Genomic DNA, 144179 nt, shown 5'->3' with positions numbered 1-144179 from the left:
GGAATACTTAAGAAAATTCGGTGGGTTTCTGAATAATGTTTCCGATGGAATATTCCATGTGGTACATGACTATTATATAAATTAAAAGTATACTAAAATTCTTGTAAAGCAAAATTTAATAAGACAACAACATAAAAAAAAATTAAATAACCTCCCTCGATTATTTTGAGACAAAATCCCGAAAATAGATATTTGTTTAATTTATATTATTCAGGCAAATCAACACACACACGAGCAACTGACAATGCTTGCCCAGATTTGAACATTAATTTTAATTGTGATCAGCCTAATTACGTTATCGTGATAATAAATACTAGATCCATCGTTGTCAAAAACAATACACAACTAAATACATATACATACATTGATCCAGTAAAAACAGCTTTTGCAATTAATTAAAGTAAAAAATACAAAACCATATACCAAAATGTTGTACGGAGAAATTAGATCTTAAAAATCTATAAAAAACATAAATAATTTAGTTTTTATTTTACAATCTCAAATGACACATTACTTACAAAAATATTGAGTAATTAAAACAATTATTCTACTTAGTAACCTTATCCAGTTAACAGCATAATAAAATAAACTGTATGCTATACGTTTCCTAGATTAGACGATAATTAAAAGACTATTTAGACTTTTTAGGCAGTAGCATATAAAGTATAGCATTGAGTTACTTTTATTCATCATTACAATTATTGTTATATTAATTGCACTTGTAAGATATTCAATTACTCTAAACTAACATCAAACTTATTTTTTCGTTTTGACGGAAGAAGTAAAATAATTTTATCTTTATAATTATGTAACATGCACATAAAATTGTAAGGTTTGTAAGGGTAATTGTATCGGTAGTCTATAAATCTAGACTGTAGCGCTATTCTATAAGAGCAAACCTGAAACTCCGGTGACTTTCGAGAAATCAGTCGTGAAATATCTGAAAGTTGACACTAACATTTCAAAAATATACGCATCAAAATAATATATCAACATGAGTCAGTTATAATATTAAACGGTTGAGTAATGAAGTGAGTTCTTACAGAATAGCAATAAAAATTGTAAACTATGGAAAAAAATAAAAAGGGAGCAATCAATTTACAATAAAACGCATGCAATTTTGATAGTTTAATCTTAGGGTAGGTTAGTACATAATATTAAAAACAATATGCGCCTTTCATAATACTTCGTCAGCTTTCAGTCTAATTAGATTTGTGTTGTTTGATAACAATGAAATGAATGACAGGTTTTTTTCTCTTATAAAATATGTAAAACAGCAGTACTTGGTATTGTTGTGTTTCGCTTTGAAGTTTTGGTGAGCCAATGTAATTACAGGCACAAGGGACATAACATTTTAGTTCCCAAGGTTTGTGGCGCATTTGTGATGTAAGCGATAGCTAACATTTCTTACAATGCCAATGTCTATGGGCGTTATGTGAGATTATGTGAGAAATATAAGTAAGCTATGTTAATTATAAACATTTTATATTGATTGGTGACGCAGTGAATGGCTTCTGTGTAATGCGCATCCTTCTCATTAACTTGAAGCGACAATTATCATCTTGTTTTTTGTTGCAAATACTTGATGCCCTTTGCTTTGATGTCGTACTTAATGATACGTAGGCTGAATAATATTACAGCCGCTAAAGTACATGCTAATACCTAAAGTATTTTCATTCATTATTATTTTTATTTAGTTGTTAGTTCTTTTATAGCATTATTATTAGTCTGATAAACAAGTTGGTTACGATAATATGTTATGTTACGATGTTATGGTAATATGTTACGATTAACGATCGATTTCGATTTTGTAATAAATCGAAACTTAAATTGTGTTTCTATATAATATAATAATAATATCCTGTGACATAATTCACACAAGGCCATCTGGTCCTAAACTAAGCAGAGCTAAAGAACTATGGAAACCAGAAAACTGACAACTTATATAGATAATTACACCCAGGCTCAGGACAAAGAGACATGTTCATGCACACAAATGTCTGTCCTGGGTAGGAATCGAACCCACAACCATCGGCGTAAAAGGAAAGTATCTATCAACCACGCCAACCGGCCTGTCAAGATATTATTTTTTATTTAAAACCTTATTCGTGATCTAAATATTTCGATCGTTAAAACTCCTGGTATAATTATGATGTTCTAATAAATTTTGGTACAGCAGCTATTTTCGATGGAGGTTAGTGCATTCTTTATTATTTTTATCTCATAGGCCTATGGGAGTTTAAGACACGATTCTTTAACTCGTATAGTAAAATTATGATGAGAATTACTACTTAAAGTATTTGTTGGAGAAGGTTAATCACTGGAAACATTTCTATAAGTATGTATACAACAAGAAGCACATTTTTTTAATAATATTAACTATATGCTATTGATCAAAGATGTACCACTTAACAAATATTTATCTTAATATTAGAAATATATAGTATATATCTATTACCAAGGCTTATAGTATAGGTTAGACGACCTTAAGAAGGTGGCGGGCACCAACTGGATGCGGAAGGCGGAGGACAGGGAGCTTTGGCGCACGTTGGGAGAGGCCTATGTTCAGCAGTGGACAACGATTGGCTGTTGATTGATTGATAGTATAGGTACTCAATTATTGAATAGGTAATTAGAAGATTAATTAGATTGTTAAAAGTTTTCATAGTTTTCATTTATACATATTGACGTAAAAAAATGTATAAAACAATATTAGGTCTTTGAAAAAAAGTACTTAGTCAATTATGACAATTAATTACATAAATTCTTACTACTATAATTTACACATGATAATAAAACATTTCCTAAATCTCAAAAACAGCTTTCAAGCATAGAATCACTGTTTGTGTTTTTGCATATGCACATGGGTGCTGTCTAAACGTTACGGGACGGTTCCGCTATAGCTGTTTTATATCTACAGTGCTTAAACATCATTTGCGCTCATCCAGGGGCTATAAAACTATAACTTATAGGCATATGCCTCACTTAAAAAATGTTCTCATTTTTCTTTATATATTTGAAGATAAGATGGCTCGCGCGTTTCCTAGTGGAATCAATATGAAATGAATGTCAATTTTGTCAGACATAATAACAATAAAAACAAATACTCATGGTACAATGCGACATCATGTTGTGAGTTTCTAGAATAACTTCATAGATTTCCAAGATACGATATCGTATCCTGCCACGACGTCGCATCGTGCCGCGATGCGAAGTTGTATCGTGGGCTTGTGTTTTGGCCCTAAGGCGAATAACGCGTGGGAGCCGTAAATAAGACGATACAGGCTATGTACAGTAACTGTACGTAAAAGCAGTGCACAGTATGGCCTTGTCATGTAGAAAGAGTCATAATATACTTATACATTACTAATTAACACACATTTGCTGCAAATGAAAAGATACTTTCGAGTTATTTTTGTATATTAAACAAAATTTAAATTTAGTTAAACATAAATGTACAATGTAAATATTAACATAATATTAATATAATTTTAATTAAACTTATTACTTATGTATAAACTCTCTCATTATTTAATGTATTCAAATAACATCTAGCAATATTTTTATTATTGTCAATATTTTAATATCACAGATCGAAAGCACATTTTGGTTTTTGAATACGCCTTGGCTACAAAAAAAATATTTATGCTATAATAGAAAATCATAGCAAGATTCAAGAATTTACTTAGCATTAATAGTCCATTATAAATGGACAACATATGGACCCAACGCGATGTGTTACACACGTAATTGAAAAGTTTCTTCATCAATTCGCTGTACTTATTGACCACAACTATGTTTTTGTTGGTCTTAATTTTGAGTGACATGTCATTTAAAATACTTCAACGAATCATTTTAACGGCAAGCAAACTTAAATCGATTATAGGCGTTATAAATGGATGTTTTCAAATACTCTAAAAGTAATTACTAATTAAAAGTACTAATAAAGTTAAAATGGTATATAAATAACTAACATGTATGAACATGAAATTTTTAGTTTATTATAATAAAACGCTTACAATTTTTAATGACTGGAATATCTGGTAATGTTGGAAATATATGAAAATAGCATATTTTGTAAAACAATATTTTTTTTTTATAGTTTTTGTTTTAGAATATAAATAGCCATTATTAAAAACCTTACCTTGAAGCGGTGGTAGCTTAATATTTAATTAATGTATCTATCATTACGATTCACAAGTGCATATATACTCGTAAGAGACTATTTAATCTTTATAATAGTAATAATACATGTGGAAATTAAAAATAATATATAAAAATTAGTGTCAACATTTCAAAATTCCTGATTCTATTTGATTTATTTCAATGATATTTTTTTTGTTGATAAGATTTCGTGCAAGCTTGTCTGGGTAGGAACCACCCACTCATTACATATTTTACCGCTAAACAGTAATACTTAGTATTGTTGCGTTTCGGTTTGAAGAGTGAGCGAGCCAGTGTAACTACAGTACAGTACTGTAAGGCTCAAAGGACCTAACATAACCCAAGGTTGTTGGCGCAGTCTCGATGTAAGAAATGGTTAATATTTCTTACATCGCTATTCCATTCAATGTCATAATTGTATAACGTGTAAAAAATGCACGGTGCTATTATTACGTATTATACATCAATACAGTTTTTATTATTTTCGTTTGATTTATGGAATGATAACTCTGATGACAAATGTTATAGCTATAAAAACATCAGAGACAGATTGACTATAATCTCACTACGATTATTCACAACTCGTATCATTTATGATCAAAGTTCGAACATATTTATTTATTTTTCTTTAACAATTTCTTGTGCATATCTGTGACACAGAACCTTTAAAATTCTATAATTATTGCATGTCACTGTAAATTAAATCGAGATGGCATAACAGCTAGATGACGTAAATACATACCAAAGATTGCAGGTTCAAATCCGAGCAAACACTACTGAATTTTTCATGTACATTGCGGTGAAAAAAACATCTTGAGGAATGCGTTAGCTGAAAATGTGTCACATGTATATCCACATTGAAGGGAATTGGTAGAAAATGCTCCAAATCTTCTCCTCAAAAAGAGAGGAGGCCATGGGCAATAATAGGACTACATTCTGTGGTAGGGCTTTGTTCAAACCCATTTGGGTAAGTAGCACCCACTCATCATATACTCTACCGCTCAGCCATAATGCTTAGTTTTGTTGTGTTCCGTACATAATACATTTTTTTATGTTCACAAATATTACATAGATTAAGCTTTAATTATATTTAAGTCAAGTTAGTTTCATGAGACATACAAATGAAGTTATTTATATGTGTACGTGTGAAATAATGACTTAGGTACGGTTCTAATCTCAAAAGTACGAATGAGTTTAGCCTCAGCGGAGGAATTCGCATAAATGTTTAGGACAATTACCTTTGTGCTCGAAAACAATACATTAATAGGCTTATTGTTTGAATTTTGGCCGGGTAAAGTAATCAGATAAAGTCTTAGCACGGATAGTATAAAGACTGAAATATTTCAGGGTTGCTAGATTTTTTGTATTAATTAAGCAATTATTATTTCTTCAATTGGTCCTACGTGCTCAGCGATATCATATTCATTTCATATGTTAGCCGTTTTTAATAATAGAGACATAGAAAACGCTTATTCTAATTGGTTGTTTATTATTCGAAAAGTGCTTAAAGCCTTGAGCAGCTATATCTAGCAGGAACACTGTGTGGCCTTTCTTCTTATAAGGTTCCATGGATCTTGAATGATCATTATCCTAATATAGTTTTATCTTTACAATCAAGTCAATAGTTTGTCTCAGTTTTAGTGAAAAATTACATTTATTTTATCAAATTAATATATCCTGGGTACTTTGGATATCTTAAGTGACATCTATAAGCATACTCAAAATAGGAGTGTGAACCTAAGAAGTTTTATTTTGTTGCAATAATTTTCTATATATTTAATGAGAATATTCTTTAAACATACGTGCTTTTGTCTGTCATTTATCCGTTTATTACTACACATGATACAATGAGCTTGTTTAAAATCACCTCATTAGTAGGTTGATATTTGTCTGTAATTCTATTTGAAACATTTTACTACTAATCTATATAGCTAGTAACTTTATTATACATAAATTACGTTCGTATGACAGGATGAAATCATTTATTTGGTAACATAATAAATACTTCGTAATCATTAAATTGGCGTTCTATGGGGGAGGATTTCGTCCAGCAGTGGACGGCAAAAGGATGAAAAAAAAAATCATTAAATCGATTATTTATTTCTGTTTTTTTTTTACAATGGTTCAAGTCAAAAATGTCAACTTTACTCATACAACTATTTAATTCACATGCACCAATCTATTCACTACAACGTTAACGTAATGCAAGGGATAAAATTTAATAAAACACCCCGTATGACTGTAATTACATTTGCTCACACTAACCTGAATACAGCAACTTAAAGTATTGACGGACCTGCACAAAGCCAGCGAGTAGAAAGTAGCTGTTATCAAATTATACTGCATCTTACTTTTACGCTTGTTTACTTAATCACAATGTATCATCATTAAAGTTCTTAAAAATAATATAACTGTATAGTCTATTAAATCTTATGACCAATTTTGATATTATATTATACATACATAGATACAGCTTAGATATGCAATATTCACTGTATTTTTTTTAAATCGACTAAGAAAGATAAAAAAAAACATATTTTACCGAATGCCAGGCCGATGTTTTTTAGTAGTAATAATATGTGTAATAATATCCATAAAGGACATATTTTAAGTAAATAAAATAAAGAAGACGTTCGATGGAATTAAGTAAATGGACGCTAATAGATTCAGGCATTGAATTATAATAATGTATGTATACAAAACAGATTTGCATAGAGCAATATGGGTTTCGACGACATTAAGGTATCCATGGCCCAGTTGTGTTTTAATATTTTTTTGGTTGTGCAATACTGATTTTTATCAGTCAAAAGATACTCCATACATCCTAATCATAAATACCGCTGCATATTAATATTATAGTAATAGCTTTTGTTCGGCAATTAAAAGCTCATTTAACTTCTGATCAGAAACACAAATATAATTACGATTTATTATCTTTCTATATAAGGTTATAAAAATGTTAATGTTAAATAATAAAATATCAAGTATATAATTGATTTATGTTAAACATTTAAATAGTTTAAATTTAATAATTCTCACATATTTAAACACGACTGTGTATTGATTACTATTGTAAATGTGCATAACGAGTATTATGTTACAAATTTATGTATTAATAAATACAATAAATTTAAACATGATTAGTCAATTTTTCATCTTATAAATTGAGATATATATTTTTTATTTTTTTTTTCCTATTTTTGTAATTTATTTATGTACAGACATTTTTAATTTGTTCTTAAATATAATTATATTTTGTTCCCTTGGAAACGTATTAATTCTATAGTATACCAAAATATTTTACAAGAAAATGTATTTATAAATATAAGCTATCACGTTGTCAACTATTATCAAATTCTATCGAGTAATATCCACGTTTTTATTTTTATTTTAAGAAGGTAGACGAGGAAATCTTTTACTCGATGTTAAGAAGTTACCTTCATCTATCGGCACTGGCATTGTAAGAACAATAAATAACTTCTGACACGATCAATGTGCTGCCAACTGAGATTCCTAATCTCAGATATATCCCTTGTGCTTTTATTTACCCAGTGAACTCACACAAACCCTTCAAACCCAAACATAATAACATCAAATATTAAGTACTGTTAAGAGGTGGAATAGTTTTGCAAATTAATAAATTTAAAGGCAAAGTGCCTTCATGAATAAATGTAACTTAAGTTTCGACGTGAAACGTGATTTATGTATACATCTCTATATATAGTTGCCTAAATGAAGTTCAAGTAAAATTTGTTATTGTTCAATAATATTTAAATTAATAGTAAAATTGAAAAACTATCCGTCGTTTTTTGCAATGGCTTAATTGCGGTCCGTTGTGGGCCTTGCAAAAAGCCCAGTTGGCATAGTTTTACGAGTTTCTTGATAGAACTATTGTATTGTATTGTAACCATGAATGACATTTTATTGGGCTAGAATGAAAATGAAAATTTATTTTTAGCAATTTGTAAAAGATATGTGATATAGACTGGAATTATTAATAGTAATTAATACGTACGCATGTCAGTGTGAGTTATCTAGTTTTTTTTTCTATATAGGTCGAAATATAAATGTAATATTTTTATTTATTTGGTTGATATCATATTCAAAAATTAACAGAATATGTGAATTAATTTCATAAGAATATATTACAGTAATTTCAGTCTGTTGTTTCAGATAATAAGATTTTGAAATTAAAAACAATACATGTTTATATATATATATATATATATATGATGTTTCACGAGCATATATTAGATAATCAATAAAAATATATCGTACTTCTTTTCCGGATGTTTAGACTTCCTGAAAAGAAGTACGTATAGTCACAAAAAATAAAAGTATATGGATTACTTGATCTTTAAATAATATAGAAAATAACTAAGTTTCAAATACGGCCCTGTGTTTTGCAGTCGTTGCAGGCTCCCCCTGCTTGTATGCAATGGCTAGACAAACCTGCGTCTCTATAAAAGGGACAGGTGATTAGAGGCTAAGTACAATCCGGCGCACACGCCGACATCACCGCATAGGATACAATCTTGCGCATCCTTAACATTTTAACTGGAAACATCATACACGATGAAAATGGTAAGTGAATTGAATATTTTTTACATTGCTTAATCGTGAATATATATAAATAGTTTAATATAAAGTTATATCGGGAATTTGGATAGGAACATCTAGAGTCTGCCTAATTCAACATACACTTTTACGTTATATATATATATATATATATATATATATATATATATATATAACTATAAATATAAAATTTTAGTAATAATACAAAAAGGAGGACATAAGTCAACTTATAATCTTTTAATTGTTTGCTCAAAACGGTTAAAAAGTAGTCGTAAAAATGCGTTAATTGAGCTAGGAATATGTTATAACTGTTTGTATTCGCATCTATATGCAAATTTTATAAGGATTTTGAATGAATCAAAGGGTGTTAATTATCATTTATAATTGCTTTTATAGCCATGAAATTCTATTAGCTTAATTAAAAGTCACAGTTAATGTATAAAAATAAATAAAATAACAAAGTTTTTATGGATTTTTTATCATAAATAATTGTTGTAGTTTTATAATTCGTTCAATATAGCGTTATGTTTCATTTTTTCTTTACCTATCTGTAAACATAAATTTACGTGTAATAAAAATAAATAATATTGAATAATTTGAGAAAATATTAATGCAGTTATGAGTAAAAAATATTTTCGTATGACATACATGTGTCATTGCTTAATTCAAATTCAATAACAATAGGATCACTAACACATAAATATAATATTTTTTTAGTATACTGACTTGCTAAGTATTTTAATGTGTTATTTAAATATTTTTCATAAAATTTGCATATTTTTGTCATATGCATATTTCCTTAAGATGAACAGTGCAAGCGGTTTGTCGCGCGGCTTTCGCAATCCCCGCAGCATTTATTGCATCCGACCTTTGCTAATAGCATTGTTTACCTAATTCAACCCAAGTGGTAGGTCCATATTTTAATATAAACATATTATTATCGTATCTACGTAAGATACCAACTCGTAGCTTAATTATTCGAAAGCCTTAAGCTTTAAATAAGTTATTTTTTATTTTAATAAATTTATTAATACGTATTTGTTTTTTTATCATTAAATTAGAATAAATGGAAGTATAATGATACCGTATTACAGACGGACTTGTCGTTTAAAAGCGAGCCTCTTTCAATAATATGGAGTACCTACCTGATTAAGTATATAGAAAATAGATTGTAAAATTATTATTTTTATGTATTAAATATAATGTAAGTACTTCCACTAAGAATATGAATTCGTTCAATATTAAAAAATTAGCTATGTTTTTATTGAAATCTGCTTAAATTCATCTCTGCTTTTCAAGTGGCGTGCGAGCGCTTAATTAGACGCACACCTTTTGTTTTACCACGTAGGACATTGTGTTTTCGAGGTAACACTCAAATTCTGTGTCATGTTCCCACAACTCAATACACTTGCAAAATGTTTGTTATTATGTCGTCGTCTGCATACAGTTTCTGCATACGACTACTCGGAAAACAATTTATAACATTTGTTTACACAAATAATACATAAGTCAAAATAGCTACTAAATGCAGTACATAATACAGTATTGATCGTGTAATACATAATTTTGTCATGTTTTTATAAAATATTTTACAAATTATTTTTACAATTATTATGATTTTTTGTTTAATTTTACTTTGGTTATTGAAGATAAATATTTTTTATATTAAAAAACACATTTTTATTAGCATTCTCGATTTTGGTGAAATCTTATTAAATCAATCCTTAATAATTAATTCTTAAAGTCAATAATTTTAACATACACTAAAAACGAATATTATATTCAGTATTTGAAATAATAGTTATTTCTATTACATCTTCAAAAAAAGAATATAGAAATATAATTAAATTTAACGCATTTCATCTCGGAACATTAAGCTGATAAGGTGTGTGCCGATAAATTTGAAGACTTAAAAAGATTGTAGATAAAAGATTTGTCAGAAATATAAAAAAATGGAATATATATTTTAAAATAAAAAGAGAATATATATTTCTGATAAGTATCGAATTAAAAATTAAGTACGTGCAAGGCTAGAAGTAGTTGAAAGCAAATGTAAATATTTACAAATGTATTGTATATAGCATATGTTAAGTCAAATAATTTTTTTGACATTAGCTTATATTTTTGTAACCAACTCAATTAGATAATTTTGTAACATAAAAATTAATTTTGGTGACATTTTATGAAAAAAAAAAAACATTTCCTTTTAGGTAGTTTAGATAAATATACAACTTTGACATTTAAAAAACAAAATTTTAATATTAAATAAACATATAAATCGATTAATATGTTAACACTATGTCCTAAATCAAAATAAGTTTTTATTTTCGTCTCTTGAAAACCACTTAATGGTATCGTTATAGTTCGAGAAGTAATGGCTCACTTCATTTACAATAAAACAAAACTTTAGTGATAAAAAAAATTAAATGCAAGCATTAAAGGAGATGACCTGCTGGCGAAAAGACGTAAAGATATTAAAAGTTAATAGAAGATTCCGTGTTCAAATTCTTTTTTTTTTTTTAATATAGAAATAATCTCGTTAATTACTGAGAAACGTAAGTGAGTATCTGCTAAGTCGCATTGGACTTATGTGGTGGTTTAAACCACTAAAATATAATAGGAGAAAGATACTAATAGGAGAACAACTAGAACTAGAGCTTAAGCTCTTTATTTATTTATTTATGCCTTAGCTTAGCAGAGATACATTTACAGGCTGTCACTTCACTGATACTTATCAAGTAGTTAATGGTGTTAGCAAACTTATAATAAATAATAATAATAATAATAATAATGTCCTCCAGACCGATTTCGGCCACGGCGGCCAATCTCAAGAGAGATTAGCCAACTACGCAGGAGATATTATAGTGCACAAGTGTGTGCGCAAACACAGGTGCACTCTCTATTCCCTAACTCTCATAATCCGATGGGACGGCAATCCGACACGACCGGAAAGAGTACAGGCGCATGACCAACGGCTTTACGTGCTTTCCGAGGAACGGGAGTGTACACACTTCCAACTTCCAGACTCCGGGCTGCTACTGAGAATTTTTCTGACAAAAAAACCCAATAACTTTTTATTGGCCCGACCTGGGAATTGAACCCCGGACCTAAGGGTCTGCGGCTTTATATCAAGCCACTAGACCAACGAGGCAGTCAGTAGTCAGTAGCGAATATATAGTAATAATAATTTGATTGATGTCAAAAATACTAATCAACATAATACACATTTCGACGGCTCAAATAAGTGACTCTTTCACTTCTTTGATCATTACAAACTTTTCGTAAAAATCTATATCTACTTATATAGTAGTAGACAAAATTATCTAATCCATGCTGCATCCAAGATGCTGTAAAACAAGCATATGATTTCGGTTTAAGCATTTATACAATAATCAATTTTTGTTTCTGTAAAATAAGAAAGCCTTCTTAATAAAATCGTTACGCCTATTCCGAAGTAAATTCAGTTGAATTGTAAAAAAAAAGTTAAGCTCTTATATAAAACATAATATATATAAAGCTGTACAGTCCAAGACACAGCTGAAAAATATCATAATTATTGATATTTCAATTTACGCAAATAGCTCCATCTTTTTATTTATTTTACTGGTGGTAGAGCTTTGTGCAAGCTCGTCTGCGTAGGTACCACCCACTCATCAGATAATCTACCGCAAAACAGCAGTACTTGGTATTGTATTCCGGTTTGAAGGGTGAGTGAGCCAGTGTAATTACAGGCACAAGGGACATAACATCTTAGTTCCCAAGGTTGGTGGCGCATTGGTGATGTAAGCGATGGTTAACATTTCTTACAATGCCAATGTCTAAGAGCGTTTGGTGACCACTTACCATCAGGTGGCCCATATGCTCGTCCGCCTTCCTATTCTATAAAAAAAAAAAAAATCTAACGACAGCATATCGGACTTGTACACATTTCCAAATCTATCAATAACTAGTGGTTTATTATTACTCTAGTGGTTTACTAAAAGTAATCCTTACTAATATTATAAATACGAAAACGTGTTTGTTTATGTTCACGTCTTGACTATTCAACTGACCATCATAGAATTTTGTATACAGGAGTGCAGAACAAGACATAGTGCACATAACAACAACGCCCTCACATTAGTGAATATCGTTTCAGTTTATATTGTAAGAAAAATAATCCTTATAATACCAAATAAAATAAAATATGGAATAAATTATTGCACTAAGATAAAATGCAATTATTTAAATTTATGGATGAGTAATTAAATTCTTTTTCAATAATATGTGGAAATACTAGTAGAATTCCAATATGAATAAAAAAGCAAATATGTCGTTATTGATTTATATCTCAACGTAATAAGTCGAGATGGCCCAGTGGTAAGAACGCGTGAATCTTAACCGATGAACGTGGGTTCAAACCCGGGCAAGCACCTCTGAATTTTCATGTGCTTAATTTCTGTTTATAATTCATCTCGTGCTTTTCGGTGAAGGAAAACATCGTGAGGAAACCTGCATGTGTCTAATTTCATCGAAATTCTGCCACATGTGTATTCCACCAACCCGCATTGGAGCAGCGTGGTGAAATAAGCTCCAAACCTTCTCCTCAAATAGGGAGAGGAGGCCTTAGCCCAGCAGTGGGACATTTACAGGTTGTTACTTTACTTTACTTTTCAACGTAATTAGTGGATTATACTCATAAGTGTATATTTGTTTTTTTCAAATAAATATATGATTTACATTATGTTAATCAAAATATCTTAATCATAACAATATACATAAATATGTTAGAATTACGCATAAAATTGTGATAAGCAATGGGATATAATTAGTGCTGCGTTACAGTGCGCTTATATATTAACTAGAATGTATTATTAATTACTACAAGGATTTCTTTTTATTTAAAAATTTTGTCCAAATTATCATTACCTCAGCAAAAGGTAGAAAATGCTTAATGTCTGAAGATATTCCATGTAAAGAGACTACTATTGTACAATTAATTATGCGGATTTGAAATATTATATGATTTGAAATATTATATTATATAATTTTGTTTTTCCACGCCATTTATCTTTTTTTTCTGTTGCTGAAAGTCAGAGTCTGAGTAGAGACTCAGAGTTATATAATACAATCGGAACGCTGTAGCGAATGATGTTTGTCATCCATCAGGCCTGAATCCTATTGACTTAAGGTGACGATTAGTCTATTAGACATTTTAATAGAGACAGTGCCGTTATCGAAAAAATAATTAAGTAATATGAAAACAATCTATATTTTTAAATAGAAATGGAAAACACTTGTGCTCCCTATAATTGTAAGAAAAACAAAGATCATTTTAACTTAAATTAATTAAAATAAAATAGCTAAATATGAAAAGGGTATTATAGTTTCCAGTTCTATTTCAAACCTTGTTAAAATACAGTCAAAGGAAGTCCCGCAATATGGATACACCATTATATGGTTAAAACCACGCTTGGGCTTAGACTAATTGTTGCTATTATTATTTGTCATGATAGAAGCCAAAGATAAACGTATTCTGTAAAATAATATACCCTGGATGGTTTTTTTATTCTAAATACAGTGCTGTATCATACAGACAAACAGAGAGCGTAGGCTTAGAACTACCCTCTAGGTATTGAACCATAAAAGAATTTCGTTAAACATAAGTGTAATATACCAGCAAGTCTTAAACTTTAAAGTACTAAAAATCATATCCAATTTGCTTTATCCTGTAAACAAATTTTAGCAAACTATTTGATCAATAATATTTGTAGCACAAATAACGCAGGCGTAATTGATAATCTTATTGACACAAAATACATTAAAACTCAAATAAAGGTATATTTAAGCGTACTTAAATTGTATTATATTAATTTGCCTTTTAATTTTAAAGATTACTAAAATTATTTTTAAAAGTTAAAATTATTTTATTGTAATAAATGATTTATGTCTGTGGTACTAAATAATACCTGTTTCCACTATTGCTTTAACTATAAAAATAAATCATTTTTTTGTTTTTTTTTTTCAGAAGATTTTGTTAATTCTTGCCGTCGTAGCCATAGCAGCTTCAGCGCCGCAGAAGCCGGATCAGGTTATTGGCATACTTAAACAAGAATTCGATCAACAGGCAGATGGATCATACGTTTACAGGTACATAATTGTATTATAAGTAATATTATGACTACACCGAACAAATATACAACTCATGTAAGTTTTGATATCTTTACGTAAATTGTCTAACGAAATGTTAAGTTAAATTTTACTGTTTAATTACCATATAATATTTATTTACTCCAAAATATATTTGTCTCGTTAATTTAAATGTATTTGTGGTAAAAAAGTAAGCGCATTTTACTAGTTACCCACTCATCAGATATTCTGCCGCAAAACAGCAGTACTTGGTATTATTGTGTTCCGGTTTGAAGGGTGAGTGAGCCAGTGTAATTATAGGCACAAGGGACATAACATCTTAGTTGCCAAGGTTGGTGGCGCATTAGTGAGTTAAGCAATGGTTAACATTTCTTACAATGCCAATGTCTATGGGCGTTGGTGACCACTTACCATCAGGTGGCCCATATGCTCGTCCGCCTTCCTATTCTATAAAAAAATAATAATAATAAAAGAAAAGTTACTTACAGTATATATAATCGTATAATATGTTTTTAAAACTAACTCATATAGAAGCAAGATAAGAATTTTGTGCTTCAGATTTTACCTTTTGTTCAAACGGAATTTACGAGTACTGTATTGTGTTTTATTAGAAACATTTTTTATTGTATTAAATAAAAAAAGCATTTACCTTTCTTTTTTAGTTACGAGACAGAAAATGGTATTAAAGCGGATGAAACTGGAAACTTGAAGAAGGCAACTGGACCTGACAGCAGTGATGTAATTGTAGCTCAAGGTTCATTCAGTTACACCGCGCCAGATGGCACCGTTATCAATCTCAGCTATGTAGCCGATGATGAGAATGGCTTCAGACCTGAAGTAAGTAAAAAAAATGCATAGTCACGTTATAACCTAAATCATTTGTAATTACTTTTTGTAAAAGTCACAAGTAAGTTTAATTTTCTATTATATTTTCACTTTTAAAATAAGACAATATTAAGCAACATTTATCTGAATTAATAAATTTTAAAACTTTGATAAAGATAAAATATACCTACTAATTAAGGTGAGAAGTATTTCATTATTCAATTTGTATTTGTTTTTTATTGTCTACACATTACGAACGGCAATAAATGGTATAAGTGGTAGATGTTATAGTAGTCAAGTAGATCTAAATGGTAATTAGCGTAATTGATATTTAGTAGTAACGGAGGCTTTCCTATGCGAATTATTGACATTTTGTTAAGTAAATCGTCTCAACCAAATTTAATTGTTGTTCCATTACATTTAATGGATACTAAAATTTTACTACTTTAATATTTCAACAAGATGATTATTTATTAAGATGTTAATACATCTTAAGTCTGTTAAAGCTGGCAAGTTCATTAGAACTTGCCAGCTTAGTCAGAATTTTTAATGGTTATTTTGTACATAGAGCCGCCGACTCATGATTTATTTTTGTTCCAGGGCGCACATTTGCCTACTCCTCCTCCAATACCACCAGCAATTCAGAAAGCTCTGGACTACATTGCATCTCTGCCACCTCCTCCACCCTCCAGAAACTAAGATGCTACTCTTGCGACGACCCTTCGATGACCTCATGCGCTCCATACGATGATCAACGACGACCTACGCTTGTACCAATTTGAAAACACGCTTGTATTTTAGGAATTTATTGTACATAAATCAATGTTTCAAAATAATGTTCATAAAAGCCTGTTTACAGAATGGTACTTGATATTTCTTATACTCAAAGCAATTAAAAACATATAAAAATGAATGCTCAATAATTGAACTGTGATAGTTAAGATTTGCAAGGAAAGATCATATGTACGCTATTTATTTATTAAATAAACGCAAAATCAATGCCAAAGATGCATTGCGGATAAATGTGTTCTGTTTTATCATTATTTAATACGTGGCAGTGAATATATATTATATGGAGAGATGATGTAAACAGTTTAACATTGGTAATGTCAAATTAGGTGTCACCAGTCAAAGGTGCTAATTGTAGAGGTCAATTCCAATAGAGTTTATAGTACAACATAAAAAAACTAAAACTATACAAAAACTATTGATTTTAAAATAAAAATGAATCAATAAAATCTTTCCAGGATTTAACACATACATTATGACGATCGCTTCTTTAGATTGACCTCGACATACTAAATAACATCTTACGCTATGCCTATAAACATGATTAAGAGTTTACAAAACAGATAATGCATATTTATACATTGCTCCATACATAATGGCTGGCCCAACGACATCTGATCCTTCAAACAAGTGTCAGGCTTTAGTTTGTATTCTTTCTTCCCATTGTCCTTCTAATTTCTTTAAAATATTGAATGCTACAAAATTGAAGGCTTTTTAGCGTTCTTACTAACGCAGCAGCTTACTTTGTTTACAGTTACCGTAACAGCCTGTGAATGTCCCACTGCTGGGCTAAAGGCCTCCTCTCCTCTTTTTGAGGAGAAGGTTTAGAGCTTATTCCACCACGCTGCTCCAATGCGGGTTGGTAGAATTCACATGTGGCAGAACTTCAGTGAAATTAGACACATGCAGGTTTCCTCACGATGTTTTCCTTCACCGTAAAGCACGAGATGAATTATAATCACAAATTAAGCACATGAAAATTCAGTGGTGCTTGCCCGGGTTTGAACCCACGATCATCGGTTAAGATTCACGCGTTCTTACCACAGGGCCATCTCGGCTTGTTTACAGTTACACCTCCTTGATATTAATATTCCATGTTCGTTTAGTAAGTTAAGAGCTTAAAATACTGTGAAATGTTTTTGAGTTCTCCCTTTAAAAAAAAAGGGGTAGAGGGAACTCATAAAGATGCTAGCACTTATTTCTAGCTCTACATTGAATATAATCATAATATATATTATTTTGAGGAACAGAAAACACATACAACATATTTACACTATTTGGAGGTTAAATTGAATTTGTCTTATAAACTGTATTAAAACCAATGAGCAAACATATCTCATAATAAATTCTTTGCGATATAAAAATCAGTATTAAATAAAAAGTCACGACAGTTGTTTTTAATGAAATGTAAACGTATATATATTTAGTGATTTTTTTAACCGTGTTATTTGTTTTTGTGTACACAGTGTACCCGAAATACTCGGATGAATTTTATTAAAATACTTATAACCCCGATAAATAAAAACATTTCAATGTAAATATTTAAAACCGTGGTATAAGCCAATTGGTTTTTAATATTTTATTTGTATTTTAAACGAATATTATTTATTTTACTAAAAATGTATGTAGGTCATTGCTTAATGAAATGATGAAAGTGTACATCATTTTCCAAGAACTTAAACGCAAGTGCAAGTGGTGAAAAGCAAAAGCGGCACTGATCATGCAAACTTCGCATTGAACTTCTTTCACATTGTTGTTAAGGTTCGGCGATTTAAATTGCTATAAGTCGCGACTATAGAATATTATATGTAAAATTCTATAATATCTGCACGTAATTCGACGACGACGACGACGACGCGATTCAATCGTACGACTAAGCCTTCAGTGTGTATGCGGTTTATTACTGTAGGCATTCCGTGTATAACCTGTTCGTTAAAGTGAGCGCTGATACAAGGTCACTGATGAGAATGCTAAACGGATATTGACTTAAAGATGAACAAAATATGTTTACGTATTGTATCAATTTATTTGCCTGATTATGATAATACAATATTGATTAATAAGGAGAAAAACAAAGTAAAAATTAGGAGCAAAATGTCCCAGTGTTGGTCAAAGATACAAGATTTATGTTAAGGAAAGGAGGATAACATCAGATATATAGGTACTGCAGAAATATAGTCTGACATTCATGTATTTTTAGATTTCCTTGCGATGTTTTCTTACACTGCGGAACGAATTCTTAACACAAACTTTCTAAGAAAGGATTTCTAAAAACTCACCATTATTCTTTTGTCAAGAAGTAGAACCAACTGCGTTACTCTCGTGACTTACATTGAGTTTGTTTTCATAGATATAACTTCCATATTATACTAACCATGAGAAAAAATACGATTAAATTAAAATAAATATATATTTATATGTATTATATTATTAGGGATTAAGTAATATTAGCAATAAGTTTCTTTTATTTTGTAAGTGACATAATCAAAATTACAATCTTACGACGTATTTCTTCGTGTTTCTGGTGAGTAAAAACTTAACTCTTTGAAATTCAATGATGCGTACCCGGATTTGAACACGACCTTCGATTAAAACTAGACCGTTTCAGTTAAAGATTATTATTTTTAAAAAAGAATTCTAAAACTAAACTAAGCAAACGGAAACCAATAAAACTAGTTACAGAAGAATCAATTCATTAAGTTCTTTAATTTATTATTGATTTCCATGTGGCTTAAAACATTAAGTGCTTGTTAAATAGATGTAAGTAAACAAATTGAGCCAGCAACGACGAACTTTTGACACCTTAACTGTGAAAAAACGCAGTCTTGGTTAAATTTACATTATCATATAGATAAAAGATATTTTTTTGCTTCCAGACAGAGTAAATAACTATCAATTTAAATAATGTTCTTTATTCAATTGAAAGAGTTATATAACTTTATAAATGACTAAGAAAATATTTGTATTTACAATTCTAATAAAAATACGATTAAATTGTTGGCGAGTATGTATAATATAATTTTAGTATAGAAATATACGTAAATGACTGCTACTGCATAGTATCATTAAGATTCATATAACACTCTCCAATTTGTGTCTAATGTTATAAGGAAATATTTTACTATTATAACAGATGTTTTTATTTATTATAAAAAAAATCTTAAAAACGAAAAAAATCATAATAAGTCTTAAGCTATAAGCAAAATATTATCATATAAAATAAGGTAAAACTAGTATCCAAATTAATAATTACGCCTTTACATATGTTTTTAAGGTGATGATTAGTTAAACAGTCTTCTTATTTTGAGTGTCAAATCAATGATAACAGAAAGAGAGAAATCAGTGTTTAACTAAACACCCACTAACTAACGTTTTTAATTGTGGCTGTTAATCCTTTATACTATCCATAAAAGTTAATCTAGTTTTTTAGTTGCTTCAGTAACGGGCTCTGGTGTAGTCTTCGTGGCAAGATACTTGAGAGCTCGAGCAATTGCTGGAGGGATTGGGGGTGGTGTTGGTAGATGATCGCCGTACGGGCGATATCCATTCTCATCCGCTGTGTATGACAAACTGAAGTCATTTCCTTCGTTGTCCTGTAATTTTTTAATGATAAGTATATTTGAAATAAGCTTATACTAAAGCTAAATCTATATTAGGACCGTCGGTGACTTCAACTTTGTGGGAGCACCTCTGACCGTGACCCCTGTATCCCTAAAAACGTGTATCCAAAATTTCATAATGATTTCTTGAGTAGTTAAGATGTGAAAGCGCAACAAAGAAACAAACAATTTTTACTGGTTGTAGGGCTTTGTGCAAGCTCGTCTGGGTAGGTACCACCCACTCATCAGATATTCTACCGCAAAACAGCAGTACTTGGTATTATTGTGTTCCGGTTTGAAGGGTGAGTGAGCAAGTGCAATTCTTGCAATGCCCATGTCTATTGGCGTTGGTGACCACTTACCATCAGTTTACCCATATGATCGTCAGCCTACCAATACTATAAAAAAATAAACAAAAAAACAAACTCACTTCCGCGTTTATTATAAATTATTATTATTAAGGATTATGTAAGAAAGGTAAAATAATATGTATAAACTACTTTTTCATCAGGTTTCAAAGACGAAACAAGGACGAAAAATCGATTTAGTATAGAAGATTTGGTATTTGTTCATGTGACGACTTGAGATGTGTGACCATGCCTGCTTAATGCATAATGAAAAACAACATGAAGATAAAAACAAAAAAATAATATCAGACATGTTTTTCATATACATGCAAATATTATCTTTATTTTAAATTTAATTACAAAACAAAACATGTACTTATCATATTAAGATTCAACTCAAGAAACGCAAAGATTAACTCAATTTAATAGTTCAAGGGCATACGTGACTACTCCTAACCTTTAATTCCGAATATCTTACAGAGATTCCTAGTGTTACGTTTTACAATTATATACTCTTTATAAGTAGATATCTCATCATACTTATACCGATACCAATCATACCAGTTGTTGCCTGGTTTAACTTTAACACTTTAAGTGTTGATAACAACCAGAAATATAGTAATAAAAGCAGTTTTTATTATTATTATTGTTGCTACTCGCGGTTTCCACTGCTTTACTCTCTTTGTCCTATGTTACTGTCTAGACACTGTGGGTCGATGTAATGTTATATAATCTATAAAATATCTCCAAATAAATAGGTCAACTAACTCAAATAGTTTTTTTTTAAATTGGACCCTGAGATTAGCACGTTCAAACAAACAAACTTTTCAGCTTTATATGTTAGTATGGATTTACATCTAGTTAAATGGTTATTGAATTGTTCAATTATAAGCAAATTGTCTTAATTTTATATTTAATGAACATTATCAGCTTACTGTGTAAAAAACGTTTCCTACAACGGATTCGCCAGTTTTGTCATTATCAAAAGATTTCAATTCACCTTCACTCGAAACTCTCGTACCATCAGCGCCTTCAAAACTGCAATGACAAAAGATTGATATTTGTATGCATAGAAACAATAAATTTATAATCGGCCAAACATATTTTAAAGCAGTTTAATAAGATTAACATCATGTTCAACCACAGGTTAGCAAAGGGAGATTGGCCAACTGCGCAGAAAATATTGTGGTGCACAAGCTAATGCGAGTAACTCAACAGCTCGGGATTTTATTAAGCTAGGTATGTCTTAGGGCAGGCCTGTCTACGCTGTACTCGCCTGTTGTACAATCGCCAAGAACAAAGACTTATTATTTATATTATTAAGTTAAATGTCAAAGAATATATAATATGGAAATAGAAACATAATATATTATAGTCTATGTCCTGAATCTATAAACTGTCATAATATAAAAAAAAATTAGCGACGAAAAGTGGACATAAATCAGTTCAAAATTAATAACGTTTTTTTCTGGATTACGTTATAGAGAATCTATAGGTTTACCTAACACTAATAAGGAAATCCAAATAAAAATAAAAATGTTTTCAACTTACCTATAATGAAAGTTACCATTATGTCCATATACATGATTTGACTCTTCCACAATTTTTACCCAAGTTTCCCGTTGTTTAATTTTTTTAGCAACTGGATTATCCTCTGGTGGCCTTTTAGTGAACATTTTTGGTACAACTGTCTTAGGACTAGGAGAAGTAATTAGAACCTTTTCAGTCGAACTTTCTTCATTTTCAACGGTTGTCAAATAGTGGTTTTCTGCAACTTTCACTTCTTCTTTACTTTCTTCATAAATTGGATTAGGTCTTACTTGCTTCCGTCTTTTGATTTTGTTAGGTTCTTGCTTATGATTAGTCTTTAAGGTATCAGTTTCTAGATCGTAAACGACAGTAACAGGTGTTTCGGAATTTTGATTAAAGTTTTTCAAAGCATTGTTATCTTCTTTCTTCTCATATTCAAGTGACTGTACTTGTCGTACTTTTCGGATTTCCGATCCGTCTGTATCCGGTAGAACTTTATACGCTTCAAACAAAGGTGGGTGATTGTAATTGTAACTTTTTATTAAAAGGTGTTGCTGGCTCATGTCATCGTTCATTTCACTGCATGTCACAGAGTATGATAGTACTAAAATAAAAAATGTGTTTGTAATTAGCATATTGAATAATTATTTGTTTATTTATTACACTACAACTTATCAGTAACACGTTTAGAATCGCAATGAAGATGAGTCAGTCTATAATCAAAAATTCTACTCAATAATGTTTTGTATATAGTCATACTACTAGTCAAACAAGAATAAAAACGTTTTACATACGCATTATAAATTTTGATATAACCATGACATCAACTTTAAAATACATTTAAACTGCGGAAATGTTATAAATTGGATATAATGTAATATTATATTGAATAAATTTACTATTTTCTCGATAACTTTATGATTAGGAGTGTCAAATGGTGACCTTTAGAAAAACGTTCATGAAATATATAATTTAAATAAAATGCCATATACTTTTGACTAAAGAATAATCTATTGATTAATGTTTTGTTATATTTTTCTTTGAATCATAAAACTATAGAGTTTATTTATATTTTTATAAGAATAACTTAATGTAACATATTTATAAGTATATCACAACATATATGTATATTTGTAAATTTAACAAAAAAATTAATAATATTTACGAGTAGCTATTAACTTTATTTACTTACCTTACTAAATTTAATTGAATGCAAGTAATTAAGCTAAGTTTTTAATTACGAGTATTCCAACAAATAATTTTGTATATTAAAATATAAACATGTTAAATATATATTAATAGTACAAATATGAATTACATTTTTAAAAGGAGTTTACGCTCAGAGGGGCAATACGTAATACAACAAAATGAATTTCTAGAAAACACCATATAATTCGTAATTACCTACTAAACCTTACTAGTAGTTTAATTTCGTTCGATCGTCACCCTTCATGTCACATTATTGACACCTCGACAATTGTGCAATTTTTCGAAGAACACTTCAGACAACCGCTAAGGTTGAAGTATTTAGCGTACGCTAAGGCTCCACCGGAAAGCGGGGGGAGGATAGTGTAAATAGATGAGTCTTACATATAAGTGGTTATGAAGTCTGGAGTATCATTCATTATTGTTTTTTGAAAGTGATAAGAAATAATCATGTATTCTAAATATATTCTTATTGCAAGCTTTGTTTTCGCTTGCGTATTTGCTAGACCGAGCGATAATCCTGCTGAAAAAGAGCAACCAACGGTGATACCTATAGTCTCACAATCTGACGAATTAGAATCCAATGGAACTTACAAATTCAGGTACTTCTTATTAGCTTTGTTTATTAATTGTGTTTTGCGTTTTTTGGATTTAAGTTTTATTAATTTAACTTTGTCCTCCTTGAATACTTCCCTTCCACACATAAAAACAAACTAAACACTACAAATTATTATTAAGATTTCTTTATGACCGCATTGGAACTATGATACTTGTACTATATATAAATATTATGACGATTAGACATTCGATTTTGAGTAACCTGGTAAAACAGGCAGTAGCACAACAACCGTAGTTATATTTATTTACTTCAGGTGTTTTTTTTAGACAAAGATCTAATAGATGTTTTTAGTTTAAAATTATGTCATTCAAATGTTTATTAGTATATAATTAAAAATAAATAATAGCAAAACAAATCAAAAAAATGTATGGATTAAACATTGAAAACTGCACGACTCAAGAAATCTATATTATAAATTTAAATATTTTATCTATTTAATTAACATTTTTAGTTACGAGACTGGAAATGGCATCAAACGTGAAGAGATCGCTTATGAAAAAGTACTACCTAAAGGTCGAGAAGCCAGCAGTAAGGAAGAAGGTGAAAATGATGACGAAAGTGATGAAATTCATGTACAACAGGGTTCATTTTCGTACACTGCTCCAGATGGAACTGTCATTACCTTAAGGTTAATATAAATAGATATTTTGATGTCTTTGAAAGTTTAATGTCTTTTTTTTATTTTATTTATAATTTTATTTATTTAAAAATATAGTCTTTATTTATTATAAACTTTTTTTTCTATTTATAGGTATATCGCCGATGAAAATGGATTCCAGCCAATAGGCGACCATCTGCCTAGATCACCAATATCAGCACCAGCTTCATCGAATTCAGCTGAAAAAGGCGGCCGTGCCTTAAAAGCTGCAGACAGCGTGGACTCTGCCTCTATGACGGTAGAAGCTAAATCAATAAAAAAACCTACCGAAACAGTCATGGTAGCAGATGAATTAGTTAAGACAGTACCAATCACTAAAGATTCTAAAATGTCTTCAAGTGATGCTGACCCTGAACCAGCTAACATCAATGTGAGTACTGAAGTAGCTTCAACAGCATCTGCTCAATCATCAACTGAAGCTTCTCCCGCTTCAGCAAAACAGACATCTACTTCTGCACCAGAACAATCCGCTGAAGTTATTGAATCATCGTCTTCCACTTCAGCTCCTGAGCAATCAAGTTCAGCTAAAGACATCGGACAATCTTCTACTACAGAGGCTGTTAGTCAATCTGCTGCAAAAGAAGTTCAAAAGCCAACCACAAACGCCACTCAATCTGCTCCGAGTAAAGGATCAAACTCTACAACCGTCTCAGCTTAAACATTCGCTCAAAAAAATGACTATATTGGACAGTTTAATAATCATTTAAATATAATAATAATTAAAACATAAATATGTATGCATTTTTATAGTAAATTTTACGGGTTGATAAAAATAATTAAGTAACTATTGTTAAAAAAATATCATTGAAAATGTGACAAAAGATCGTAATGATTCTCTTATGAAATGCCTAAATCCGAGATAATTTAAAATATAATTATTATTTCATAAAAATAAAATAATAATTTATAGCATCATTTTAATTTAACGAATATTTTTAATAATATAAAAGTAGACAAACGTTTTTTTAACACTGATTGAAAATTTATTAAAAGGGATGGGGAAGGATTTTAGACGAATGACATTTACGATGACAATGTTTAGTGTCACAATACATAAAAATTAAGGTAAAATTAAAACTTGTAAGTGTTATTATTTTATAAATGAATATTGTCTCTATAAACTATAATGAAAACATGTTTCGAATATTATTTAACTCAATTAAATATTATCAGCTGGTTATTACAGTAAAATCACCATACAAAGGATTTTAGCAGCACTTCCTCATTGAATAGCAATGTAGGTTTTCCGAACAAAAGAGAATTGGCCTTCCGTGTCACCCGTGAAAGCAATTGAACGGACTGTAAAAAAAGTCTAGAGTTTTCGAAATATTTTACGATACATACAATTACATGTAATTCTCAAGTACATATAAAATACCGTTGGATTGTCATTAATATTTTATGCAAATATTATAAAAGCAACTGCTTTCATAAACTAAATCGTTATCGTTAAAGTTTCGCAAGGTCAATGTTACTGAAAAAAAACAACACTAATTCCTCTTTTCTTGAGGAGAACGCTTTGAAATTTGACGGGCCGGTTGGCGTGGTTGGTAGATACTTGCCTTTCACGCCGAAGGTTGTGGGTTCGTTTCCCACCCAGGACAAACGTTTGTGTGCATGAACATGTCTCTTTGTCCTGAGTCTGGGTGTAATTATCTATATAAGTATGTATTTACAAAAGAAAAGTAGTATATGTAGTATATCAGTTGTCTGGTATCAATAGTACAGGCTCTGCTTAGTTTGGGATAAGATGGCCGTGGGTGAATAATGTCCCAGGATATTATTATTATTATTATTATTTTGTAACAGCCTGTGAATGTCCCACTGCTGGGCTAAAGGCCTCCTCTCCTCTTTTTTTTTTGAGGAGAAGGTTTGGAGCTTATTCCACCACGCTGCTCCAATGCGGGTTGGTAGAATTCCCATGTGGCAGAATTTTAGTGAAATTAGACACATGCAGGTTTCCTCACGATGTTTTCCTTCACCTTAAAGCACGAGATGAATTATAATCACAAATTAAGCACATGAAAATTCAGTGGTGCTTGCCCGGGTTTGAACCCACGATCATCGGTTAAGATTCACGCGTTCTTACCACAGGGCCATCTCGGCTTACCACAGGGCCATCTCGGCTTATTATTATTATTAAGTTTATTTCAATACGTTTCGGGCTCGTGAAGATGTACACACACAATGCTGAACACGAGATGAGCAATAAAAACGAATTACGAAATCACGAAAATTAGGAATGCATTGCTGATAATTTGATTTGCCTACGTATTTTTTAAGAGCCTGTTTTTGTAGTGCTACCATACTGAAGTAAACAAATCGTTTTGTTTTTGCAACAAAACTGCACAAGTTAGTTTATTGCGTGTAGCCAAACCATTAAATAGCAGAAATGTTATATAAAAACCGTATATGCAATTCAATTATGTTCTCTATTACCGAGCTGCATATCTTTTAACATCGAATGTTAATAACAAATAAGAACTGTTGTAAGTATTTAGCAAACAATTTTATTACTTGTGTTAGAAAATGACATTTCAGTTAAGTAACCGAGATAGGTAATGAACAGAATTTCCTTCTGTTTTTCTTCTGGTTTTATTCAAATATTAGGTTTTATTAATTTGTTTCCATAAAATATTGCTTGCGTTGCTCGACTGCATTTCACCTTTACTGGTGGTAGGGCTTTGTTGACGAGCTTGCTCGTCTGGGTAGGTACCACCCACTCATCAGATATTCTACCGCAAAACAGCAGTACTTGATATTGTTGTGTTCCGGTTTAAAGGGCGAGTGAGCCAGTGTAATAACAGGCACAAGGGGCATAAAATCTTAGTTCCCAAGGTTGGTGGCGCATTGGCTATGTAAGCGATGGTTTTCATTTCTTACAATGCCAATGTCTATGGGCGTTGGTGACCACTTACCTACAGGTGGCCCATATGCTCGTCCGCCTTCCTATTGTATAAAAAAAAACCCAAATAAATATCAAACCGCTTCTTTTGTTTAATTAAAGAAAATATGTTAAATAAAGAAAACAAACGTTGTCACATAATTAGTGAATAGACGATAGCACGCCTTGGAATGCAACGATCGACTCCTGGCTGCTAACTTAACAAAAAAATCCATAAACTTTCTTTTGCTGGGTCTTTTCAGGTCTGGGATCGGTGACAGTTTTACTTTTATTACTATAAAATTAAGTGTAAAATTTATTTAAAAAAAAATTAAATTTGTTAATTATCTATTCAATTGACCTAGATTTTTAAAAGCAGAAGATTGAAATTGGCTGACATCACTAAATGAGTTCATGATTTAAAACATGTTTAAATATTGCGTGTAATGGATTATTGGAAAGGTATTATGTAACTGAGTGTAGTTTGCAAATATTGTATTATATAAATATTTTATAGATTATTTTTATATTATTATTTGAGAATAGCACAAAGTAAGAAAAGTTTTTTAGTTTCGTAGTATGGGCGGTGTTGCTAGCATTGTTGCCTTGAAAGGACCCCACGTACGAGTAAAGCTAAGCTACAATGAACTTTCTAATAAAAGTAATAATAATAAGTTTACTTAAATTTACATTGATGATTACTTTATATGTAACAGTTTGATAAAAAGAAAAAATATTTGTGTTTATAATAGGATCTCTTGTCTATGAATATTGCTTACACAAGTAATGTTTATATATATAATATATAACACTTATTTTATTAAATGACATATACATGAGTGCAGTGGCTTATAATATTAATTAATTGTTAAGTTAAAGCCTAAGATCCTTAAGAATGTTTGTATAGCAGAGAGTAAATTCAACTAATTCTTACCGGCACGTAGTCGAATAAAATGTAGACACTGGTCAAGTCATTTATCTTAGATCAATATCAAAAAGAAAGCAGACAACTATTTCGTGCTACGTATCTTATAATAAAAATATCTAAATCAAATGTCAAGATCAGTTCGCATCTCTAACGCACAGCGATGCGGTGAAATAGCTCTCGTTCCTCCGCTCACTTTATTGTGCAAGCTTTAACGAACGTTAATTAAAAACTCTTAAAATTAAGTTATCTTGAGACGGGATTATATGACATTATACAGAAGGCTAATAAATATGAATTCAAAGTTAGGTTTATTTTTTGTTTAATTTTGCATGAACACAACAAATACCATTCAAAGATAGACTCAGCGTTTTTATTCTGTAAGGACTCACTTTCTATCGTACTTTTCGTGATATACTATATATCTGGAGATGCGAATAAATTTGAAATATTTGAAATATAATTATTATTTTAGTCTCTATAGAATAATTCTGACATTTCACGATAGAGATAGTACGATAAAGAATTTATCTGCAGATACCAAGATGTAATAAGCATTTTTATTTATATAAGTGACCAAAGTAATTTACTCTACTAATTTCTATTTTAGGTGATTTAATAAAAAAATAACATATGTTTTATTATGTACATAGGTCAAACTTAATCGGGTTCCATATTTTATATTAATTATGTAAATAATATATAATTATCATTGCTTACATTACAAGTTCGTTTGCTTAATATAATTTCAAACTACTGTACTTTAGCGTTTAATATCATACATTTTTAAGGCTCGTATTTTGATATTTTTCAAATATTTATTTACATTTAATGTGAAAATTTATAACTAATAGACTCATATTATAACTGTGTGGAGTGACCATATATATGTAATAGTTTTTATATGAATAATGGACAAATGTCAAAGCGCGGTTGATTCGTAATCGTATGACTAAATGACATTCGATGGATGCATTTCAATTCATCTTCTAATGGCATTGTCAAAGGCTAACTTTCACATACCTAATCCTTTTTAGAAACAAGGCCAGAAGCGATTTTGTTTTTAAGCTATTAACATAAAAAAGTGTTCGGGATATATTTTTAATCCTTTACTTTACTTTTATTTCTTAATTATAAAATAAATAACAATATATTTTTTTTTTTTTTAAGATTAAACATTGGCACTAACGTGAGCTAGTACGGTAGTGAGTTTTATGTAAAAGTTAGTATAAAAATGAAATCGGTGACTTATAAGCTAGAATAAATATATTATGATGATAAACGTAATTATGAAGATCTGAAATGAGTTAATGACGAATAAACGTCTCTAGACCATAAAATATATGGATAAACAGTATCAAGGATAATATATACATTCTTAAGGATACAGTAATCAATAATATTCGAGTTTTATTGTTAACGCCATGAGCTCAGGATTTAGTTATTTGAAAAAAATATTTTGCGGTTTTTAGCTCATTTATTAAGAAAAAGCTTTAGACAGTATTAGACTATTGACTATATAATGTAATGGTATAGATTGGATAACATCACAGTAACGTTTAATAAGGGTGAAACCACGCAGAGCATTAGTTAACAATATAATTACATATGCCAAATAAATGGGATAGGGCGTTTGATTATTGACATCTTGTAATGTCACATCACAGTCTTATTTTATATAAAAAAATATCGTGTACGTTTGGTTTACCGTCTCATAAAAGTAGATAATATTTAATAATTAACTAAAAGTGACAACGCCGACAACTCTCATTGCAAATGTTTCAAATCTCATTCCCTTGAAAGAGATTTCATGGAAGACGAACGCAAAAAAAAATGTTTTTGATTCACGGCAGACTGTGGGACTTTAAAAAGATTTAATAAATAATATGACAATAGGAAAGGCAAAACGACAACTTTTGTTCAACCAAATCAAAACGATGAAATTTTAAGCAGTTCTTCGTTTTTTAATTAACAAATATCAATTCATAGAATGAGCTGTGTTTTAAAATAAATTCTAAGAACATCGATACGAAACAAACAGTGTTATTACGTCTTCGTACATTATTCACACGGTACTAGACAAAGACGGTTCTAGAGCCATTTCCTAGGTGCGATTAATGGGGCAAAACAACGTTGTACGCAGGCTATTAGATCGCCACGCGCAATGTCGGTAACCTTATGTTAGGTTATATAACCGGTTCATCTCTTACTACGGTGAACGCACCTATTGAATTATATTCTTACTCTATTGAATATTGATGTGTAAACCGGGTATTTGATTTATCTTTCATGCTATGTGTTCGAACTGTTTTGACGAAATGATTGTTAATAAAATTAATTACAAACCCAAATTATTTTGTACGTACGAAATAATTAATTTTAAAGACAAAATCGAAATAATTAATTTCAACACCGATATAAATAATTGACAATTAAAATTTCCTCTTGTAACTTGACTATTTAAAAGTAATTTTACAAGCGAATTACCATATTGTTTGTAGATATTATTTTAATAAATCTTCATAATTGTTTTCATGCCGAAATCAAACAACGATATCTAGTTTGCAATTTTTGTCTACTCACGGTTTTTATTCGACCACCTTAGATACAATTTTCTATTTGATTTTATGCAAATTTATAGTACTAAAAACTTCATTTGAAAAAATAACCTAACGAGACGTTCGTTTTGATATTACGAGGCAAATGCAATTCTATTGGACTCCATATCATCATTAGCTTTCAGAATTTGGTAGCTTACATGCATACCTTTTATAAAATAAAGGCACACCTTTATATATACATAAGCACATCTATATATTGTTAAACATACACAGGATCGAACTATAGTTCTTATATAAAATTATATGAATTCAGAATATGTAATAATATATACGTAAATATAATAAGAATAAAAGAAAGCTGAATTAAGCTAATAAAGTAGCTGAAGAGCATGAGTTTTATTAGGATTTCTTACGCCTATTACCCACCCGTACGTATAAGGTGATGAAACGATGTCACTGCCATGTGAGTCATCTGTTGGGATGTGTTATGTTTTCATCTCAAACTTTTATTGAAGCTTCAATATATTGTAATTAATTAAATAAAGATTTAGGCTTAAAAATTTACACTTAAAACATTCTTTAAAAACTTTCAAACAACCGTAATTTAATAGATCATTTAATAAGAAAATTATGACAAATTGTTAAAAAACCGGTCAAGCCGTTTTGGGCTAACGTAATGAGTGATCAAAGATATTATGTAATAATCTGCTCCAACTATGATAATATTCTTCAATAAACAAATTCATTAAATTTGTGTAAGGAAATTTTTTTTTTTGGAAAAGTATTTTTCTCGCTATTTACGTAGACAACACAATACTGCTTTTTAAAATTTTTGGAACTAAGGCAAACTACATACCGTTTTACATCTGAATAATTATTATGTTTCTATAACAATATACTCGCAGTGGCTATTTTGACAAAAAAGGTACCGTGCCTTGTTTTATCAATCATAAAGAGACAACCTTTAAAATAGATATGAGACTGACCTTAGATTCGATTTTTAATTCGATATTTATACCAAGTAATAATACATTGATATATAACCAGCTAGATCAAAAACTTGTTTATAAATTAATATTGCTTATACGTATTCATAGATGTATGTATATTCTTAATAATTTTTAAATGTCATGTACCATGCTTTATATTTTAAAGAGCCTAAAAATATCAATATATAAAAAAGTAAGTAACAGCCTGTGAATGTCCCACTGCTGGGCCTCTTCTCCTTTTTGAGGAGAAGGTTTTTAACTTATTCCACGCTGCTCCAATGTGGGTTGGTGGAAGACACATGTAGAAGAATTAGACAAATGCAGGTGTCATCCTCACGATGTTTTCCTTCACCGTCAAGCACGAGATAAATTATAAACACAAATTAAGCACATTAAAAATTCAGTGATGCTTGCTTAGGTTTGTTCCCACGATCATCGTTTCGTTCTAACCACTGGGCCAATATATATACATTCTTAATTAATGAATAATTATAATACTACACACGATTTATGATGGCCGATAATTTTTACTGATTTCAATGTTTCAGGAGATTTCGTGAAGATTTTAACGCCGGCCAATTTAAATTGCGTGAAATGTGTGTTTAGTTTATTTATTAAGAATATTGAAATAAATGTTTGTGAATTAATATATATTGTAATAAAAACCGTCACGGTCATTCTGTGTTTTTGATATATTTTCAGACTTTTTCAAGCATTCTAGTCATATATATAGCCGATAGAACACGTGAATCTTACATGTATGACGCGTGTTCAAATGTGGGCAAGCAATAATGATACATTTATGTTATTTTCTGTCTGCAAATGATCGTGTTTTGTGTTGAGGAAAAATACCCCGGGGCTATTTTGCATATATCATACAATAAATTAAATTTTGTATAATTTAATATGTTTAAACAGTGAGATCTAAATCCAACAGTTTTATAATCTTTAACGGTGCTAAAAGTCACTTCTAGGTAAGCCTTAACCTTTTCACTACAAACTTAGCAGATAAAACCTCAGTTATGCTTGCCTGATGTTGATGTTGCTTTGTGTTTAATGTTCTGGACCATTTCGGCTACAGTTTTGACTAAGATTAAAATCGATACTAATAACTGCAAATACTAGTCATATGCATATCTCACATTTTTGTTTTTTTTTTCTTATATAAAACAATCAGTCCCATATAGCAGACTTTTAAGAGAGTACAGCAATTTTAGTTATTATGAAATATAGCTGAATACGATTATTGTTATCATAATCGTATCGCGTGATTCACTTGACTGTGAAACCGATACAGTTAAAATTAAATAATTGAATTTTGATGCACTACATTAACTAGTTATTTTTTCGAATGACTCGTAATATATAAGAAAGTTTTGGACTCGATTTATGTTTGACATGTATAAAATTTCTTATTTAATGCTGCCTATAGTTAGAAGTAACTTGTATGTGTTACATCGCTGGGTTTCTCTTAAGAAGATTTGGAAGTTTCGTTACTATGCAGCTACAATGAATGTTGGTGGATATTAAGTAGCAGAATTTCATCCGAGACATGCTGGATACCTCATGTGTTTTCTTTTACAGGCGAATACAAGATGAAACATCTTACATAGAAATTATGCACATAAAAACTCACAGGTAATTGCCGGGATTTGAGCTCCAATATTCCATTATAATTCATATGTTACAACTGCTGGGCTGCTGGGCCATCTCAAACAGTTTAATGAAATGTTAAGTATAAAGTTCATTTAACAAAGTAATATGAAGCTTTTGATTTTTATTTGTATTTTCTTCTTTAGAAGTAATTACAGGATTCCCCATGAAAACCCTTTTGAACATGTTGCACAATTTAAGATAAGTGATACTAAGATGTTGCTACACTGACGAACGAAAACAACGCCTTCTTATGTAATGTAAGCTTCTATAACAGCTTGTCCCAATACACGGACATCTTTTATAGCATTGTAAAGCTTTAGAATTATCATTATAATTAGAATTAGCAATAATAAACAATTTAATAAGAAACATAGTCCAATTTTTATTCATATATTCTATAACTAAAACTAAAATAAAAAAAAAATACGCATTACAAATTTATAGAAAAAACACGCTGACTAATATATTTTCCAGTGGCATTGTACCCAACAATTTAATTGTTTTTTTTTTAAATATTATTTATGTATTTTTTATAGCAAATAACATCATTAAAATAAATTTTTGGTGGTAAATTCTTAGTAAATATGTTCGTAATGCTTATGAATTTATTTACTTATTAAATTTAAAAGAAATAAAGCTTCACACGTTCAATACTGAATTTAATAATTATGTGTTTAATAATGGTTTAATACAATTAAAAATTTATCATAATCATCTACAAAATCATTTTCGTAAAAATATTACAACCGTGCAAAAATCAATATAAAAAAATCAACTAGATGTAGCAGATTCAGCAAATTAAAGCGACAAATCAGGTATGAAAGTGTGATGGCTCAGGGCAGAGCGCGAGTCAGTGGCAGGGGTGAAGTATATAAGTAGGCGCACTATTACCACTCTGACATAGTTCAGAGACACCACGTGCCTCGCTGCTACACCAAAAAAACACACAAAAACAACAATGAAAGTACTGGTAAGTTGATAAAGTTCATTAAAATCTTCTCGCGTCGATAAGGTCGAAATGAAGCTCGACGGGTTTTAAGTTTTTGATTTGTGAATAACCTTAATATATGGGTCAGTGTGTGAGTGGATTTTTATTGAAATATCGCTATTTGAGGATTTCCGCAATCGTATGTTGCGAGATGCAGCAACTAATAGGGTCGGTAGACGAGTCGGTTGTTGAACTTTGACATAATGTTGGAATGCCTGCACCTAATTGTGGCATTCGGTCACGACATTTGTTCTCAATTCTCTCTTAAAATTAGTTTCACTTTTGATTAGCTTAGATTATTAATTTTTTGTTTATTTATTTATTTTAAAATATCTGATTGACTTTTAGATTTATTTAGTATTTAAATAATACTTAAATACTAATAAGTACTTGATAGTTATTTTGTACGAAAAAAACTAAGAATCCCTCAATTTTATAATTTTGTAATACTTACTACAACTCTTAAATGTCGAATGTTAAGCAATATTACTCAATATTAAAAAAAAAAAACAAAATCTACTGCTAATTCGTATCGCGTGTATGTCATAAGTATAATCGTAAGCATAATCATTTTCATATAAAGCTTCCGTAATTGAACGCGTTAATTATATTGAATATATCATCATAACGATGCATTACGCATTTAACTTACAAAAAAATAATGAACGGGAAACAAGTCAATGCATTTGTATAAGCGCTTCTAAGCGCTGACATTTCTTTCTCATACCACTGCACATAACCTCGTTTATGAGAATTTCTGTTATACAAACATCTGTAATTGCATAACACTTTCTAGGTCATTATTTGGCTTATGACAAGCGTAAAGTGTGCTTAGTGCTTTATTGATATTTTTCGAACTATTGACTAGTTATTTTTTTAAAACAATATTAAAATTTTTGCCCCATTCAAATTTTAATATTTTTGCGTAACTAGATTTAATTTTTGCTTGTAAACGTGAAGTATAAACATGTGATTCGTTTATAATATTTCACAGTGTGTAGTGAATTGGTTTATTCATTTTATTTATAATAAGACTAAAAAAAATATCTTTCCTACATTAATTTCGTCTCAGTTCACTTTGAATGTATATTAAACTAGAATATTCCGATACTATTTATATACTTAGTTATTAATAAAACCGTATGACCGCAATTACATGTGGTTATTTGATTACCACCATTCAAAGCATGCGGTAATATGCTCTTACCAAATCGATATCACATTATTATTCATAAATGCCTACTCTAATATTTAATATGTAAATTATTTAAATAGGATTCGCGACCTTGACATATTACTCTTCGACCCTTTCTTGGTATTTTAAGCAGTCTATGAATTTTAACGATAACCATTAATTTATTGCTACAGATGATACTCTTATTATTATTTGAATTATTTTTTTTTAATAATTCTTGACTTAATTTGATATTTTTAACGTTTTTTTATACACACATTTTTTTTAATTAAATTTCTGTTTTAGCTAAAATTACTTACTACTATAAATTATAATTTAAATGTCGTATTATACATTTTATGAAATAAAGGTTTTTTTTTATAAATACATAATAGATAGAAGAAATAAATACGCTTAACATAATCGACATAAGTTAGGTCATATTGTTCACGATTTTTCTGCTAAGTTGCGTAAGAACAAGTTGCCGATACGATGTTCAATGTTAAAACGTAACAAGAGCTTAACACATCCGAATGAAAACAATACAACAAGTGTAGATGTGTAGTGTCAATACATGTTTTACCGGGACCTGCTTTCGCCAAAGCAGCGTGGCGAATAAGCCGGTGTCGCAATTCGTTACCTATTGTATCCGCTCACAAGATAAGGTAACTTACGACATCGCGAATATGATTAAGCTCTTCTCGGTCTGACATCATCTTGACTCATTATTACAACAATACAACAATCATTACATCGATTTCACCATTTCTTTATGTAATTATAAGTTTTGTAATCTACAGATTGTGCTGTCTGCTGCGCTAGCGCTTGCCGCTGCTCTTCCTCAGAGAAAATTGTCCCTGAAGCCTGAAGATGACCAAACGACGGCTGAGCAAAATTACAATAACTATCAACCACAGACAGATTACAGACAACCTCCTCAGGACTTAAGGCCTAGAGTACAGATCGACACTACTACCGTCATTCCCATCATCAGCTTTGACAAAGTACAGGGTACCGATGGCAGCTACCAAACTTCGTAAGTATTTTTTATCATATATTAGAAGAGCTCATTGTTTTATATGAAGGAAATATATTTATTTCCATATTTGAAACTTCTAGAGAAAATTATTTTAAAATTTTTATGTGTCAATCATTTTATAGTGAGATCACTATAAAATGATTTCGAGAATAGTCGATTTCGAGATTATGAAGAAATAACGGGCTTCTTGAATAATTATTTGTATTTTCCATTATAATTATTACGCAATTCTGTGTCGGTGTACGATTTTGTCGGAAAATTCTATCGCATAGTATCTTCATTATTTAAATTAAACTAGCCAGAAAATATAATATTATTGATAATATTAATGTAACAGTAACAGCCTGTGAATGTCCCACTGCTGGGCTAAGGCCTCCTATCCTTTTTTTTTGAGGAGAAGGTTTGGAGCTTATTCCACCACGCTGCTCCAATGCGTGTTAGTGGAATACACATGTGCAGTGAAATTTGACACATGCAGGTTTCCTCACGATGTTTTCATTCAACGTTAAGCACGAGATTAATTATAAATACAAATTAAGCACATGAAAATTTAGTGGTGCGTGCCCGGGTTTGAACTCACGATCATCGGTTAAGATTCACGCGGTATAACTGGTCATCTCGGTTTTATGATGATATGATTGATAATCAAACTCCTTTCTGATAAAAAACACTAACTAACAATAAAAAAGGAAAAACTACCGATTAATTTGCTTATATTATAATGTAATTAAAATTATTTATCTTATTTGGGACGGTACGATAAACAAAGGGTGGGACTAAGGACTCATAAAAGGTCTAACAAGGCACAAATAAGATCTATAGGCTAGGAAGAAAATAGTTTGATAGGTAAAGAAATATTTAAAAAAAAGTCCGTAATCCCAGCTTTCCTAAATAATATGAGTGCGTTATATAAATCTAAATACAAAACAAAAAACTTGTTAAAATAAAAATTGTGGTCAAATCTATGTTATTTCGTAATGTATTTTACATTTAAGTTACCTCAGCATAATAATCATTAGAAATATTTAACCTCCTTTAAAAAAGTACAAAATAAAAAAAAAAGTATTCAGAAAACAAAATAAGGCATTACAGTATCATCGTTTGCAAGAATTTAGGCATTTTTATTCTCAATGTATAATAAAACAGATAATATAAATTAATTATTATATATAAAAACGATTTTTTTGCTTTTAATTAAAGTAATTTCTAAATGCTTTATAATAAGCGATATTTATAGAAAACCATTATCCTTTAATGACAATCATCCTTATAATAACAATCATTCTGATCTGATCACCTTTAATGATGCTTCACGCGATCTTTAATTTTATTTTAATTAAAAAATCAATACTATATTATAAACTATCAATCTTTGAATTAAAATATTATAATTAGAACATGCGACATTTAGTAAACAACCAAACATTAAGTTTCTGGTTTTATTATAATGACTAAGATAATAATAAATAATTTTAAATATTTTGTATTTATGGCTTTATTATGTACAACATTTAATCAACTAAAATAACAAAAAAAAAAGAATATAGTGAAGAAGTTAGTTTACTGTTAATAATATTCCTTTCACTTTGAGTCTAATTGAATGTCAATAAACCAGAAATGAATGTGTCTATATTTCCTCACTTAAGTTTTCACAAAACATAACACTTACAGTTATTTTTAATTTAACTACTACTATTTTATTTTCATAATAAGAATCTTTTTTTATTATATAACCTTCGAGAAAAATAAAACTGTAAATAAGAGAAAGCCGTTAATAAATATTCGTAATAATTTGAAAATTTTTCGATTTCTAGGTATGAAACCGGCAATAACATCCATGCTCAAGAAAATGGTTACGTGAGGAATGTGAAAAACAGCGAAAACGAAGATATTCCAACTCTCGTACAAGAAGGCTCCTACAGCTACACTGCCCCCGACGGTCAAGTCATCACCGTCGAATACACCGCTGATGAGTTTGGTTTCAGAGTCAAGGGAGACCATATCCCAACCCCACCTCCCCTATCCCCTGAAATTCAAAAGAGTCTTGACCTCATCTACGCTGGAATCAAGGCTAATGCGGTAATTAAATGAAATACATTAGATTAATATAACACAACGAAAGTTCCACAGAATTTACTGGCGAGGTAACAATCAATTTTACATAGAAAGTATATAAAGGTAATACTTATTTTATTACCTTTATATACTTTCTATTTGGATGAATAAAAATTTCAATATTTCCCGAGATATGATAGTTCGGAAGATTTGGCAAAATAGTAAATATCTATATCAATTTTTTTGGTATATGTATAAAATATTCGCATAAACGTATTTTTAATATATTTTTATAAATTTCAGGAACGTACTGCTCTGGAAGCCAATAACCCTGAGGCAGCTAAACTAAACGAAGCGAGAGCATCTCAGAACTACAAAGGTCAATACTACCAACAGTAAACTTAGCAGTGAAAACTCTCTGTGAATTGAGTGACTATAACCATTCCATAAAGCAGTAATAATAGTGTCACGTTATCAATTGTGATTAGTAATAATGCTCTGTGAGCATGCCGAAAGTCATTCGTTATAGTTAATAAATACGGAACTGAAAAGTGCATATTAAAAAAAAAGGGCCAGAATGCAAAACCTGTGTATAAAGAGTGTAAATTTTACAAAACTAGTTCTAATTTGATATCAAGTAGACTGTCTTTAATAATGCCATTTGACATTTATAATGTTAACTTAATTTTTAGGATTTTAGAATATAGTCTCAAAAATTGTCAATCTGTCTTAATTATACTCGTAAATATAAAGAAAAACATTCAAACAATTCTCGTTTAAGTTAATCTATATTTGGTATAATAATACTGAGCTCATTATATTGAACATTTCATGCTGAATTAATACTCAATTTTATTTTAGACTTATGGACTTGTTTTGTTACACTATGATAACAATGAGCAAAAGTCAATAATTCAATTGTTCCAGTATTCACATTATACTTTTGTACATATCTTTATAGAACTTATCATTAACTTGATATAATAAACTGTTAAAATATTAATACTATTTACTCATTTAGATCACCTATCATTATATATACACTAGCAAATATTTGAGTCACATGACAAATTTGATTTTTTTTATAAATCAAAATTATTCCTAATTATTGTTTAAATCATGAATTTAAATCTGTCGAATTGTGACAAAGATACTAGCAGTATATCCGCGTATATAATATAAAGACAATTAGATTCTCTAAAAGAGCATTATGTCTATATATATTTTTTATATTTTTTAGAGGCAATAATATGAGTATTACTTGTATATTATACCTACTCTGAAGCAGAAGAGCCAGATTCCGTAACCGTAACAGCCTGTGAATATCCCACTGCTGGGCTAAGGCCTCCTCTCCCTTTTAAGAAGAAGGTTTGGTGCTTTTTCCCCCACGCTGTTCCAATGATCATATATATATATATATATATATATATATATATATATATATATATATATATATATATATATATTTAGATATATATATATATAAATATAATCATATATATATATATATATATATATATATATATATATATATATATATATATGATTCGGCGTCTTTTATTGTATATATGTGTATTATCCATCCATCTCCTTAATATAGCCTAATGTTAAATTGATAATAATTTGTCCGTTTGGATATTGTCTTATGTTAACCAATATTTTATGTGATGTAGAAAAGTATTTTTACTCTTCCCACAGTGAAAGGGAACTAATAGATAAGTACTAGACGACTGCATGCTGTACTACCGTCATGTGTAGTACTGTGTCACCTAGATCCGACCTATATATAGCCTATTCCAACCACAAGAGGAATAAACCCAAATAGACAACTTTAATACCGATATCATTGGTCATCGATATCAATTGACGCGATATCATTGGTCGAGATCTGGAGTAATCTATGATATTCACTATGGATTCGCGAAAAAATGGCGTTTTCAATGTCGGCGAAGTTGTAATCGGAACTTCGAAGTTAAGTTAATGTGGTTATAACTAGTTAAGTGAAATATTGTTGTATTATAAATAAAGGTAAATTAATCAAGAACTATTTGTGGTACGTAATACAGCAGAACAATTACAAAATCGCATGAAATTTGTAAATCTACTACTAATACGAATCATAGCCCTTGCGAAGTTGCAATATAACGATAGCTTTAGATTTTCTAAAAATATTTTTAAACAGTTTTAAATCGAAGATGTACAATACAAATTGCCATAAATCCCAAAAGAATAATATTAAAATAATTTTGTACATGAATTTTGAATTTGAATTCAACAAATAACAATTGGCAACTAACCTATGAGCTTACCGACGTTCCGATAGTAGTTTTGTTGCAATAGTAATTACAATCCGTTAGGAAATCTAAAAGCGCCTACTGAATATTCAATTTTATATTCAATCAGTTGCATCAATTTGTTCATGTTAAAATTGGCCGTATTCTACTCACGACTTAACCGAGTCATCAAATTTACTTCAATTCGGTACAAAAAGCTTTACAATGAAATATATGTTATGTGTAATAGTAATTAAGCGGGATAAGTTATTGCATCAATAACATTAAAAAGAAAAGAGAAATCTTTAATATTTATCTTATCTATCTATCTCTCTAGAAAAAAGAAATATTATATGTCATTTCTTCTTTATTTAGCTTATGAATTTAATTTGTAGTAGCAAATCTTCCTAAGTCTACGCTATATAATTTTCTCAATAGAAAGTTGACGTGTGAAAAATCTAAATGCTATTAGATTTTTAAGAAACCCGTCTTGTTAGGTAACCCACATCAACAAATCAATCAATCCTTAATAAAAATCCTTAGTATGTTGTGGGCCGATTTTGAAGAGAGAACCGGCGTAACCACAGGCACAAGAGATATAGTTAGCATCTTAGTACCCAAGATTGTAAAGGATGTATAGATTTCTTACAGTATCTAAATTGTTGTGCGCCTGACAAAAAAGTATTTTTAAGTTTTCAGTTTGCAACAAAATTTTGGCATTGCATTGCAAATGCATTTTTTTTTATTAGGTAATTATATAAATGGACAATCCGATTTTACTGCATTTATTTATTCGGTTGATGTTTATATCTGTCGTTACATTTTTTTCTGTGTCATTGCGCCTTATAGACAAATAGATTAATATTATACTACACTAAAATATTTGGTCATCTGTAAAAAAAAATTAAAATTGACATCATTGTATTATTGTAAACAAATTCGTTGCATAATCGAATATAGAATTCCTATTGACTCTTCTATTTGTAATGCTAATAATATATATAAGTCACAGATAATAAATTTAAGCGGGTATACGACGTCGACGTCGCGAAATATATAATATTAGCATTAGCATTGGAGTGCTATCTTCTTTCAAGTAAAACAAATTCTTCCATTTTTTATTGGTATATAATTCAAAATATGAATACATTTGAAATTGCAGACAAATTACTTTTAGGTATCCACAGTTCAATTCTGAAATTTATTTATAACAACGTAAAATATTTTGTAACAACTTGAAATATTTTTCTTCTTATAACGCAGGATAATATATGGAAGCCTAAGGTCTGATTTGGCTAGGTTTCATAGTTTCTACCAGCAAGCAAAATTTTCGGAAGAATAAAATAAGAACTGACAGCTTTAGAACTTGCGAAGGCTGAGATGAGAACTGAGTTATAGGAAGAAATGATATTTAAGTTGTTATAAGATATTTTATAACAAACCCATTAGATCTCACTTCTTTTGTCGTTGAAGTCAACAACCAAGGTAATTACTATTAATACAATACTGTGTATGTTATTATTATTATGAAATAGTTTTACAGCTTGTAGGTTAGTGTGTAAAGATTTTATTAAATATACATATTTAATGAAATATTAAAACTTATATAAAATAAATTAAAGAAAAATAACTAATTAAAAAAAATACTTATAAATTGTAACTTACTGTCGCTTAGTAAGGTTTTGTGCAAGCCGGTCTGGGTATGTACCACTGAGTTCAGGCGCCAAACCAACGGCTGTATGACCTTTCCGAGGCACGGGAGAGTCCACACTTCCAACTTCCAGACTCCGGGTTGCTATTGAGAATTTTCGACAGAAAAACCCACTAACTTTTTACTGGCCCGACCTGGGATTTGAACTCAGGACCTCCGGGTCTGCGGCCTTTCATCTAGCCACCAACGAGGCAGTCCGATATTCTACCTCTAAATAGCAATAGGTACTTAATATTGTTATGTTCTGATTTTAAATGTGAGTGAACCAGTATAGGCACAAGTAACATAACATTTTCATTCTCAAGGTTGGTGGTGATGTAAGGGATAGTTAATATTCCTTACAACGCCAATGATTGTTGGTGGTGACCACAACATCGGGTATCCCATTTACCCGTTTGCCTACCTATAAGATAGAAAAAAAAACTAACAAACAAAATATAATATTATCATTATAGCAATAAGAAGACGAGATACTATAATTATGATACGTTAAATACTTACGTTAAATAATTTGCTTTTAAAGTCACCATGTTTAGCAGTGCTTTTAGAAGGCTTTTATTTTTAGGAAAATGCTTGGAGCTTGTTCTACCATGCTGCTCCAATGCGGATTGTTGGATCCATGCGTAAAATATCTTTATCAGAAACAGTACAGGTCTTACGTTATTTCCCTTCACCGCTAAGCATGAAATTAATTATAAACACCAATTAAGTATGTGACAATTCAGTGGTGCTTGCCTGGGCTTGAACTCTTATACCGTAACAGCCTGAGAATGTCCCACTGCTGGGCTAAAGGCCTCCTCTCCTCTTTTTGAGGAGAAGGTTTGGAGCTTATTCCACCACGGTGCTCCAATGCGGGTTGGTGGAATACACATGTGGCAGAATTTCAGTGAAATTAGACACATGCAGGTTTCCTCACGATGTTTTCCTTCACCGTAAAGCACGAGATGAATTACAAATTAAGCACATGAAAATTCAGTGGTGCTTGCCCGGGCTTGAACCCACGATCATCGGTTAAGATTGACGCGTTCTTACCACTGGGCCATCTCGGCTCGCTACTGAACTCATATAATAAATAAAAATATCCGCAATCATCATCGGTTAAGATTCACGTCTTCTAGCCGCTGGGTCATCTCGGCTTATAAAATTATTATATTAATTATTCAAGCATATCATTAGTAGGCTGTTATTAGTTATACCAATAAATTGTTGAGAAGGTCAATACTAATATCAATGGTTCTCTATAAAAACGTAAGTAATAGACTAAATAATATTGATAATTGCTAATAATGATTTAAATTGGAAAAACCAATTAATCCAGTCTGTATAGTTGGAAAATATTTAATATAATCTTACCAATATATAGCATAAAACAAATGAAGGAAAATAACGTATATAGTAAGCTTTTAAATACTTTTGTTCATTTGCTGCACAAAAAAATAACAATAGCTTGGGGTAGAATGTCTTGTACAAATAGTGTTACTACCTTATCCTATTACGAAATGATTTGCATTTACTTTCATCGTAACAAACAGTTTGCATAAACGTTATATCATATAAGATTTGTTTGTATCGATATAATTTTGTGATTTTATTTAAGTCAAATTAATAATTAAGGTAAGTATTGAATTTACTGACAACCATTAATATTGTTTTATTTTATATATTAACAGTATAATGCAAAGCTACACTCATAATCATCAGCCCTGTCATAATATATAACTATCTGGATAAAAGCTAAATTGTAAATTATTAAGATTAAATTTTACGGAAGTAGAAGATTAAAATTCCATGCAATGGCGGCCTTATCACTAATATTGATCTTTAACAGGCATCCTCGGGTGTAGTGCGACATGAAATAAGATATTTATCTTTAATTGTAGTGCAAACATATGTATCACTTAATAATAATATTAAATTGCATAATATAAACATAAAAATATCAATAACATTTTTAAAAACGAGCTTTTATATAAATGTATACACAAAATTTTATGTCTATACTGTTGACCGTTGAGCAGTACCTTCGTGCTTACCATAACAATGTGTTGTCATTGAAAACACCAATCAAATCAAATCCGCAGGTTAAGAGGTAAGTGGTTCTAATTCAGCTTCAATGATTTGACCTAAACAAACTGACTGATATAGCAAGATTAATAAAAGCTTGTAAAAATAGCCTTGGCAGTCATGCAACATGCATACTATATATATATTACAACTAACTTTAAACAATAATTGAATATAATAAAATTAAAAGTCGCGTGCTAAGTTAGTACAGTAGTTATACATTATATTAATTTATACGTTATTTAATGCAATAATTCAGATAATGTAAATTTATTCTCGTTACATTGATTGTATGTATTTTATAAGTGTCATCAAATACCACACGCAAAACAGGATTTGCAGATCATTTATGGGCGATTTGTATATGTATTACTAAAGATATACTTGGCCTTTATGGACAAGTCAAGTCTTGCACAATGGTGAAATAAACCATAATGAATGGTTCCTATCTAATAAAACATTTGATTAGATTGCCATTATATGTCAGATTCACTTGTTAACACTATCGCTGCTTTGCAATATTATTTGGCAATCTAATAAGAACGTACAATAATTCTTAGAAAAAGCCGAGATTGTCCAGTAGTTAGAACACATAAATCTTTTAAGATTAGGAATATATGCTTAATTTGTGTTTAAAATTCATCTCATACTCAGCGGTGAAGGAATGCATCTTGAGAAAACCTGCAAATGTCGGATAAAATTATACCAAAATTGTATCCACGAGCGCTGTGGTTGTAAGCTCCAAGCCAGTTACTAAAGAGGAACAGACAGTTTTACTTTTTAAAGACTAAATATTATTTTCGTTAAAAATATTATTATTATTATGGTAACGGCCTGTGAATGTCCTACTGCTGGGCTAAGGCCTTCTCTCCCTTTTTGAGAGGACCTCCTCCTTCTTATTATTATATTTAAAATAAATCGCAGAAATTGGAACGGATTTAAAAAATTTAAAAAGAGTAGCTGAAACTATATAATTATTGCAATGTTTATGGAGAAAGATCTTAACTGTGTATAATATACCCTACATTGTTTATGCTATTTATACTCTGTCTTTGTACATCAATATTTTATTGTTAAGAATTTCACTATACATTTGAATATATTTTTCATAACCTTTATATAATTTATATAAATAAAATATTTTAAAAACAATTAAGAGTCGATTGTCGTATTGACTTACACTTACGCTTATTACTCATCAATTTGTAAAAATAATTCTATAATTGGTAAAATAAGTTGAAATTGTACAATTACTTACAGTACTTGTTTCTATGTACCTTGATAATACAAGTTTTAATTTCTGAGATAAAAATATTTATCTAAGATCCGTACATCGTATAACATCTAAGCCTTGACATTATACAGTATGTTCCCATACTACATTTTCCTATGTTATATTTATTAATTCCTTGAAACAACTTAATGTGTTGAGATGTTAGTAATATCGCAGTTATTATGTTTTTATTTATTTGTTTAATTTGAATTAATTATTTAAAAAATTTAAAAAGTACTAACCTTACTAATAAACGTTATGTAGGCAAATAGTATAGTTACTCATTGATTTCTTTTTTTTGTTAGGAGTAATTCGACATTTGATATACACTAATCCCTATACAGCCACAATTTAGTGTTTTTTAAAATATTATGCTTTGAATAAATAGCTCTTTTGTCAGATATTAAAATCAATTTTTAGTGTAATGTTATTTTGACTATTAAATAAAACATTGATTTATTTAGAAGTGTTTCGTTGCTCTTTCTATAGTAAAAACGACCGTATTTTATTTAGTTAATAAAATAAAATTTATTTTATATTTTACAATAGTCTGAGAATAGTTATAAAGTCATTCCTCATTTAATATTTGCACGTTACACTTTCAAATGATAAAACTTAATATTGCTAGTTATGTATATGTTTGACTAATATTGTTAATGGCAACAATGAATTTATCGAATCAGACCTTAACACTATATTTTTTTTTATATTAAAATAATTAAAAAGTGTTGGCCAGACAATTGTAGTGTACGTGTGTATCAAGTTCAAGATTGTTATACATACTTTATTTCCATTTAATATTTACTATCAATAAACTTTAAGAAATAAACAACCGTCGTCAGCCACTAGTATTATTATGAATTTAATTAATATTAATACTAAGAGTATATAGTTAACTTGCAACATACGATATCGATAATGTAAGATGAACAATTCATAAGAATTAAGCGGAAAGTAGCATTGCTATTTTTTACTATAAAATAAAAATCATGTATAATTGTTACTAGTATAAAGTTCCTTCACATCAAACTAAAAAATAAATAAATGGAAATTGTACAATAAAAATAAATTTGTCTTTATCTAATCAGAATAAATTTAGTTTTAGCGTCAACGCGGCTGCTTTTATCTCCATTTTCAGGACTGATGTTTTAAAAAACTTCATCTGTTACTCTGAGACACAAGATCTGAGAAGTCTGGTCAGGAATAACATTCAGTGAGCTAAGATTATTTATTGTTTCTTTTTTTATCATCTGCGATATTTTGAGCGTAAGAATCTATTTAATTATGCTACAAAAATATTCCATGGCTAATCTTAACTTTGTTCATAATTATAGTAACTTAATTCAACGTAGAGCAGTTCGAATTCTCGACGATCATGCTCTTAACGATTGGCTTGTTCCGTAGAGATGTCGGGTTACTCTGCATCCTCTTTCGTATATATCACCAGAGTGTTAGTGTGTTCTAAGGAATTGTTTGGATTAGTCCGGGCCGCTGAATTTCACCACCGGACATCGGGTCAGAATTCTAAATTCCACCCTCACCACCTCGATATCTGGAAATCCACAACAGCGTGATTTTTAAGGCATTTCCTGCCTCGCACAACTACTCTGTGGAACCTACTTTCGCCGGCGACTTTTCCGAACCGATATGACATACAAACCTTCGAGAAAAGAGCGTACTCATTCCTTAAAGGCCGGCAACGCACATGCAAGCCCTCGGTTGTTGCAGATGTTTATGGGCGGTGGTAGTCCCTTTCCATCAGGTAAGCCTCTGCTCGTTTGCGTCAACATAAAAAAATTGATGTGATAATTATGATGTTGCTTAAGAAATAATCATTTATAAGGAGTTTTTGTATGATTATTGACTATAAGTTGTTTGTGAAATACAGGTCTAATGTTAATATAACTAATAAATAACCTTAGCTCTTCTATTAAATGTCCAGGTGATAATAACGTTAATCTTACCCGAAAACAATACTTTACTGAGGCCCTCCAATTTCCTGCGATTTCAACATTATTATTCTATTTAAAAATGGTAGGCAGACTGGCAAATAGTTCACCTCTTGGTAAGCGGTCAACACCTAGCATATACCCTTGTACCTGTAGGTAAGCAAGCTTACTCACCCTTCAAACTAAAATACAACAATACTAAGTATTGCTATTGGCTGTAGAATATATGATGTTAGTTGGTGATACCAACCCAAAAAGGTTTATTTAGATTCGTTCTTGTTTATTTTATTTTATTCTTGTTTTCTTTTAAAAAGAGGATTTAGAGAGATTTTACTTGGCTTTGTACCTTCCTTAAATAAATCTTCTTATATATTTATCATTTACACCTAACGCTGTTTCTTTTCTCTTATAAAAAATAATCCGCTTTTTTATTACATAGTCATAATAGTACCACCAATAATAATAAGAGTTCAAATTATTGAAGTACCAAGCTAAATTAACGCGAGCTTCCGTATGATAATAATAATTGTATACAGATATTTAAATATCAAAAGTTAATATTCATCAACGAATCGTTGTTTCAATTTCTACAATAACAAAGAACATCCAAAATTGGCGTTGCTAACAATAAATGTAAAATACAATTCCTATCAAGGTTTCAATAAAACTGTAATTACTTATAATGGGTATCCATTAGTAACTTATTGTTTAAAATGCATTTGCTATGTGTGTGTTCAATAAATATATTCATAAGTTAGCTAATGTGCGTTTCGTTAGATGAATCGTCGGGATGCGCTCAGGTCGCACGAAGTTCAGAGGTAAAGAAGCTGGTATATAAACCTAAGGCAGTGTCACTGTTCACATACTTGTGGTGAAGCTTAGAGAATCCAGACCTGATATCATTGTCCAGCCACGAACAACATGGTGAGACTTATTATATTGATTTTAAATATTATCAGTGCGTTAGATTTTATATTATTATTTATAAAAAAAAAAACATATATTTATATGGTAGTAGGACGAGAAAAGAAAATTAGCTACCTATAGCTATTTATTATGATGCCATTTCTGTCCTTATGCAATGCTAATTTCAGAGGCTTTACCCATCCCTTCATTTCATTTCTTCATTTTGCCAAGTATAAATTCTAAGTTCACTAGTTTATCTCCCTTGTTTTTGAAGTTAGACTAATAATAAAAATAGTAATTTATATTATTATTACTTATTCAATACAAGACTTTCGAAAACACTTAAGTGTAATAAACAAATGACTAACAGTTTTAACGAAATTTAAAAAAACCGTTTGGTTCACCAAGACAAAAGCCTTAATTTGTCTAGAAACTTGCAACTTAAAACTTTAGAAAACTTTGAAAATAACCACTCTATAATCATATTTTTTAAATGTAACAATTGATTATTTTAATTTAGGTTTTTTTAAGAGATAATATAATAATATCAACATGTAGCTTATAAAACTAATATTTTAAGCAACTAATTAAATATCAATTAATAAATATTAAAGAATTAATTGCTAAGGTTTGTAATGCATTTTGTTACCGAACGATGCATTAATTTATGCAAGATAAGTTCAAGTCACGAAATCCTTTCTTTCCTCATTCCGGTAATAACATTTGAACTATTCATGTTACGCTTTTGATGAGTTATGCATGACGTATCTCTTATTTCCCTGAAATTCATTTTTTTTAAATGATTGGTTTAATGTAACAAGGGTATAAAAACGTATTCCATAATAAGAACTGTATGAAAACTATTTTTATAATACATTTATAGTAAATTTATTATTAAATATTTATTTTTATAGAATTTGTGAGTAGTATTTAACTATTGATATTAATTATTTAAGAATTAAAAAGCAAACAAAGAAACCGAATTGCATTCTCATAAATAATTGAAGATACATTATTTACAATGAATTGAATGCCTACAATATGATGAATCGCTTAAAAAGCCTATTCATTTTGTAATATAAATTATTTCGAAATAACATTTTGCTTTAAAATAATATTAGGCGTATTATTTATAATTTTATAAAATGTTAATTATCATTTTATAAAATGAAATTAAGAGTATTAATGCCATAATTCATTTTATAGAAAGAAAATAATTTATAATTAGTATCGCTTGGGGTCGGGCTTGGCTATTTACTGTGTGAATTTCAACCAAGGAGGCTTCAATTGAACATAATACATTATAATAAAATGATCCTTCGTTTATATAAAATAGGTATAAAAATATAATTGAATTTCGATATTCCCATAGTAATGTATAGTTGCATAACAAATATTCCTTTTTTTACAGATCTCTTTTATTTTTGTAAGCTTGCTAGTTGCCAGCCTAAATGCGCAACAGCAAAGAGGAAATGATCCTATACCTATACTTCGTTTTGAATCAGACGGTCCAAATGTAGATGGATCTTATAAGTGGGCGTAAGTACTAGTAATCTAAAATTATTTTAGACTGACTTTTATTGATCTAATTCTGCAAGAATTATGATTACATGAATTCCGATTCAAGGCTCAAAACATATTTAAATATTTAAAAAGTTGGCCGTGTTGACCTATTACATGGAAAACACGATTAACAGTTGGTGCTGCACCTGATTGTCTGTCAAGCTAGATTTACATCAAATAGAAATGTGGGTGACGGTATAGAGACTACACTTACGTTTGCGTACATCGGCTAGTCTGAGAATTTCAATTAAAGTGTAAACAAAAAATGCTACCCTTGTAATAATTAACGGCGATCATAAATATAATGATATTCTAAAACATTACAAACAAACGAAATTTGAAAATAAAAGTCATCATAATCAATTTATATTAATAAATTACAATTTAAAATTTCAGCATTATAAGTAAAAATATTTTATAAGATGCGTTTTTACGCACATTGAAAACAATCATATTAATGTCTGATAAATGTTTTAGGATTCACTTGCGTTTCTATATTTCCTAACGCCAAAAGTTACGTTTAGATATCACTAGAAGATAACGCCAACTTGTCGATTCAATAAAATTGTGCAAGCTTCAAACCTATTGGTTTTTATGTACGTAGGCGTCTAAGTTACGTATTAAATTTTTAATAAGCTCTGCTTGTCTTGTCTTTGATCATGTGCTTAAGACTAAAATAAATCAAATTACTTATTAACTACAAACTTCGACACTATAAAATGAAACGATCATAAACATCCAAAGTTACAGATAAGCTTATTTTTGAATTCATTATTTAATGTGAAGTACAAGCACTCATAGTGTGGAACTATTTTTTCTCAAGAAACAATTTTATATGACAGTAGTGTTGTAATATTGAATTTGATATTTTTTTAGATTCGAAACGGGCAACGAAATAGCAGCGCAAGAGAAAGGATATGTTAAAAATTTTGGGCAAGGTGAGGGTAAGGAGATACAAGTCGCAGAGGGTAGTGTCAGCTACAAAGCACCAGATGGGTCGCCCATCGCTCTCACTTACATCGCAGATGAAAATGGTTTCCAGCCACAGGTAAGATAATATATATTGTTTACCTGCTTTGTTGATCTAGTGGATAGCTTATAAGGCTGCGAAACCCGAGGCCTCGGCTCAAGGCCCAGACTGAGCCAGTAATAAGTATTGGGGTTTTTATCTAGTGATTCTCAGTAGCAGCCTGAGTCAGGATATTGAGAATGCCCTAACGTACCTCAGAAAGCTCGTTAGTCCTTTGGCGCTGCGCCTAAGTTCTGCACTATAATAAGTCCTACCGTAGTTAGCTAGTCTCCCTCGCAAATGACCCTGGTTCCAGAAATCGGTCTGAAAGATATCATCATCAATATATATTTTTTTTGCTTTCTTCTGATTATCATTACAAAAGCGCACTGTATAACTTGAAAATCAATAAATTTTATGACATAAAATAATCTTCATGAATATTATGAAATACCCAAAAAAACTTGGAACAGACACAAGTAGTATGTGTGGGAAAAGGTATACTATATAAAGATAGTTTTTGCACAATAATTTGCAAACACGCTCTTAAACAATGCCTTTTAAATAATCTATTTCAAAAATATAGAGAGACGAGTGTGACGAAAGCTGTGAATTGTGTACGTATTGTACCTACATGTTGTATTATCTGCTAAACTGTCATTCGAATCAAGCTAACAATATCGAATTTTATTAGCTGTAACATATATCCAAGTGGTAGTTTTTATTATATTCCAACTTTAAAAAATATTCATTCATTAAGCAAATGAATCATAATTTTATATGTATATTACCTTTTAACCTGATTTACTTCACGTAAATATTTTATATTATTTACTATTAAAATAACCCAGACACATAAACTTGATGATAGTGCGATGATATTTTTAAAAACCCATTTCGTAGTCAGAACGAGTATACTAGATGTTATCTAAAGATGACTGTTGCAGATCTTCAAGAGCTTACCATTTTTGTTTGCGGTTATGTCGCTTCCGTCTGAACATTTTGCAGAATTAATTATAATTATTCATACTTTTTATATATTTGTTTATGGTATAATCCTTAAATGCTTATTGCGTTTTATAAATAGTTCCTTTTTTAAATGCTAAAAGGACTTAATGAAAAGCCATTATGTTCTGGTAAATTCAATTAAAGACAACAAAAAGCTTTATACAGAAAACGAGATAACAATACAAATTGTTGCGTAATGATAAAATATTTCTTTATCGTTTTCTATAATGTTATTCACCTGACCCTATACTGGCAAACGAAGCCTTGACATCTTTCGTTCGGTAATAGGTATGTAACTGACAGATGTGTCGCGGAATCCGGCATAATAAAATAAGTGATGGTAACAGATGATAAATTTCGCTTATTGATAAGAAAAAAAAATTATACATTTACGCTAGTTAGTTTTTCATATTTTTTATTAAACCTGTCGGGTTATGAACTTTCATCTTTGTTTAAAGTATTAATGTCTGCCAATAGCACGTTACTCTAAATTCACAATGTATATGCATGTAATCAGCATTGACCTACTGATAAATAAGAAACTATAGTTTTTATTTATATGACATTTATATTAATATAAGTAAGACCACACAATATTCGTTTGGAAAGGTTCGTCATAATCTGTGTGATCTTAACAAGTACGACTACGAACAATAAACGTATACAATTGACAATAATCAGCATTTGTTTTAAAGGTTTTGATTGATTGTTACTAGTTTTTTATTTAATTAACATATTATATAGCTTGGCTGTATGACTAATATCCTTATTACGAAAATCTTTTGTGTAATATTATTTATCTTTGACCAATTGCGTAATACTTGTGAAAAATGTCTCTAAATCTAACAACGAACATAATGTACGATTGAAATAATAATTAAAAAATAACCTTTTGTTGGGAACTATAAATTCAAACTAAAATACCTAGTTGGGAGTGGTTCTAGCACATAGCACAAATTATGTCTTGAAAGCCTGAATCATCTTTATTACGTAAGGACCTATAGAAGATGTCAGTGCAGAACAGGCGCGGGTGTGAGTTGGCCAATTTATATGTGTAAATGTCGCTTCAAAATATCAAACGTCGACCCGTGACCCGTTCTTGGGAAATGGGAAATGGTCTTAATGTTAATGTGATACTGATATGAATATCTTTAATTCGTCGAAACCAACTAGGCCATTACCGATCAAACTCATTCATAGTTTACAGCGCCTACGCAACTTTATCGGGTAATATAGCAACAGTTACAAAAACTTGAATTCGAACTGATTTAAATATTTAAGTTATAAATCTCATCTGTTACATATTTAAAATGTTATTTTTATTTATTTGATATCATGATTTCAATGCACAATTTTAAACGTTTAAATAATTAACTTCGAATTACTATTCAATCAATAAAACTTTTAAGAACCGAAGACCCTATATTCGTTACATCATAAAGACAAAACCTTTGCTCAGAAAGCTAATTGAGATTCGCCTCACCATTTAACTACGATTTGTTAATTAGTACAATGAATAGAATATATTTATCTTATACAAAGATCGTGAGTTCAAATCTAGGCAAGCGCACTAAGTTTTCATGTGTTTAATTTGTTTTTATAATTCATCTATCATTAATCATTCATATAATCTCGGTGGTCAAAGAAAATGAAATATGCCGAATGAAATTCTAAAATATAGATATCCACCAAACTCAGTGGGGCAGTGTGGTGGAATTAACTATAAGCCAATTTTTGGATTTACCCAACAATGGATTTTTTACGAGTAGTTAGTTAGTTTAGTTAGTAAAGTTTAGTTTTAATTTCAAAAGTAAAATAAATACGTTTGCAAAAAAAACTTAAGACACGCTGATAATTACCTCATAAAGCTCTGGTTGCATCCTTCATCTCACGTACATGTTCCATATGCATATAAAAATGAGGCAGTTATCATGAACTCGATGGACATCTCTATTTATAGTCTTGTAACAAGTTTAGAAGCAAGAACAATTCTTTGCATAATATTACCATATACTTTACCAAAACACATACCTGTTTGTAGGACAGATATTGTCTCTTAACTGCATTATTATCATGTAATGCGTACCACAGATCCACATATGATCTTAATAATTCTGTCACACTCAGTATGTGTACTTAATACTTCAAGAATATAATTTTAAGCTATTTGGTTATGTTAACGTAGTTATATACTGTTCTATTTAAAAATCCTTTTCGAAAATACATTTTTAATTTTTCAGGGTAATCATCTTCCAACTCCACCACCGATTCCACCTGCAATACAAAGAGCTCTGGAATACATTGCAGCCAATCCTCAACAGCCAAGTCAAGGTCAACCTCCAGCATACAAGAATAGAGGAAAACGCTAAGCCTCAGAGAAAAATAATACACAACTCATAACTGCCAATTATTAATACTGTTACTTATTTTTCTATTCGTATTTGATAAATTGAAAAATCTTATGTGTAAAGTCGGGTTATACTTCAAAAATTTTAAAGGTCTTTGCATCCACGAATATTGCTATGATTCACCATTTGCGGTTGCTGCAAGACAACCAGAAAGTTCAAAATATTATTAACACAACAATATAACTACGAATCTTTTGATCTCTGCCCGCCTTTAAACATGAGGTATTTCATATGACCTATAATATATCCTTGATAGAAATCGAGATATTACACCTGCTGAATATGTACGATGAAGTGTCAATCACAACTAAAATGAACGACTTTTTCATATAAATATAGGAATTATATAGATAGAAAACTTACAACTATCCTCACCTATCATATGCATATTCATTTATCATTTTACATTTTCAATGAATTTGAAAAAACATTAATGCACTATCTAGTCTATACAAGACGCATATTATATTGTATGTCGTAATTCCATTAATATCCTACATATAATAAAATATCATTTAACACGCCCATTTACTGTGATCATCAATAACATTACAAAAGCGATTCGCAGAATTACAGTTTCATAGCTATTATTACTTGTATCTTTTAATATTATTTTTTATTAAATAAAAATATAAAATAAACACATTTTATAATAAAATTATCTATCATTTTATATTTATTACTTATGACCGTTCAAGCTTCGTACGGGATTTCATCCCGAGATATTTTTTTAATCAATGAGATATAAACATTCGGCAACCGATCTATCCCGTGCTGTGCTAATGTATCGTACTATACGCTCCGCATATTTTTTCATGCGGTTTATTAAAAAAAGGTTGCATTTTAAGGTTTTAAAAAGAAAGGTAATACGTTTGATGAAATCCCAAAAATGATGATGCCTCGTTCATAAATATTAAAAATATTATATATTTAATAGGAAAAGAATTAAAAACATCAGAATTTGTAATAATTTAAAAATATAATTTTTTACAAAAAAAAAAATTATAGTAATCGCATTGGTAAATGATTTTATGTCATGTAATAAAAAATTTATTGGGCTGTATATATTTTAATTTAAACAAATGTAAAATAACAGTATCCTAAAAGCCTACTAAATTCAAGTTACAATATATTATGTAATCGAAATGTTACTATACTTTATTTATGGTACACCTAGTGCTATCTGACCTTGGATATACTTAAAAAGACATTTGAAAAAATAAAACTGATTCATCCAACAGAATTGAAATGAATTATCAAATAATTTTTATTTGGTTATTATAAATGATTCGTGTCATAAAAAACATTATGAAATATATATCGCACGAGTTGATCGATTTGGATTTATTATGTTGCTTTGTATATAATTGCTTTGTATATATAATATATATATATATATATATATATATTAACTAAGGTAACTTGAAAATGTTTTTATACATTTACTAAATACCAGCATCATAGTCCTTGATTTTTATGCGAATATTTAAATCAGATTTTCAAGATTGCAAATAAAATATAATATACAACTCAGTAGACGTAGACCATTTTACGACAGAAGTGTTTGATTTCGAAACGTTAAATATAAATAAGTTGCGCACAGACTCGGCCATGAAATTTGCCTACCTTAAAATTCAGTTCGCAGTATTAATATAAAATATTATTTTGATTCCATTTAAAAAAGGATCAAATATTATTATTATAGCATCGGATATGATGTCTCGTTGTTTTTTTTTAATCTAATCTTTATTTAAGGAGTCGAGGTCGTCGTGTTTCCGCTTTTTACGAAGACGTCAAGTCTTTGTCCCGTATACCGGTCGGACAACGTTACGCATACGTTGCCCGCCCAATCCATTTAAATCTGGCAGTTCTGTTTTCTTCATATTTCATAATTTTTGTGAGTATCAGCCTGATGTTTCTGAAAACTCCTGTCCTGTTGACATAAAGTGCAGCATTCACTCTGAAAAAAAATGACTAATAATTATGTTTAATTATGAAGTATGTAAATTAATACTCTACAACTAAACATTTATAAGAACAATCTGCGAACTAATGAGATTTCGTGTCGATGACGAATATATCACTAGTTAAGTTGTCAACGAACATTTATATGTTGTGTAATTAATTAAGATTTTTAAAAGATACACACGAATACTGCCATCTATTTTGGCGGTAACACACCGAATTGATCTCCGCAAATTATAAAATGTGTATTGCACGGATCAGTGAATAATGCTTAACCTTTGAAATTCTATAGAAACTATTATTGCCTTGAACCATTATTCAATAAACAATAATATCTTATGATGATGCATTATAAAGCTATGTACATACAAATTTTCGTAACTCTAATGAAAATATTAAGTATATTTTATCACCTTCGTGTGTACTTAACCCAAAAATTCGATCACTGGCGGTAGGGCTTTGTGCAAGCTCGTCTGGGTAGGTAATACCCACTAATCAGATATTCTACCGCAAAACAGCAGTACTTGGTATTGTTGTGTTCTGGTTTGAAGGGTGAGTGAGCCAGTGTAATTACAGGCACATGGGACTTAACATCTTAGTTTTCAATGTTATGTATGTAACATTTCTTACAATGCCAATGCCTATGAGTGTTGGTGAACACTTAGCACCAAGCACATTTGCTCGTCCGCCTATTCTATAAAAAAAGAATTAGAAGTATATATTTTTTTGAAATCTCGGGTAATTTAATGCTATTAAGTTAGTTTAAGTTTAAATCGTGTGAGTACTTCAAAGCCTTAATCTTTTATATAATGTTTATACAAGCAATATTTTATTTCTAGCAAGATATTAAAAAAAAACATAAGAGTAAAATATGCAAAGGTTTTTGCCCGCGGTTTTGCCCGAATTTTATGGTTAGGGTGTTAGATATTAAAAATAAACCTCTGTTTTTCCTTAGGGTTCAAGCTCGATCCATATCAAATTTCATCAAAATTGGTTCAATGGCTTAGCTTAGAGAGAAATACAGACATAGATTCTTTCACATTTAAATATTAGCATAGATAAGTTTCTTTAATAATCAAATACACTAAAATTATAATGATATTTTTCTGCGTACTATAAGAAATAATTTTTTTTGAGTAAAATAAACATTTAAGCATATGTAGTAAGGTAAACACATGTATTTATATCTCTCGTCAATTTTAATAATTAATAATATAAACGAAAATTCAACATTTTCAATTATTTTTGACGACACTATTTAATTGTTACTTTTTTATATTTGTATATGTTTTAATATTTTGTTTCTACCAAGCTATTATACACATAGGTACTTATTGTTACGTTATATTTAAAACTAAATGGCTCTAGTCGGCTGATGCTCTAAGTATTTGACTATAATTAAGACTACCGTAACCGTAACAGCCTGTGAATGTCCCACTGCGGGGCTAAAGGCCTCCTCTCCTCTTTTTGAGGAGAAGGTTTGGAGCTTATTCCACCACGCTGCTCCAATGCGGGTTGGTTAAGACTACACATATTCATTATTTATTGTTATTATGCTAATTACTCTTATAAGTATAGTATGAATAAAATATTTTTATACTTCTCATCGATGTACAACCAACTATCACCAGCTCACTTTATATCACATAATGGGCGGCGCTCGAAGTATGTAACCGTAACAGCCTGTGAATGTCCCACTGCTGGGCTAAAGGCCTCCGCACCTCTTTTTGAGAAGAAGGTTTGGAGCTTATTCCACCACGCTGCTCCAATGCGGGTTGATGGAATACACATGTGACAGAATTTCAGTGAAATTAGACACATGCAGGTTTCCTCACGATGTTTTCCTTCACCGTCAAGCACGAGATGAATTATAATCACAAATTAAGCACATGAAAATTCAGTGTTGCTTGCCCGGGTTTGAACCCACGATCATCGGTTAAGATTCACGCGTTCTTACCACTAGGCCATCTCGGCTTATTCGAAGTATGTAGTAAGATAAAATTAAAAACGTAATTAATAACAGTTTAGCAGTCAACATGACATTGATGACGTATATCGAGAACTGATGGCTGTTGGAGCAAACGGGTCATATGGAGAAGATCACGGATACGATGACATTAAACAAGTTAGCGGAACTTGATTGGATGCGGAAGTACAAATACCAGGAGCTTTAGCGCACCTTGGCAGCGGCTTATGTCCAGCAGTAGACTGTGATGGGCTGAATTATTATAACGATTATGATTCATCATAACCTTCCGTCAAACGCTCTTTCGAAATGTACTTCGCCCTATAAGAATACACGACACAACACGCTTTATATATTTAGCAGCTTTAATTATAGCGCAAAACATTAATATTATAGGCTTTTTTTGTCATGCATTATTAATGTATTATCGTATTATGTACATAATGTTTTCTAATATGAATTTTACAGGTTTCCGTCGGTTTTAAGTTTTTCGGTCATACGTATTATATAATTAAAAATATACTCGTTGACTACTCCTTCGAGAACTTGTTAGACAAACAGGTTAAAAGAATATGTATATACTGAGTGTTATAACAGGACCTAAAGAAACCATATAAGCAAATTTATATCTGAATACCCGTTGGAGACGGGAGTAGGTAATGAGTATTGTAGTAGTACAAGTAACACAAATGTTCTCATTTAAATATGTTTTCTCACTTCCTGTACCTCAACCATTGTGTAAGTAAAGATGTTTTCGTGAGTAGCACTTCAATACTTGATTAACACTCGTGCCTACATCGTAAGCGACCCTTAAGACATAATAATATTTATAACTCTTACCTTCTCATTTTTCGTAATTGGATATATTTTTTATACATCGACACTGGTGATAATATACTCGCTACATTAAATATAAGCGACTTCCGAACTTGTACCGCTTACCGTATACCTAATAATTTTATCGTCTTATTTTATTTTCACGACCTAGTCACAGATTTAAACTTACTTCCATCTAAGTATTTCCTCAGCTCATTTTTTTTAAATATAAACATCGGTCTGTCAAACCAATATTTATATCAGTATTACATTATTCATCCAACTATCTAAGAATCGAATCCATACACCAGAAGAAGATACAAACGAATACGATTTTTATTTCTTTTTCTGCCTTTAATAAATACAAATTGAATTATAACTATTTTTTCTAAGAAATATAATCGGTTCTAAAAACTTTCATAGTCGATGAAATCTCACATTAAAATATAACTTTAAAAATGACAAAATTTAAAACAGCTCCTCGAGTTTTTCACTGAAGATTTTATATGTCATAAAAAACTGTTGGTATTCGGTGCCAAGCATTTGTGGAATTTAAATTTGAAGAGATTTTGCTGTTTAAATACAATAATTGAGCTCAGAGTCTGTCCTTTTCAATTTTCTCACGCATATATGCATTAAAATGTTGTAAGTTAGTTGCAGTCTGGTAATATAGAATGCTCTACTGCGACGTTTAAAAAATTAACTTTACAAAATGGATGATAGTTAAATTATTATTATGATTAAAATTTGTATTCATACAAGTTCTTAATTATCTCTATTGCTTGCAACAGCGAACACTAATGGGGTCAATTATTATTATAAGTCAATTATAGGAAGATGTCGATCGGCCCGCATACATAATATACAGAAACTCATCAATCTTAAACTGATTCTTGCACGCAAATATTTTGACATTCGATATAGCTGGTAAATGTCATATGTGACTACACTTTCGGTGTATAGTTTTGAAAATTTATTGATATATCAGAGGCCGACTATAAAGTATATGTCTTTATTTTACACCTTCGTTCTTTTGTAAATGTAATATCGAATCAGATGTTCATATTTGGTATTATAAAGCTATTTTAGTAAATGGACTTAAAGTTCAACTTTAAATTAAATATTTTGTAAAAATATCTTTCAACGCAAATTACATTATGATTATTCTTTATCCACATAAAGTTACGTTTAGTTACGTCTGATATATCTATATATTTTTTGCAAGCTCTTTACACATTTCTTAAATTAATTTATTGGTGTTCAAATCAAACAAGACAAGATAAAATACAAATATTTTTATGCATTAAGCTTTGTCGTTAAATAAATTAAAATTCTTGTGATTTCAAAAACTATTATTTATTTCTATTCATAGAAATATAACTCTGATAAAATTCTTAATATTATGTTTTAAATTAGGAAAAAATATAACTAAACAATTTTCAAGTAAGGTAGCCATGATGGATTTTTATGTATTTTTATATTAATGTCTTAATGAATATTTAATAAAAATATCAATAATATTGTATATGCCTTTTAAACTTCTTGATAAATAGTTTGTATTGTATATATGTTAATTTTTTTGTAAACTTTTAATTTTTATATCTATGTCCTTATCTAGGTCTTAGGACCTTAATGTCAAATTTCGTTACATCGGTTCGGTGGCTTAGTGATAAGGTAACAAACAGACCAAGTTACTTTCACATTTATATTATTTATTAATTTTTGAAACAAATGGTATTTATTATCATATATAATATGTCTTATATTAATGTAAATTAACCAATAATAGTTTCCGATGTTAAATTAACACTTTATATTAAAGACAAACATTGACTAACAGAAGATGATTGACCAGTGAAATTATAAAACAAACAAACAAATTAAATAAGAAGATAAATTTAAATGTATATAAATACTACTGGGTACTTTCACCATAAATTTAAAATATATAATTTTAAATTTATGGTGAAACTCTAATAAAACTATGAGAATTTGTTTTGAGTAAATATATTTGTAGTGTAAATAGCATTCTTTTGAAATTTATTGAAATTTGAGAGAAGATTCGTTTATATGATTTTTTGTTGCTTTTTCCGCGTTTTTATTATCTCGCTTTGGGTAATGTTTGTGAACATAAAATTTTATATTTTTTTTAATTAACTTCTTACTAAGTTTAAGTTATCAAACTTTTATTTGATCTTCCTCTCCCTTTCTATCCATCAGTACTCATATTCAACACTCTTCCAGTAAAATATTGTTATTCTTCTCATTACATACCTAAATACCAATAGACGAGTTCCTTGGAACTTTTCTATTATTGAGGGAAAGCCACTTTCACACCTCGTCTTATGCACTTATCTTTCGTATTCATTCTTGTCACATGACATTAATATAAAAACATATTTAATGATTTTGATTCGAATGGTTGTCATTTTTGTCATCTTTTGTAGATAGATACAGAAACGCAGCATGCGTAAGGTAAAACGACTAACCGATATTGATTCTGCTCGATTATATTTTGGTTATTTTCAAAGTATACAACCGTGGGATTAATATTTATATATTGAAATATGTATTTCTTTCCGAAACTTTGGATCTAAAGATTTCTCACGGTTTTTTTAACAATGTCTATCAAATATTACATATTTTTTATTTTTTTAAGGACCACTAGTAGCTACTACATGTTTTAATGACAAATGTAAAACAATTTAGTGAAAATAGCTAACATGTGAAGCTTTTTAAAGTAGCCACAATAATTACAATATTTGTTTTAAAAATACATTAACACATAATTATAGCAACATGAGTAGAAAGATTAAAAAAAAAATAAGTAAATAAGTCCAAATTGATACAAATTAAAGATCATAAAAAAATAAACATGCACTTAATAAAATTAAAATTAATAACACAAATAGTTTGAAATTGATATAGGTACAAATTAAAATTAAATAATTCATTAAATTCATGCAAAGTTTACGTTACAAAAAAATTACTAAAAATATACTAATTAATACAAAATAAAATTAAGATAACATTATTTATTATTTATTTATTTATTTATTATTTATTTGCATCTCTCAACAATTCTAGCGCCCGTTTACGATATACATATTTCCACGATTGTTTTATTTGTTTTGATATAAACAGTTTCTGTCAATGTATTGCATAAACTTAAAGATAAACTTAAAACTCCGGCACACTTCGCAAACTCAATACTAAACCTTGCTGAGGCGATGTAATCGAATAAGATCCCATCGTTACATTTACCAATTATGTATTAAAGTTAAAGCTCATGTTATATTATCATCTCATTATTTAGGGTTTATTATTTTAAAAGATATTATACGAGATAAATAACTAAAAAGCGTAGAATTTATGAATCTATGAATATATATAATTTGATTACTGAAAAAGAGTTTATTTTTTTAGTAGTACCGAACCGGTAACAGCTTTACATTTAATTTATCTGAACTAAAATTCATTTTATTATTAGATTTAAAAAAAACTGTGTAATTAATACTATTATAGTGAATCTATGTATTAACGTAGTATGTCTCAAGCATAATTATCATAATTTCTTATTAGTTACATCAGAAATTATTAACGACGAAATCGCGTAAATGTTAATTGAGTACTTACTTACGTACTTTGGTATCATAACTTTACGCTTGTCATATTTTGCGATTCATAAATATTTAATACATCTGTTATTGTAATGTGTACAACATTATATAATACAAATATATATATAACCAATAATACCAACCAAATATATATATATATATATATGTTTAAATAAAAGAAATACTGACCGACTGACATACCAACGCATAGCCCAAACTCAAGTTCCACCACCATGAAAATTTGCATAGGAATTTCATTGACAAAGTAGGTTTGCATTAAGGAAGGATTTTTTTTAATATAATCCCTAAGACATGATAAAGCTTTGTATGAAAATCGTTCATTTTTGAAGCAAGAGCTCTGGAAAAGCGTAAAAGCTTTTATAAACAAAATTTCTTGTCTATACTTTTGACCGCTTATATGAGTCCCTTCATCTGGAGTCAATCATGGGTAAATAATTAGGTCATGCTTACCTATAAAATGCATTGTCAATGGAATTGACCCAACATGTAAAATATTAGCTTCATAAGATAAGAGGCGATTGAGGATTAAGCTGAAATGGTAGTAGCTTAGCCCAGCAGTGGGACATTCACAGGCAGTTAATGTAAATTATGATGTATGGCAGTAGTTAGAAAACGTAATTCTTAATCGAAGATTGCGTGCTAAAGCCCTCGTAAACACCACTGATTTTTAATGTGTTAAATAGTATGTATATAATTATAATTGATCTTGTGCTCTGCGGTCAAGCAAAGCTTTGTGAGGAAACCTAAATGAGTCGGATGAAATTCTGCTGCACGAGTATCCACCAACCCGCGTTAGAGCAGCATGGAATAAGCTCCAAACCTTCATCTCTATAGACCTCATATAGGACCTCAGCCCACCCGTGGGACGTTTACAGTCTGCTTACATTATGATAAGAGAAAGTAGTTCTAATTCAGCTTAAAAGATTTGGAAAAAAATAACCATCATTTCAAGTTAAATAAAGGCTTTTACAGATATCTACGAGTCTAACAAAGCTACATGTCAACGTCATACATTCATCAAGAGTATTTTGATAGCTAAATGCTAGGCTAGTAATAGGGTATAGTCGTCACGATCAATCACTAAAATGTTGTTATCATAAATAACGAAATACTTTAACACTCCTAAAATAAATGTTTATTTATTTCAATATTAACATTTAGTAAAAAATATGTATGTTATGCACGGTAAAATATTATTATTTATTTAACTTAAATACGTTAATTAAAAATGATTGTCAGATATCAGAGGTTTTTTTTAATAGCAATAATATTGAAATATAGCAAACGGGCAAACTAATATATTATGGTCAACTCGGCCCGTGGATGTTAGCTGCATAATGACTAATATGCATGCATGAGTCTCGATATGTCTATAATTACACTTATACACCTTTCATACCGGTACATAGTTGCTAAATTGAATATAATTGTAATGAGAGGATGGTTATAATACTATAATATACAACCCCTACCACTAAATTAAAGGCTACCATAAATAGGCGAATAAATTATAAATTTGTTCAAATATATTAATGTTTTTTATAAATTTGAATGGTTTCAATAAAAAATAAAAAATTTCATAAAAAAATATGAATTTGATTTCAATTTAGTTAATTGGATATTCTATTATAATACATTTTAGCCTATACGAATAAACGATCGAAAATATCATGTTGCTGTGTATTGTGAATTTATTGTAATCGGCTCGTTGTGAAGGCTTGAAGCGAATCATTAAATTAACCGCTGCCAGGCTTGCCTTGTATGTGATGGGTTATTTGATTGTTTACGCTATTAGTGCCATTAACCCGCGAGGTGCATTTAGTCTTTATAAAATTACGCTCCTATTGAAGAAAGCCTCGACTGTTTAAATTTTGAGTATTTTAACAGACCATTAAAGTAATATTTCTGTTTTATGAACTGACTATGATAATAACTTATATAGTTCATTTAATTGAATAATTTGTAGTTAATATTAATCTCATTTGAAGGAACCCGGGTTGTAAGAGGAGGGGAACACGTGAGATGGTAAGGAATTCCATTTTTTGGAAGTGCGACAAAGAAAGGAGTTGCCAAATTTCTTTGTGCGCGATGAAATTGATGTCACAGTTAGGCGGTGACATCGAGAACCAGCTCGCGTGGAGTTAAGAAGGAATTAGAGAGAATAATTCCTCAGAGCACTCGCCGCGATACAGTCGATAGAAAGCGCTCAGTGCTGCTGCATATATGTTGGTTATACACGTTTACACAATATAATAGAAATTGATATGGTAATCAATAAAATATAATAGAAAATAAATATGTTTTAATGCATACTAAATATAAACAAAAATAAAATTAATTGGTATGTAAAATATATAGCAATCTCTACATGAATAATCATTAAAAAAATTATCTATTTGTTAAGGCACAACTCTTTACAAAACTCTCTAATTACTTGTTTTTTAAAAAAGGTTATACAATAAAAATATCTATATATTAAAATCTTGCTAACTTATCTTTCAACACTCGGGTCACTAAAGTTAAACATGTAGACGATATATTCGTTTTGCAATATAAGCTATTATTAAGGTCATATAGAGAGTCGTCCCGGACAAAGACAAAACAAAATGATTTAACTCTAAAATTATTAAGAAAACATACACTGATAATATTACATTTCTTACATACATACATTACATTACTTACAGGCATTTTACATTATATATAGGCTCTTAAAGCACATTTGAATCATGTTACAGCATTTAATCAAATGTTATACCACTTGGCTTGGAACAAGGCTTGGAGTTTGTAATTTGGATAAAAATATAATTTCATTCGGTTTTTTTTTTGAAATGATGAATTGATGAATGAATACGAAGTCCACTGCATATTATTATATATTGCTTTTTTTATCATCTCTATGAAATAAACTTAAATACTCGTAACTAAGCACTATTATGGTAGCGTTCTGCTCAAAAGGGAGAGGAGGCCTTAGCCCAGCAGTGGGACATTTATAGGATGATATTTTGCTTTCTTTACGGGTATTAAAACCACTTAATTCAATTATTAAATTCGTACTGTTAAAAATAAAAATAGAAAAGTAAAAGCAGAATCTATCATTCCAGATATCGATAATTCTCTGTCAAGTCATATTTTACCGTTTTAAGATGATAAATAATTTATGCAGTTCTTTTTTAATTGGACATGCGATAAATTAAAATGGCTTTTGAAGGTATATCAGTTAGGCTTTGTTGTAAATCATCTTCACCGACGAGGAAGTATTTAAATAAATTATTGGAATAATTTTGGCATCAAAATGACAATATGGCCGTATCTCCTTTGGGTTGAAATTTCATAAAGACGAATCATTATGATAGAAATTTATTGAATTCCAAAGCCTTTAAGATATTAGTATACATATAGTATTTTTTTAATTAGATCCAAAATCCATTTCTGTTTAGATCCATTTTTGTTTCAATTGTTACGAGCTTAACATAATAAAAACCGATAATTTCGTAAGCTTTTATCGCTCGAAATTACTCACTTCATCGTCATCGTTGTAGCCCACATCTTATTAACAAGTAATAAATAATTTAAAAATGTATTTCAAAAAACAATTTATGTCCTTTGTTTAAAAATAAAAAAAGAAAAATTATTTTATTAATCTCAATAAATTTTACAGAGAGTTATCTCCTCGAGATGCTGGCGGGTAGATCTTTGATGTGTTTACGTATAGCGCTTGCGCCTTCGAATCGCTATACTCCAATTTCACGCACTGCACTGACGCTGTCTCGTATAAAAGCAGCTGCGTCGGTCTGAAAAATCATTCCAGCCTTACACATCTACCGAAGATCACCACATCACATCCTTATTTCATTAATCATAAAACAAAAATGAAATTGGTGAGTTTAAGATTAGTTAATATTAACATAGATATATGAATAATTGTTAGGTAATCCTTAGTGCAAATTTTAACTTAGCCCTGTTATAATATTTGTATTGTTTATAGAAAACGTAAATATACTTACAAATGAACTTATTAAGAATCAGAATTGACTCAGATATAGATCAGATATAGTTTTATTTTAGCGCGCAAATTTTATGTTTTTTTTTATAATACTTATGTAATAATAATAATTATTTATTTTATGTTTTAATAGTAAAAATAAAAAAAAATTATTTTAAAATGTTATCTTAATACATAAAATTATATAAACAAACTATTTTATTTTTAATATCAAATTCCTTCTTACAAAAATTCATATTTTAACAACTTTTATAAATATAAATTTATGATATTTAACCATATAAAAATACTCCCCGTTTATTACATTTACTGGTTAGGAAAATTAAGCTTTGTACAGAATAACGCTCAAACTCGTTTTCATGTGTTCATAATTACGTAAAAAGTTATGTTTTTACTTGGCAAAAGAAGTTATTTAAACTTGTTTATTTAAAGAACAAACATAATAAATTATAATAGTGATTTTTTCATCTCATTTATTACGTATATTACATACGTGTAAATTTTAATACACTTTTTACACTACTTTAGCACTTTATTGTTACGATTACTACTTGCTTGATATGTGTTTTTTTTTTGTAAAAAATGTAATTTAAATTCTTGCAGAGTAAAAATTCTAGTTCAGAAGCTTTACGTGACAAAACATTTTTTTAAAAAGAGAATCTTTTGAGTCGGAACAATATTACTAAATTATTTGAAATAATTAACCTATGTATTTTTTCAGTTCGTCGTAGTATCCGCCCTTGTGGCAATGACTTACGCAGCCCCGCAGTTCCAATATCAAACACAGCCTCAGTATCAGAATCAGGTGATCCCGATCATCAGACAAACACAGGAGATCAACCCTGATGGATCCTACCAATACAGGTACCGTTTATTTTCACGCTAGTACCAATTTCGCCTAAAAATATTTAGTAAAATAGTTATATTATGCAAAGTTTATATATTAATGCGTGAACGAAGATGTTAATTATTGTTGCACATTTATTTAGTACTTTTTTGTTATGAATGAAAATTTTATCGTTCGAAAAAAAAATGTATGCTTACACACAAGGAAAAAAAACGTTCAGTAATATGACTCCTTATCTTAATTTGTCAAAAAGTAATACGAGATTTCGATGTAACAATAATTGACACTTTCATTAAATGTTTTATATTCGGTTAACTAAATATGACCTTAAGCCAAAACCCTCCATTTAATGCCAAAAATCGTCATCGTTGTGAAATATACTACACGAAAAGGCAGATCATAAATGGGCATTCCTCTAGTGTCAAGTATATTAAACGTTAAATTTGTGGGAGTCACCTGTGAAACTGTTCTCAGCCTAAGAGCCAAGCCCTCCTTACGTAATGCAATTGACTCAGATGCGTTGTTGCTATTTAGTGTCATTTCATATGTAAATATATTTACTATTTTTGCATAATTTATTGAGATTACTACATTTAGGACATCGAAAATGTGAAAACTAGAAAAATAATTTTTGTTTTTATAATCTTGCGATGTTGATATATGAGAATTTAATAATATTACAACATTGTATCGCAAATTTAAAGAAAAAAAACAGACAAAATAATATATACAATTATAATTTCATACAACTGCCTCGTTCACATATAGATCTCGTAAAAACTAAGTAAAAAAATATTTGTTCATCTAAGTCACGTCCCAAATACATGTGTGATTTACAAACGATTGCCGAATCAGAGAAATCGCTTACCAGGTTTTGTAAAAATATTCTCGTACTTAATTATTTTTTGATTTATAGTAATTATATTAATTTTTTTTTAACCTTTTTTTATATTGCTCACTTTGTAAGTGTTTATATGGCATTTTATTACGAGTCGGTATTCCCTTTAGTCTTTATAAGGTTAAGCGATGATTGTTATCAATTCCAGAAATATAAACAACATACACTTGGATGCAGCGATAACATATTGTTTTGACCATAAAAGCCTTGCATAAAGGAAAATAATGCGACATTTTGTGTTTTTTCTTTAAGATCTTTATTATTTATCAGCTGATAACATTAAAACATAAAATGCTCCTCATAATAGGCTTGAATTTATCATAATTTTATTTTTCAAATAAATCTGCAGCTACGAAACTGGCAACGGTATTGCTGCACAAGAACAAGGTTACCTGAAGAACCCTGGAATCAAAGATGCCGAGGCGCAGGTTGCTCAAGGTTCATACAGCTACACATCCCCTGAAGGTCTCCCAATCTCAGTGAACTACATCGCTGATGAGAACGGTAAACAAAGCTTATTACATTATTTTTATAATTTAGATCTAATTTAATATGCACTTTGATCAATGTCATAATAAAATTACCATACTACTATATTACTACGCAAGCAGTACCAGAAAAATTAAGCACCTAGCATTCCAATTTCAAATCGTATTCTTTAGATGAAATAAATACCAGCTTTTACATTAGTATATGTAAGAATGAATCGTTTGCTATCAAAATAATAAAAACACTTTGAATGAACGAAATTTTAATTACGCATTTACATTACTAAATTAAATACCACATATCTATATACCTCTTACAGTTTAGGCTATGCAATCAGTAAGTCAAGGAAGGATATTAAAAAATCAATTATTGCTTTTGTATACAATTTAAATGATATTTTTTAACAGGTTTCCGTGCTGAAGGTGCTCATTTGCCTACTCCTCCTCCCATCCCTGAAGCGATCCTTCGCTCCCTCCAATACATCCAAGCTAATCCCCAACAACCCCAGAACCAATACCAACAAGGGTTCCGCGGCTAACTTCCCTGTTTCTCTTCAATAAAACTACCCACGCGAACTCAAGACTCACTTATCCAATGGCTCTTGGAAAGTAACAACTCAACGATCTTCTAGTTATAAGAATAAATGCTACTGTGATGTATTTTAATTTTATAAGAACGAGAATAAATTCAAAATATAAATTAATGTCTTTTAACTACATTTCCTGTGAAAACATTTTTTAAATATTTTCATATTACGCAGGCGGAGAATTTGTGTGTGTGTGGGATCGCACTAAACTTAAGTAGTTACTTATATATTATTTATAACTCTAAAGCAGGCTACGTTGTAAACATAAACGTATATGTAATTTAAACTAAACACGGGATAACTAAAGAACCATTACGCTATAACTACAGAGACATCTTAGTTTCTAAAGTTGGTGACGATTCTTACAGTACGTAGTATGAAGTTCCATCACATTTGTGAGAGCAATTGAGTAGCATATAATTTATTCAACAAATAAAACATGATTAATGATGTCTTCCTGATAGGTTTTGGCTACGATTATCTCGAGTACACTATGAGCCTCATAATAATGATAAAGATGAGACAGACAGAGACAATGAGGATTGGAGAGAGCTTTGTTCGAAGTTTTCCTCGATTGAATTATAAAGAAATAATCTGAAGGCGAACCAAAGTAACCGAAGACAGAACTGAAGTAGTAGTGGGTGGGGCACATCACTCGTATGCAGAAAAGCCGCTGGATGCAGGTAGCGCAAGACCAGCCATCATGGTAATATGTGAGGCCCTTGTTCAGCAATGGAGGACATTAGTAATTAGAGTATAGTATTAAATTTAAAGCTACCACAGATTTAGGAGCTATATCCTAGACATAGTTAATAATTTAGTTCCTGAATCTTCTGATTTTCTTCTTTTTTTATATAATAAATAGAATGACAGGCAACTAGGTCACCTATGTTTAATAGTCACCACCGTCCATAGATGCAGGACATTGACGCTGTTAGAAATATTCACCATTCCTTACATCTGTAATGCGCCACTAACTTTGGGAACCAAGATGTTATGCCTGTAGTTACACTGATTCACTCACCCTTTAAACGGAAACACGATAATCTTAAGTTTTGCTATTTGGTGGTACATTTTCTGATAATTGGGTGATTCCTACCCAGAACACCACCTATTCTTCTGTTCTGTTTTGTTCACACCTAGAACAAAGCCCTACCACCGAGTATTAAAATGTATATCTTTATGTCTAATAAAATTACGCAAATGGAGTCTGAGTAAGGTTTGTCTTACAAAGTCACATATAAGTTATGTAGATTAAAATCATCGAAAGTGCATATTTGAGTTTAATCTTGGAGTTGGAGGTCCGCCACCTATATTGCTTATGTAAAAAGCCTAAATTAAGATAAAACTGCAAACTAAAATTGTGTACATATCCTTTGGGTGCAAATAAAAATATCATATTATCATGTTAATTTATTTACTGTCTATTTTATGTTCAATTTAGTTTCAAAATTAGCATAATTTCTTGCAGAAGATTACTGAATTAATTATTGACAATATATTATGATTTAAAAACCACCTAACAGCTTTAATTTCATTTAATGTGTAGTAAACCAAAATTTATTTTCAAACTAAAGGTTCAGATATGTAAATATAACACCATGACACCATGCAACAAACATACTGGGACATGTTTTTTTTTATAGAATAGGAAGGCGGACGAGCATATGGACCACCTGATGGTAAGTTGTCACCAACGCCCTTAGACATTGGCATTGTAAGAAATGTCAACCATCGCTTACATATCCAATGCGCCACCAACCTTGGGAACTAAGACTTTATGTCCCTTGTGCCTGTAATTACACTGGCTCACTCACCCTTCAAACCGGAACACAACAATACCAAGTACTGCTGTTTTGCGGTAGAATATCTGATGAGTGGGTGGTAGGCTGGGTAGGCCAGACGAACAAAGCACAAAGCCCTACCACCAGTAAAACAGGGCACAAAGCCCTACCACCAGTAAAATGTGATTATTAGGAGGAGTATGAATGTGAGTTATTAGGTCTGTTATATTAATTCTCATATTTACAGAACATTTTATGTTGCAAGTAATGTTTATCTCTAGATTTAGATAGATAATATGTTTTTTAATAATAATATGAGCTAATTTTATAATGAAATAATAATAAAAATCTGAGACTAAGGTAGATTAAATATAAAAAATAAATAATATCTATTAAATCAATGCTTTTATGTATTTTAATAATTTTTAAATATTGTGAATGATGTGTGTGATGAATTATAATCACAAATTAAGCACATGAAAATTCAGTGGTGCTTGCCCGGGCTTGAACCCACGATCATCGGTTAAGATTCACGCGTTCGTACCGCGATCTCGGCACATCTCGGCATATTGTATTGACATAATAAATTTATTATTCATGCAACACATATATGTATGTGTCAGTCCTGATACTAAAAACTATCGTAATACGAATTTTGCAAGACGATCGGATTAGAAATTTTTACATGAACCTAAAAAAAACCTACTGTTTTCTCATATTGATCTAAGCCAAATAGTTTGACTGAATAATAAATCATTTTATTTTCATAAATCGAAAGTGGTCTTATGTAGCTTGAGGTAGTCTCCGTTAATAATAATGAATCCATAATACAATTTCTTTATTGAAAAAAAAGGTTCACATAGAACATTTTTTTCAATAAAGAAATTGTAATATTTTTAGCCTACAACGCCATCTTAAATAAAGAAAAGAAATCGCGACTAAACCATAACTCGGCTATATTTGGCCATGAAGTCTCAGCTTTTATTCAACTACTCAGAAAATTCGCGACTCGTGCGGTAGATGTCAGTGCCCTCACTCTGCACATATATACATATACGCAAGCACACCTATTACTATAGATATACCCTCACTCAATTAATGATTTTTTTTTAAATCAATTGAATTTTTATCAATATTTTCTTTTGTATTATTTTCCTCTCTGCGTAAATTAATTATTAACACATACCTATTACGTTAAACATTGTCTTAGAACTACTGGAAAAATTAGGATAAGCTTATCTTTATTTACTTAAAAATTTAATTATATAAATTGTCTATGATAATTATATATGATCAAAATATTGAAAAAATTGTATTAAAAGATTTAAAAACAGAAAAACTGCTATTTAAAAAAAATCCATGTAGGTAATTTGTTTTACAAAATTACCATATATTCTAAATTAGACAGAAAACAGTGTCCCTTTATACAGTTCACTTCAATTGTTTATTTTTAATTAAGTTCTTAGAGAAGATTCAAAGTATTGAATCTATAACAGTTATTTTTAAAAATTCCCACATTTAAACACAAAATGTATATAAATTACTTTCTATTTTAAAATTAAATGTTTTAAAATTCTTATGCCTTATCTTTCTTTTAGCCTAAAATGGCTAACTAGAAGAGAGCTAGTTTACAGGGATAAAAAGAAGTCTATGTTACTCGCTGACTGACAACCTACTCGTATATACTTATTGTAAATAAAAAATCACGTCATCCCGTTGCTCAGTTAATACGTTAAAATAAATAAACCAACAGAACAGACTTTCCCATTTATAATATTAGTAAAAATTTAATATTTATATTTAGAATATGTTATGTGTTGCTGCTGTAAAATAAAGATTAAATAAATATTTTTAAAAAATAGTTCCTATTAATAATTGTCATAAATGAGTAAGCAAATATATTTAAGTTTACAAATGTTAATTATTTACGTAACACCCATTCACCAACATAAAGTTCAACCAACATTCGTTCCCTTTTCGATTAACAGATGGTATTTCGACTGTTGGCAATAAAAGTATTATATAATGAAGAAGATGTCATCATAGAGTCCCATTAAGCTCGTTAACTCACCTATGGTCCGATGTCATCTGTCACGCTGACGCACAGCGTTCTAATACACAAAGAGTGATAAGTTTCGACAGAATTTCGATATATCATAAATCAATAATGGGCGGCTTTTATCGTGGACGGACTTGATATTTGAATTATATAATATGTATTATATAAATATGGCTAAGATAATAAAAAAATTAATGATAAACTAAATACTTAGTTTTGTTAAAATATATTTTTTAAATGTTATTCATGTTAATAAAAAAATAAGCCCGTGGAATTAGACTAATTCAGGTCGTTATTTTATAAGTCTACGTTATTTCTTTGCCTGCTTTTATGATCATCGACTTGTTTATTTTATACGGTCATCTTTGTATTATACAAAATTAATTTAGTTTCTTTGTTTGTTCAATATGCTACAGTATAGTTTAACTTTGTATAATCTGTTCATTTTACTTTAAATATCACCTTAAAATTTGTTTTCATGCTCGAATGTCATGACTATATAGTATATAACGCAAAATGTCTAGAAATGTTACGTAAACCTTAACCTTTGTATACTTTTACGTTTATTCGTATGTGTGACTTTATATCATATCATATACAACGCAAAACCAACAACAATGTTGTTTGCCATTCGGTAAAGTTTCCATACTTTCAATGTCTTAAAAAACAATTATGCTTTCTATACGATATTATTAACTTTAAATATTTCGCATAACATCAATAAATTAATTATTATTTTGTACTATTTTTCTATAATACCACATGATTGATAACATCCTGATTCTGATACATAATTTAGTTTTTTTAATTAATTTTAACGACGTATTTTTGGAAAGACTGTTCAGATACATGTTGTGTTCTTTAGTATTTGGGATTACATTAAAACATTGTCTACTAAACACATATTTTTGTATAATTATATGTTCCTTTGTTCCAACAAAGTAAAGTTCGTTAGTATTAAATAAATTAATTTAAATGTATGTGTTCGATTCTAATTTATTTGTGGAACAATCATGTAATAAAATTTTCAACGTTTAAGGAAAAAAACTAACATTTTTATCATTTCTCATTTATTATTGATTATTTATTATATGATTGGTTGTTCAACATCAACGCAACTGTCATGTTCGTTGCCAGCTAAATTTGGATGGCAACGAACACAATTTAACAAGTTTCGAAAATATGTTTGAGAAGCTTCAATATAAGTGACTTATTAAATGTGAAATTTATTTTTAAGCTTAAAAAAATAAGAGCATTTATAGAAAAGATTAATTAGTGTAGTCCTTTTATGGTCAGACAGTGGGCAGGACGGGACGGTGACGGGGCGTGTGCAGTAGTAATATACTAGTTAATATGGAAGACGTAATACAGTGTTATCGGCGAGCCACATCCCGACGTCTGTTTGATTAATATATATTCTCACTATTCTCGAATGTATGAGAATATTATGTATTTTATATCTAAATCTCATATAATCTGATTTATTATTACATAATGAACACAAGATTAATTTATCATTTATTTCGATTCCGTTTTATTTGTTTGCGAAGCTGATAGTGCAGATCAAATGGAGCGCGAATGGAGCAATTTTGTTATGATATAATTCTATAAATGTTTTTCTTTTACGAACATTATCGATGCATACCTTACAGGAGCTTTATTTTTTATATATACACCAATAAAAACCTTTCTCCGAAACTGATCGACATTTTGATGACTTGGCGCTTACCTGGCCCAAAGAAAGGACCAAATACTGGTCAAAGACCGGATAAATTATTATTAACTAGGATGTAATAGAAATAACGTTAAATGTCATAGAACTGTCTCTAAGGACTGCGTTTGTTATTTTGAATGTACCAAGTTAAAAAAAAATCTTCATTGTCCTAATTAATACCATAAAGTATATATATGTTTATATACTTAAACAAATTTAGAACCATGTTGAATAATTTTGATGTTTTCAGTATTAAGCACTTTTTAGTTTTAATTTAACAATACTTACGAAGAAAGGTTTTTATTGGTATAATTTATCCCTTATTCGCAACGCTATTGGCTGATTCACTTGAAATTTTAATGAAGCAATGACTGCAATTAAATAATTTTTATTTCTTTCGTTCGTATTTGTAAATCTGTGCAGTCTATATATGTTAAATTCTTTTGGAGAAAACGTCAAAATTTAATTAAATGACAAAAGTGTGTAGTCTTTAGCTGCCTCGGTGGCATAGTAAATATTGCTAAATATTCCGTTGAGTTCAAATGTCGAGCCGATAAAGAGTTATAGGATTTATTCACAGTGCGCAAAGTGCACTTTTGCGCACACACCTGTGCATTATATTATATATAGCTCAGTTGGCTAGTCTTCGTTGCAAATGTTTAGTATAGTCAAATAGGTTAGGAGGAAATTATCATCGTCGATACGTGATCAAATATGAACGCAAGAAAATCTATAAAAATTTAGGCCCGAACGCTTATTATTCTAGGGTTAATCAAAATCCTGATGACGTTTTCTGGTTGAAAATCAAAACGCTATTACTCTGTACACTGTGTATGTTCAACTGTATGCATATTTTATTATTATATACAAGATTGCATCGTATAAAAGCGACTGATGGCAACCCAATTATCTTCTGCATCACGAATCTTCATGGAGCTTAGTTGTTTACTTGTTGATATTATAAACTAACAATTTGTTTGAAAATAAACTCTAAAATGGTAAATATGAATTTGTTGCAGTATTTTATGCTTCACAAATGACTTTTATTTAATTAATAACATTAGTTAGTAGTAGTATTTACAAAGTGTTTTTTATTATTTGTTTCAGATGCATATACTCGTTCTTTCTACTATACTAGTAGTAGTATATTGTGCACCATTATCAAAGGACAGTGACGCCACAATATTACACTACAACTTCACAAACGATGGAAAAGGCAACTATAAATACAGGTAGAATTTACTTTATTATTAACTAACAATAAAGAGCTTAACATATCATTCTACTTTTTCTTTCAATTTGAACGTATTCTTTTTTTTATAGTATAGGTAGGAGGACGAGTATGTACCTGTACCTGTAGTACCTGATGGTAAGTGGTCATCAACGCCCATAGACATTGGCATTGTAAGAAATGTTAACCATCTTAAATCGCCAATGAGCCACCAACCTGCGGAATTAAGATGTTATGTCCCTTGTGCCTGTAATAACACTGGCTCACTCACCCTTCAAACTGAAACACAACAATACTAAGTACTGCTATTTTGCGTTAGAATATCTAATGAGTGGGTGGTAACCTAGACGAGCTTGCTTAAAGCCAGTAAACCCCACCTCAGTTCGACCTATTCGAAGCGATAGTAAAGATGAGCGTCTTAGATTTACATATTCTATGTGAATTGTTAATACATGTGCTATTTTATGCTACAAACAGTTCTTGTCCGATAAATATCTGCGGAAAAATGTTATGTAACACAAAAAGTTGTAAAATTACAGATTTGAAACTACAAACGGAATAATAAGAGAGGAATCGGGTGAAGTAGTCGGCATGGGTTTGCCGAACGAATATATATTCATAAAAGGCTTATACTCATACATAAATCCGGACGGAATATTGGTAACTGTGAACTATATTGCTGACGAGAAGGGATATAGGATTATAAAGCAACCGTCGGTTAATACAGGCGTAAGTTATAATATAAGTTATAACGTATAATATAAATATGAATTTAATTCTTATGAAATGATAGGCTGTTATTGTTTCACTGGTAGGCTAGAAGAAGGTATAAAACTTCTTCCACCACGCTGCCCCTCACAGTCATGTGGTAGATTTTGTTCCGATAGATATTAGTTTCTTACCGATGTTTTCCTTCACCTTCAAGACAGAGATGAATTATAAACATTAATTAGGTACATGTAAAGTAATCATTTTTGCGTTTATTTAACCTGCAACCTTCAATTAAGATCACGAGCTCCAAATATTGAACCACCTGTCTTATTTAATAATTTTATTATAATAAATTATAAAATTTTACTAAATTTTGTATTATTTGTTCTTTCAGTTTGCCTACTCGAGCATAACTCCAAATGTTTTAGCAACGCTTCTGGGGAAGTAAAGAAGGTTGTGTTAACGGCACTCACTTAGCTGAGCGTATTATTTTTGTTTCAATTGCGCAAATTGGCAAATAATGCTAATATTAAACAAGTGTTTTGTCTACTCATCTATGAAAGGACTCAATAAGGCAAATATGTGTGTTGACCGTTCACACACATTTTGCTCAATCGGTAGCATTGTATTGTTGTTGCGATATTGGGAAAGTGTTGCTTTCAGGTTCAACCCACATGTCGATTATTTTAATGATTATGACAGCTCACTATTCACTTAGTATAAACATAACATAAAGCGTAACTTGAATCAAAACAATAGAATTATATAATGATACCTATTTAAATGTATATTTAAAAAAAAAAGACACTTGGTATTAAATTAAAGATTGTGTCTGTAAATAAAAAATATTTTCGTTTTATTGTTTTAAAATTATGTGAATTATATGAAACTGGATATGTTCATACATTTTTTTAATAACAAGCTAAATACAAGTACTAGCTTAGTATAAAATGATTACATATTTGTAGTTTATGCACTTTAATATAGAAAATATATAAGTATTATTAAAGTGCAAACACTATTTTAACACGCAATGCGTAAACGCATACCCAACTAACTCTAACCGCACGCAATAGGTCCGCTATTATCTTATTCAAAAATAAATAAAGAAATAGATTTTAATATCTATGACCTACCAACACAAATTCCGTAGTTATAAATATAAATGGCGTTTTACAATTTATATCCACAGAGAATACTTCAAATGTTACTTTAATTTATTAAAGTAAATTTTAACATTTTATTACGATATTCGAGCATAATTATTATTATAAATGACATTCTGTAAAAATAAATAACACTTCCAAAAATTTTATTGATAACTAAAGCCATTCAATAAATAGCAACCAAACAAAAAAATAAATAAAAGAAAAACGGTTAAAAACAGCCATGCGGCCATATCTTATTATTATTTATTAAGACATTAAATTGATTATTACCATTGGTTGACAAACTGCCTGTAGGTACGATCAAATAATTACGTGTGCTATTTTTAGAGTCGCCTATTAAAACGGTTAAGTTATAATAAAAATCAGGTGCTAGAGATCTTTGTCTTATTAATATACGATCTTACTTATAAAAATATAAATATTGTCTTAATTCCATTAACCATTAATTGTTATATAAGTTGAAGACGTTATAATGTCAATGACCTCATATTGTTTGACATCGCATTTATTGCAAAAGAATGAAATCTACATATTATCTAACATAATGGCATGATTCGTTGGCATCATCAAATAATCAATGAGGGTATTTATTTCCTATATCATATCTTAGACTAACATGTTTAATATTTATATACATATCAAAATCCCAAAATATTATGTACTTATATCCTTTCATTCAAATAATTATAATTAAATAACTCACAAACCAGTACTAAGCCTAAGACTGCTTCATTAAATAAAAGGTAATTCGAATAAATGAACGACAATCCATATTTTTTTATCTAATAAATAGTTTTAAACAAAAATATAAATGAAATATGTAGCATAAGAAATAATAAGTCTCAATCAAAATAAATATTTTTTCTGTATTCTATAACTATATCTTGTCTAGCTGACTTAATGGACCAAGTATAAAACTTAAATATAAAATCATATTCTATCTATATGATAACAGGTAACATTAAAACACATACGGCCTTTTTATAGACGTAGTTATTAGTTAAACAATGCTGTGTTTTTTTTCTTTTGAATGTCAAATAATAGCAGAAAAAATAAATCTATGTTTACCTAAGCAGTCGCTGAGCACCGTTTATAAGTAAAGCCGCATATTTTTACTCTCATGTGACAAACATTCAGAAAATTTACGCTTAAAAAAATGTTAAAAATATATTTTAAAACCCGCCCGAGTAATGAAACATAAACACATAGAGAAATGTAAACACATTTCAACAAATTGTATTAAATATTCAACTTTAAGATAATTCGTAATATGATTATTAGTAATCGCCTAAAGAATATGAATGTAATCTTATTATCACCACATTCATTCAGCATCACGGACATTCATCTAGCTTTATTGTTTATTCGTTATTGCACAAAATATAACATTTATATAAAAACTGAATAAGGTTGTAATTAATGTAGAATTTATTAATTATTTTGTTGAACATAATGAATAATTATGATGATTTTATTCAAAGTGTGTATCCAATATTATATATACATAGTATATAAGATTAGTATCTTCATATGGTTGGCGTAGTGTTGTGAAAAAAAAGATAGTATAATACGATAATGTTCTTTCAGGTCAAAACATTTACCTGGTGGTCAACGATGCTTATAAGCAAATAAACTGGTAAGAAGGAAAGCCTAAAAGTTGTTCGCACAAGCGATAAAAAGATTGAAGAGATTCAATGTATTATTTATTAAAAAATTATTATCCTCTTATTTTTTTAGTAATTCGGTATGCAATATTATGCATTATTATTAATTATATTTTATATGATATAATATTATAAACAAACCAAAATGTATTAAACATTTATTGGAAGAATATAAGAACTATCGACTTAATACTTTTATTTAAATCTGGTTTATAAATTATTATTACAAAAATTTACGCCTGACCGTATTTTGCGCTGCCTCCCGCCATAAGTGACTTATTCTAAAGTTGGACTTGATAGTTATTTGTTTTATATATATAAATAAACAATAATTAATTATGTCAAATATATGTCAAAAATATTATTTAAATATTATGCGATAAAAAGTATTTTATAGCGCATGTCTTATCGCACCTAATAGCTACACTATATTTTTATCGTACTCAAAGTCATAAGCAGACATAACTTAATATCTATGAAACGACAATTTGCATAGCAATAAATATAAATGAGCGGTTTCCAATTTATATCTTTGAATAATGCTTTAAATTGTACTATATTTAATGTGATAAATATTAATATTGTATTACAAATTAATCGGGTTAAGGTTACTGTTATTTAATTTCATTTTTCGTTTGTTATTGTTCTAAAAATTTATATCTGTTATCTCATAAAGTGTATTCAATGTTTTTATATTACTATTATAAGAATCACAACGCGGTAGGAAATTTGTAAAGATGCTAATGAATCCGAAGCATTTTAGGGCTTGACCGAATTTAATGAATGTCCCAAAACTTCCGTCGTAAGAGTGCGGCGATATCGCACGACGTATGACGACGTTCACAATGTTCAATGAGGCTACAACGATTCTAACGCTGGCAAATATATTGAAGAAAAAAAAGTGTTTTGCTAATATATATGAAAATTATTGTTAAGTTGACGAGCGCATTTATACTTTACACATTAAGTAAACGATAAAGTGATTGTTGGGTTCCTAAAATGCTACCGCGTAAAATGTACAAAGTTAGCCAACACTCAACTCTTTTGATACCAATACGACTCTCTTTAGGATTAAACTTGGATTTCAAATAGAAAACTTTCTATGTTTTGCCGTGTTCGATTTCGACTTCGATTTCTCGAGCTTTTGAATGAGAATATTATTTTTGATTATTCCTAGGCAACTGTTTCACATTTTAATAAAAAAAACAACCTATTTAACTCAAGATATATGATATATTTATTAATTATTTACGTAAAGACAGATATACTAAAATGAAAACAATAATCTTATTAGTGTCATGTGTGCAAACGTCCAACAGATTTAATAATTAAAAAAAAATATATTTTCATAAATTCGAAAATAAAACTTGAAGATAAATTATCAATTAATCATCATTTAAAAATTGGGTTGGATAAAAACACCTCAAGGTAATCATATAATCATCTTCGTTGCGAATCTTTATTAAACTTAGTTATGTATTCGTTGTATTACAAATACCTATTAAATTTAAAATATGTTTTTTTAAACTAAGATTGAATGCTAAGTTCTGTGTATCTCAATTGCTGTATTTTACTAAAATTATGTCGTTTTAGTTACACAACGTACTTGCTCTTTCTACTATAAATATTTTAATCACTCATTGTGCACCGTTACTGAAGGACAACGAAGCTACAATATTTAATTATGAATACACAAATGATGGAAAAGGAAACTACTACCACAGGTATAACATAATATATTTTGATCTTATCTGCAATCTACTCAAATTCCAATAATTTAACTTTTTTTAGCGTATGGAAATAAAAAAAATATAGGTTTTTCTTGTCTAAGCCCAGCTATCTGTCTGTGTCTATGTCTATTATTAAAATAATAGTAAAAAAGGGCCGTGATTTAATTTTTCATATCATCATATCATAAAGGCACTACGTTGTTTCTCCAATCTATGTGAACGGAAATAATTTGACTTTGAGCATAAGTAAACACTAATAAGCAAACCGTTATAAATAATTCACTCCAATAAATGCCATTTAAATAATTTCAAAGAACAAATTAAGTAATAATATACATATTTTGTAATAATTATGATCACAATTACATATATGCAAATAATTATAAATATTTTATATTTAAAATATCAAATGGATGGATACGAATAGAATTTTTTTTTAGAATAGGTAGGAGGACGAGCATATGATCTGGGCCACCTGATGGTAAGTGGTCACCAAACGCCCTTAGACATTGGCATTGTAAGAAATGTCAACCATCGTTTATATAGCCAATGCGCCACCAACCTTGGGAACTAAGATTTTATGTCCCTTGTGCCTGTAATTACACTGTCTCACTCGCCCTTCAAACCGGAACACAACAATATCAAGTATTGCTGTTTTGCGGTAGAATATCTGATGAGTGGGTGGTACTTACCTAGGCGAGCTTGCACCAAGCCCTACCACCAGTAAACAACCATTCGGGAACAATCAATGTTGGTCTTCCGAACGAACATGTTTTAGTAAAAGGCTCATATTTATTCGTTATTTATAGGCTGTTGTGTTACTTAGCATATTATTCTACTTTCTGTAAAAAAATTCAAAGGTATATTTTGGTGTATTTCGCGTTAAGAGCATAGAAAAACAGGTAAAATATAGCTAAATATATTCTAGTCTCGTGATCGTAAAAATGTTGATACGGTTAAATCTTTGCAAAAATATAATTCGCAGAAGATTACATTTTAATTGTATATATAAATTCGATTCGAATATTAATATTTTTTTATAAAAAATCGATTTTGATATAAACATCGCGAGGTAATATTTTTATCATCCGCATCACGAATCTTTATTAAGCTTAGTTGTGTATTCGTTTTATTCAAAAATAAAATGATTTATTTCAAAAATATCTCCCTAAAAGTAAGATTGAGTCTGTGTTCTTTGTATCTCAATGTATTGTTTTACTGAAAATGTTTTATGTGTTTTGTTTTAGTTACGCTACGTACTTGTGATTTTTACTGTAATTGTAATCACTCATTGCGCACCGTTAACAACGGGCGAAGAAGCTTCAATCTTAAGCTACGAATACACAAACGATGGAAGTGGCAACTACAACTACAGGTATAGTTAACTTTTTTGTCTTTTATTTTATCGATTTATATATTGACCTAGTATAAAGAATAAAAAAATATAATAAACATTTATTCTTCGTTTAACCACAGATTTACTAATAGAGAAAAAAAGCTAAAAGTTACTTTAATTTCCGAGCACCACTTTATAATGGTACCATGCCTTGTTCTGTCTAATCTTGTTAGGTACTCAAAATATATCTTTTGGTAATTTAAAGTATTATGTAAATTTGTAAATATAATAAGATAATTTAATTGTAAATGTTATGGAAATAATATGTTTATTTATTTAGATTATTATAATTGAGGTAGGTCGACATTAAATTTAAATATATTCTGTGACAACAACAAATGAAAGAAATGTAATGCAAATAATTACAATATTTTAGATTTGAAACATCAAACGGAATAACACGACAGGAAACTGGCACACTAGTCAATGTGGGCCTCCCGAACGAGCATATCGTCGTAAAAGGCTCATATTCTTTCTATGATTCAGAGGGCAAATTTGTAACTGTGACCTATATTGCTGATGAGAAGGGATATAACATATTAACTGCTCCACAAATACAGAAATACGTAAGATATGAATTAATTCTAATTTGCATTTAATTATATATTAGATATAAAATATATTTTATGACGAAGTGGAGGTGGAATCGACAGAAGAAAACTTAACAAATAAAATGATCGTAGACAATACAATATTGGCAGTAAAATAATTTCTGGCTGGCACCTGACCAGACACGATCCCCTCCACTAGTAGAGCATAAACATAATCTTATAAGTAATATAATCAATAGCTTATATCTATTTTATTATTTTACAGAGTTCACCACTTGTTCTCGCATCTCTGCTAGGCTGATGAATGTTGTACATATATTTTTTTAAATACTTATTTACAGTACTAATTGCTTATTTCTAATAAAGTACATAATTTTTATACACTAATATTTTTTTATATACATATATGTTTGTAATAAATAATAGTTTATAGACGTTTGCGTAATTTTGGCACTGTTCTTATAATAATAGCTATTTCTTAGAAATGAAATATATATATATATATATATATTTATATATAACTCAAATATAACATGATAATAAGTTTTGAATTCTTTTATTTTTCGAACTTTAAATTTTGTTTGTAAATTACATAATTTCGTTACATTTAACGAATATACTATTATATTTTCTTTTACACTTTTGTTTATGTGTTAATTGACCGCCGGAACACAAGCCGTCTTTTTTTTGTCACCATCCATCTGATAAATATTTCTTATATTGCCAAAGTATAGGTGACGATTAATCTCTACGGTAACTAGCAAACTGTATGGGAAATATTATAGTATACAAATGTGTGCTCACGTGCATGTGCACTGTCAGCGTGTCTGTGTGTCACTCTCAAAGTGTGAGAACAGAGAGTATAGCAATCTACAATACACCAAGAGAAAATAGGCGCAGAATCAAAAGCCTTATGAAACTTTCATTTCATACTATTTATACTATTTATTTCATATTACTATTTCATACTATTTATTTCATATTACTTTTTTTACACGGGTCCTATGGGGGTGAAACCGGGTTATGTGGGATTCTTACCCACTAAAACCACTGCGATGGCCGTCCTCAGCACGGATCGGAGAAGCTGCGGGATCGTTTTGATATAACGCATCCACGGCCTCTCCCGTGCTTTGCTCGTGGCTTGGCGGAGCTCTCATCAGGGGGCGAATTTCGCCCCCCCCCCCGCACTCCTCGCTAGTGCGTACGGCAGCGCGAGGCCATCACCGTCCTCCACAGGGCCTTCTGAAATAGAACACGTGAGGCCCACACCTCACGCATCCACGGCCCCAGGGTTACGCCCTATCTTTTAAGCCCCGGGCGTCTGGGCTATGAGAGGGCCGAGACGACGCCGTCGTCGTCTCCGCCGAGCAGGATCGGCCCTTTCCCGTTCCCGCTCCACCGTCTCCTTCTGAACCATGACGGTCTCACAGAAGGAGGCTACGGCCCTCCACGCCGATTCCCTGCGAAGGATCGCCGACACGATTGCTCGCAGAGACAGGTCTTGTCCGACTTCACGGACCAGGATCTCACTTCCAACGTATGCTGAGCGGTGTCCCGGTCCGCGCCACAGTGGTGACACATCGCCGTCGATTCGCGGCCGATCTTACACAGGTATTTTCCAAAACAACCGTGACCGGTCATTACCTGCGTAAGTCGGAAGGTGACTCGTCACTTTCGCCTCATCCAGGCTTCGAAGGCTGGCAGGATTATTTCATATTACTATATCAATGTGACGATCTCGTGGAGCAAAATGATCAGGTAGTCCAAATCTATAACTCTTACCAATTAGGAAGATCTGATTGACAGTGAAATTACTGTGTAATGTTCATAATAGAACATATACTATTTTATTCGTCGCACTTACGCTACTAATAAATCCACATAAACAAATAACAACAGACAAACTTACACGATAAGAAATGACAGACATAGATATATTTTGATATTTATGTTTTTTTTTTTATTTTGTACTAGCAAAACCCGCAGTATATATTATTAAAATTATTATATAGCGGTAGTTTAAAATAAAAAAGATGGTGGTTTTGGTAACTCGTAAAAATCCATATTAATATAAAAAGAGGCATAGATAGTTATTTTGAAATTACAGACAGACACTTCAATTTTATTTGTTTGTACAGATTTAAAAAATAAGTTTCTATATATCATGGGTTATAACTTAAGTTGTTGTTAAGCCATATAAAATACATATATACGACTATGGTGTTAAATTTAATTTTATATTTTAATGTCATTTATAAGATGCTTTATGATTTAGTGTTATCATTTGGTTCACGTAATAACAATTTTATACAAAATACTTATGACGCTTACTATTTGTATTAAGTGACTTATTTCTGTTATCTTTATTTATATCAATAAGAGATAGTTTTTTTTATATTTTAGTCAGAAATAATGTTAAAAAAATCTCACCTCATTAAGATAAATTTTCAAAATAATATATTGTATCGGGACTTAACAGACAACGTTAAGTTATTCCATGCAGATCATAGGTGACTTAGTCTTTATATGCTTAGAAACTATATTAATAAATAGATAGATATATTTGCATTAATTTTAATAATTTACATATTATTAACATCCCCAAGGGAACTAAAAAAGCAAATAAATTCAATAATTAAATACATACAACAATATATTACGATTGATCGATTCGAGTAATTTGTTGAGCTTAATTCATCTATATTTTTTACAAACTTCTTATATAACGTCTATAATTGATCTATTAAGATGTCAATGACATGATATTGTCCTTGACGTCGCATTGTTTGTAAAGGAATGAAGTCCAGAGTTGACATTCTTAAGGAACTGGATATAAGGTGTGGGCAGTTGGACCAACGTCGCAGTTTACTTAGACACACAGTACGAAAAAACGTTTTCAAATTATGGTGAGTTGTAACAAGTTTCTACATTTATTTATCATTCAAAGACAACGTAAGAAGCTTAAGCAAAGTTAAGATCATATATTTCTAAAACAAATAAGCGACAGACTTCTACTACTAGTAGTGTACAGATTATTAGTTGTTCCATGATAAGTGCTTGTTACCAATAAAAATGCGGAAATAATATAAGTCAAGAATTTCGTGCATCTTTATTAAAAATTACGTATATTCCTCTTAGACGAACGATCACGACTCCACGAATAAGTCACGTCTACTCCGGATCATTATAATATACCATCTACATCCGTGTACAAAATCCACTAACTCGATAAATATTTTTTGTTCTCTTTGAATTCCAGCAAAATGATGATCTTTTGAAAATAATAAGTAGTTGGCCTTGACATATGTTACAGGTAAAAGGTGTGGGTATCTGCCTTTACGCAGTCGTCTTCTATGTGATAATCGACATAAATTCTAAATCCAACGCCCTTGAAAGACAAGTAAAGGAATATATTTATAATAATAATGGGCTAGGGACATATAGCTTTGAGTAAGTATTATCACATATTTGAGATTATAAATATGCAATTGAACATTAGAAAAAAGATGGCTTAATATTTTTAGTTTATTTAATCATTGTCAAAAGGCTTAGGTATAATAAATAAGATCGTCTACAGTCGTGAGCATGTCAAGTTATCTGAAAATGAAAGTCTTTGTCATAAAGATGTCACTCATAACTTTAAGCTTTTGTTTTTAATATTTCGTAACAGAATGAGAGATGAGTTTGAACATACACATTAAAGTTATATCCTGCTTATAAAAATGATTTTATGAATATTTTTGTCTAAAGAATATGTTTCATTTTGTTTGCAACTCCAGCTATACTATGTTCCCTTTAGGAAAACTGGGAAACTAACCCCTGAATAGAATAAATTAACATTTTTTTCATAATATCAAATATTTTTGATCTAGGTACATAATAAAAATTAAAAATGTTTGACGTTTGTCGTGAGAGTTATGACAGCCATTAGTTATTTGACTGACACTGACATGGTGCTAAAACAATATGTCATTTTGAATTTTTAGAAGTACCCTTCCAAAAATTAGAATAAATATTTTTTTAACAATGATATCGTCACACTTGCTTATAATTAGTCGAAAAAATATATAAGAGAATAATAATAATTGTTAATAGTACAAGAAAACATAGGTACTTTAATGTTTAACGTTTACGTGAAATTATGTTGTGATGTAACATTATTTCAGAACGTAAGCAGACTATGCAAGCTGTGAGTCGCTATGCTGAATAGAATATGACATTAACAATAATTATGAATATGTAGCTTCTTTTAAACGAGTTTTGCAAATAAATAAGATTTATATTACATATATATTTTAAAAGATATTTTTTAAGATAATTTAAGAGATGAATATAATGATTTTAACATAAAAAAACACTAAAAAGGTGGTATTTGATAATTTATTTAATGAGCATTTTGTTTTAGGTTCGAAACTCTAGATGGAACTTTTAGAAGAGAAGACGGGGGTATAGTTTCAAATGCGAAAGGTGTTGTTGGCTTTGTTGTTCGTGGTGTATATGGTTTCATAGATCCTGAAGGACGTCATCATTCCGTGCGGTACATAGCGGACGCGGACGGCTACCAACCGCAGGCAAACGATGGCGACATTAGATATAACGATAGACGTATAGTTTAAGGTATAAAATAAATATTAAAATATTATTGGTCGTTTTTATTATTACGAAAAAAACATTTTACGATATAAAAGAAATAAATCAGAAATTGCTGTTCGTAAAACAAAATAGTCACTTACGTAATAAATAATACCTAGCTATTTTATACCTTTTGAAATTTTGAATAAACTATGCTGTTTGACAGCAACGTAATGTTGAAATTAGGATTTTGCCTCTTCACTTATTTAGTAAGTAATTCTGTGTGCCCGTTAAACTTACATCTATATTTACTTATAATATATAAGTATTTAAGGTATAATATGATAAGTATTTAAGGTTTTTAATATTGTTTTAGATACAGGCAATGTGCCTTGTAAAGCATATTGATTGCGCAATTTATACTTAGTAAGTGGTTTTGTCATATTTTATGAATATTCATGCATGATTTGTGATATTCTCCGGATTTATTCGGACAATTAAATTCTACTTTAGTTTTATTAAAGTATAAAAATGTATTTACAATTGCATTGTATATAATTATATCATACAGATAGTGTCCTGTTACATTATTATTCCATGATCAAATTAAACAATAAATATATTTTAGCGAAGACGTGGAATTAAGAAGAATATTTCCAAGTGAATTTCCTCAAGATACTGTAAGGAAAAGTGGTATTTTGGAACCAGAAGTAATTTTTTTTTTCGTTACTTTATAAACTACTAAAGTATAATATAGAATATTTAGAGGGTGGTCTTTTTTATTGACTTTACTCTTGTACTTCCATATTCACACCGATGAGAATGAAAGTGTTGATGCAATCTAAGACGGTGCGTGCTCGCTTCATTTATAATCAAAATGTGCGAAGCGAAAGAAATTTCAACAAAAAAATATACTTTATTATTAAATCCTATTTTTCGGTGACGCCTCGTGGATGACGTATTACACTGTAACAAGTACAAAACGTTATATTACACCGTGCCGGTGTCTATATTTGAAGAGGACCGTCAGGTGACCCATTTTCTCATCTGCCTTATTAAAATTAACGAAATACAGTAACTGAAAATAACATTAAGAAATTAAAGAAAAAATATTATCTCTTTGTAGCATTTAGGTCGCTACTTTGAGTTAAAGCGTTACTTTAAATATCCAAAGTCAAAACTAAATAGTCACTTTGAAGAATTAAATTGTTATAATGAAAACGGAGAGAAAGTAAGTTATAAACTCTTTTTGTTAATAATCATTTAAATTTCGTGTTTGTAAGGAATTAACTTTTCTTATCGATTAGTACTCAAGCAAATATTTTAACATATTTACTTTCATTGTTTATGATTGTTTTTGTTGAAATTAACAATCTACCAACAAACGTCAGGACTGGATCGTCTTTCTGTAATTCGGTTTAAAGTTTTGAAAATAGAAACTCATTATCAGGTGACTCCTTTGCTCGTCTACATAACTACCCTAAAAATTAAAAAAAATAGATTAGTCATTAATTGCCCACTAACATATCTTTATCGCTCCCCTTCCGAAGGTCGGTGTGGCTTTATGAATAAGTGCATCTTTACTGTGGTAATAATAGATTTAGATTCAAACTAGATCGTAATTTCAGTATATCACTGGGAACTATCTTTATGTACTTACCCTTTAGGTAAATGACCTCATCATATTCTCTAAAATAAAATGAAAATTTACAAAAACATCCTTCGTAGAAATATAAAGCTGTGTTCGGGACTTTCTCTTCAACTTATTAAGTATATCATTCATATTACAAATTGACAAATATTTCGCCTGTATTCCTTTACAGGTATGTAAGGTCGATGTAAGTCGATACTCGCCGGATGAGGAGCATTACATGTCATCAGATCTAACGAATCACGTGGACAGGCGCAGAGTATATTGCTTGATGCTACTATGCTTCACTGAAGATGAACTTGATAGGGTTGTCGCTTCGTTTTAATATTTTATAAATATGTTAACAAAAACTGTACCAATTTTATATATACAAAAATAAAGAATGAAATGGTCTCTTTTGAAATCCTATTACGTTCTTGTATTATTAGAAATATACGTATATATATTATAAATATTATATATTAATATTTTTAGGGAAGTTAATGGCCCGACGGAGGCTATTTTCAGGACCTTAGGATCTGCGGCCTTATAAGTAATTTGTAACAACAGAAAAATGTTATAATATTATAATACAATTGACATTTAAAATACACGTCAATATATTACGAAGAAATCTTTTTAGACATTGTTGACAGTGTTCACCTTTTAAACGTGCTTAATATTGTATTACTATTATTAATATAGTCGTAATATTGGTATTACAAATTAAATAATACATATTATATTTTATATATCAGCTCGCTATTCACAAACACCGTATTCACTTCGCGCCAATACCCTATAATATTTTCCCGCGCCCCGCGATGTATGTCATCTTTCAAATTTTTTTAAAAGTATGATAACGTTATTATTATTATAGAGACTGTTATATTTTTCCTCTTCTTATGTTCTATTGTAATAGTACGAAGTCCTTTATAAACGATCTTGATTCGCACTAGACTGGTTTTTTATATAATAAATAATTTCTTAAAGGTTTTAAACCAGTCTGATAAAATTTTGTTAATAGATGACAGATATGATATGACATTATTCGGTTTCAAATTTTGAATCGTTTAACGATGATGAGTGAAAACTATGTTATTCTACAGTAGATATCTAGAACAATATTATAATTAAATAAAAAAATATTTGAATACAACATATAAATAATATAATAATAATTTTAATTTATTTCTAACAATAAATTTAATGAGATAAGTGCGTTATATTAAATAAAATAAAAAAATCGTTGTTTACGTTCATATTGCCAATGTCAAACACATAGTCTATTGTTTGTTGTCAAACGTTTTTGACATTTAATTATCATACTGGCCAAGTTTCGCCAACTATAGTTTAAAAATTTAGATACAACATAGAAGAAACATTAAAAAAATTAATATTGAATGTTAAATCTAATTTTTTATTAACAATAAATATTCATTATAATTTTACTAGCTAAATTTTTGTTTCATCATGTGGCCGAAGGCTATAATTTTAATATCAATGTTATTATGTATGTACTCATCAGAAGATTTATTTAGTAGCGAAGTAAATAAACACAAGTGTGTATTTCGAAACACAAGGATGTTTATTTGACCTTTATTTCATGCTGAGATTTAGTCATAACTTATTATCTCGGACCGCATATGAATAACATAAACTATTTTTATGTCCGTAATCCGTAACAGCCTGTGAATGTCCCACTGCTGGGGTAAAGGCTTCCTCTCCTCTTTTTGAGGAGAAGTTTTGGAGCTTATTCCACCACGCTGCTCCAATGCGGGTTGGTAGAATTCACATGTGGCAGAATTTCAGTGAAATTAGACACATGCAGGTTTCCTCTCGATGTTTTCCTTCACCGTAAAGCACGAGATGAATTATAATCACAAATTAAGCACATGAAAATTCAGTGGTGCTTGCCCGGGTTTGAACCCACGATCATCGGTTAAGATTCACGCGTTCTTACCACAGGGCCATCTCGGCTTATTTTTATGTAACGTCACTTTATTTTAAGTTTAAGAAAAACTAAAATTAAAATATTAGATTATACCTTTAAGTTATGTAAAATTCACTAGCAAAATACAGCACACGTTATCCTGTCTGTGTAAATATTAGTGATCAAATCGTAGATATAATCACTCCATGATGTGACTGACATATTTCATGGAATGGTTGTATGTCATGATATGGCATGATAAATGTATATTTAACGGTGGATAATGTAATTTTTCGATGTAATTACTGATGTTTGACGATATCATAAAGTAGCGAGCGTTTAGCTGGTCATATCATCAAACATTGATTATTATTCATGGATCTGGCCAGACCATGATATAATGATGTGGGCAGACGGTTTTTTCCATTTCATGATATTATATAGTGATCAATTCTAAAATCTGGCCACGACATATATATATATACCAATTGGCTTGGAAATCGGTATAATGGTATAGAGGTTTATGCGTTGAAGTGTTCATATATACTATGACACCACTTTCATGGTAGAAACTCAAACGATATCGAAGTCTATTCTAATATCAAACCGATATACGATGATCCATTTTTAGATATAACGTCATATTACATTCATAAATATTTTCACTTGGTGGTAAAAGAACTTGGTGGTAAAGGACTTAAATAAGAGAAAAACATGTAAGCCCACCTGGGCAGATACCACCCACTAATTACATATTCTACCGCCAATATTTAGTGTTGCTGTGTACCGATTTGAAGGCTGAGCTAGGCAGTTGAGTATAACTACAGGCACAAGAGACAAAACATGTTATGGCGCATTTGCCAGTCTGCTTATCCATTTAAAATAAATAATATTATTAAAAAAAAACATAATACAACTTACCCGAGCTGGTTTCGTAATAATAATTTTTTAATGATTAATTAATGATAAAACATATAAATAAACACTTGTTGCGTTGCAACCGTATCGAGCAAAACTATCGCTCCGACCATTCTGCAATTACATCTTAATGGCGCCCCACACTTTTTTCTCATGCGTTTATTCAATTTTATAATCTCTTAAATAAGTAGTCTAAGATGCAGAGTGTAAGTAGCAAATATAATTAGCAAAAAATAAAATAAAAATACAATAAAAAAATAGGCTGATTAATTAAGGTTAAGTTAAATAATAATGAAAAAGTTTCCGCTGATTGTTCATGTTTATATGTGTTATAATATCATGTTTATACATATCTATATCCTTATATTGGGAATTAAATAACAGTTTTTACCCACCTAACTCATTGTATTGTCAAAAGGTGCTCATAATATAATTAGCTAGTTTTATTTTGAATGAGGTTAGTGAGTTTACATTTTTATTAGTGAGGGTATCTTATTGTACAATTGAGCACCTTCAAAAGTTATACTTTTTTGCCGTAACTAGTTTTAGTTTTGGGCGAAACAGAATTAATGCTGTGACAAATGAATTCATCTGCAGTAATCGTTTTATTTTTATATGAAACTAGATTATTTAAACTATAAATATATATATGACTTGTCTATAAGGTTAATAAATTATTATATAAAATGATTTTAACAGTATATTGAATAATAATTTAAGATTCCTGCATACTATGTAATGAAAAATATAACTAATAATAAATGATTCATCTTCAATAAATTACTTTAGGTATGCAACAAAACAGACCAGAATCGAATCTGCGTGTTGGGGCTTTTAAAGTTTGCGTTTATAAAGTAAGAGCCCGTCAATGACCCACTGCTAGGCTAAGGCTTCTTTTTGAGAACAAGTTTTGATGAATAAACATGTTGCAAATTTTAGAATTATACAAAATAAGCACATGTTAAATTCAGTAGTCCATGCCAGATTTTGAACACGCAAACTGCGCTTAAGATTCTAATCACTGGGCCATCACGACTCGTACAAAATTACATTATAGTTTTATATAAATATAAATTTTTCACACTGTAAGATTCATCTCATCAATTGTTGGCTTGTTTCTGACAGGCTGATTTCTAAATAAGATCTTAATATTACAACAATAAGGTGTAACTATAACTTTTACCGTTGTCCGAGACACCTATTATTTCGTTGTTATAGTTCACGCGGAGATGTTACACAAACATATTTCATATTATATAATCAGAACATAACATCTGACAAAAATTTTTGCACGATCGATCTTTGAGCTTCAGATGTTTTATAGAACAATCAAGTCGATGATATCTTATTTATAACTCCGGACTCCATTACAAAGATGTGAAATGCTGAATAAAAAAAGTAAATGACATAAATAGTTTTTACGTCACATTTAAAATTAATAATTCTAACAGTTAGCAGAATATTTATTATGTATGAATTACATCATTATGAAAAATATATTTGCGTTAAAAATTCAGATTTATAAAGATTAAACTTTCTTGGTTTATAAGGATGCAGACCACGAGTATTACGCCAGCATTCATTAAAGAGTTATTTTATAATTCAACGAAATGTTTAATTGCCATTTTTATACTAAATCCATCAATTTATTACAAAATTTAGATAAAACATATTGAGACCATAAAAAGATACAGCACATTCCGCATACAACTTAATAACTTAATTAATTCGATGTTACTTTTAATCTTCAGTCAAGGTTAATGTGACAAATCTAATCAAAACATAATTTATCCAAGTAGGTTCTTACAAGTTCTTTTGATTCGCCATTTTACAAGTCTCGTGTGAATGAAATGTAATTTAAAATATAATAACATGTATTATGAATGCATATGTTACAATATAATGCCAGTATTACATATATTATATATATATGTGAAGCCAAGATGGCGCAGTTGTTAGAACGCATGAATCTTAAACGATGACCGTGGGTTCAAACCCAAGCACCACTGAATGTTCATGTGCTTAATTTGTGTTTATAATTCACCTGTTCTTGACGGTGAAGGATAACATCGTGAATCAGGAATTCTGCATGTGTCTTATTTAACTGAAATTCTGCCACACGTGTATTCCACCAACCCGCATTGGAGCAGCGTGGTGGAATAATCTTCAAACCTTCTCCTCAAAAAGGTAAGGAGGCCTTAGCCCAGCATTTGGACATTTACAGGCTGTTACTGTAAATCTATGTTGCTATAGATAATGTAAAATTTAATGTATAGTTTTACACTTGCTATTTCTAGGATCTGGTACATTTTCTAAAATAAACGTTTTTATATTAACACATAAATCTTGACTGATGGGTGTGACTTCAAACCCGGGCATGTACCATTGAAGTGTCGTATGCGTCGTTGCGTAAATTATATTTTTAATCTATCTCTTGCTTAGTGGTAAAGAAAAACATTGTGAAGAAACCTGCTTTGGCCTGTTCGAAAGATAATCTGCCTAAAGCTTATTGATCAATTTCCATTGGAGCAGCATGGTAGGATATTCTTCAAGCTTTACACTTAAGAAGAAATGCGTTAGCCCAGAAAGGGAATATAAAAAAATCTATACCCAGTTAATAATTACCATTTTTTTTTATTTACTATTATACTATACTATACTATTTCATTTTTGATGCAAATACCATTAAGTAAAAAAAAACATATAAATGCATGAATAACTAAAAATATTCCTATATATTTGATAGCTATATCACAGAACGACCTTGTACAATATTGGAAAATACTAATGAAACGTTTATATATGTTTAAGAATCTATCGTAATAAATGGAAAGATTGACCTAAAATGATAGGTTTAGGAAGGCAAAACTAGTGTCAGGAGGTCAGGCGCACGTCTTCGGTTCAACAATCTATGACGTAATACGACCGGTCGGCACGACCAATGCGGAGTTGAAGGGTTCTTTCTTAATTTAAGATTTTCTGTAAATTTTGCAATCGACAAATAATTTTAATTCGATATTATTTTATTTATTGTAGTAAAGACATTATTTAATAATATAAAAAATAACCACTTAAAAATAATAACTGCATACATTTTATAGTTCAAATTGTAATATTTTTAAAATTAAATCACCTTAAAACACTTTAAGTCAAAATTATACAAATAAAAATGTAACAGGTGAAAATCTAGGCACTAATTAATCAATTGATGCGTTCAAGAATTTGATATTCGAAAGAGGAAGACAAAGCATTGTGTTATCATGTACACGGCTTACCTTTTTTTTTTTTTTTTTATATCGCCGGGAGGGCAAATGACTCTACTCCACCTGATGGTAAGTGGTAGTAGAGTCCAAACGCGACGACGGCCAGTACAGACGGGAAAAACGTTCTGCACTAGCCGCCTTCGCCTTGCCGGCCCGCAAGATGCCTCTTCACGCCTCGTTTGAAGGAACCCGGGTTGTAAGAGGAGGGGAATACGTGAGCTGGTAAGGAATTCCATTTTTTGGAAGTGCGACAAAGAAAGGAGTTGCCAAATTTCTTTGTTCGCGATGGAATTGATGTCACAGTTAGGCGGTGACATCGAGAACCAGCTCGCGTGGACTTAAGAAGGAAGGGGGAAGCAGGAATTAGAGAGAATAATTCCTCAGAGCACTCGCCGTGATACAGTCGATAGAAAGCGCTCAGTGCTGCTATCCCACGACGCAATTGTAAAGGTTCAAGGGTGTTTGTGACCTTTACGTCGCCAATAATGCGTACGGCACGTCGCTGCAACCGGTCCAAGGCCTCAAGTAGGTACTTAGCGGAGCCATCCCAAAGGTGCGAGCAATATTCCACGCAAGACCGTACCTGTGTTTTGTTTAGCAGGCACAGTTGTTGTGGCGTGAAAAAGCGCCGCACCTTGTTCAGAACTCCGAGTTTCCGTGAAGCTGTTTTTATAACAGCCTCGATGTAATCCCTTGGACTAAGGTCGCAGCGAACGTCAATCCCCAGCATGGCGATTTTGCTTTGCATCACCAGCGGAGTACCACAGAGGGAGGGAAGAGGGGAAAATGTTGACTTTTTCGCCGTGAGAGCGCATACCTGTGTTTTCTTGGCATTAAACTCAACAAGATTATCAGAGCCCCATTTGGCGATGAGATCTAACGTCCTATCGAGTTCAATGACAAGATTCTCCCGCCTCTCCTCAGTTTCCGCCCGCCCAGCCACTGCGCGTCCGTGGTATCCAACATGCACTGTACTATCATCTGCATAGCAATGTATGTTCCCAAGGGAGAGCATATCATTGATATGCAAAAGAAAGAGTGTGGGAGATAGCACAGATCCCTGGGGTACCCCAGCATTCACTACATAGAATTGTGAAGCGCAACCATCTACTAAAACACGAAGGCTACGCTTGTGTAGGAAGCTGGCAATCCAGGTGCATAGCTGAGCAGGCAGACCATATGCCGGTAGCTTGGAGAGAAGACTTCTGTGCCAGACCCTGTCGAAAGCCTTGGAGATATCGAGGCTGACAGCCAACGATTCTCCATGCTTGTCGATAGCTTCACCCCAGAGGTGCGTTACGTACGCTAGAAGATCACCTGTGGACCGTTTTGGTCGAAACCCGTACTGACGATCATTAATTAGACAGTGATCTTCTAGGTAATGGATCAGTTGGTTGTTTAAAATCCGTTCCATCACCTTACAAAGTACTGAGGTGATAGCTATTGGCCGATAATTTGCCGGGTCAGACCGATCCCCTTTTTTGGGAACCGCTTGCACATTAGCTCTTCTCTAAGCTTCCGGCACACTTCCCGAAGAGAGAGAAAGTTGGAACAGGCGCGTTAACACAGGAGACAGCTCCGCTGCGCACTTCTTCAGCACTATGGCTGGTATTCCAACGGGACCGCTAGCTTTCCGTACATCAAGTGATTGCAGCTCCGCACGCACATCACGTTGCCTGATTTTAATGTCAGGCATCGTATGGCCACATGCAGGTATTGTAGGTGGCAGTGCACTACAATCATCGATGACGGAATTGTCGGCAAAGAGTTTAGCCAGGAGATCAGCTTGCTCTTGCGGACTGTGAGCTAGCGATCCGTCCGGATTTCTGAGCGGTGGCAGCGATGTTACCTTGCGGTGTTACCTTTAGTAGAAAGGTATAACAATAAATGATTAAAGGTCCAAATGTTTACAGATGTTGTGTCGTCAGATTAGGAGTCTATGTCAAAAACGAAAACAAAACATGGTTCTCTGGTGAGAATGACAGTTAGTCGTCATAGGTATATTTGATTAAGCTTATGCTTTATAAATATAAAACGCACAAATATAGAGCGGTATTACTTTGTGCACGCCCATCTGGTAGCCGCCCACTCATCTCATATTCTGCAGTCAAAAAGCTATTCTTAGTATTATTTTGTTCTGGTTTGAAGGGTGCCAGTATTGTTACAATCTCGTACAAGGGGCAAAACAACTAAGTTCCCAAGATTGGCAGCGCATTGATGATGTAAGTGATAGTTTATATTTATTACAGTGCCAATGTCTATTGGCGGCGGTGACCGCTTTCCATCGGTTGGTCAGTCTAATCAAAAAACCTGTCTTATTATATTTCTTAATTTCGAATATTTCTTAATTAATTATATACTTAATTAATTAATTACAAATACATTGGCAATTTTAAATATAAGTGAAGCTCGCCTTCAAATAATAGATATTCTCTAAGTAGATAATTGCACAGAATGGTTGAAATAAGCAGTTATTTTCTCATGTTCTTACAAGATCATTCTTTTCTAAAAGGCTCATCAGAAACCAATTGGACACAAATTGTTATTCAACGCAAAAAGTATCCTTGACCTTTCCTCGCAATAATCAACATAAAATTGCTGCATGAACATTTATTAATACACGACACGCATATTTTATATCGTGGGCTTTATTCTTATTTAAATAAGAATTGTTTTTAACGCGGAATGTAATTTAAAAGTATCATCTTCTAAAGAACATCGACTACGTGGAAATTTAAAGGCCGAACAACACTTGTGCTGAGTTCCCATAACCTTAAAATACCTACTTGAACGTACGCATGCGTTAATGAATGTTTCTTAAATTGATAAAAAAATTAATAAAAGGGATTATTGTAAGCCACATTTTTCAAACTGAAACTTTATTAAATAGTTTAAGAATTAATGACACCTATTTCCTTGCTTTACAATTATATTAAGTTCGTTAAGGGTCATTCTTTGAAAAACACTCAACTTTACATATAGTCATTGTGAACAATAAAATAGTGATCAATATAAAATAAATTTTCACATATACTACAGTTTTAAAAGTACATAAATTTACGAAGTATCTTCATATTTAACTAGCTACCCATCCCGAGGTATAAGAGATTATTAACCTATTGTTGTAAAACATTTCAGAACAAGTATACGTATGTAATACCAAAAAGTCTTATATCGGCATGATTGTAACTTAAAATACACAATTAAGCATATTTATATATTTTTTGCTTCGCTCCAATTTACATTAATTATGTTTACGACCATCTATCATGGAGCCTACTAATTAATGAACGACTTTGTAATAGAGCATCTTCCGCGTCGAAGCTAGGTCAAATGATTTCGTGTATATCACTCACAAAATAATCACACATAGATCGAGAGAAATAAAATATTTAAATATTTATTAGGTAATAACCAGATATCGTCGAACAAATTATGCCGTTAAACGATTAATAAAATTGTTTTGTTTAGAAAAGAAAATAACTTAGTTTATGCAATGAGTATTAACATTGACATTTGTAGTTTTATTATTACTTAATAAGAACATAGGTCATGTTAGTCGTTTACAAGCCCATGTATAACATCATCTATGTGTTTGCAATACGAGATGTACAATACGCTTACTTGACTATAGATACATATAGATGTATAATAGAATAGATGCTGTGTTTTGCTTTGCGTATAGTAAGAAGCACCGCGACGGACCGTGTTGCAATCTAAGTAATAGAAGAAATACTTACATATATAAGAGGGACGCTTAGATACGTAATCATACCACACATCAACTATTCTTTGAAGACGACGGTCGATATCAAAACAATAAAAAATGAAGCTGGTTAGTAAAAAGTGAAGTGATTAATACTTTATAGGACTAAGTGTTGTGAACATTAACGTTTCATTTATCTTTAACAAACGATTGTCTTCCAGTTCATTGTCCTCGCTCTCGTAGCTGCTGTGGCTGCTGCTCCTCAAAATCCCCAAGATGTTCAAATCGTTCGTTATGATACTAGCAATGGCGGCCTCGATGGTTACAATTTCGCGTAAGAATTAAAACCTTACCCGACATAAACTACTTTTGATCATTTCTCTAAATTTTGGTAAATTTTTGTTTTCCAGTTGGGAATTATCTGATGGAAGTAAGCACGAAGAAGTGGGACAATTGAAGAACCAAGGAACCGAAAACGAAGCCATAGCAGTCCAAGGAAAATACTCCTGGGTTGGTCCCGATGGTGTCCTATATACCGTAACCTACATCGCTGATGAGAATGGCTTCCAACCTCAAATCGAACAAGGTCCAGGTGGTTCTGTGCCTTCTGCAGTAGTAGCCTCTCTTCTCGGCTAACACATTTAATTTATGGTCCAAACATAAATGTAACTAGCTCAATACTCATGAACTGTATATAACATTTATATACTGATTCTTTAAATTTATTGTTAATATAGTTAATTTTAGATACAAAAGTTTTTCATTCTACCCTCTCTAAAGTTTGAAGAAAAAGCGAAAAAAGATTTTTTATTGCGACACTCAATTAACAAGTAATTTTCATTACATTAATCAATAATGTATAACGCCATGTAGCAAAAGGAGGCAGTTCAGTGTAGTCATGAGTCAAAACACAGCACTGGTTTTCAGCTAGTGAATTACCCTCGGAAATTATGCAAAACCAATAAGCAATAGATTATAAAAACCAAAAAAAAATATTTTTAAATTAAATTAAAAGGTATCCATAAATTTAACTTTAATTTTTAACGGTAACGTAATAAAATGTACATGAATTTAATAAATCTGTCATAACATCAAAATTAGTACTGCAAGTTAATTAGTTTTTATTATCCTTCTGTACTATACTTATAATTAACTATAATTACAATAATGAAAAATAATAAATTTTCATGCAGCAAGATTTCAAGGCCATCGTCAAATATTCAAACAAAATATGAAAAAAATATCAATGAATTCGGCTACTAGATGTATTATTTATTAGCAATAGGCTATGCTTGACCACAAATACACCTTAATTGAAAGTGCTGATGAAGTTTAAGTTTCTCGTAGAGCGCAGTTGCCTAGATGCATATTAACCTTCGTATTAAAGATATTTTACTCCATCAAATCCCCATTTGTAGCCCTTCTTTTATTCCAAAAAAAAGTATTATAAAACTAGCAAATCGCCCGCGGCTTTGCAAAAATCCGGTTAAACAGGATAAAAAGGTCAAAATATTTTAATTGGCATATTTTATCTGCGATAAAGCGTGAAGAAGTAGCAAATATTAATAACACACATAACCTCTCACATTTATGATATTAGTACGATTATTAATATTCTAGTAGTTAAGGGAAAATGGTAGTTCTGAATTATTATAACGCCTCCTTACATACTATATTAGGTGTAGTATTTCCATTAAATAGTATAATGAAGTAAATGAAATAACTTATAACAATCAAACGAAACTACGACAAAATAAATTTGAAAGAAACGCGATTATTAATATAAAATATGTATGGCAGAAGGTCAATCTTACACAAAACACACCGCCATCTATGGGCTAATGGCGGAATATTATAACAACAAAAATAGGAATGTGATTTTTAACTTTTGATAGACTCAGCCTATTTTTATAAGGCAAAGACTAAACAGTACGTTGAAATGCTACTTATAATAATTCAATTATTTCATATTTTTTTTATTTTTAGCCATTTTAAAGATTACCTGCGGACAAACAGTCAGACAAAAATAAAAAAATGAATTCTTTGATATTGGGAACTCGCAAATAGCCTCATTAACTTTAAAAGAGGTAGTTATTTTGAAATCAAAGACATACAATTCAATTTTATTTATTTGTATAAATAACAACATACAAACAAAATATTATCCACTGAATCTTATTATAAAATCGCACTTCGTTTCATTAAACAAACTAAATGAACTTGAAATGAACCTTGATAATTAATTAAGAATTATTTATTTAATGTTATGGTTTATTCAAATTAATAAATGGAATCACGAGAGCAACGAGGACGATAATAGAGAAGAAGTAGTAACATAATTCTGCTATCATTAGATATGAGCAAACGCCGTTAAGTTGTTCGCAGGGTAGAGTTATTATCTCATGAAGTTTGTTTGTGTCCGCTTGAAGGGAGCTGTAGATAGATACATGTTCCGTCCTATAACAAGAGTAAGAGATTAAAGTGCACTTGTGTTTTGCGCACACACTAGCGCACTATATATATATCACACTATGTATATGTCACAGGATATCTTTATAATCTAGATAGTCATTAGAAATTTATTACAATATGCATATTTCACACTTGCATAAATAACATAGATTTTCTAATACGCAATGATATTATGTATACCAATAACAAATATAAACAACATTCACACATATCAAGGAAATTTAATTTTAAAGATTTTAATAATCACACGAATTAATAATAAACAAAAAGCAACTCATTAATTTGACCGAAAAGTGATCTTTACCTAAGCGTTGTAAAAGCACGATGTGAATTTTGAAATATGTCGATGCCAGGTATTATTTCCAACACCGAGTCCAAAAATAACAGATTAGGTATTTTAAATACTTAAATATTATATTATTAATGTTATAGTTATGCACTTACACAGACAAATTATTAAAATCGGCTTTTGATTTTTATTTTTATTAATTTTGTGCAACCAACAACCGAGAACCGTTGGAGTAGACGTGTTCTGGAGTGGAGACTATGCACTGGCAAACGTAGCGTAGGACTCCCTCCGGCTAGGTGGAGTGACGATTTACGCAAAGTGGCTGGCAGCGGATGGAGACTGAGAGCTGAAGATCGAGCTCAGTGGCGTGCCATTGGAGAGGTCTATGTCCAACAGTGGGCGACGAAGGGTTGATGATGATGAATGCATTATTAATTAAAATCGATAAATTGTTACAAATATGTTTTATAATATTAAATAAAAACATTGGTGCAGATCCCATGGTCCAAGGTTCGAATCCGGGTTAGATCAGCAAAGGGTTATTAAGCTATTGAACTCTCTCTGGTTGTGTCGAATTGCTGTTCCATCGAATTATGAGTGAGGGAATAGAAAGTGTAACTATGTTTGAGAAAACACTTGCGTTAAATTATCAATAATAATATCTCTTGCGTAGTTGACTAGTCTCTGTTCAGAATCGCCGCCGTGACCGATATTGTTCTGGAGGACATCATCATCATTTACGCCAACCGCGCTTAATTATTATGTTCTATATAAACTCAATAATTACGACAACGATTGTCAATATTATTGTTTAATTTATTGCATTAATTCTGTGGACTGGTGCTAAAAGGGCCAAAATACATTTTTGAGTAAAAGTTAAACCACATTTCGTCATTTTATATGTTTTGCCAAATTAAACACAATAAATTTATTTTTAATAATATCCTTAGCTAACTAATACCAACAATATTACACAAATAGCATAAAACAATCAACATGTCTTTATTGTTACTATTCTGTAAGAGCAAATTCGAACTCCGACAAAAATCGATCGTGAAATCTCAAAAAGTGATATGTGACATTGAACATAAAAACTATAACATTTCAAGAAAAAAAATGTTTTGATAACTTTAGGACAACATCGCATCTCAAAGGTGACCATAATAATATATCACCATGAATCGGTTGCCAATATTTCACAGGTGATTAATAAAGTGAGTTCTTACAGAATAGCACTGCTGATTATTATTTTTTTATTATTAATAATTTAATAGGACGGCGGACGAGCATATGGGCCACCTGATGGTAAGTGGTCACCAAACGCTATTAGACATTGGCATTGTAAGAAATGTCCACCATCGCTTACATAGCTAATACGCCACCAACCTTGGGAACTAAGATTTTATGTCCCTTGTGCCTGTAATTACACTGGCTCACTCACCCTTCAAACCGGAACACAACAGTATCAAGTACTGCTATTTTGCGGTAGAATATCTGATGATTGGGTGGTACCTACCCAGACGAGCTTGCACAAAGCCTTTCCACCAGTAATTTTAATACTAATAATATATTTTTTTGTTTATATCAGTTTTGTAATTTTTTATAGGTATGTTTTATGCATAGTTTGGATGGATATTTTTTAGCTAAAACTAAAATATTATGACAAAACATTTGGAAAGAAGTACAAGAAACGTAACAATACGTATGCGGCAAAAATGTTTTTACTTTATTAAAAAAACAATAGAAATAGTCGATCAACATTTTTTAAAACGGTATTTTACTTGTTTATTACGTTATAACGGTATTTTAATGGGTTTTAAAAAAGGTAAAAATTACAGCTCGCTAATGCCCCACTATTGGGCAAAGGCCTCTTCTCGTATAGAGACACTGGTCTAGTATGAGTAGTTTTCGCAAGACGAATTATAAGTACAACTTAAGAACATAATAAAAAATCACCGACATTAGACCGGATTTCAATGCACTCGGCCAACCTCCACCTCTTTGAAAATGTTGTGTTGTTTATATTTAGAATTATGTTTATTCATGCTTGTCAATTGATATTTAGTAGCTAGACAAATATTGTTAAGGATTTCATTCATGTCCTCTATTCGACCTTTATATATTTTCGAATACTTTGATTTTCAATTAGACTAACTCAAAATAATAGGAAGCATTATATACTCTTATGATTTAAAATATTATGGCCATATAAATATGTTTTTATTGATAAACAATATCAGGCGATTGAATAAGTCCCTATGATTAATGTATTTGTACATTAAAATTTTATTATTTTATTTTGCATACAATGTGAGAATTTCGTAACAAACTAATATATACGCAGGCTTGAAACCGTTTTGTAGTTATAATTCAAACACAAATGAAACATTTTTATTTACAAAAACTAGTAAAAAATTACCAGAGATTTATAAACGACAGAGATTATTATCCTTTCAAAAATATATTAGTGTAGGATCTTTTAGTATCGTGTATCGTGATATATTATCGTAATTAGTCAAATTATTATATGTATTAAAAATATCTGAAAAAAACTTGCAAATTACATATTATTAATTTATACCTAATAATTATACTACCTAGTTCAATTTTGCAGTTGGCGAATGATTTATGATTAAAGGAAGCTGCAAATTTTAGTCCCACCCTCCAATAGCTACACATGTAATATATCGATAGATATGTATTTTTGAGCTGAACAAAAATTACTATGGCTACAAGTTTTAAATCTTACTGGCAGTTAAGTTGGCAGTTTAAGTAACCGCAAAATAATGCTTTTTAATAATCGTTTAGTACATAGGGTTCGCCAGGCAAGAGGGATTTGTAGGAATAGCCTTATTTTTATATGAGGTCATAATAATCACAGAGCAGAAATAAAAATGTGTGTTTTTATGAACAAAAACGTTACTAAATAAATGAAAGCAACCTAAAATCGGTTATTAATATATTATTTTATACTTTTATTATATATGTATTATAGTTACTTCGTGGATCACAAATAAAACTCGTTATAGTGTGACTACGCGCTCTGGCGCAGGCCACCTCTCGACTGTCCGGGAAGCGTATGCTTCCCGCCACTCGCCCCGCCAGATGCTGAGCGGACATTTATTAATTACAATAAACTACAATATATATACAGTATTTTCTTTTTATAAAAGCTCCATATAGCTTTAATGATAACGGTAGCTAGGTAGTTGCTACTAGTATAAATTCACAGAATGCATTGTATTGGGGTAAAACATTATTTTTGGCTATTGCTAAACTGCCGTGTTTAGTAATGCATAACTCTCAACAGACTAAGATTTGGAACTTAGCGCTATAGTAACTTTTGTACAGCTTAAAAATACCTATCCATCGATGTATCATACGTCGCTATTGGATGATGAGACCAGAGTTCATACAAGTCTTGGCATCATCCTTTATATTGACAACTCCACTCCACTTGGAGGTTAGGATCGAATCTGCAGCTTTCACGTCGTTGATGGTTCTTAATCAAAATACAAGTTTTTTTTATATTATACATATATATATATATATATTAAATATTTTTAAACGATCTATCAGAAATATTATAAACAGAAACCTTGGCTAAGGCGCTGGCGAGCATTTCAATATATGATTTGCTCATGTTTAAAACCGATAACAATTAGTTAAGTTCAGAAAAGGTATCGATTATTCCACTAAATTAAGTCCAAAGCCGTTTTTTTGGGTTATAGCTTCTCAAAATTGTAAATTCATGTGCCTCTGTAGCTGGGCATAAAAATCATCCTAGAAACAGAGAAAAACTGTAAAGCAGACATCCAGTGCTATCCATTATAACGGAATATAATTGTGAAATTTAAAAAAACATAAGTTGTATTCATTCATTTGCTCTAATTGCGTCAATCGATCCCCCACATGATCCCCGGAAAACTGAAAATAAATCGCACATATATTTTGCTTCTGATTTTGAGTTTTACAGACAAAAGAAACACAAAGCACCCGAATATTTGTAATCAGTTTTTGCTATCGCTCCTATGGATTTCTTATCTAACACCTGTTATTTCCATTGATAATTTTAAGCCGTAGATTTTTTCACTTAATTGGTAGGCGAAATTATTTTTTAAAAAAACTTTCTGCCTTCGTTATATGAAAAGCGCAACTATAGAATTATAGATACATATATATCATATAGAAATTTTGTTCATCTAGCTTTAGCTCTATCTAGTACCTACTTGTTTCATTTCTTGTCTTTTAAAAAAAGAGTTTATTTTTTCTACACAATATCAGCAGAGTAATTATTAAAGAAATGCCTATATACATCGTTATAAACTACCAAATTGTCAACATGTTTATGTTATTCAAACCTTCGAAATTGAGAAGCTTACCTTCATCGAAGATTTAATTTGCATATTAACAGGTATTTCAAACTTTTATATGTATATATATCTACTGATACAAATATAAAAGATGGAATACAATCGAGCGCGTCACAATCTTTCAAATAGTCACCGTCGCAAGATCATCTAATAAACATGAAACTGGTTAGTACAGCTGTTTCCGATGTTGTGATTTAGTGTGTGTGAGAGAAAACAACAACATGCAGTTTAAAGTGTAGAATATGAAACGTGATTAGAAATATTTTTACCAACGTGTTATATTTAAAACAAGAAGAAAATTCGATCGTCCTCGATAATATTATCAGTAATAATTATAAAGTTTTTTTTTAAATACTAACTTGGTCGTGCTGTTTTAAACGCGTTATATACTGTGCGGTTTCCATGAATCGATTTTATTCCATAATCTATCTCAATAATGGGATTATGAAATTGTTATTGGTTGAAAGATTTTTTAAAATCATATTTATAGATTTTGAGATTTATGCGTTTAAATAAACATATAAACTATTCGGCTTTATAATATTTATATAGATGCCAAATAATAATCAAACACAAATATGAATTTACAATTAAGAGACCCAGTTGACGTAAATTTTGGTCTCTATCAAACCCTTATAAAAATAATATACACATATATACCATAATTGTTCAATATAATATTCAAATATTTCTAGTATTGTATAATAATTTTAAAATGTAAACAATAATTAATAATTTATTTCAAACTACGATAATGGAGCATATTCCAGTGGATAAAGTACTTTTCAGGCAAATCTGTAGACTCCGCCACATTTTAAATAATCAAATAGGGAAATAGAGGAATTGTCAAAATTTTGATTCCGCTTTATAACAGTGCATATGCAAGTTTCGTTTATGTAATGTAGAATGTTTATGCATTCTTAAAAAAATGTCTTTTTTTATTCTTATTTATTTATAAGATATTCGATATCATTTCAGTTAAGCAAATTAAGGTTAAATTAATTAATGTGTAAAATCACAGGATATGAAAATAATCGATTATTTTATTGCAGCTAATAGTACTTAGCCTCGTGGCCCTGGCTACGGCAGCTCCTCCTCCATTAACCAACAACCCCACTGGCGAGGTTCAGGTCCTGCGTTTCGAAAACGATTATTATGATAGCCGAGGCTACAAATTTGCGTAAGTGCTCTCTTAAAAATGTACTTATACTATGGTAGTATCAATACTTTACCGACACACTCACAAAATAAAAAAAATATACTCGTAAGCCAAGCGGTTCTCCGCCCTATCACTATGATGCTATGGAATTTTATTACAAATATGACGTAGCATTTGTTAATCTGTCTTAATAGTAAAAAATATAATTAATATAAATAATTATAATAAAAAAAAACAAATTTTATGCAGTTTGAATATCAATATAAAGTTATTTTATGTCATCAAAATGCCTAGAGATTTATAGTATTATTCGATTACCTACGATGATATAATATATGAGTCATTAAAATACTCAAAACCTTTTGAGACCAAATTATACGTAAAAAATAATATTTCAAATATGGCTTGCTACTTGAAAGTCGATTTGCTTACTATTTTTTAACGTGTATAGCCTACTGTCAAAAGTTATTATATTTTTTTGTAGTTTTGAACAATCTGATGGCCAGACACGTCAAGAACAAGGAGAGTTGAGAAATGAAGGTCGTGAAGACGAGTATACAGCAGTCAAAGGTTCCTACTCATGGGTCGGTCCTGATGGTGTCAATTACATTGTCAGATACATTGCTGACGAAAACGGTTTCCAGCCTGAAATTGAAGAAGGTCCCGGTGGTGCCGTACCACCTGCAGTAGTTGCCAGTCTTCTCGGTTAACTTATGTCATAAAAATCATTACCTAGTCTTCGTTTTATTTTATTAATATTATTTGGTTAAAAAATTAAAAATAATGCTCACTGATAAGTTTGATCATTTCTTACATCTCTTTACTAATTTTCCTTTATATATATACAAAAATATCATTTAAATGATATCAAAACTTTTTGTTTTGACAAAAATTACCTACCTAAAAATTACCTATATCCTTAGCATGTATAACATTACGTTCATACGTTTTAAAAAAAATTGACCATGATATGATAAAGGCCTTAAATAATAAAATAAATATTGTGTATATCATATTTAATATTACTACTAAAGTTATTGTTGCGTGGACTGATCGCAAGGATGTTAGCAGCATTTTCCAGTAAAATCGAAAGCCTTGTTGGCACCAGTTCAAGTAATAAGACGAGATGCTGTTTATTTGTTATTTACTTAATAGGACAGCAAAACATACGCTAAAAAAATAATACTTCAAATGAATAGGGCTTAAATTAGGCGCGGTCTTGCTTAAATGTTACCACGACATATGCAAAACAAAACCACAAAAACAAAATATCAATATCTATATATCTAATGTCATTTAATGTAATATAATATCTATTGTCTTAATAAACTAAAAAATAAACACATATTAACTTATTAAATAGGTTAAATGTTTTAGCAAGAAAAAGTGGCACACTTACGTACAGATTGACGTAAGTTTCGGTAAGGGAAAAGTAAGGGAAAAAGGGAAGTATCACCCTCCTGCCAAGAGTGTGGTACGCCTCACTCACAAGTACTGTTTTTGATGTTTATTGCACGATAACTTTAAGGGTAGCATCAATAGTAAATAGTAGTATTCTTTGATATTTTTGCATGCTGTATTTGCATCGAGTAGGATACAATTCCTTATTTTATTGCTTTTATATTATGTTAATGTGTGTACCAACTTAGCTATTGTATCCACTTTTGCGAACAAAAAACTAAATGATTATAAACTCGTAAGACATTCATACTTTTAACATCTTCATTTTGCTCAAGAATAATTCATAATCTCTTTTAGTCGATATAGGCCATAAATTTTACTGCAAATATGGTTGCGTGTATAGAACAGCCTTCCTTATATGTAATGATGTAACCATACCCACAGGATTAATTCAGGATTATTGAATATGACGCAATATTTATGAATGTAGTTTGATATAAAAATCCTATGTACGTGTTTTTTATTATAATTAATTAAGTTATTTAATGCTAATGCTCTTTTACTTGATCAATGTTATACAATCGCTGCATTATTTCATTATTTATTGATTCTTTAAAAATGATCTACACTGGATTGAAATAGGTAGTGACATTCAGTCAATTACAAATATTACATATTATTAAACCTTTTTCCACAAAGACACTAACTATTAAAATATGTACTTTCCAGCAAAATTTACTCATTAAAAAAATTGCTTAAAGCATTCTATATATGTTCAATATACTTTTTTATAGTTATGTATGTCATTCTTTACATTACAAGGTACATACTTTCAACACCTACATTTTTCAACACTTTCATTTCTTAATCAAGATATTTTTAACCACTTATCCTGTACCACACTTTTTCTTGCAATTGTTAAAGATTTTTCTAAGCTGAGGTCAGTATAACGCATCCTTTACGCTCTTGCTCATTCCTCAAAACCGGACTTTACATGCACAAGTGAAATTAGCGCAAATATGATTTGTATGGTGTATTGAACATATGCAAGAAGCTACTAGTAAGAACATAGTTAGATTTGTATTGGCTACACGGATGTTGTTAGTTTTTTTATAAAGATTCTTTATTAATAAAAAAATGTTCAGCTTGTAAGAAAATATTATAACAATCTGTTTGGTTCTTATTTAAATAATAAATAGACTATGTCAACTGCTTGAAGATACAATATAAGAGAAGAGAACGATAACCTGTTCTAACCAAACTTACTGACCAGTTATCTTCAAACTATTCAATGTCTGGTCTCTGCTTTCCATTTTCTGCACATAAGTAACCTTGACTTTATTTACTGGCTTAAGTATTAAATCATTTATGCGTAACTATAAATTTTTAGTTAAAAACTGTAGATTAAGCTCCAAAATGTTTCTACAGTCGGAGAAGAGCCTTCGTTAAGCAAAATGGTTATTAAATTACGCGCATAAAAGTAATAATCATCATCGAAATATGGTATAATACTTAGGATTTTATCAATGCTTTATTTATAAAACCAAACGACGTTTGTATTTTATTATACGTAAAAAAATGAAATATTTTCTTATTTAATATTTTATTACGCAAATTAACACAGTATCAACGGGTCAGTACGGAAATTAGGCAACGGTATATTTCGTTTGTTGGTTTACGCTTTTGTCAATGGTTGAACGGTATCCCAGTTCATCAGCTTCATATGTAACAACATATCTTAAGCCATCAGGAGCTACCCAAGAGTAGGATCCCTTAACTGCCACAGTAGATTCCCCTAAAGGGCCGTTCTTTAGCACGCCGACTGATTCCTGTTCTGTGCCGTCAGATTGTACAACCCTGTAAAAAAAACAACATTTTAATCTATAATATAAAGAAAAATAATAAAATTCATATTTATAGTATCCACTTAAAATAATAATAATGTATGTTTATTTATGATAAAAATATAATGTTTTTAAAACGATAATTTACATAAAGTGACATGACTCAAATACACGTTAAAGCTTGCTCATTATAAAGCGTCCTCCATCCTTGAAATTATTGGTTCCGTAAATCCCGTAATTAATTGCCTATATTCAAGTCTCTTTTGCCTTCATGAAAAACACAGCTTACGAAGAAAAGGGCTATGTAAGATTCATCGGCGCTGAAAGCGGTACCCACTCGTTCTCTTTCGGGGGCCGCTTCGAGTCCGCTTGACCGGACGGTTAGCACGCCATTACCAGCCTTCAATATTTCTTATTCAACCCCAATCTCAATAGCGAATTTAATTATAATCAAGAGGTTTTGTTGCGATGAAATAACAAACAGACCCTGAGTTACATTTGCATTTATAATATTCGTATATATAAAGAATTATATAAAAAATACAAAAACTGTTTAATAATAACAGTTATCATTTAGCTCATAGCCATTACCAAAAAGATAACTAAATAAAATTACTTGCAAAAACAATCAAATATTTTAAAAGACTAACTAAATTGTCTATAACAAATTCACAATAATCAGACCTACAAATTGTTAATTATGTCTGAGTGTTATTTATAGCGTCATACATAGTCATTACGTAAAATCAAAAATGTATAATACTATAAATATACTAAACTGCAAGTTTACTTACTGCAAGTATCCTAATAAGTGTAAGCAAATAATTTGTCAATTGAAGAACCTATTTGTATAGGTTCTTTAATTTACAAATTATATCGTATCAACTGAAGATCTGGAATACCCTCCCGACCTCCGTTTATCCCACCACCTACAATATGGGTACCTTCAAGTCTAGAGTGAATAGGCATCTTCTAAGCAAGCGCACTCCATCTTAGACTGTATCATCACTTTCCATCAGGTGTGATAACAGTCAAGCGCTAGCTTATATATTTAAAAAAAAAATTTTTTTTATAAATAAACATTAAGTATTATGAATGAAAAACTAATACTCACCGAACTCTATAGTCTCCAGTTCCAATGTTATCATTTTCGTAGCTAACTACCTGAGGACCTTCAAAAGGAGCTGCACAGGCAACAGCCACGAAACATAAGACGACTAACTAAAGAATAGAAAGAAACAAAAATATAAATTACAATGTTGTCGCCTGACCGATTCCGTTCAAAGCGTCTAATCTCTAGGGAGATTAGCCACGGAGATAGCCCGTTTTGCAGGTGATATTATTGTTGAAAAGCGTGCATGTTATGTTAACACAGGTGCACTCTTTGCTCTCTCACTTTCATAACTTATGGAATGAAAGTCTAAGATGTTCGGAAAGACATTATATATAAAGACCCATATAACGCCGGACCGGCTATACGTGCTTTGAACTTAAGGCCTTGAGACCTGCTTCATTAATTGCTTACTTAATTGGAATAAGTAAGCAATTAATGAAGTATTATTTTTATAATTTATAATTATCTAATTGTTATATCCTTATTGAAATAAATACTCGAATAAATATATAATAAAACTCACCAATTTCATTGTGTTGGAGATGCTTCACGTATTCACGACAAAGTAAAGTGTTTTAATTCCGTCGCTATTTATATTGGCGAAATATGTATATATTATCAATAATATCTATATATGCCATTCATTTTATAATGAGGACCAGAAAGAATCCTTAAAATGTCAAAGCTATATTTAATATATAAATAACTAATTTGACTTTATTATTTGGACAATATTATTGAGTATATTATTATGAGGATATACAATATACAGGTCGAACTAGTGTTCGACCTTTATATTCAATCTAAATTGATTAGAAGAAGTTTCACTTAATCTACATGAATTAGATAAAATTATTGAAAATGTTCATTGATTTCTTTGTATAATTTATAAATTATTTTCTGAACAATTTTTAACAAATGAAAAATTGTAAAGTAAATAGTCTATGAATTTTCGTATTATGTAAGTTCAAAGTATTTAAAGTTAACCTTCGTAACGAAGTGATCCCACAAAACATTTGAAGAGGTTTGTAACACCAATGACAAGTTTTGTTACGTAATATAATATTTCGGTAAATATAAAACAGTTGATAAACTAAATCTAAAAACACATTTCAAAAAAGAACACAACATACATTTCAAAGAAGAAATATATAATCATGAAGATGGTAAGTTGATAAAACATGAACTCAGTTTATGTAGAAACCAAAGAGTGTCGTGATTTTAGCTTAATGTTATGTTAAATTTTAAAGTAACAATTTAGACATCTTCTTTATTGTGTAGTGTGCGAAAAATTAAAAGTCTTATAATAATTAGTTGGTGATCCTCGTTTGTGCAATAGCAGCAGCAGCACCTCCAACACAACATGCTGCCTCCAAACCTCAAGAAGTCCAAATTGTGCAATTTGACTCGGACAACGATGGACTTGGAAACTATGTATAACTATAATGTCAGGTTCCAAATATCCAATTCTAATTTTATAAAGATCATTTCAACTATTTAGCCATTCCAAGCTTATTATTTTGCATAACGCGTTAAAATACTTTTTTTTATACTTTAATGTACACCACAAAGAGAAAAAAAATAGCTATTTATGATCATAAATTACTTTTTAATGGTTTTCATACACAAAAGAGATAAATTCTAAAGCAACAATCTGGAAATTCACCAAAGACAGCGATTGTTAAATGTGAGAATGCCATATTGATTGTAAAAATCAACGTTAACCTTTTTTTTTTTTTAAAACATTTTTATTTTAAAAACTGAACCTGTCTATAAATAGTAGCAATAATGTAAAAATACCATTATTTTTTTTATTGAATTAAAAAAATATTTAATCCTTATTGAATAATACAATCACTATTTAAAAAAAAAACATTTATTACAGTTTTGAGCGAAGCGATGGCACTAAAAGGGATGAACAAGGGGAATTAATGAATGCTGGTGCTAAAGATGAATTAATTGCAGTAAAAGGGTCCTACAGCTGGGTGGACACCGAAATGTCAACCATCGCTTACATATCCAATGCGCCACCAACCTTGGGAACTAAGATTTTATGTCCCTTGTGCCTGTAATTACACTGGCTCACTCACCCTTCAAACCGGAACACAACAATATCAAGTATTGCTGTTTTGCGGTAGAATATCTGATGAGTGGGTGGTACCTACCCAGACGAGCAAGCTCGTCAACAAAGCCCTACCACCAGTAAAACTGTCTCATACATAGCTGACGATAAGGGCTTCCAACCAATAACTGAACAAGGACCAAGTGGCCTAGTACGTATAGCTGTAATAAAAGATTTACTTAACGAATAAAATTTCTACATTCTGAAGGTAAAATTTTAATAACTACTTAGATTGTTTTACTGGGTTACAATTACAAGTCACTAATGAACTTGATTTACCAATATAAGTTGCATAAAATAATTTCCTAACTAACTAAAACAAAGTCGGATGCGATCATGTCGGATTTGATTTTATGTATGCTTGGGCACAGCTATTGGCCCAATTATTGTTGTATGTCGTATGTTTAAGATTGCTAGACTATTCACATAGTATTGATACGGATTCTTATTTAAGTTTAAACCATTTGTTCAAAAAAAATTAATATAATTAACAAACGCACACCCATACCCATATTTTGGACTTTCTATTATTAAAAATATCAAGCATAATAAAAGAGCCTCATTTCATATAAACAACTAACATAAAAGACTAACTAATGTCTTAGATCAGGTTGTTGATCAGGTAAAAAAAAAAAATAGCTCAATGTCAATGTATGATGGCGCTGCTAATCATATCAACTTTAGTTTCAGGTGGCCCATTTGCCTTCGAAAAATAGAAAAGTGGCTATGTTAAATTAAAATAAATTGATATTATGAGATAATACAGTATACTTTATAACTTCGGATCGATCTTTAGTATCAAGTGTTTACTTGTATGTATTTACTATGTATGTCTGATTAATTTTAAGTCCTCTTTGCATTTGAAACTGTAAGTTTTTAAAAATAATCATAATCCGTTATCTTTAAATGTGAGCAAATACAAAAAATATTGTTCTTGTTGGTAGAGAAATATAATATAAAATGCAAATGAGCAAATCAAAAAATATAACAAATACATAACACAAACGTTTTATTTGTTTAGGCTAAACTATAACAAAACAAATGTAAGAAAATAGTTAAAAATAGCTTTTAAGATAAACGGTTTTATAATATTAAAAGAGTAGCTGTAGAAAATAATAAGATGAGAAATAATTTAAATAATGTGAAGAATATTATCTGGGACAAACAGACCAAAATAAAAACGTATGCGTATTTGAAATATATCTTTTGGTGGGCTTAGAAACTCGACAATTCTTTACAATTATTTTTTTATTTTTTTTTTTAAAATACGTGTGTAGCACATAACTCATTAAAATAAAATTGACGTTATTTATGTTTAAATAAATAGCATTCAAATGTGAACTATACTTCAGGGTATGGTCATATGGAATACATATGTCACACCTCTCCTAGCTCTCCATAGTGGATACTTAAAAAAACATACGAGTAGGATAAGATTTTTTTCGATTTTTTATGAACTAATTGAACTAAGTTTTAATTTAATATATTTAATATTAACTACTGCAAATAAAAGAAGACTAATAACTTTTAATAATCCAAAAAAATAGATGTGCTGGTATTTTTTCTATCCATCCCGTATTATTATGAGAAGATGTTTTGAAGCAACAGGCATAAAAAAACGATAAAATTAAAATAAAGAAACGATGAAGTGAAGTTAATGTGGAACAGTATTTGCTATAATCAAACACAATCAAGAAACAGAAGATTTTTTTCGAATTCACTTTAAAAGTTATTTATTTCCTTTTGTCTGACATTGTCAGAACTTATTTGGTAACGATAAATTTCCTAGTCTTTGCACAGCGTTAACTGCTTCTCGTAAATTATTATTTTGCTTTTCAACTTATAGGCAATATTTATTGAGTAGGGGTTACTTAATAAATATTACGAACATTCATTAATTTTTGAAAGTTTTGTTTGGTCCACTTACTCATTTTTTAATTTTTATTTGCGTAATCATGATTAATCAATAATATATAAGTTTAGTGCTAAGTATGCGCCAACCGATTTATTGACTGCATGTCGAGAGCGGACATAATCAATGAATCAAAGTTCTATTCAGTATTGAGAGATTTATCTTATCATATTTATAATTTGATAATTTTGGTGATAAGTTTGAAAGTTCGAGCCCTGATAAGTAATATAAGAAAAGAAACGTAAGTTCAAGAAACAGAAAATAAAACTAGTTTTTATCAATTCCGTTCGTGAGTTGCTGGCATGAGAAATTAATTATCTTTGTAAATAAAAAGTTTTTATATAATTGATAAAATCAACTATTTTTGAGTATCTGTTCACTGTCATGTTTGATAACTGACATTTTAATTACATTTTTATTGTTACAACATGACAATTCCCGACGTTTAGATATGCCATAAGTGAAATCAGATTTTTAGAGATCTTCGGTATGTTTAGAGCAGAATAAAAAAAATAGGTAAGTATTTATACTTATATTAGACATCATTCTCAAACATGTAAATTTAGTTTTTTATATATATTAAACCAATAAAATCAACGTCGTACGTGTAATTGAAACTCGCTAGTCGACATGGTTCAAATTTATATTTTAGATACAATGGGGAAGTTATCAAAGTTAAATACTGGAGAAATAGTCTTGGCGGCAATAAAAAAAATGATGAAGAATACTGGTTGGACCACAAGAACAATTGTAAAATTCATTAAAATGGAATATAAAATTAATGATAAGAAAATTAGTCGGAAAATCTCAAGGTACAGCCAATTATTTTTATTCACAAAATTCATTAATATAACGTATATATTTTATTCATAAATATAACATATATATTTACTGCCTCGTTGGTCTAGTGGCTTGATGTAAAGCCGTAGACGTGGAGGTCATGGGTTCAATTCCCAGGTCGAGCCAATAAAAAGTTATTAAGTTTTTCTGTCAGAAAATTCTCAGCCGCAGCCCGGAGTCTGGAATTTGGAAGTGTGGACACTCCCGTGACTCGGAAAGCACGTAAAGCGTTGGTCCTGCGTCTGAACTCTTTCCGGTCGTGTCGGATTGCTGTCCCATCGGATTATGAGAGTTAGGGAATAGAGAGTGCTCCTGTGTTTGCGTATACACTTGTGCACTATAATATCTCCTACGTAGTTGGCAAATCTATCTTGAGAATGGCCGCCGTGGCCGAAATCAGTCTGAAGGACATTATTATTTATTATTATTATATTTTTTTTTTTTTTTTTATAGAATAGGAAGGTGGACGAGCATATGGGCCACCTGATGGTAAGTGGTCACCAAACGCTCTTAGACATTGGCATTGTAAGAAATGTCAACCATCGCTTATAGCCAATGCGCCACCAACCCTGGGAACTAAGATTTTATGTCCCTTGTGCCTGTAATTACACTGGCTCACTCACCCTTCAAACCGGAACACAACAATATCAAGTATTGCTGTTTTGCGGTAGAATATCTGATGAGTGGGTGGTACCTACCCAGACGAGCTTGCACAAAGCCCTACCACCAGTAAATTTTATTTTAAAATTTTATTTGATTAAAACATACAACATATGTAAATCGTGTTTATATGTTTATTTTGTTATACTTTTTATTTGCGATTTAATGTAATTATATTGTTTATCGTAACGATAAACAATATAATAATTATTAAACAAAATATATTTTAATTACTACCTCGTTGGTCTTGTGAATACATCCCGAAATCCTGGGTTCAAACTCTAAGTCAGCTCAACAAAGTTATCAGAGTTTTCGAAAATTTCTCTGTAACAGCTCAGAGATTGGAATTGGCACTGTTGAGATGATATAATAGAAAAACGACTTTTTAATAACATTTCAGGGCCTTAAAACGTGGAGTGAAATTAGGTATACTGCAAATGGAAAGTGGAAGATACCGTTTAAACCATATGTCCCGCTTGGTGCGTCCTGTCGGCGTCCGAGAGATTCGCTTTCGTAATCGACCAAAACGTTAACTCTACGCCAATAACTATAAAATTGTGAAATCTTCATTAAACATATGATTTATAAACTTATTTAAATAAAATTTTATATTCAAATTTTATTATTTATCTTTTTTTTTAAAGAATCGGTTCGCTCGTTAAGCTGTTGATTCAACGACTGTTTTTAAATAACAATAGAATACAAGTAGTAAAAAGGGTTACATGTTGGTTGACACTGACAATCAGAAAATAACATGTTTATATTACCTATTATTAACATAAAAAAACTTATTGAATTTCTTGCTGGTTTCTCTCAGTATCTACCACTATTAATATACATTCTGAACATGTGGTAGTTTTATATTTAATTTATTCTAGTTCATTTACTCAAAACTGATTGAAATCTTTTTTAAATAAAGCATAGAAATTATTTGAAAACATAAAATACAAGATATATTCTCAAAAATAAAAAGTACTGTTGTATGTTTATATTTAAGTTTACAGTTATATTTCTTTATCAAATTTACTATTTGGAAATAAAAATGAAAAGAATTGTGGTATTATATCTATCCTTAACTAAGCATAAATAAAACTGAACACAAACATACAGGTAAGCTACTTAAAAGTATGGACGTTACAAAAAATAAATATATATATATATTATAACAAAGAAACTAGCGCCATCTCAAACCCAACCATAGAACTTAGTTAAACCTTTCATCACTAGATGGTGCTTTACGATACGCGACCAAAGCTGAAACGCGCTGGCAAGATTCGCTCACGAATAATGACCTGCTCGGTGTGTTTAAATATTTGTATCGAGTCTTAGGGATCTTAATAGCTGCAAGATAGTGCTTCCACACCTGCTGGGACATTATTTGAAGGCTTTCTAAGAAAATACTCGCTTCTAGATACGAGTGCTACCGGCTACTTCCACCTGGTGGGATAGTCTGCTGGCTCCGTACCTAGAGGTGCATTCGCCTATTTGTTAAGTGTAACCACCCGTATGATGGAAAATAAACCGCATTTGTAAGAGCAATTAGTCTTGTTTTTCCAAAGAGTATCCTCCACCAGACACCACCCCCATTACAATATATATAATTTGTAAACAATGTATTAAGTATTACCTACCTAAAGCATAAGTTACTGAGGTGAGTAATAAATACAATATCTTCTTTTGTGTGGTGGTTCTGCATAAAACTCTATTGATACAATTATATACCAATCTCTTTGTCTGGTAGCTTACAAGATTGTACAATCTGAGGTCCTGGATTCAAATGAAAGGTAAGGCAAATACAAGTTAGTGGGTTTTCAAGAAATTCTCAACGAAATATCCGAATTACGAATATATTAGGAACATAGTGGCATTACATATACCTACTTCGGAAAGTTTATCAAAGAACAAAGTGACATACTCGTACTATAATAGATTCTTAAGCTTTAAATTAACCAACAAATTAATAAACATTAAACAGCTATTACATTTTTCTTTATTCATCAAAGGAAAATGAATACTAGTATTATCAATCAATCAATCAACAGCCAATCGTTGTCCACTGCTGAACATAGGCCTCTCCCAAGGTGCGCCAAAGCTCCCTGTCCTCCGCCTTCCGCATCCAGTTGGTGCCCGCCACCTTCTTAAGGTCGTCGGTCCACCTGGCTGGAGGGCGCCCTACGCTGCGCTTGCCGATTCGCGGTCTCCACTCTAGGACTCGTCTGCTCCAACGGCCATCGGTCCTACGACATACGTGACCAGCCCACTGCCACTTCAGCCTGCTAATTTTGCAAGCTATGTCGGTGACTCCGGTTCTTTTCCGGATAATCTCATTTCTGATCTTATCCTTCAAAGATACTCCGAGCATAGCTCGCTCCATAGCACGCTGAGCGACTTTGAATTTGTGGACTAGTCCCGCAGTTAGTGTCCACGTTTCGGCACCGTATATCATGGCAGGTAAGACGCATTGGTTGAAGACTTTCGTCTTCAAACATTGCGGTATAGACGACTTGAGGACTTGACGAAGGTTGCCAAATGCTGCCCATCCCAAGCGAATTCTTCGATCGGCTTCCTTCTCGAAGTTGTTCCTACCGATTTGTATAATCTGTCCTAGGTAGGTATATTCACTAACAACTTCGAGAGGTTTCCCCTCGACGTATATCGGTCCCGGCACGACATGCCTATTGAACATGACCTTGGTCTTGTCCAAGTTCATGCCGAGACCGACACACCGGGAAGACTCGCCTAGGCTACGCAGCATTTCGGTGAGTTGTTCCAGCGACTCTGCTATGATGACGATATCGTCGGCAAATCGAAGGTGTGAGATGTACTCGCCGTTTACATTGACTCCATACCTAGTCCAATCCAGCGTTTTGAAAACGTCTTCCAACGCGTTGGTGAACAGTTTCGGGGATATTACATCCCCCTGTCTCACCCCTCTGCGCAATTGGATCGCCTTCGTCTTACAGTCCTGGATGTGGACAGTCATTGTAGCGGCGTTGTACAGACATCTCAGTAACTCGATATATCTCCAATCGATATGACATCTCTGCAATGAGTCGAGCACTGCCCAGGTTTCGATGGAGTCGAAGGCTTTCTCGTAGTCCACAAATGCCATACACAGCGGCTGATTGTACTCTTCAGTCTTCTGCACAATCTGCCGAACAGTATGGATGTGGTCCACGGTGCTGTAGCCTGATCGAAAGCCGGCTTGCTCTGGGGGCTGGAACTCGTCAAGTCGTCTGGCGAGACGGTTCGTGACGACTCTTGAGAACAGCTTATACACGTGACTCAGGAGGGAGATTGGTCTATAGTTTTTCAAGAGGGTTTTATCACCTTTCTTGAAAAACAGTACCACCTCACTCCCGCTCCACGTTTCCGGGGTCTTGCCATGTTGGATGACGGAATTAAAGAGGCTTGCTAGCTCTTTCAGGACCGGAGTCCCGCCTGCCTTAAGCAACTCTGTTGTGATTCCGTCATCTCCCGGAGCTTTGTTGTTTTTAAGCTGTTCTAGAGCCGCCCTAATCTCTCCTTGGTCAACGACCGGGAGCTCCTCGGAGTAATGGCGCATAAGAGGGGCGCGCTGGTCATCAATACTGATTCCCACGGGTTTATCCGATCTTGAAGAGAACAACTGCCCATAAAACCTCTCTACTTCTCCGATAATCTCAGGCCTAGAGGTAACGACCCCACCATTTTCAGTTTTAAGTTTTGTCAGACGCGGCCTCCCAAACTTGCGAGCGAACACTTTCGATCCCCGATTTTGCTCAATCGCAGCCTTGATGGCACGGGTATTGAAGCGTCGGAGATCGCGTCGCGTCAGCGTTTTTATTGTTCGGTTTAAGGCCTTATCTGACAAAAACGATGGTAGTTCTCGTCGTTTTCTCATGAGCTCGAGTATCTCAGCAGAGAGTTTTGGTGCGTTGTCTCTTCTCTGTGGCGGAAAACACTTGCGGGATGTGTTTTGCAGTATTTTGACCAGCGTGTCGGTTCTCTCATCAATGCTGCTTATGGTTTCCAACGCGGTGAATTGATTTTGAAGTTCCATTTGGAACTTTTCGGAGCCTTGAGCAGCTTGGAGCATGGTAGGTCGGAGAGTAGACCTCATCATTCTCGATCTTTCGGCTTTTAAGTTGATATTTAGAGTGCCTCGAACCAAGCGGTGATCACTTCCGGTATTAAACCTGTTGATCACTGAAACATCTCTAAATATGTGCCTTTTATTCGAGATGATAAAGTCTATCTCGTTCCTTGTCACGTTATCGGGGCTTCGCCAGGTCCACCTCCTCTGAGGCTTCTTTTGAAAGAAAGAATTCATCAAAAAAAGCCCCTGCGCTTCGAGAAAGTTTACCAGCATTTGCCCCCTGTGATTTCTGCAGCCCAAGCCGTAAGGTCCGACTTTCGATTCACCGCTATCTTGTACTCCCACTTTAGCATTAAAGTCTCCCATAACAACATTGTAGTGGGCCCTCGAGGTGTCGTTGAGGGCCTTTGCGATGTCCTCGTACATCGCTTCGACCACATCATCAGAGTATGTCGAAGTTGGCGCATATACCTGTACAACCTTCAGGGAGTACCTGTCGGAAAGTTTTAGGACAAGGTACGCTACCCGGCTCGACACACTACTGATTTCCACAATGCTGCTAATGAGATCCTTTTTGACTAGAAAACCGACACCACCCTGGGAGAGGTTATCACCTTCGCGGAAGTAGAGTAAGTTACCGGACTCTAGAGTTATCGTGTCCTCCCCCTGTCTTCGGACTTCAGATAACCCCAGTATATGCCAGTTTATATGACTTAACTCTACTTCTAATTCGGCGAGGTGATGGTCCAGCCTCATCGAGCGTCCATTATACGTTGCCATTTTCAGTCGTTTTATACGGTAGCCTGCCGTGAACCGGTGATTCTTAGCACCCCCTGCCCTGCCGATACCGCGACCGCTACCTTGGTCGGGCCTAGCGGGCTTGCCGGTAACTGGGGGCCTTTTTTTGGGCGCATCTGCCATTTAGGGAGGTGGTTTGCCCATACTCGCCGCGCTGGGCAGGCGTGTTGGCGAGCGCAGTAGGGGGTAAGATGTTTATGGGAGGGGGGACGCTGCTGCCCATCCCCCCTTTTCCTGAGATTGGGGGAGTACTATTCTAAGCCGGTACTCCACGGCCAATATATAGTATTATATAATTGAATAAATAAAAATATTGAGGAATTATGTACTGATGCTTAATGTCATTTACGATAACGTAATTTATATTCGATAAGTACAAATAGAAGAAAATATGTAAGAACAATGTGAAAACTAATCACAGAACACGATCATGAAATGCCAGAAATTGATATGCGACATTGACTATATACACGCATCAAAATAATGTATCATCATAAGTCAATTTTCACCATTTCACGATATATATATATATGTATATATATATATATCTAACATATATATATATATATATATATATATATATATATATATATATATATATATATATATTATGTACCTACTTATATGTTAGAAATATGATTTGTTTTTTATTTCATTAACAGTATTTGTTTTTTTTACTATGTTTGCGTGGAACTCTGAACAAAGAATCTCTAATCGTTTCTGAGAGCAATTTGGCTTCAAGAAATCACGACTACGCAATTTAAATTATCGTTATATTCGTATTTTTAGATTCTACCGTAGCAGTTCAGTGGAACAACGTTAACAAAGTAGCTTTGAATTTTATAGTTTTATATTTATTTACGATAAATTTTATCAATATTAATTACTAATTTATATCAAAATTAATTGCATTCGTGAGAAGTCACTTTTCACATTATGGCATTTAAAATGGTAAGTAAATTTATAGACCTCTAAATTTTACTTATGATATCATGTGTTTAATTTTTATTATAATTTTCAGATATACTTTATAGGATTAGTGTTGTTGGCAAATAGCATCTTCTGTTTTTCTAATCGATCGCCTAAAAGAGGTCCATCTCCGTGCAATTGGCCCTATGTATCTAGATGTCTGATAAATTTTAAACCCACTTTTGGATTTAAACTGTAAGTATTTAAAGAAATCTTTAAATGTGAGCAAATACATATAAAGTATATACAGTTATTTTCCAGTTATACCTGTAAGTTTTAAAAAGAATGATGATAATTTACAAATGGGACCTAGCCTCTTTTCTTTTCCTGAAAAAATGAAAAATGAACACTCAGATTCTGGCAAAGACGAAAAGCAGGATTCTTTTCTGCACGTTAGCGCAGGAGAACAATCCAGAGACATATCTGACGATAAAATCGATCAAGTAACGACTACTATTCCTAATGGCAACAATATCATTTTAAATGATTTTAATGTGTTTAATACGCAAATTAGCACCAATAGTGACATAGATATAGAATATACCACTAACTATGGAAATGATAATACAATTACTACCACTGAAGAGGAAGATGTAAGTATTTATTGTAAAACAAAAGATATCTCACCGTGTTACTCCTACACCATATAGTGTTTATACTCATTAATCAAAAATAACATTCAAGCTAAACAAGGCACGAACACCTTACACGTGTGATATCCAAAAAAACACATTGAAAAAATGTAAAGTATAACTTTAATATAACATTATTTTAATTGTGTTACAGGTAACTACTGAAGGAATCTTTAATCGGTTGTCGGATATTCCACCAGCAGTATTAGCGACGTTTTTGGGGTGATTTTTTCGTAATTTAATTTAATTTAAAAAATATTATCAGTATTAGCTTTGTTTTTGGGGTGATTTTTTTTGTAATTTAATTTAATAAATATTAAGTTTGAGCTGGTCCACTTGGACATTTTTCATGGCAGATTTCAGTATCAAGAAAAACTTCGAAGAATGTAACCACATCTCGTAGATCGTACATAGCGTGAGTGTTCAATATGTTTCCTTTATCGTCAAAGTCTTGGTATAACAAACTCGTTACTTTCTTAGATCTCAAAGCGTTGTCACCGTTCAAGATTAATACAGATCTCCGCTTGGAGTTCGTTTTGTATTTTGTTCCATTCAATATTAGTTTTAAAGTGTTATTACTACAACGGAAAATTTATTAATTAAAAAAAAGCTGTATTATAAACATACAGTTCTAAAATATTCACACTTTTTTTTTTAATACAAATCTTAAAAATTTATTTCCTGGATATGTTACATGTTTACTCCAACGGCGATATCTTTAGTAAATAAAGTAAGAATTTTTTTTTAATTCCAAATAGGTAGGCGGACGAGCAAATTCACCTGATGGTACGTGGTCACATCATAAATAATAATAACCTTGCCTTATTTTGTAAATGCACCTCCAACCTTGGGCACTAAGATGTTATGTCCCTGGAACTGTAATTATATTGGCTTCATTATATTCACCCTTCAAATCGGAATATAACAATACTAAGTATTTCTCTTTGGCGGTAGAATAAATAATGCCCTGTACAAAGTCCTACCAAAAAGTAAACCTTTGCTACTGCTCTTATAGAAAATATTATTATAACGGTATTCTTCACCCTACCAAGGCATTTAAATATGCGTGAACTCTTAAAAGATTAAATGCGAATATCCTTAGATATATTTTGAATGCAAATAAAAATCCAATAATATACTGGTGTCTTATCTTTATAACAAATAAGATACCGTAAAATTAAAGACTTGAATCTCATCCGCCATATTGAAATAAAATGAATTTCGTTACAGAATTTAGTAGAATATAATTCAATAATTAATGTCTTAATTATTTTTTGTTAAAAAGAAATCAATTTAATGACTTAACCCCTAATAGTCTATAAAACCTAAATGTTGTATTGTGTTTTTAATAATAAAAACACATATTTTACTTAAGAAGTACTACAGTTTTTTTATCTACCACATACAATTAATATTGATGTTGTCGACATTACAAGATAATATGAAATAAAATCATAAGTTCAGGACCTCAATCATTTACTTTACTCCACTATTGTATGTGTTTTACTACCATAAAATCCAATACAAACCTTAATTAAGACAGCTAAATTTAAACAAATATTATTTAAAATATTTCTTTTCATTTAATTATGTTGTTTGAAATTTTAATTCATATAATACGAGTACATGTACACCCAAATTTCATCCATATCCAGTCAGTAGTTTTTGCGTGAAAGAGCAACGAAGACTCATCCATCAATCCTTACAAACACATATTCGTTTCTAATATTAGTAAAACATACATATATGCACTGAATCCATTATATGCGCAAGATAAAATAAATACAAAAAATCGAAGCATTCTTATTTATTCTATCATGATCATCATTCATGATGATGAATCATTTTAACTATATAACTGTTATAGTTGATTAAAGATATAATTAAAATATAGAACTTAATTTGCCTGCCTTACACATATTTTTCAGGATAAAAAGTGCTTATGCCTATTAACTATCCAACTAACTAACTAAGAAGAAAATACCGGTTAATCTGTTACTGCATAAAAGCCGGATAAACCAACAAAGATCCATTTATAACATTACGAAGATAACATATTAAATGATACACCTTAGCTTGCATGAGACCTACCCAATAAAACTTTTTAAAATACGACTAATAGGAAGATTTAACAACTTTTAATTTGAGACTATCATATATATATCAATATAGTTATTATTATTTATTATTAATTAACATCGAACCTACCTGGTCGATGCTGTTTCATTTTTATGTACGTTTTCATCAGCAAATACATCACTATTAATCGTGAAATGCATAATTAAAACACTTATTAATATCTGAAACATTACACCATAATATAATAACTTTAATGAAATTTAAAAAAAGGATCTATATTAAAATATTTTTTTATTTTCCATTGTTTTTTCTTATTTTACTTACGATTATTAATTGTGAAATAAACATCATAGTAAGTTAGTAATTCAATCTATCGAAATTAATTCACAGAAAGTGAAAACAATTTCGTTCTATCAATTAATGGAAGTAATGGTGAGTAAAATTAATTATTGTTACAGCTAATCATTTTAGTTACATTCGATATTTAAATTATTTTGGATTATGTCCATAATAAAGTTACGCAGTTATATGACCTTAACAACTAATGTTGTAATGTTTTTTATTATTATTTAATCTTCCTAATCTCCATATACGTGTTGTCAGGGCCTTTGTTGTATTTTTCATTTATTTGATTAAGTTTGGTACTTTCATGTACCTACATATTTTTATTGTCTATTTTTTTGTAAGAGAGGAATAAACAATCACGATCTCACCTGATGGAAATTGACTTCCACCGCCTATGGACACCTACAACACCGTAGGGCTTGCAAGTGCGTTGCCGACCTTGAAGGAATGAGTAAGCTCCTTTCTTGAAGATTTCTATGACATAACAGTTTGGAAAATTTGCTGGGGAAATTTAATTTCACAGTTTTTTTATAGTCTTTTCTTTTTTGATGTGTGCCAGTTGTCCTTAATTTGTTTATTTTGAATTAAAGTACTGGAAAATGAAAAACGAGAATTCCAAGTAGCAAAATCTTAACAAACAAATTTATATTGTAATTCATACCTTTTTATTAATTATATTGTGTATTAATTCCTTATTATAAGCATTATAATAAAATACATAAATCAATATAGTTACATTTTGAGTATAATCAAAGCAAGAATACTTTATTTTCAAATACCGGCACAAATCTTAGCCTTCTATAGGTAAAACTAATATGTTCTTAATCAAACAATTGCTTAAAATATTTTACAGGCACGTATAAGTTAAAATAATTATAACAAAAAAAATCAATTTTAAACGTAATAATGTTACTGGAAATGCACAGCAACTTCAATTAAAGTTTATTATTGACTAATTTGCATTAATTTTAATGATATAATGGCACCATTTGGCCTGACAAATTGTAGGTAGCGGGTTTATCGAAATATATTGTGCTCGTACTAAATTAACTTAAATAAATAAATAACACTAAAATATTACATTAATATATAACCAGATATACCAAATATTTTTTTTTAAATTTGTAATTATTTATTGTGTTCCACGCAAGCACGAAAAGAACGTAAAGCCGATGGTCCTGTTCAATTCTTTCCGTCGTGTCGGATTGTCGTCCCATCGGATTATGAGTTAGGGAATAGAGAGTGCGTCTGTGTTTACGTACACACTTGTACACTATTATTGACGAGCCGGTTGGCGTGGTTGGTAGATACTTGCCTTTCACGCCGAAAGTTGTGGGTTTGATTCCCACCCAGGACAAACATTTGTGTGCATGAACATGTCTGTTTGTCCTGAATCTGGGTGTAATTATCTATATAAGTATGTATTTACAAAAGAAAAGTAGTATATGTAGTATATCAGTTGTCTGGTTTCCATAGCACAAGCTTTGTACAAGCTTAATTTGGGATCAGATGGCCATGTGTGAAAAATGTCCCAGGATATTATTATTATTTCTATTTAACTTTTAAAGTTTCTCTTCTTTCGAAGGGTTTAAACCTAAAACGCGGGCTGCAGCCAAGCGTTAAGGAGTGTTGCTTAAATTAAAAACGTTGATGATAAAGTGGATGATGATATAAACTTTCGGGTGATACGGCAGGTGTTAAGGATTACGGCTTTTTGAATTATATGGAGGACATATGTTGGCATTTGTAAGGTGTTCAGACTTTGTGTCAAGGATTTTGGCACGATACCTGTGGATGATAGTACTATTGGGACTATGTGTACTGTTTGTGCTTTCCATTGCGTTTTAATTTCTATGGCGAGATCTTGATATTTATTTAACTTTTCAGATATTGTGGTTTGTATGTTATGTGAATTAAGATTGTTTAAAACCAAGGTATTTATATGTGCTTTGTTCATCCATTGGTTCAATTTGTTCACCAGTTTCGAGTCTGTAGCTATTATTAAGGATTTTTCCTTTCGAGATTGACAGAATTTTGCACTTGTCGACACCGAATTTCATATGAATATCTTTGGAGAACTGTTCCGTAATGCTTGCTAACTCAAGCAGCGTGTTTTTGTCAGTGGAGTAAAGTTTTATATCGTCCATGTACATGAGGTGTGATAAGTTATATTAGGCGTTATTACCGTAAAGTGTGAATCCAGTATTGGTTTTATTTAACAAGAGTGAAAGAGGATTTAAGGCCAAGCAAAACCAGAGGGGGCTCAGAGCGTCTCCTTGAAAAATTCCTCGTTGGATACGAATTGGTTCAGTAGTTAGAGATTTCATGGACGATTGTTTTATTTTTAATACAGTTTGCCAGTTTTGCATCGAATTTTCAAGAAATGATATGAGGGTTGGGTTTATTTTATACAATTTTAAGACATACAATAACCAGCTATGCGGGACTGAATCAAAGGCTTTTTGATAATCAATAAACATAGTATGGATATCTGATTTTGATTTTACCGCACTACTTAAAATGATTGCATCAAAAGTAAGCTGCTCCTTACAACCTTGGCTATTTTTTCTACACCCCTTTTGCTGTTCGGCTAATATATTATGTTTAGTTAAATGTTTGTATATTTCTTCACTTATGCAAGCTGATAAAATTTTATATATGGTTTGTAAGCAAGTTATTGGTCGGTATTTATCTGGATTTGTGGTATCATGTTTATCTGTAGGTACTAAGTATGTGATTCCATGTGTTATATATTTCGGTAGTAAATGTGGTGATTGAATGAATGTATTTAAGTACTTATGTATGTATGAGTGTATGCTACTAAATTTCTTGTACCAATAGTTGTGAATATTGTTTGAGCCTGGGGTTATTATTATTATTATATTTTATGTCCTGCGCAGTTGGCTAATCTTTCTTGAAATTGTCCGCCGTGGCCGAAATCGGTAAAATAAAACGATGATGTACCCCTAGGAGTCATTCTTAACAAAGACTAGCGAACTGCACACGAAAAATTATAGTGCGGAGTATTTGCGAATACACAGATGGATGAAGAGATATTCCATGTGTCTCAAATCGATGAGAAGGCCATTCGGTACGAATGGAGATAGTTCTGGCATAGGACACATGACATAATTTTCTAGACATGGCATTGTAAACCTACAAGAGCTAGGAATAGATTGTCAGTTTTCTGAGCAGTAATTTAAAAAAAAAATTACGCAGGTGAAATCTTAAAAATATACCCAATTACTCCTGTTGGGAAATGGACTATGTGGCATACTTACTCACTAAAAGCTCCGAATTCGGAGCTGTAAAGATGACACCTTCATCATCTCCTCCGAACGGGATCGGTTTCCCGTCCTTTTTTTGTCTCCTTCTGGATCATGCCTGTCTAGCAGAACGAAATACGGCCTTCTAAACTAAGCCGATTCCCAAAGGAGCATTTACCGATATGGTTCCTCTCAAGAAGTCTTGTCCGCCGACCTCACGGTCGAGCAGGTACATAATATACTTGTTGCCAGCGGGGTACACTTGTAGTGTATGCTGGGCAGTGGCCCGGTCCGCGACAAAGTGGTGACACATCATAGTCGCTTTGAGTCCTACTCATACAAAATCTACATAGATTCGCCAAAACAACTGTGATCGGTCATTACGTGCTTAAGGCGAAAGGTAGCCTCATCCTATCAGATAGAGACCAGATCAACGGAGCAGTTCCCACAACAAACTATACAATCAATCGATTGAAACTCATAACATTGACCTGATCGAATAAAATAGATTGAAATTAAATAATACTCTACTAAATCTCCAATAAATTAAGTTGTATATGAAATAAAAATGTTAGTTTATCTATATAATACATTATTTTGAAAAGTTTTTATATTTTTTTTTCTACAATTAAATTATAATTAATATTATGTATACACATTTTAACCAGAATTCTAAGCGTTGTATTTGCTTTGCGTGATTCGGATCTGCGTGAAACGCTAAAACCGGCTAAATGCGTTTTGAAACACGCATTAAATGGGGTTACGCAGTCGTAAACTACTTACAATATATTATTTAAATTAACCCACAGACACAGTTACACAAATATACTCCTAAAATAATAAAAAAAAAATATCACATTGGCACATTAAAGATTTCAAAAGTAAAATAAACCTGTAAATTAAAATATTACTTGTGTCCGGAAAAAGTTTTTCGTTGAACCTACAGTTTAAATAACTTTATTAAATTCAATAAATATAAATATTGTACAAAATTCATATATTTATAAGCCATATGGTTAATACATACTTATCCCTATTAACTGCTTAATGCCGAAAAACACCCAAAAGTAAGACAAGGGTCTCAACCACATCATATTATATTGGCGAGAAACTAACCCACCAGAAAAAGCATTCCTAAGTAAATCCCAATTACTATCAAGATGACGGCTGATCGTAAAGTCTTTCAACTCTTTTTGATAAGGACACCTTATTTATCTCTCTTTTCATCCGTTAAATTTGTTTCCAAAAGAGATTTGGCGATTTTTTTTAATAAATATTTTAAATTCAAAATATTGTACACTTACATTTTACTTTCTCAAGTTTATTTTAAGCATATATGTGTCACACTGCATTCACACACACACTACAAGACATCACATTTGTTTGAATGTATTAATATATAATTATATGAACATGATGTCGACTTTGGTCAGCAATAAATGTAAGTAATTTATTTATTGAAACAGTTACACCATTATCTTATCACTAAACACTTAAAATCAACAACTAAAATAGACAAAGGTATAAACAACATGTAACCAACGTTAATGCTTTCTTTCAATCTTTTTTATATACGTTGTATGTTCTTCTAGCCATATTTTTATTTGTTGAATAAATATTAAATCATTTCAAACAGTTAAATGTGTATAAAACATATACAGTATAATTCATACATAATAATGACCTCTAAAGTAATAAGAAAAATATCAGCAATCGTAATTGCCATTTCAATAGAGCACAATAAATAAAGATATTCAACTGTTTTCACGGAACCTTCTACCTGCATGTTTCCAGTTGCATAAAAGTGCTCAGAATATAACCTTATTTCGTGCCATCGTCAACAACGTATTACACTTTGAAAGTTTTCGATGTTTTCGCATGATAACGCTTGGAACATTACCCGTGGTGAAACATTAAAATAATACAAATTCCTTTTTAGTATGACTCCAAATACCCTGTTAAGGTTTTATTTTTTAAAATATTCACTACACCTTCATAAATATATATATTCATTGTATGGTGAATATCCTTACTGGTTTGGTAAGGATAGGATTTGATTTGTATAGGATGGTTTTTCTCATTAAGATTCAAAAAAAGAAACAAATAGAAATATCCTTAAAAAATATCGTGAATGTTATGCCAATCTTCTGAAATTAGTAATGTAATAGAAATACTTATGATGTTTATTTATATGCTTACCTCAAAAAACTTTGTACTAATCCAAAGTACACTGGTTAAAAGTAAAGGAAGTAAGTATAAAAAATCTGCTAGAATCAGGACATTTTATTATACTACTCGATAATCCCCTGCTTCGCACGGGCAGATAAGGATAAAAATGCATTTTGAATAGGATTTGCGTAAAATCCGTTCTTAAGAAGCTTCTTCGTTGGTAAGAAGTAAATGACAAATTTCAACTCGATTTCACGGTTAGTTTATTAGCGTAGTATACTTAATTCTTTTATATCTATAAATTCAATTTTGGTGTTAATATAATATCTAAGGGGAGATGGGCCCGTCTCTTCAACGATGTGATTTAATCTAGCCCAAATATATGTATATGTACAATTTTTTAATATATATTATAGACAGGCCTAACCGTGAATAAATAAAAAATTAAATAATATCATTTTTAATCCAAGCCGATAAAAAAAATCCATAAATATTCTATGACTAAAAATAAAAAGCATTCAACTTTTTTAACATAAATATATCTACTGTGACCTATTTTATAAATTTAAACAGAAATGATCGCTTTAGTTATATGGAATATATAAAACTACAAGAGCTTGTTTACACTGCAAAAAAAAACCGTGTCATTTTATTTTGACACTTCTGCAACACTTGCAAGTTGCAACCATATTACGAATATACTACAAAGATGCATCACTGCAGGTGCAGTTTAAATCGTGTACATAATTTGAACAGTGTAAAGTGACTTAATAAAAAGTGGAACCTACGTGCTCATCTTTGTCTTGCGCTCCAATAAGTGCAGAGCAGAAATTTATTTTCATAAACACAAAAATAAAAAATCCCGCGGTCCGATTTCGTTGGTCGGCCTTACCTTAAATGCTTTTTATAAGGCATATTGACATTATCAATATTAAGCGCTTTCAAGTTGAAAAGCACTTGTGATTTGAGATTTAAAAAAAAGAAATTGCATCTTTTACCCAAATTTTTATATAAAAAAAATATTTCATGAATTTTTTAATAAATATGATAATTTTTATGGCGAGCAATTAAGGTTTATGTTAAAAGTATAAGCCAAAAAATAGTACAGTAAATAACTGGAATATTTGAGCTACCTAGTTGAAGTCAATGACGAGGTTAAAAATCAAGACATAAAATATTCGAATAAATGAAGCAATAAATGAAATATTCGAATCAATAAAAGCTGTAAAAAAGTTAAAATTAAAAAATATGGAATAAAATATTACATAAAAAATAATATAATAATAATAATATAATAACATCCTGGGACATTTTTCACACACGGCCATCTGATCCCAAATTAAGCTTGTACAAAGCTTGTGCTATGGAAACCAGGCAACTGATATACTACATATACTACTTTTCTTTTGTAAATACATACTTATATAGATAATTACACCCAGACTCAGGACAAACAGACATGTTCATGCACACAAATGTCAGTCCTGGGTGGGAATCGAACCCACAACCTTTGGCGTGAAAGGCAAGTATCTACCAACCACGCCAACCGGCTCAAAAATGATTAGGTTTTTGCCTTGGAACTCTTGAAAGTAATGGAACGAAATGGATAGAGAGACTTAAAGTTTAAGGATGACAAAATATTGTCAATACTATAAACTATTAATAATTTAAACAACGCCAACATTGACCACACCTGCCTTAGTTACCTTACCTCCCTACCTACCTTAGTAAGGCTAATTTTGGTTATTAAACCATTTTTTGTATATAAAATGTTCCACCACAATAATCGACTCCTATAATGAAAGGCAATACAAACGTGATTCACACATCAAAATACACAAACTTTCTCATTTGTAATTAAGAGATACTAAAGAAATATATATGAAGCCCCTAAATATTGGAAAGTAAAATATTTACATAAAATTTACATTTATTGTAATTTTTTTACGATTTTCTGAACTTCGTTGTTCTATATTATGGAAGTTGTTTAATTAATCATCATCTAGAAATATATGGTACCTTTGTAAATGTAGTAGAACAGCATTTCTTATACTCTTTGCCGATGTCTACTTTGCAATTTAATATAACCATTAATGAAAACCCAAATCATATGTCATAACAGAAGAAATATCAATCAATCATATTTTTTAATTATTAGCGTTAAATTTCCGATACTACGAGTTCTTCACTATTACTATAATTGCAATACATTTTTGCGAAAGTCACGACTCTTCATTATATAAAATTGGTTATAATGGAAAAAGCCCGTGAATGTTTTATTGTCAGGCAAAGGTATCCTCTCTTATGAACTATGCTTGGAGTTTATTTCATAGCACTGCTCTTCTCCACAGAATTTCTTGCAATTTCGTCACCCTGTTAATGTTCCACTGCTTTATTGCTGGTCTATTGCTGGTCCATTTACGAGAGTTCCAGCTTTATTTGAAATATGCATAAGGTTTCCTTACGATATTTTCTTTCGCCTTCTAGCACGAGATGTATTATAATTCAGTGGTGCTTGTCTGGGTTTGAACCCGCAATCATCCGTTAAGATTCACGTGTTCTGGTCCCACTGGTCCATTTCAGCTATACTTATAACCTATAATCTAAAGAGACTAAAATGTAATTTCTTAATCCGTTTTAAAGCTGGGTTAGTATGTATTGTCAAGACGTGTTTACTTTGTATCTGACTCATACAGGCTACGACGTCCACTTACCCACATTTGTTTTGAAATGTATGTGTGTTATTATACATTATGAAATTCCGTGAAAGTACTGTTGCCCTTCTTAATTCAAATCACGAAGACGTCGTTAAATAAGAAACTATCTGTGTGTCCTTCGCATCGAATAAAGTAGAAAATCTTAGTCATTAATGCTTTGCATATTTTATCTGAATATAACATTAATCACGCGTAAGAACGTACTAATGCATACCATACACGATAAAAACCACTAATTTCACTAACTGTAAATTATTAATATTAAAATGACATTGTAAAATACAGGCAACCTAAAATCCACTTTAGTAACTGTTTAATCAGGTTACCTAAAGTATTATTCATAAAGTGTGTATGTTTTACTTGCATTGAATCCTTTTATATTATTTAAAAAAGTGTTTTCTTTTAATTAGGTTTTTTCATATGAAAAGATATAATAATAAAGTTAACTTTAATATATTTTGTTACAAGATAAAAGTAAGAATTTAAACACTCGGATTAAAATACATATTCTATTGAAACGGCGTCATTGCACATAAGCAATTCGCTTAAAAACACGTTTCTTTACAGTTTAAGAAAATATTTACTTAAATAATAATTAAATCTGTTCATTCGGTACAAAATACATCGCATTTAAGGTGTGACGTAACTCGCCGGCTAATCCTCTGCCTATTCGTGTGTCAACCTCAAGTTAATGGTCAACTAGAATTGACTCAGTTTCAGTGCAAGCCGAGCTCGCCACACGTTCTGTATGCGGCCAGCCAACGCGCACATCGGGGACTCTTTATATATAAGGAGATCTTACGAAATCGTTGGCACATTCGGACTATAGCCTGTCCCGGAAATCACCTGCAACTTCTCTCACTGGACATTTCAAGATGCTGTTAATTCTGGTAATTATTTCGTTGTTTATAAATAGTTATTTATGTTTATTGCTGTGGTTGCGAAATCTGTCAAGTCACGTGATGAATATACAAATTGCAATTGTATTTAATGATTCGACAGTAGTGTTTTGAACTTTAGATCCAACGACCTTCCAGCTGATTGCGCTATGTTTTCAAAGACATGTCGCAAAAGTATTTCTTGTCTAATGCATAATGTTTAATCACATAGGATAAATACATAACAATTATGCATAATTACTTATTAGTAATGACTCCAACTTGTTATAATCGAATCTCTACTGGTTTTTTCGAATGCAATAATTTTGACGTATCTAATAGATTGTTGTAGAAGTTAGACATGATTCAATTAGACAAAAATTTTACAAAAACGTTAAGGTCAAATCTTTATTATTTTTCTATCCTTCCTAACTGGTTCCTACCAAAATAATAATGTCGTCATGGTATTCATACACCTTCACATAAAATTATTATTTAACTATAATATAGAAATGACTTGCTTGACGTCGGTAGAATTAATTATTAAGTAAAAAATATCACTGTACTTTAAGTTGGTACTTACAAAATGTACAAATGATACATTATATGTTTTCCAGGTTGTGATGCTAATTGCAACGGCTTGTACATCTGTCGCTAGTCCAGTCGTCGAAAACCAATCCAGACCACAAGTACTAAGCTATGAAATGGATACAGCAAATATGCCAAATTCTTATAATTTCCAGTAAGTGATTTTCATTACACATCTACTAAGCAGAAAATGTAACTTAATATGAACCATAATATGATAAAATAAATTATAATAACAAACATATATATGACCCAGTCCTTCTATAATATTTTTTTTTCATTTCATCATATTTAACTTTTTATTTGTAACATTACTTAAATTGAGTGTGAGAATAATAATAAAAGTAAATATATTTAAGTATTACAGCATAGTATTGTATATAATAAATTATTATTATTATTATTATTATTATTATTCTATACTGTACATACTTTAGTTACCATATCTATAATATAAGAAAGCACAATTTACACTTATTAAATGTGTAAATTATCATATAACACTAAAATCTATTTTTTTTTACATTTCATATAATTACTTAAAAATACTTTATACAGTAACAGCCTGTGAATGTCCCACTGCTGGGCTAAAGGCCTCCTCTCCTCTTTTTGAGGAGAAGGTTTGGAGCTTATTCCACCACGCTGCTCCAATGCGGGTTGGTAAAAAGGATAAATGGAAAGAATAAATACTTAATAAACACAATTATAATATATATACCAGACAAATAAATAAAGTACCTGTTATGGAAGAGAATCAAAAGATTCTTAGGGGAGTCAAATCCTACAGGTATTCACAAAAAATCAGTATAAGTGTTGCTATTATCCATATCCATAGTGTGATACTATAGTGACCCTATCACGACTTGCTTGCAATAAACGTCATTTGGAATGATTGATGTTTCTTTGATCTAGTAAATAAAAACTGTCATTAATAAATAAAAAATCATGTAAAAAAAAAACTCGTGTCAACAGATTAATCAGAAACCTTGTTTATATAAAACATAAATAAGATAAAAATCATAATTTACACGCGAGTTTTTAAAATTTCTAAAAAAACTATTGTTTTGTGCTATATGCCTTGTAAAGCGACTTAATTCGCTTTGAATACAATTATAAAATATTGTAACCGGTCGGTTATACACGGCCTTCGTACTAATATAATATTCAAAAAGCTTAAATCACATTGCCCCATTGCCCCTACAACAGTAAATTGCATCACTATTAAAAATAAAAAAATGAGAAACGAACCATTAGTTTTCAACGAAGTCATTAATAGCACTTTAGAAGAAAAGTGACTCATAAATGACACTACCTAACAGTTCTTGTCATATTGTCCCTTTTATTGAATTTTATAAAGACATTTTCCCCCCAATCGCATCAAATTTTCAAACACATGACTTTTATAGTGATATTTCATTGATCTTAATTCGTTAAATGTGAAGTAAATATAACAATTATTTTCTCAAGCATTTTGACTTCTAAATATAATAAATACATTACTATATATGAATTTCTAATTTATGGACATCATAAAATTTGTTATATTATGAAGTAAAAACTGTTATAGTTGTTATTACGAGTAGGTAGGAGTAGGTAAATTCTTAAGGATTTCAAATTGGCGTTTTATTATTATTATTATTTAGTGAACTGAAACTAACGCACGTGTCAGTAACAAAGAGCTTAAATTTACTAACTATTTAAGGATAACTAAGTGAATTTTATTATTTTATACCGCCCATCCGTAATATTCGTTGAAATTATTGCGATTCTATGAAATTCTATATAGGACTTATAATATAGCTCCTTCGCTATGGCGAGTAACTATTACAAGATTTATTTTAAAAACTTTTGTCGTACATACAATAGTAAATTTCAATAATAGTGTATAATTTGTTAGTTTTTGCATATTCTAATATTGTTTTGTTTTAGCGACACTAATTTATCTTTACTACTTTACCTGAACTTTAAATAGTGTATAACGATATCAAATGAGTATGCGTGTGAGTTATTTATGATTTATGAGTAAATTCTGATTCAGTTGTTTAAAAGTATGGATAGGAAATATTTATATTCATCATTAAGTATTATAATTAATGATAAAATTACATTACATACATTATATAATTAGAAAAGTGTATTCTTTCTTTCCAGATTAAAAAGAATATCTTGAATCATATTAAAGTTAATTATAATAAAATATAAAATAAGGGATATTTCTGAATCATAACAATTAATATAATTGGCTATCAAATCAAGAGAAAGCCACAGAATAAGCCGTATCGTATAAATCGAACATCTGTTGATTGATTTACAGAAACGCAGACTTTTTTCTCTTAATTTGCTCGCACAAGCTATCCAATTCTACTGTTAATTAAAATTTCGGGATATGCAAGTATTTTTCATTCAAAAATCGATAATAAACGTTTAAGTTAATTGGTTTAATTGGATGTATCTAACGTACTCGTACGTTATCGCGATTTTTGGACACCAAGCTGTCCTCCCACGTTCCTGTTTCTTGTATGTGTGTATTCATTTATATAATTCATGCAACACATTTAAATAATTTATCCGTCTCCAAATATATCTTACGTTCCTTGACCTCCGAATAAACACATTCCATTTTTTTCTAATTACAAATCTAATAAAGATAACCAATTAAATCTTTAAAACAATGACATATTTGCGGTATACGCGTGTGATTTTGAATTGTATTATCACTTTTTATAATCAAATTATACTTTTTATACGAAGATGTAAGATACAAAGATTACATGGAACTACGCGGTGAGCCTTCGAATCATGTAAAGTTAAAATATCACATAATTAAGCACCGGCGGTAAAGCAATCAGACGCATTAAAATGTTATGAACCTATACTAATATTATAAATGCGAAGTTATCTCTGTCAACCTGTTTGTACCGTCATCATGACTAAACCACTAAAACGAGTGGAATTTAGGTTGTTTAGGACCTTGGCCTTATTCAGACATGTATTCATGTCTGAGTAAGGGATGAAAGGGAAAAAAATGAGCTGGTCGGAGTCGCGGGGAACTGCTAGTCCATAAGTCTAGGGCGCATTAGCTCATCTGCCCTTTTAAAATAAATTAAAAAACAAACGTAATGTCATATGTTTTATAAAATATTTAACATTTATAATGATGTCATAGTTCTTAAAAAGAAAAAAAGAAAGCTTATTATAGTTTATTCAGTTTTGGCACGGCTGACTTTTGCTTGTGTAGTTTTTAAAATACAAACCTGACGGCACGTCATGATTATGTAAATATATATCTACTACATCGCACTTATGTGAACAATTGGTAATAGCCTTATTATCCGGATACGTGACACGATAATAATACGAGTACCTATAAGCGAAAGCTAATACTGTTATTGTACCTGGCCGAGAGCTAAGATGGCACAGTAGTTAAAACAAAGGTTTTAGATTCGATTCCGGGTAGGCATGAGACATTACTGAGTTTTCATTTATTTACAAAATCCGCATTTGAGCAACGTAATGGAATGAGCACTTATCCTCCTTAAATAGACGAAACCCCAACTGTGGAACATTTACCTTACTTTACAGCATCTTTTGTTCAAAATTAGAACATTAAAAAATTCTTTCACTTACTTGTAGTTATATTTAATTAGCAATTCTCCTGAACATCACAACTATAATAAATAAATAAAAAAAATAATTTTGATTATCTGGGGTATAATAAATATATTAATAAGCCCAACGTATTTGTATACACATGACAATACTCATGATAAATATATTTATTAGTAAAGGTAAAATCATTATAATTATAATGACTAAAAAAATCATCTCGTCTGTACTTTAACTTTTTAAAATCATATAAAAACATCTAAAGTAATTTATAAAATACATAAATTTTAAAAAGAATTGCTTTAACAACTATATTTAAATTTTTAATTAAGAGATCGACTAATAAAAAATAATCATTAAAAAAACCAAAAAGCAATGGATATCATTAAGAAGTGTAGGAATTATTATGAAAGTTAAAGCTCATTATGTTGACTGAAAGGTTACCTGGACACAACGGTTAATATGAATACAATCGAATATAAAACAGTGGACAAATTAGTCGGTTACTTACACCACATGCTTCTTTATCTCGTCATGTCAAACTTTTAAATGTTACAAACCTTAAAAGGCTTAATGAACCTGCAAGCGACAATGGCGTTATAAAAAGTAGAACGGAGCCGTCACGTTACCAGAAAAACTTGGAGCTTGAATTATGAGTTACGCATTTAAGTTGAATGCCCGTTTGGGTTTCGAATATCCTTTTATAGAACCTTTATCTGTTTCGTCACCAATCGATTGTATATATGGTACTTTACAAGCCTAATAATCGTGATTTTAATAGTGATTTCAAAAATGAAATATACGTATTGTGAATAAATCGTACACGTCTTACAAATTTTTTTGCGTTTGGTCCGAGATGGTTTAGTAGGTTCAAACCTGGGTAAACATCACTTATGATGTGCTTCATTTGTGTGAGAAAGATGCGTAATATCCAAAGGTTCACATCAAAAGGAGTGGATCCTGTATCCGAGAAGTGTGATATTTAGAGGGCGTCACTTTACTATACTTTTATATATGATTAAAGATTTAAAAAAATAATAATAAAGCTTCGGGATGCTTACGCTTGAATTAGTTTTTTTAGTTAAAGTTGAATACCCGTTTGGATTTCGTATATCCTTTTACAGTACCTTTATTTGTTTCGTCCGCACTATATAATATGAAATTCTCCAAACCTACCTATTCGTTTTATAAAATTAGAAAACATTTACGTGATAACACACTCATGAGTTTTATTTATAATAATAAATAAGTTCATATAATAACATTAAAAACCCGTCATTGTAAAAAAACGCATTAAAAAGTACGAAATGTGAACATATTCTTGTCAAAAATTCTTATTTTCAAATTATTCATTTATTTATCATCTAATAATTTGTATATCATTAACATGTTTAGTATATTATATCAATTATACAACATTTGTCAAGTGGTCAACTTATATTACAAATATTAATAATATTTGCATCAAATTAAATGAAAATGATCGATACTATGACTCATGTTTATTGAAAAAATAATAAACATAACATGAATAAACATTAGTCACTTGTAGGTTCAAATCATATAATACATTATAAACCTTGAAAAAGTTATAAATAATTTTTTAATTATTGTTTTATATGGAGAAGAACCAACAAAGTATTACATTACATTACGCACGAATAGCATATTGGATAATCATTTATAAAAAATAAAATAGAGGTTATGCGACCCTTGCCGGGCAACAACTTGTTATATCTGAACTCAACGACCGCAATTAATTAAATATTAATAAATTGTTTCCTTTTTCGTAATTAAAAGAAATTATTTCGAACAAAACCAGTTTTTTATGGTACCGGCTTTCAAACAGGAACTAAGCTACTGATTATAAGAAAATAGTAGCGATTACATTAAAAGTATGAGAATATGTTTTGATGATTCTTTCAAATGATACAGTCGCTGAATCCCATAGTAGTATTTAGGGGTGCAGTTTTTGCACTAAAATTTGCCCCATCGAAGTCTTAATTTAACATCGTTTTATAATCGAACTTCAATCAACAAATATTCGATTATTTTATTAAGAATCAAATCAAGTTATATACATTCTATTTCAAAATTCATATTTACAATGATATAAACATGCTTCAAGAACATCACATATTAATATTGCAATCTTAACATTATATAACTATAAGAATAATAAAATAATAACAGCTTCACACATTTTAATAATCGTGATTTTAATGACGATTTTAATAGTGAAATATACATGTAGTAAATAAATCTTTTGTGCATATATTCGTATGGGAAAATCCTCTTACGTAATCGAACATACATTTTTATATTATTTAGCTTATAGTAGTTATTTTATACTTATTTAAACTTATATGTATTTGAATCTGAAACTAATGACAGATTATGATGTCTCATTTTTAGAATTTGTCAAAAAAATTACTCGTGTTTTCATTAAAATAGCTAATTTCATTTTTTTTACATATTATTTCGAATTTAGAAAACTTCTCGCATATTTCACGTTTTAAAAATTATTGTTTGGTACTGCAATAAGCCCAAGTGTTGGTTTATCTCTACACGCATTAAGGACATGAATAATTATACTTTCGTACTCCTATAATTTTTGAAACCATTAAGCCAAATTTTAAAGATTTTCGTTTATTCATCAACAAATTAATTTCGTTGCTCTCTGTTTAAAATAACATATTACATGATGTTTTTCAGTGCATTTTGGGAAACATGTTCATACCACACCTTCTGAAATGTGTTACTATAAAATATTAATGGAATTAGAGTAAAATTTGTAGTTACACTGACACACTTACCCTACAACCCGGAACATAATAATACTGAGTATTTCTGCCCATCCGCCCATCATACAAGTCACTGTTAAATATTTATTTTATTTATTTTTGTTATTGATTTGATGTTTTTCAGCTATAACACCAGTGATGGGTCTTCTAGAACGGAAGAAGGAAACATGATAAGTACAGGAACAGACGCTCCCGCTCTGGACGTGCTTGGCGCAGTCCGTTGGTTCGATGAAAAAGGAAACCAATACGAAATGACTTATAAAGCGGGAAGAAGAGGCTATAGAACAATCATTAAGAAAATATCGTAGATTAACAAAAAAAAAAACATTGAATGAGACTGGAAATGATATCATAATTTATTTGGTTGTCCTTTATTTATTTATTAAACTAAATTATTAAGTTGTTGACGTGTTTTTACATCCTTATTTGAAAATTCACATATACATTAGTAATAATAGCAAAGTTTGTACGTCAATCACTCGATCAATCTATTAAAATGTATATACTTTATTCAAGTGGGCATATACAAGCGCGTGTGACGTCATTTTCTGAAGCTGCCACCGGTTCGGAGTGTAGATTCTTCCAAGAAAAACTGATCTGATACATAGTAGTTATTATTTTTTATGAATCATATATGTAAGGAGTATTTATGATATGAAAAATACAACGAATGCTAACTTCACACATACTACACAGTAAGAACAGAATAATAAGCCTTATTTTTTATTTTTATCGTAAACTTTTAACTTATCACAAGTCGAGTATCAACGAGTCGAGATGGCCCAGTGGTAAGAACGCGTAAATCTTAACCGATGATCGTGGGTTCAAACCCGGGCGAGCACCACTGACTTTTCATGTGCTTAATTTGTGATTATAATTCATCTCGTACTTTTCGGTGAAGGAACGTGATCGTGAGGAAACGTGCATGTCTAATTTCACT

General features: G+C 30.8%; 14 protein-coding genes across 15 annotated transcripts; 11 read left to right on the top strand and 3 right to left on the bottom strand.

The window, feature by feature from the left end:
- Nucleotides 1-8608: 8608 nt before the first annotated feature.
- On the top strand, nucleotides 8609-16723 carry LOC126768312 (endocuticle structural glycoprotein ABD-4-like). The gene is made up of 4 exons (XM_050486329.1): nucleotides 8609-8748; nucleotides 14750-14871; nucleotides 15534-15708; nucleotides 16297-16723. Exons 1-4 carry the CDS (start codon nucleotides 8740-8742, stop codon nucleotides 16393-16395), a joined length of 405 nt encoding a protein of 134 aa, XP_050342286.1. The 5' UTR covers nucleotides 8609-8739; the 3' UTR covers nucleotides 16396-16723.
- A 2924-nt stretch (nucleotides 16724-19647) lies between these two features.
- On the bottom strand, nucleotides 19648-22643 carry LOC126768300 (uncharacterized). Its single transcript, XM_050486312.1, has 3 exons — nucleotides 21983-22643; nucleotides 21367-21469; nucleotides 19648-20078 (listed from the first exon to the last, which is right to left on the bottom strand). Exons 1-3 carry the CDS (start codon nucleotides 22594-22596, stop codon nucleotides 19899-19901), a joined length of 897 nt encoding a protein of 298 aa, XP_050342269.1. The 5' UTR covers nucleotides 22597-22643; the 3' UTR covers nucleotides 19648-19898.
- Nucleotides 22644-23617: 974 nt separating this feature from the next.
- LOC126768374 (putative protein TPRXL) lies at nucleotides 23618-25104 on the top strand. The gene is made up of 3 exons (XM_050486398.1): nucleotides 23618-23769; nucleotides 24238-24414; nucleotides 24538-25104. The coding sequence occupies exons 1-3, from the start codon at nucleotides 23618-23620 to the stop codon at nucleotides 25100-25102; spliced, it is 894 nt and encodes a 297-aa protein (XP_050342355.1). The 3' UTR covers nucleotides 25103-25104.
- A 9269-nt stretch (nucleotides 25105-34373) lies between these two features.
- LOC126768305 (endocuticle structural glycoprotein ABD-4-like) lies at nucleotides 34374-39465 on the top strand. The gene is made up of 4 exons (XM_050486320.1): nucleotides 34374-34429; nucleotides 36422-36657; nucleotides 38475-38739; nucleotides 39019-39465. The coding sequence occupies exons 1-4, from the start codon at nucleotides 34418-34420 to the stop codon at nucleotides 39112-39114; spliced, it is 609 nt and encodes a 202-aa protein (XP_050342277.1). The 5' UTR covers nucleotides 34374-34417; the 3' UTR covers nucleotides 39115-39465.
- Nucleotides 39466-48856: 9391 nt separating this feature from the next.
- On the top strand, nucleotides 48857-55537 carry LOC126768311 (endocuticle structural glycoprotein SgAbd-2-like). The gene is made up of 4 exons (XM_050486328.1): nucleotides 48857-48909; nucleotides 50303-50430; nucleotides 51331-51502; nucleotides 54712-55537. The coding sequence occupies exons 1-4, from the start codon at nucleotides 48907-48909 to the stop codon at nucleotides 54838-54840; spliced, it is 432 nt and encodes a 143-aa protein (XP_050342285.1). The 5' UTR covers nucleotides 48857-48906; the 3' UTR covers nucleotides 54841-55537.
- An 11543-nt stretch (nucleotides 55538-67080) lies between these two features.
- On the top strand, nucleotides 67081-70200 carry LOC126768310 (endocuticle structural glycoprotein SgAbd-2-like). Its single transcript, XM_050486327.1, has 4 exons — nucleotides 67081-67148; nucleotides 67995-68137; nucleotides 69368-69522; nucleotides 69915-70200. Exons 1-4 carry the CDS (start codon nucleotides 67140-67142, stop codon nucleotides 70043-70045), a joined length of 438 nt encoding a protein of 145 aa, XP_050342284.1. The 5' UTR covers nucleotides 67081-67139; the 3' UTR covers nucleotides 70046-70200.
- A 6352-nt stretch (nucleotides 70201-76552) lies between these two features.
- LOC126768315 (endocuticle structural protein SgAbd-6-like) lies at nucleotides 76553-78373 on the top strand. Its single transcript, XM_050486332.1, has 4 exons — nucleotides 76553-76648; nucleotides 76758-76882; nucleotides 77421-77610; nucleotides 77987-78373. Exons 1-4 carry the CDS (start codon nucleotides 76646-76648, stop codon nucleotides 78038-78040), a joined length of 372 nt encoding a protein of 123 aa, XP_050342289.1. The 5' UTR covers nucleotides 76553-76645; the 3' UTR covers nucleotides 78041-78373.
- A 10439-nt stretch (nucleotides 78374-88812) lies between these two features.
- On the top strand, nucleotides 88813-90733 carry LOC126768309 (uncharacterized). 2 transcript variants are annotated; one of them, XM_050486324.1, is made up of 5 exons: nucleotides 88813-88943; nucleotides 89051-89100; nucleotides 89303-89384; nucleotides 89801-89905; nucleotides 90498-90733. In XM_050486324.1, exons 1-5 carry the CDS (start codon nucleotides 88887-88889, stop codon nucleotides 90648-90650), a joined length of 447 nt encoding a protein of 148 aa, XP_050342281.1. In that variant the 5' UTR covers nucleotides 88813-88886; the 3' UTR covers nucleotides 90651-90733. The 2 variants fall into 2 exon arrangements, with proteins under 2 accessions (XP_050342281.1, XP_050342283.1); XM_050486326.1 differs by lacking the exon at nucleotides 89801-89905.
- A 9485-nt stretch (nucleotides 90734-100218) lies between these two features.
- On the top strand, nucleotides 100219-100804 carry LOC126768318 (endocuticle structural glycoprotein SgAbd-5-like). Its single transcript, XM_050486334.1, has 3 exons — nucleotides 100219-100253; nucleotides 100346-100458; nucleotides 100535-100804. Exons 1-3 carry the CDS (start codon nucleotides 100245-100247, stop codon nucleotides 100758-100760), a joined length of 348 nt encoding a protein of 115 aa, XP_050342291.1. The 5' UTR covers nucleotides 100219-100244; the 3' UTR covers nucleotides 100761-100804.
- A 6585-nt stretch (nucleotides 100805-107389) lies between these two features.
- LOC126768317 (cuticle protein CP14.6-like) lies at nucleotides 107390-109192 on the top strand. Its single transcript, XM_050486333.1, has 3 exons — nucleotides 107390-107423; nucleotides 108311-108438; nucleotides 108902-109192. The coding sequence occupies exons 1-3, from the start codon at nucleotides 107415-107417 to the stop codon at nucleotides 109125-109127; spliced, it is 363 nt and encodes a 120-aa protein (XP_050342290.1). The 5' UTR covers nucleotides 107390-107414; the 3' UTR covers nucleotides 109128-109192.
- A 2259-nt stretch (nucleotides 109193-111451) lies between these two features.
- On the bottom strand, nucleotides 111452-113394 carry LOC126768322 (cuticle protein CP14.6-like). The gene is made up of 3 exons (XM_050486340.1): nucleotides 113300-113394; nucleotides 112777-112883; nucleotides 111452-111675 (listed from the first exon to the last, which is right to left on the bottom strand). The coding sequence occupies exons 1-3, from the start codon at nucleotides 113306-113308 to the stop codon at nucleotides 111465-111467; spliced, it is 327 nt and encodes a 108-aa protein (XP_050342297.1). The 5' UTR covers nucleotides 113309-113394; the 3' UTR covers nucleotides 111452-111464.
- Nucleotides 113395-124093: 10699 nt separating this feature from the next.
- LOC126768307 (uncharacterized) lies at nucleotides 124094-125047 on the top strand. The gene is made up of 4 exons (XM_050486321.1): nucleotides 124094-124137; nucleotides 124208-124350; nucleotides 124406-124748; nucleotides 124942-125047. Exons 1-4 carry the CDS (start codon nucleotides 124123-124125, stop codon nucleotides 125011-125013), a joined length of 573 nt encoding a protein of 190 aa, XP_050342278.1. The 5' UTR covers nucleotides 124094-124122; the 3' UTR covers nucleotides 125014-125047.
- LOC126768313 (uncharacterized) lies at nucleotides 124893-127282 on the bottom strand. Its single transcript, XM_050486330.1, has 3 exons — nucleotides 127191-127282; nucleotides 126996-127087; nucleotides 124893-125365 (listed from the first exon to the last, which is right to left on the bottom strand). The coding sequence occupies exons 1-3, from the start codon at nucleotides 127215-127217 to the stop codon at nucleotides 125104-125106; spliced, it is 381 nt and encodes a 126-aa protein (XP_050342287.1). The 5' UTR covers nucleotides 127218-127282; the 3' UTR covers nucleotides 124893-125103.
- An 8712-nt stretch (nucleotides 127283-135994) lies between these two features.
- On the top strand, nucleotides 135995-143643 carry LOC126768323 (endocuticle structural protein SgAbd-6-like). Its single transcript, XM_050486341.1, has 3 exons — nucleotides 135995-136253; nucleotides 136859-136983; nucleotides 143364-143643. Exons 1-3 carry the CDS (start codon nucleotides 136239-136241, stop codon nucleotides 143545-143547), a joined length of 324 nt encoding a protein of 107 aa, XP_050342298.1. The 5' UTR covers nucleotides 135995-136238; the 3' UTR covers nucleotides 143548-143643.
- The last annotated feature ends 536 nt before the right edge of the window (nucleotides 143644-144179 follow it).

This window comes from Nymphalis io, chromosome 5 (genome assembly GCF_905147045.1).
Source record: "Nymphalis io chromosome 5, ilAglIoxx1.1, whole genome shotgun sequence".
NCBI lineage: Eukaryota > Metazoa > Arthropoda > Insecta > Lepidoptera > Nymphalidae > Nymphalis > Nymphalis io.
The sequence above is the reverse complement of the archived record's forward strand: the minus strand, read 5'-3'. Positions and strand labels throughout refer to the sequence as shown.

Bases quoted from the DNA above. Each gene is read 5' to 3' on its own strand.
- LOC126768322 (XM_050486340.1), bottom strand. The intron at 111,676-112,776 runs GTGAGTATTAGT...TTTTTTTTACAG, and splicing joins ACTGGAGACTATAGAGTTCG to GGTTGTACAATCTGACGGCA.
- LOC126768310 (XM_050486327.1), top strand. The intron at 68,138-69,367 runs GTACCGTTTATT...ATAAATCTGCAG, and splicing joins GATGGATCCTACCAATACAG to CTACGAAACTGGCAACGGTA. The intron at 69,523-69,914 runs GTAAACAAAGCT...ATTTTTTAACAG, and splicing joins CTACATCGCTGATGAGAACG to GTTTCCGTGCTGAAGGTGCT.
- LOC126768315 (XM_050486332.1), top strand. The intron at 76,883-77,420 runs GTAGAATTTACT...GTAAAATTACAG, and splicing joins AAAGGCAACTATAAATACAG to ATTTGAAACTACAAACGGAA. The intron at 77,611-77,986 runs GTAAGTTATAAT...TTGTTCTTTCAG, and splicing joins AACCGTCGGTTAATACAGGC to TTTGCCTACTCGAGCATAAC.
- LOC126768300 (XM_050486312.1), bottom strand. From the start codon at position 22,596: ATGCTAATTACAAACACATTTTTTATTTTAGTACTATCATACTCTGTG. The intron at 21,470-21,982 runs GTAAGTTGAAAA...TTGTCATTGCAG, and splicing joins AATGGTAACTTTCATTATAG to TTTTGAAGGCGCTGATGGTA. The intron at 20,079-21,366 runs GTAAGCTGATAA...AAAAAATTACAG, and splicing joins TAGGAAACGTTTTTTACACA to GACAACGAAGGAAATGACTT.
- LOC126768313 (XM_050486330.1), bottom strand. From the start codon at position 127,217: ATGATGTTTATTTCACAATTAATAATC. The intron at 127,088-127,190 runs GTAAGTAAAATA...GTAATGTTTCAG, and splicing joins TTATTTCACAATTAATAATC to ATATTAATAAGTGTTTTAAT. The intron at 125,366-126,995 runs GTAGGTTCGATG...TTTCCGTTGTAG, and splicing joins AATGAAACAGCATCGACCAG to TAATAACACTTTAAAACTAA.
- LOC126768307 (XM_050486321.1), top strand. The intron at 124,351-124,405 runs GTAAGTATTTAA...AAGTATATACAG, and splicing joins CCCACTTTTGGATTTAAACT to TTATTTTCCAGTTATACCTG. The intron at 124,749-124,941 runs GTAAGTATTTAT...ATTGTGTTACAG, and splicing joins CTACCACTGAAGAGGAAGAT to GTAACTACTGAAGGAATCTT.
- LOC126768323 (XM_050486341.1), top strand. The intron at 136,984-143,363 runs GTAAGTGATTTT...GATGTTTTTCAG, and splicing joins CCAAATTCTTATAATTTCCA to CTATAACACCAGTGATGGGT.
- LOC126768311 (XM_050486328.1), top strand. The intron at 50,431-51,330 runs GTAAGTACTAGT...ATATTTTTTTAG, and splicing joins GATGGATCTTATAAGTGGGC to ATTCGAAACGGGCAACGAAA. The intron at 51,503-54,711 runs GTAAGATAATAT...TTAATTTTTCAG, and splicing joins AAAATGGTTTCCAGCCACAG to GGTAATCATCTTCCAACTCC.
- LOC126768312 (XM_050486329.1), top strand. The intron at 14,872-15,533 runs GTACATAATTGT...TTTCTTTTTTAG, and splicing joins GATGGATCATACGTTTACAG to TTACGAGACAGAAAATGGTA. The intron at 15,709-16,296 runs GTAAGTAAAAAA...TTTTTGTTCCAG, and splicing joins AGAATGGCTTCAGACCTGAA to GGCGCACATTTGCCTACTCC.
- LOC126768318 (XM_050486334.1), top strand. The intron at 100,459-100,534 runs GTAAGAATTAAA...TTTGTTTTCCAG, and splicing joins CTCGATGGTTACAATTTCGC to TTGGGAATTATCTGATGGAA.
- LOC126768317 (XM_050486333.1), top strand. The intron at 108,439-108,901 runs GTAAGTGCTCTC...ATTTTTTTGTAG, and splicing joins AGCCGAGGCTACAAATTTGC to TTTTGAACAATCTGATGGCC.
- LOC126768305 (XM_050486320.1), top strand. The intron at 36,658-38,474 runs GTAAGTATTTTT...TTCGATTTCTAG, and splicing joins GATGGCAGCTACCAAACTTC to GTATGAAACCGGCAATAACA. The intron at 38,740-39,018 runs GTAATTAAATGA...TATAAATTTCAG, and splicing joins CTGGAATCAAGGCTAATGCG to GAACGTACTGCTCTGGAAGC.
- LOC126768374 (XM_050486398.1), top strand. From the start codon at position 23,618: ATGTATTCTAAATATATTCTTATTGCAAGCTTTGTTTTCGCTTGCGTA. The intron at 23,770-24,237 runs GTACTTCTTATT...TAACATTTTTAG, and splicing joins AATGGAACTTACAAATTCAG to TTACGAGACTGGAAATGGCA. The intron at 24,415-24,537 runs GTTAATATAAAT...TTCTATTTATAG, and splicing joins GGAACTGTCATTACCTTAAG to GTATATCGCCGATGAAAATG.
- LOC126768309 (XM_050486324.1), top strand. From the start codon at position 88,887: ATGCTGTTTGACAGCAACGTAATGTTGAAATTAGGATTTTGCCTCTTC. The intron at 89,101-89,302 runs GTAAGTGGTTTT...AATATATTTTAG, and splicing joins GATTGCGCAATTTATACTTA to CGAAGACGTGGAATTAAGAA. The intron at 89,385-89,800 runs GTAATTTTTTTT...ATCTCTTTGTAG, and splicing joins GTGGTATTTTGGAACCAGAA to CATTTAGGTCGCTACTTTGA.